Source organism: Apus apus, chromosome 4, assembly GCF_020740795.1.
Source record: "Apus apus isolate bApuApu2 chromosome 4, bApuApu2.pri.cur, whole genome shotgun sequence".
NCBI lineage: Eukaryota > Metazoa > Chordata > Aves > Apodiformes > Apodidae > Apus > Apus apus.
In genome coordinates this window covers 62,099,174-62,213,992 of record NC_067285.1, presented here as the reverse complement: position 1 = coordinate 62,213,992, position 114,819 = coordinate 62,099,174, and the positions used below count along the sequence as shown (strand labels likewise).

General features: G+C 39.4%; 3 protein-coding genes across 8 annotated transcripts; all 3 read left to right on the top strand.

Moving 5' to 3' along the window:
- Nucleotides 1-35,116: 35,116 nt before the first annotated feature.
- On the top strand, nt 35,117-73,023 carry SGMS2 (sphingomyelin synthase 2). Of its 5 annotated transcripts, none has more exons than XM_051616882.1 (7): nt 35,139-35,204; nt 51,756-51,861; nt 54,986-55,148; nt 56,400-56,517; nt 58,333-58,486; nt 61,140-61,306; nt 62,116-73,023. In XM_051616882.1, exons 4-7 carry the CDS (start codon nt 56,464-56,466, stop codon nt 62,317-62,319), a joined length of 579 nt encoding a protein of 192 aa, XP_051472842.1. In that variant the 5' UTR covers nt 35,139-35,204; nt 51,756-51,861; nt 54,986-55,148; nt 56,400-56,463; the 3' UTR covers nt 62,320-73,023. The 5 variants fall into 5 exon arrangements, with proteins under 5 accessions (XP_051472838.1, XP_051472842.1, XP_051472837.1 ...); XM_051616877.1 differs by having other exon boundaries at nt 54,986-55,640; XM_051616878.1 differs by lacking the exon at nt 51,756-51,861 and having other exon boundaries at nt 35,117-35,204; nt 54,986-55,640.
- Nucleotides 73,024-73,917: 894 nt separating this feature from the next.
- On the top strand, nt 73,918-85,894 carry LOC127383645 (cytochrome P450 2U1). The gene is made up of 5 exons (XM_051616871.1): nt 73,918-74,399; nt 76,122-76,751; nt 81,236-81,397; nt 82,345-82,512; nt 82,921-85,894. The coding sequence occupies exons 1-5, from the start codon at nt 73,961-73,963 to the stop codon at nt 83,097-83,099; spliced, it is 1,578 nt and encodes a 525-aa protein (XP_051472831.1). The 5' UTR covers nt 73,918-73,960; the 3' UTR covers nt 83,100-85,894.
- A 790-nt stretch (nt 85,895-86,684) lies between these two features.
- HADH (hydroxyacyl-CoA dehydrogenase) lies at nt 86,685-105,558 on the top strand. 2 transcript variants are annotated; one of them, XM_051616884.1, is made up of 8 exons: nt 86,685-86,705; nt 91,106-91,234; nt 92,682-92,839; nt 95,579-95,705; nt 97,926-98,015; nt 99,524-99,596; nt 103,938-104,054; nt 105,067-105,558. In XM_051616884.1, the coding sequence occupies exons 1-8, from the start codon at nt 86,700-86,702 to the stop codon at nt 105,183-105,185; spliced, it is 819 nt and encodes a 272-aa protein (XP_051472844.1). In that variant the 5' UTR covers nt 86,685-86,699; the 3' UTR covers nt 105,186-105,558. The 2 variants fall into 2 exon arrangements, with proteins under 2 accessions (XP_051472844.1, XP_051472843.1); XM_051616883.1 differs by lacking the exon at nt 86,685-86,705 and adding an exon at nt 87,504-87,709.
- The last annotated feature ends 9,261 nt before the right edge of the window (nt 105,559-114,819 follow it).

The following is a 114,819-nucleotide window of genomic DNA, read 5'->3' as shown; positions in this document are numbered from 1 at the left end:
TGAAGGTTGAGAAAAACAGACTCTGAGCACAGATGAAGTTTTAGACAAAGCAGCCTACCCCTACTAATACCACTGAAGAAGAGCTGGCAGCCCAGAGCAGATTATGCATATGGAAATGCTGACCAGACCCACTTATAAAGAAATCATTTCAATTCTACATAAGGATAACACCATAGAAAATAATTATCTACTGAGCTAGCTTCTGCATAGCCATTTATACTATCTAAACCCAATCAATCCTAAACCTATAAGAGTCCCAATGTGCATTATTTAACATTACCAAACAGGGAGATACATTTGGGGTCTCCAAGAAAAGAAGGACATGGAGCTGTAGGAGTGAGTCCAGAGAAGGGCCACAAAGATGACCAGAGGGCTGGAGCACCTCTCCCATGGAGACAGGCTGAGAGAGTTGGGGTTGTTCAGCCTGGAGATGAGAAGGCTCTGGGGAGACCTTCCAGTACCTGAGGGAGCCTGCAGGAAAGCTGGGGAGGGGCTTTTTACAAGGGCATGTAGTGACAGTATGAGGGGGAATGGCTTTAAACTGAAAGAGGGTAGATTTCAGTTGGATATTAGGATTAAATATTTTCCTGTGAGGGTGGTGAGGCACTGGAACAGGTTGCCCAGGGAAGTTGTGGATGCCCCCTCCCTGGAAGTGCTCAAGGTCAGGTTGGATAGGGCACTGAGCAACCTGATCTAGTGGGAGGTGAACTCGCCCACGGTAGTGGGTTGGAAGTAGATGATCTTTAAGGTCCTTTCCAACCCAAACCATTCTATGATTCTATGCTACCATACAGTTTCAATCTCCTGTAAAATCTGAGCTACAGATCACACTGGGAAAAAGAGGAGAATATTTTATCTTAGGTTATATTGCAAAGAAATTAACCCACTTGCAGGGGAAAAATCAGCTTTTAAAAGAAATATAACTTATTAAGTATAGTATTAAAAAATTATTATGTCAGATATTTACTTTTAAATACAGTGTTTCACCAGGCAATCTGTCCCAAGATGTCAATTGAAACAACAGAGCTAAATCAAGGTTTAGGATGTTCAAAAATAGACAAGATTATTTTTAGTAGCTTCCAGTCACCAATTGTATCATAAAAGGAACGTCTGAATTAGGCTTGACTACAGACTAGAGTCAAAGTATTCTGCTGTTAAAGGCTGATCATGTACTTGTATGTGACAGATACACAAACCCAGAAATGCCTTACCTATAAATATTATTTTAAGATGAATGTTCTCTTTATTTCTATGAAAAAAACCAGTATTAATGAAGCATTCTCTAGAATCCACCTACTGTAGTAACTTTCAATAAAATGAGAAGTTAGGGTAGAAATTCCTTTAATACTGGAATTGCTTCTCTGATAAGCATTCTGATAAAATTCTGATGATGTGTCATGGTCATGTAAAGATATATCTTTTCAATATTTTTTTCTTGAAAAATACCCACAGCAGTGTAACTCAGGTAGTCATGCAGACTGTCTGCAGTTCTGTTTTTTTGGGGGGTTTTTTGTTTGTCTGTTGAGAAAGGTATCATCTTCAATGTAGATTATGTTACCTACATAGAAAAGGGTCATCAGTGTTCTGTCTGGATTGTTTCCAAACTTTATTTCTCCCATAAACCATTCTTCTTTTGACAGTATTCTGGTGAGAACTTCAGAATGCCTTTTAAACAGATTAAGCATTTTGTTCAAGCTCTTCTCAAGTATTTTTTGACACTTGAAGTAGGACCATGAATCGATCTCTAATGGCTCTTAACCAGAAATTCCTTATTTAGTGGTCTTCTACTGAAGGTGTTGGTTTTCTTCTGTCATCAGGTTTGTGTAGTAGATATACTCATCTACATACAAAATATGCAAATATAGGAACTCCTGTGTAACTCCCATATTTGAGGAAGACGGGAATAGAGGAGCTATTTCTGGGACCCCATTCTCTGTCTTTAGCAAACACTTTTAATAAATCATTTAATATTTGGACTGATATGTGCATCCAGCAGAAGAACAATCCGCCCCAGCTGTTTAAAGAAGCCATAGTGTGCTGGTTTTGACTGGGGGAAGAGTTAATTTTCTTCATAGTAGCTGGTATGGGGCTGTGTTTTGGATTTGTGCTGAAAACAGTGTTGAGAATACAGAGATGTTTTAGTCACTGCTGAGCAGTCCTTACACAGTCAAGGCCTTTTCTGCTTCTCACACCACCTCACCAGCAAGAAGGCTGGAGGTGCACAAGAAGCTGCAAAGGGACACAGCCAGGACAGCTGAACCCAGCTGACCAAAGGGATGTTCTACACCATATGACATCATGGTCAGCTTATAAAGATGGGGAAAGAAGAAGGAAGGGCACAGGGGACATCTGGAGTGATGGTGATGTCCTTCCAGGTAACCATCACGTGTGATGGAGCCCTGCTCTTCTGGAGATGGCTGAACACCTGCCTGCCAATGGGAAGTAGTGAAGGAATTCCTGTTTTGCTTTGCTTATGCACACAACTTCTGATTTACCTATTAAATTGTCTTTACGCCACACAGAAAGGTCAACAGAAATGCTAATAAAATCCCTGGGTAATGAGAATACCATTTGCTCTCTGTTTGCTTTCTGACACACTGCTGAATTTTCAACTCAGATTTATTGTCATGACCCACAATAGTGAAGATTAGAGCTCTCTTCCCAATTATGTTGCCAGTATTCCATCTGCTAAGTTTGCTCTTTAGACAGATAAACTCAGTCCATGTACTGTCAGTGTCCAGAATGAAGTGATCTATTTTGGCCAACAGTGAGAGACAATGGTTGGTGGCCTGTTCCAGGTAATGCAATAACATTAGGAGAAGCTAAACAGGTATCACGGAAGGTAACACAATACAGAGCAACCCTGTGCTGTCCGATGGAAGGCTGTCTCTGACAAAGCTCAGGAGAGACAGATTGAGGGAGACACTGGCTAGCAAAGAGAGACAGCAAGGGGCAGTGCAGATACTAGAATTCTGGCTTAAATCTTCTGCAGGTCACAGGGTGCTTGCTTTATAAAATGAAATAAAGTATTATTTTAATAGTGAAACAAGGAAGCCCTCCAGGTGTAGAGCAAAAGTGCACACTGAACAGTTTTGAAAAAGTTGATCTTCATGCTCCATGTTTTGAAAAAAATGCACATCCCGTCTAGAATGTTCTAGCACTTGCATTTCAACTGCTGTAAAAGCTGTGATGACCACTAGAGGTCATTCAATGAATAAGAAATAATTCAGGCTCTTGCCTAACAGTTTGGCAATTGTCTGGTTTGAGGTTTATTCGTTTTATTTGTCATTAACAACCTAAAAAGTTAACTTTACAAGAGAGATAAGTACTGGATTTCTGAAGATAACTGACTGTCCATGTACTCTGTAGGTACACAGTGACTGTAGGTAGACCTACATGACTGATGGTATTTTCAGGAGTGCTAATTAATTTGATTGGGAACTAGACATACACCTAGAAACCTTAATACTTTGCTGTGTGCATCTCTGTGTCTTTAGGGAATTAACACCCTTTGAAAAATGTGGTCCCAGTCCCAATGTTAAAAACTTAAAAAATATGTATTTACATGACAAGTATCTATTTCCCATAATTTAAGTGCTATATCATTTCACTTGTTTTATCAGTCGTATTGTTTATTTAAACACCAGGAGCAAGACTGGAAACTCCAGAGTGAAGTCTAGTGAAGCAAAACTAAAGACAGTATCTTTAAAGGCAATTCCTCTACTCCTATCAAAGTCTTTGTTCAACATATGAAGAAAATTACTTTTTTTTTTTTTTTTTCCCCCCACATCTCTGGATGTGACATTATGTGGAAAAAGAAATATTGTGGCAATCCTGTAACTAAGCTAAACCTGGTGGGATTTCTGGGAATGGAACAGGAGGAGGTTATCAGGCAGGAAGGTAAGAGAAGAAAACTGGGAGAAGGATGAGCAGTTAAGAGCTTCTGTCAGCTGAGGAAAAGATGAAGAACAGACATGCAACAGCTCCTACCCTAAATCCAAAGAAGGACCAGGAAAGACAAGCTGAGAAAGGGAATGTGAGCTAACACTTTGTTTTCTTAGGGATGAGGACATACAGAGGGCTTTCATACTTGTCAACAATCCTAGGACATAACATCCCTAGGACTGTGTTTGCCAAATCACAACCACTTAAAGGGAAGTTTCTTCCAAGAAAGTAGGTGGTTTTAAACTAAAGTAAATATAATGTATGTCAAGATTTGCAAAGTAATTTCTAATGTCACTGTGCTATTAAGTTGCTTTCTTATCTGCTACAAGTACTCTACCACTTGTGTTTGCTGCTCACTACATATATAATTTAGTTTAATAACAGTTTGTGTCATTAGAGCAAAAATTTTCTTTAACGAGGAAAGCCTCTTCTCAGAAACATTTGTAAAACTTTCTTCTTCAGTCACTTGATTTGTTGCAAATGGAAAGTGAGCCATTAGAGTGCTTTTCAATAATTTATTGCTCTCAACATGCAAATCCACATCCTAAGAATAACATGTTTAGGAGAAAACTATCTACCTCATCTTGAAAACATTTTTGGACAGCTAAATTGAGGGCTATATCACAAGTATACTCACCTGTTGGAAACAACTGTAGCAGCCTGACTGTCTTTTTGTTATGATTAATGGGATTAAATTTAACAAGAAAAAATGCTGGATTCCGCACCTAGGATAGATTGATGCTGGACACAAGTATAAATGAGGAGAGGAGTGGCTGGAGAGCAGCCCTGCAGAAAGGGACCTGGGGGTGCTGGTCAGCACCAGGCTCAAGAGGAGTCAGCCACGTGCTCTAGCAGCCAAGAGGGCAAGCTGCACCCTGGGGTGCATCACACACAGCAGGGCCAGCCCATCAGGAGAGGGATTATCCTGCTCTATTCAGTGTAGGTGCAGCCTCACCTTGAGCACTGTGTGCATTTCTGGGCCCCACCATTTAAGATGCATCTAAGCGTGCTTTAAGGCATCCAGAGGAGAGCAACAAAGGTGGTGACAGGGCTGGAAGGAATGTCCTGTGAGGAGCAGTGGAGAACTTTGGGCTCGTCTTGTTAAGAGGCTGAGAGGAATTGCTCTCTACAGCTTCCTGAGGAGAAGGGGAAAGGGATGTGTCAAGCTCTTCTCCCTGGTACCCAATGATAGGACACATGGAAATAGTTTAAAGCTGCACCAGGACAGGGTTAGACTTGACATTAGGAAGCATTTCTTTACCAAGAGAGTGGTCAGACACTGGAACCGGGTTCCTAGAGAGATGGTCAATGCCCCAAGCCTGTCAGTGTTTAAGACGCATTTAGACAATCCTCTTAACAGCATGCTTTAATGTTTGGTCAGCCTTAAATTGGTCAGGCAGTTGAACTAGGTTTTTTCTAAATGAAACTAGCAAGTTTCAATATAGTTCATAAATAGAATGTTGCCTACAACAACTTTAAAAGATAGAAAAAAATGTTCAGTATGAAAGCGTTAAAAGCCACAAGTGTTGTACACGTGGACACTGAAAGATAGACTGGTAAATTACCACAGAATCACTAAACTTTGAAAGGTAGCTTCATGAGAATCACCACTGAAAAAGTACATTAAAGGCTTCCAGAAGAGTATGGTCTACTTTTTAGAAATCAGGACAAGGATCATGAAATCCATACTGGAAAGGAAAAAGTTTTTTATACATTATACCTCCATTATTCAGTATCAGACCATCAGACCCAGAACTACTACAGCCACATAGATGCTAACCATCCTTGAAAAATGAGTTCTTTAAATAAGTCTGCAGAATTACTACTTGACTCTTAAGATTTTTGACTTGTCATTCTGTGTTTCAGTTTCCCATTCTGTAACATATGAATAATCATTCTTTTTACTGTAGCCACTTAATTTGAGGAAAATGCTTTGAAACCAAAGACTTTTTATACTCCTTAAATATTACCATGTGATATACATTATATAAAGTTATTCTACCACGGTGGATTTACTACTGTAGCATTATAAAAAGTATTGTGGTGGAGAAAACCCAAGGACCAAAGCTGACAGATACTCAAAACACATTTCTAATTTGGTTCATAAGGTGCTCAAATCCAGCTCTCAAGACCAGAGAAAACTCATCTAAAAATACTTGAGTACAGAAATCTTCCTAAAGGTTAAAAATAAGGAATGTGCAAGTCTGAAGCAGCTTTAACTGGAAGACTTTCTTCAAAACATCTCTAGGGAACTTAAAACTCATATTTTCCCAGATTAACTGCTTTATTCCACAGTGGGATGCATTACCAACCAAAGTTAAAAGCAGAGCTGCAGTTGTGAGCTGTCTTGTTTATACTTCACACCCAGAACTGGTCACTGCCTGTGGCCCCCGCCCCCTTCTGGTTAACAGTGGCAGCAGCAACAGTTGGTTAGTTGGTTGGTTAGTTAATCAACAGCTTACTTGGTTCCCAAGTAGCAATCTCCCACTGCAGTGGACAGATCCTTTGGACAGATGCTAGTCTCAGCCTGACTTTACTGTGGCTTTGGTCAGAGTCATACAAAGAACAGCCAATGAAGTGTTTGTATGTGGATCTCTCACTAACTTAAGTTAGAACAGATTAATAGTGCACTTAATCAAATCAAAAGGAGCTGAAGGTTTTAGCCCTTTTAAGAGGCTTCCATCCCAGTAGCTAACAGGATCAATCTCTAAATGCTAGGTTTATTTCCTTTAATTCCTTTTGATATTTAGAACAATACTCTTTGCTATGCTGACAAACACGCCAGCAGAGTTGAAATGGGAGAAAAACAACCAAAAAATACTGGCAGTTTAACTGTACTTTCCTGTGGGTACAGTCAGTTTGGTCAGACCCATTTATCTACTCACCTCAACTCCTCTCTGTCTCCTCAAAAGCTCTCTCATTACTATAAGCAATGTAAAAAAATGGGAGGGAGAGTTTTATAAAGGTCTCTGAAACACAGACTTCTCAAACCTTTTCACCTTCACAATCTCATAATCCTTTGAGTCACTAGACATCCCTAACCATAGAGCTAAACGAGATCACAAGGGTCATTCCTGGAGAAAGGTCTGGAATTTGTGTTACTGCCTGAAAAAGGCTGTGCAAGCTCTTGGGGAAACTCCTCGGTGAGCTGACCAGATAGGACTGCATCCAGAATCTGACATTCCATTCAGTGACTTCAGATAATGTTTCCAGGCTTGTACCTGTCTGTTTAGCAAAGTTTCAATTTTGAATTGGGGGAGGAAATCCTGAAAAAAATGTACCCTGAGAATGATGCCTTTGAGGTCTTCAGAACAGGACATAATGAGGAGGGAGAAGAGTAAAAAGAGCTCCTTTCACCATCATGTGAAGAATGGAGAGAGAAAAGGAGGCAAAGAAACTAGGAGAGCAGCTATATATCAGGTGGGAAAGTTCTGAAAAATGTCTCCGTAAGGATGAATCATTACTTCATGAGCAATGTAAGCATGTGTCCTTACCATAAATCTTTCTTTGTTGTAATATCTTTCTTCCATAAACACTTCTAATCGTATCAGGCTTTCTCCCCAATATCAAATGGCTCATTTTATATAGAATCCAATAAAATAAACTGGATGACTGTTAAACATCATTATGAATATACTTTGTCTATATGGAACACTTTTGTACTCATGTACCTATTATGACAATTTGAGTAATCTGATTATGAACTTTCTGTGTTTACCTTGCACTTAAAATATTGATTGTGAGCCCATACCTGCATTTTGAAACAGAATTTCAAGACAAGTGAACATAAGATTGTAACATTTTGGCTATTATATTTTGGACAAGGAAATGCTTGTATTACAACACAGCCTTTCTAGTCTACAGCAGGAGAAAAGGATGAGGCATTTAAGCTACATATCACCTAGTTCCAGAACGTGATAACAAAGACAAAGGAGTCATAAGGAATGGGGGCTGAGAACTTTAAAAATAGCAAGATCTAATCTACTTGGGCATTTTCACACCAAGCAGGTAGAAAAATTGCAGTAAGAAGTCATGAGACATTGAAAAGTTGTATTTCTAGTGATTTGAAAGAAAAAAGCATTTAGATTCTGTTTTCTAACCAATAAATCTGCTACCTCATCATGTTTTAGTTTTTTAGCCACTCATTAAGTCTGCCTTCACATTTGTGTATGCTGAAGGAACTAAAACATAGCCTAAAATGTCCATGCAAATCTTCTTGAAAGTGTGCTAAAACAACAAAGGAGCCTGAATAGTAAACAATAGGTACAGGAGTCAGTTTGCTGAACTGCACCTTTGGTTTCAAAAGGGAGCATTAAAGTTTGCACCTCACAATACAAACAAAAATGAAGTAACCAGGCCCAGTGGACTGGGAGCAAACAGCAAAATCTGGTAAGAGTCCAAGGGGCAGGCTGACCTGGTTTATGGCAACATTAACTCACATATTGCACTGTGTTTTATTTGATCATGACAAATGCACTTTGTTTGGCATTTCTAAATCCTTATAAAGGTTATATAGCCTTTAAAATCCATGGTTTAATATGTATTCACTTACATGTTCATTCACACAAAGGCCTCAAGTAACATTGAAGAGAACGCTTAATAGTAATTAAGAGAAATCTTAGTAGATTTATTGCTGTGATGAACAATTTTTCATATTAGCAGTATTACTCAGAGTTGGATTGCAATGATACAAAATACAGTCATTCAGGAAAAAGAATGTTTCAACAGCGTTCTTTTGCTCTCTAGAAAGTTGTGCTGCAGAATCATCTTTCAAGATGCTATGAGAGAATGAAAAATAAAGCTGCCAGTAATCTGAAAAAAGAGGACATCTGAATAGGAAAGACGAAGAAGCAGAACGGAAGAAGTTAAAGGAGGCAGAAAACAAAGAACCTTTGAATTTGTAAACTGAGGTGTGCCTCTGGCAGAAGCATCACCGTATTCATGTCCAAATCCTCCTTTATACAAAGCCTCCCATTTTAATCTTCTGTTAGTCTGGAAATCAAAGCAGATAATCAAGATGAAATTACTTGAAATGCAGGCACTCATATACAGTCATCCTTTCAAGAAAATTGTTCTTCCCAAATAGATTTTAGACACAAATGTCAGTGCTCAATAAACATCATTGCAACACTTTCAGTGTTTACATACTCACTGATGATTTAGGATAATAAACACCATGGTTGTTTTGACCAGAAGAAATGGTTACATCTAGGTTTAGTTTACCACATGTAAACACAATCTATATACCTCAGTCAGCAGTCAATCAACAGAATGCTACCTAAAGTCAATGTACAGTATACACAGGAAGAAGCATGAGGATTTAGTTTGCTGGGTTCTAAGCCAAAATACTTCTACATAGAGCTCTGACTTCATAATTTACCTAAATATTTACATTGATTCCCTGGAGGTAAGGCAGCTTTAAACTCCCTATCTGTAAGAGCTGGGCAGTGCAACTGAGGGAAGAGCATGGTCTTGTTACTAGAACAACATGGAATATTGCCAAAGGACTATTTTATCCAGATTTCAACAAACTTTTTTTTTTACTTTTTTTTTTTTTTCCCCAGGGGTGCAGGGAAAGGCTGTCCATGTAGAATGTTGTCACAGGAAGGCAACTTGTAATGATCAAAGGAAGAGTCATGACAGGAAATGGTTATCTGTTGTTTGTTACTATTTATGATTTCAAACTCTTCCAATTAACCAAAAATACAGCTCAGATAGAGATGGAAATGAAGTTCCTTGTAACTTAACCATTTCAGTTTTGCTTATTAAGTTTATCTTTTAGAGAATCTTCACTGCTTTTTAAAAAATTATTTAAATTAGGGATTGCATCTTCACAGCAAAATCATAGACTTTCTTTCAACTCACATTGATTTTAGTCCCTTAGCTTGGTAAAGTTGCTACTTGACTTCATCCAGAACATTGTATCAAAGCTGCATGTGAACAGGTGGCTAGCTGCTGTGGGGTTAGCTCCACGTGATCCTAAGCCTTTGTGCTTAGTACCTCTGACCTGGTTAAACTGACCGGTACCATGAAAGTACTTCATTTCTTGCTGCCACTCACATTCACCGTGCCTCCTATGCCTGGAATCATCTCCATCTACTTGGATCCTACACATTTGTCTCTACATACATTTTTTCAGCAGAGTTACAGTGACCAGTCTCCAGTATGTGGAGACAGGACTTGTCAGCAGTTGTTGTTCCTGAGTCTGTTTTTAGCTACTGGCTGTTCTCTTCTGATTTTCTTCACTTTAGTTTGGTAGAGCTAAAAATTATTGAGAGGAGCTTTGTAGAACCTGTCATTACAGCACTCAGTGAAAATTGCACCAGATGAAAGCCTAGAGCAACTATTGTGGGAAACCACATCAAGAATCACTCTCTGTATATTTACACAGCAGCCTATAAAGTTTTATTCTGATCTGACATACGAGTATGTCCTCCATAATCTTCCTGTGTAATTTGTAATTGTAGAAGTACAGTTTCATGTATCTTTTTTAGCTCAGAGAGCACATTATTCTCAGATAATTCTGTGGGATTTTTGGGAAACTTCCCAGAGATATAACTAAAGAGGAATGGGCTAACCAGTCAAAACCAGAAGAAGATAAAAAGAGAAAACCAAGACAACACTTGTCTTCTTAACAATCTCTGTGACTGTTTGTGGAAGTGTAGAACCTGAACCTTTGTATTAAGCCAAACTATAAAACCAGTCGGTTCTTCTCAGCAGAGAGAGGCCTGTGTCACGAGAGGGCTCAAGGCACAATGTTGGCTGCCAAAGCTTTCATACAGAAGAACAATTTGTTCAACACATGGAATACAAACAAACTTCTCACAGACTGTCCCCTGTACTTTAAACAATGCAAGGTTTTCATGTTATGTACTCAGAAAAGTGTAACTGAGATCCAGCAGGTGGTTTTCCATGGCTGCACAGTTCATAAGATTCACAGCTCAAATAACAAAAGGAGCAACCATCTTGTTCTGAGATGACAGTAATGTATCATCTGACTGAAGAAAAACCATGGGATCAACAGTCCCCATACAAAGTAACTCAAGCACACTCTTCCACACTCCATGCCTGTCAGAATCTATACAATTTGACAGGTTTGGGTAACTTCCTTTACATCTCACTTCAGCCTCACTCTTTCCAAGACCACAATTTTCAGGCCACTGGCTTGAAAGGCTCTGTTGTAGACCTAACATTTATAGCAACCTTTGCAATACATCTAGACAAGACAGGCCTTTATTTCATCATCTATAGCCTCTTACTTCAGAGCTCATATTTGAAGCCCTTGATTCATTGCAATTTAAAAAAAAAACTTTCAAGAAAAATGCACTCATTGGCAATAAGGAAGCCCACTGCCTTCTGGGCCCTGTTGATCCATGTATTTCATGTCTAGAAGAGAAAGCAAAAATCGTATTTATCTGGAATCATTACTGGGGATACTAAATCACTTCATTTACAGCAGATACTGCAAAGAGAAATCCAACTCCCTACACAAGGACCAGGAGTTCAGATTCCTTAAAATGTTTTCAATTCTCCTTCATGATCCCTTTCTACAGCTTAGGACAAACAATGAAATAATTGTTTCATCCTGCAGTGGTATTTTATAATTAAGTTTGAAATGGCTATCAAAAAAGATATAAGGATAAGAGTTTCAAATGCCTTAAAGATTTCAGCTCTGCAGTGCTCTCCCAGCATGGAAAAATTCCATTTCAAATACCTATTAGGCAGTAGGATTTGTACCATTTCTGATGGGAATACCCCAATCTTTGTTTTTGCTTGTGCCCCTTGCAAACAGACAACATTTTCCAGAATGCTGGTCAGTCAGAATACTGTCCAGGTGACCCATCTTTCCTGGTTTGGTGTAGATACAAGCAAAAAATACCATGTGTTAATTAGGAAATATACCTGAGAAGGTCACAATAATAAAAACAACTGGAAAAAAGTATCACTTCTTAAGAACATGGGGTATGATGGAGAGGAATGATTCAGACCAATGTAATTAGCAATTGTTACAGTAAATCATATTGACTTCTAGTGACAAGGACAAGGAAAACAGGCGTTTCAGCCTGTTACATCGAGGCTCCTCCTTTTATTCCTTTGTTTAGATACAACCTCTGTGGATTTGCTGACCATTAGGCAGACAGCTCATGAGTCCTGTATAGCTGCTGTTTAAGCCACCTCAGTTCTGCTTCTAACAGAGCACAGTACTCCTTACCCAGCTTATTTTTGGAATACTAAATTTTAAAAAAACTTTTACTTTGCCTCAAATGGTAAACAGACAAGCAGAGGGTAGGTAAATTACATGAATGAGGCAAGTATTGCATCATATTACTAAGGGCTGGAAAGTGGAGTATGGGGAGAGAAAAGGAAGTAACCAACTATAACCCTATTAAACTGACTTTTTAATAGAATGTAAGATTTTACAACACACATCATAGGAAAGAACAATGAACACACCAAGGGAAACGGAAATTTAAAAAACACCAAAGAGTAAAAAATAATTTTATGCACAGCAGACCACGTTATTAAACCATTTATACAATAGCCCCCCAAAAATTAGCCAACAACAGGAAAAAGGCTTCACTGTGAGAGTAAATAAGAATGTAGAGGTAGGAGATTAACTGGAAACAGAACCAAAACTACAAAAAACCCTCACAAATTCCTTGTTGTCAGACAGATTGTACAATCTTTACTTTCAGGGCAAAAATACAAAGGTTCAACCTGTTGCATTGAAAGGGGAGGTGTATGTTTGAAGGAAAGTTACCAGCAGAATTCTCTAGGATTAGTTTGGAGACTAAAAATAGTGCATAGTATCATAGCTAATTTTGGCACAGCGTGTGTGCGTGCTTATGACATTTTCTGATGACAAAGTCTGCAGTCAGTGTCAAACTAGAAAAGGCTTGGAACATCATAAAGGTCACTGAACTTCAGTTACTGAATGGGGATGAAGTTAAAATGTACAACATGCAAGGTTATAAACTCTGGAATTAATAACAGGAATTTTCTATTACCAGCTAATAGTTCATAGTTTAGAAAAGAAACTTAGGGTTGGTTGTTTGTTTTTTTTTAAAAAGGTATATTAATCTGTTGCAACAGAACTATGTACTTCTGGGGAGATGAAGCTATGAAACCTCCTCATAGTTTTCCTATAGACAGACAAGTGTACAACCCATTAGGTAAGAATTTGTTATGACATATTCTGACATATTGTAAAATAGGTGACAGAGATTTAAAGAATTTACCTTATTTAGCTTATTACCTCATCTAAAGAAAATCTGAGAAAAGGTTTATTATTGCTCTCCAAATATACTGGGGATAAAGGAAGATAAGAGAAACAACAAAAGGAAAGACACTTAAAAGTAGAACTCCGTATCAGCAGATGATCACCTGAGTAAATTGCCATGAAAATTTGCCATGGAGATTAGAACAACTGTCAGAGCCATAAAATACTGCAACAGCTTCCCAGTAGGAGTATGGATGCAAAAAACCTAAACCTGTTTTAAGATTAAAACTTCATAAATTCACAAATGGGATTATATGACCTGTTTAACTGCTGTGGGAAGGAACCAGACTCCATAATCCATGAAATCTGTTCTGATCCTGTGTTCTACTTTTAAAAAAAAAGCAGATGAGAAGACTTAAGCAATGAAGGAAGCAAAAGGCAACAAGAAGATTCAAGTCCAAATATAAAGGAACAAAATTTAAATGAAATGCAGCTGTGATCTGATCACCTGGACCAAGGTTAGCTGGCAATGGGCAAACTCTCTTACTTGAAATTTTGGAAAACATTGGTTTCTTTTACAGCTGCCCTTACAAGTACAGTTCTGTGATGTTTCCAAAGCTGCTGCAAGAGATAGGATTTGTCTCCTCATCCACTTCTACTTCAGTTACAGCAAAAGAGGGCCTGTTTTCACTATACAGATAGTGAAAGAGCCAGAACCTCTTTGGTAAGGCTCCTGTATACCACCTAAAACCCACTTTGTTCCTTGGGATATTTCTTATGTAGCAACAGCTTTGAGCCTTACCTTGAGAGTGTTTGGCAGAATGGGAAGGAGTTTCTGTAACTTATGTATGTCTGACACCATTCTACAGCTGCACAAACCTTAAGTTTTGCCCTAAAGCTTAGCTGCTTCCACCAAAAAGAGCATTTAGTCCAATAAAAAGCAATTCTCATTATAAAACTTGCGAACAAGAGCAGAAAGTCAAAACCTAAAAGCAGCTCTTGGACCACATTATTTACAATGGAACCAATTTTCAAAAGTCTAAATAAAGCATTTTTTTACCCCCAGTCTTGGAGTCTGCATTTTGGTGGCCTTGCTTGTCTGGACACTCATCTCTGATGACAACCGAGAGCCACAGTTGTGCTGCCACCATCACTGCATTCATTGCCTTGCACAAGCCAGGCCCCCACCGGAGCAACCTCACCGTGGACCTTCTTTTCTCCCATCTCCCAGCACAGGTGAGCCCAGGATCCGCCAAAACTCACATTGGCCACTACTCTGCCCTGGGCCAGAGCCTTCTGCAGCCGCTCTGACAGGGCAGCTCTCACCTTCGGGGCTCCCACCGCGCCTTTCCAGGTGCCCGTCAGTCAGTCTTGACCACGCTCCTGGCCAGAGGCCACTTGCCACAGGCCCTGGCGCTCGGCCATGTGCAGGAGGCCTCAGATACAGTCCTGACGCTCGGCTCATGGGGGTAAGGTTGCTCTTTGACGAGCAGAAACTGTGAGCGAACAAGCTAAGGCCCTGACGGCCCTTGGGCAGAGTGCCGGGAACAGCTCTGGGGGCCGAGGGGCGGCAGGAGCGGAGGGGCAGCAGGGGTGGCAGAAGCAGAGGGATGGCAGGAGCAGAGGGATGGCAGGAGCAGAGGGATGGCAGGAGCAGAGGGATGGCAGAGGTGGCAGGAGCAGAGGGATGGCAGAGGTGGCAGGAGCAGAGGGGCGGCAGGAGCAGAGGGATGGCAGGAGCAGAGGGATGGCAGAGGTGGCAGGAGCAGAGGGGCGGCAGGAGCAGAGGGGCGGCAGGAGCAGAGGGGCGGCAGCCAGCGCTGCAGAGCCTGGGGCCGGGGTAAAGGGGTCTGGGGCCCCCACGGCCGCGCCGGGGGCCTAAATCGTCTGCCCGAGTCGGGCCGGAGCGGGGCTGGGCAGGGATTGCTTCGCTGAGTGTCCAGCCCAGCGCCTCAGCAACAACCCCAACCACTGTTGTCCCCAGGCAAGAAAACCTTGTCCTTTCCCTCCTACTTCTAGTTAAACCCGCCAATTAAAAACAAAATAGCCCCCTTCTCCCCACAAAAATCAGCTCGTTTATCTGTGACTCCTTCCTGTGTGTTCCTGCAACTCGGGCTTTTCCACGAAGATACTTCATTGTAAGGTCATGACTTGTACAAACAATTTTGGGTGGTCTCCTCAGGCAGCCAAGCATGCAGGCTGTGCTTTTATTTTAAGGAGAAATGGGAAGAACATTTGATTACAAAGAATGCCTAAGCAGCCCTCTTTAATTTTGATTTCTTCCCACTTTAAGCTATAAATATAGCTGAAGATTACAAAGAGTTGGTAAAGTAAATACCAAAAGACAACATTTACAGTTTTCCACACAGCTACACCCTAAACCAATAATGTATGGAAATCTGTCCAAAACTTTGAAGTACTGTTACAGTCTGTTATGTGACAAAACACTGGGGTTTCTGTGTATTTATTTAGCCACCTACCACTCCCTTAGAGGTCTTAAAGCAATTTGTTTGCTATATAGAAAAACATATTAAAGGGAGTTGTATTTTCAAGTTATTTGTATTACAAAAACATTAAACAAAAGCAAATTCATGCCAACAATGTATCTTTGGCTTGTACTTGCATGATAAAATCAAGATCTGCTTTTAATCTATTTTTGGGGGAAGGAAGCCTTTGATCTGATACACCTATTTTCTCCTTAATTGTTGTCCTTCCACTTAATGTTTTTCCTATGATTCCAGCAATAAGTTTTTTTAAAAGTAATTTTTACCTTGGATCCCATTAAATAAACAAAATAAAACACAAAAAGACAGATTAGGAGTAGTATTTGTGCTCGTTTGGGAGCATATTGAAGGCAGTAGTTGGTACAGATGATCTAATGATGTAATAAAAGAATAGAGAGGATTAGGAAGACTTCCTTTCCCTATTTAAATTCTCTATCATCTGGGTTATAGTGCCTCACGCCTTCCAAAACCAGATTCTATTATTGTAGCTGATGGAATTATATCTGAAGATGAGATACGTTTTTTGGGGGGGTTTTGCATTAGAAACTTGACAGATTGCACTGCCTACTTGGTGTTTTAATCTGTTTGTTTGTTTTTTTTTTCCAAAGTGTATCTCATTTGCAGCTTTCTGTGATATTTCCAACCTAGGTGAAATTGCCTTCTTGCTTCAGATAGACATCCTACTCCGTGACTTCACTTCAGAGCATTATCAGCATATTTAGTACAAGTTAAGTCTCAGATCTCTTCTCATATAGTTTGGTCTACTGAAGTTTATGGGAACACCTCAATGGATCTGAATTAGACAGGTGCTGTCTGAAGGATTAGGATGCTTATTTCTCAGGAACAAATGGTAAACTTTTCCAGTAGGAATGGACTTGAAATGTACAGTGTATTGCAGCTTCTCTTATTTTCTACATTTATGAGAATGTCAGTTTATATGGGAAAGCTTGAGTAGAATTCAGTGAAGTCACGTGTAGTTTGGCTGCTAAGGATTTGAGGAAAGCTAAAAGAAAACATTTGGTTTAAACACAGGATTGCAGTGGTGTATTCTTGGAACAAGAACAAAAATATTTTGCTATTAAATTAAAATATTTCTAATTGCAGGAGAAACCACACTGACTCTGTGATGCCTGATTGAATCCTTATGTCTATATAAATGTATTAACAGTAAATTTGAAGTGTTTCCATCAGATGGCTACTCTGCATTGAATGGGATTCTTAGTGCAAATGATCCTACAGCACTAGATACTAGTTCTTTCTCATAGTAATACTAGCTATGTAGCTTCATTTTAAACAGTTCTGGCATTTACTGAATTGTCTATGCATTTAAAATTCGTATTTGTATGCATCTAAAAATTATTAAATCCTAGCACTATGGGCATAGGTGTATTGAAGCATTGATAGATATGTGCTCCAGGCACCCCTGTACACCATCAGATAATTGAAGTTGTAAAGTGTAAGTTTTGTGAACAGACTACAACTTTGTTTTAAAAGGAGGCATTTATAGGCAAACTAACCTGAAATCTAGTGTTTCTGCAATGGAAAGCTGCAGCCAGCAAAGAGCATACAATTGGTCTCTTCTGTAGTTTTAAACAAGAAGGGAGTAATACTAAAGCAGTTAAAACCACTAAGCCAACTGCAATTACTCAAGTAATTTACTGAGATTACTCAAGAGCGTAAGTGTGGGTACTTCTGAATGTGCCACAGGATTTATCATACCCATAAGGACTACTCCCCTCAGCTGTCAGTTTCCAAGGAAGAGAGTAGAATTTTCCAATAGTATTTCTTTCCCTATAACATAGAATCATAGAATCCTAAGGGTTGGAAGGGACCTCAAAAGATCATCTAGTCCAACCCCCCTGCCAGAGCAGGATCACCCAGAGCACATCACACAGGAATGTGTCCAGGCGGGTTTTGAATGTCTCCAGTGAAGGAGACTCCACAACCTCTCTGGGCAGCCTGTTCCAGTGCTCTGTCACTCTCACAGTAAAAAAAAATTTTCTGATATTCACCTTAAACCTCCTATGCTCCAATTTGTATCCATTACTCCTTGTCCTATCACTGGTCATCACTGAAAAAAGCTTAACTCCATCTTCTTGACACTCACCCTTTACATATTTGTAAACATTGATGAGGTCACCCCTCACTCTCCTTTTCTCCAAACTAAAGAGACCCAGCTCTCTCAGCCTTTCCTCATAAGGGAGATGTTCCACTCCCTTAATCAACTTTGTGGCTCTGCATTGGACTCTTTCCAGCAGTTCCCTGTCCTTCCTGAACTGAGGGGCCCAGAACTGGACACAATACTCCAGATGCGGCCTCACCAATGCAGAATAGAGGGGGAGGAGAACCTCTCTTGACCTACTAACCACTCCCTTTCTAATGCACCCCAGGATGCCATTGGCCTTCTTAGCCACAAGGGCACATTGCTGGCTCATGGTCATCCTCCTGTCTACTAGGACCCCCAGGTCCCTTTCACCTACACTGCTCCCAGCAGGTCAGCCCCCAACCTGTACTGGTACATGGCATTTTTCTTCCCCAAATGCAAAACTCTACACTTGCCCTTGTTGAACTTCATCAGGTTTTTCCCCGCCCAAGTCTCCAGCCTGTCTAGGTCTCTCTGAATGGCAGCACAGCCTTCTGGTGTGTCAGCCACTCCTCCCAGCTTGGTGTCATCAGCAAACTTGCTGAGGGTACATTCTGTACCCTCATCCAGGTCATTGATGAAGATGTTGAACAACACCGGTCCCAGTACCAACCCCTGAGGGACTCCACTAGTCACAGGCCTCCAACTAGATTCTGCCCCATGCGCGTATCAGGCTCAACACTAGCTTAATGGAATTAAGGCATGTTACTAATACTGCATATGAGTTCACTGCCTAAAATTATTTGAACTTTTATAACTGTAGCAATGAAGATGATATAAAGACAACCCTCCATGAAGTGGAAAGGAAGGCTTCAGAAATTATATTGTCCTTATGTCTTTCAATGTTCCTTATTAGATACTCAAAGAAGGTAGATTTTAGATGTAATACTGCCCCAAATACTGATCCTGCCCAAAACTTTCTTGACTCAATCATCAGTGCAGCCAAAACACTGTGTGATGTGTATGCGTAGGCTGCACCACTGTAAGAAAAGTCAAGAGAAATGCTTTGTGTTGGTTCTTTGAAAAACACTAGTGAGGACAATCGAGATCATAAGTGTCTTCTAATACCAAAAGTGAGTGGGTGCTACAGCCTGCGAGGGGAAAAAAAAAAAAAAGACTAAATTTGAAATGAAAGGTTGTTTGTTATTGTTCAGTGGTTTCAGTATCAGATTGTTTCAATTTGAAGCTGTATCTCATTGCCTCTTACAGGGCACAGAAAATAAACTACCTTTAACATATTCTTCAGAGAACCCAGATCTGTCTGATAGGAGAATTCATCTCACTTAACTTTAGCTGGGTATGTTGCCTGCTCTTCTTCTATAATTACAAAGAAAGAGATGAGAAATCATTCATCCAAGCTGCTTTTGAACACGGTGTGTTAATTTCTGTCTTTCTAGATTGGCTAAAGAAACCCTACATGACTTACAGTAAATACCAAAGTTTTAGAAAGCCAAACCAGACAAGATGAATATCATAGTCTGAAACTTGGCTGCATTTCTTCCATGTGAGATTAACAATTTTGAAGCACAGCTTTAATCCTTCAAGAGTTAGCTGCAATAATGTGTGTGTATATATAAAACAATATTTAATAATAAAGAATAAATATTTAATATGGAAATATCTAGGGGGTTACAGTGAATAGTATGTGAAATCAGACAATCCAAGGGAAGGTTGCAATAGGACATTTAACTGAAATTATAAACCCTAACTATTTGAATAAGGTTGATCTATCTTTATCAATGTGATCTAAAGGCAAGTTGCATGGGAGTTTATGGGGCTACTGAAAAATAGTGGGCTTTGTAGTGTAATTATTAACATAAATGTTATTGGTCTCCTCCCTCTTTACAGGTCTTTCTGGACATGCTTCACTAATACATGAGTAAATACGTCTGAATTTGGTACAGAGTAGTAAACTGAAATCAAACAGTCTAAGATGAACTCCATGTATGAGCATCTAAACCATTTAGTGATTCAACAGCACAGCTTTAATTATAGTAGCATGATTTCAAATATGTTAAAGCAGTAGGAAAGGCTGTGCCAGCTCTAGAGCAATACATAACAAGAAAGTTAAAAAAAAAAAAATAAAAAATGCAGGTTTTACTTGCAGACTCTCAACTCAAAAAGACTCTCCATGGGACAAATTAAAATCCTGGAATGCCTTGAATGTTTCCTGATAAGTTAATGGTGTTAAGGCATCCTGAGAAACATCTTTAAATCCAGCTGGTTTTAAATGCGTTAGCATGTAATCCTTTTATAGTCACCATAGAGTAATTGTGCTTTATAGGTAAGGGTTTTTTTCTCCTTAATATACTTAACCTCAATCTCCAATGTCTCACACGCTATAGAAAGCTAACAGAAAGAAATTTGATTTTTGGTAACTGAAGTTATATGCATTGTAGAGCTGTAGAGTTATGTCTGCAGTGTTTTGAAAATAAACTCAAGCTAGATTCGAATGAACTAGCTCAACTACTGGAAACAGCGTAGCCATGGCAGCAAGCAGTTCAGTGTCAGCTGTAAAATCTGCCTGCAAAGGTAAGTAAATATTTGGACAACTTGCTGGCAGAGTTCTTGTGCTACAACAGTTACACTACTTAGCTATTTTATATGCCTCTGAGGATGACCTCAGCCTAAAGAAGACAGCATAGCTTGTGAGCTCAATGCCTTGCACAACAGGCTTAGAAGCACTCATGAAATGAAAAAGAAATTTAAAACTATGTAAGTTCTTTATGAGTATCTGTGTGGTAATCTCTTAGTAAATAATGGGAGACTGTAACAGGTGCCTATTCCTAGTCTTGTTCTATCAGTACCTTTTTCCTCCCCAGTACTCAAGTATCCCATGTGATAGAGGAAGTGATGATAATTATAAGTGTATCCAATGAATATTGCCAGTTCTTGTATGTATGTTTTCTAGAAACAACATGTTTATAAATTAATTTAATTATTCAGATGTTAAATTTAAAAACTTGTTTTTGTTTCTGCACTGTTAAACTGAGGAGTCCAAGAAGACTAGTGACTGGCTAGTACTGTTTCAGGGTGTTCACTGAAGGCCTGATTCCATTCCTCTTGAAATCTGCAAACCTGGATCATTTCACTAAGTTGCTTTGTAGCGCAGTCCCTCTTCAGGGCAATAAACATATGGTAAGACACTATTCAATGTGCTGAACAGTGTTTGTCTCAAGCCTCTAGGACTGATCATTTAATATCAACATGATTTTGTTTCCCACCCTGAAACAACATGAGCAGGCTAGCACTTCTGGGGCAAAGAGATATCCCATTAAGGTGCCTTCTGAGGCCTGTTCTCTAAACTTACTTTGCACCACTGCTTTTATATTCAGTGTCTGAGGATGGTTTCTACATGGTGATTGAGGTATTATTAGCAACCAAATGATTGTTAGAAATCACTATAGCTAAGCTAGCTGACTTTACAGTTTTGCTGCCCTTAAAATGGATTTCAGTAAAAGTTTTTTTTCTAGAATCTAATTTGGTTTAGACATTAATAATTTACAGGCTTCTTTTATGAGACACCACAAAAGATCAATACAGATACAAAACATACCTGCTACTGTATATGCTAGCTATTGCAAAATGCCACACTCTTCACAGAATAAATTGCAAACATATATACAAAGCACCAATTAGAGATTATTTTCTTTAAATCATACAAGATATCTATTAATTCAGTAGCTAATAGAGTTTTGTAGTTATTTTATCTTTCCTTTAATTACAAAGTAATACAACAAAAAAAGTTGCTTTTTAGTGCTCAGCTAAGGAACAATAATAGCTATTCATTTCTCAAGGTTTATTTCTATTTTAAATATGGGTACATATGTTAGTAGTTAGAACCTATGTTTCCATAAGGGGGCTAGCAAGGTGTTTGTCACAGTTATGATTTATGTACTTATGCACAAAAGAAAATTGGATGTCAGGAAATGTGGTTATATAGATGGCTTGTACTTAACTTGGTTCTACACTTAAAAGTAGGCAGAAAAATTGCATAGAAATACTTTTGTCTGTAAACATCTAAGTTCTGCAGAGTACATAGGTCAGTCTTGACACTGTTATAGTTAGGCTAAAAAAATTAATATTGATGTGAATTATGATAGCTGGCTCTGTCTAGAATGATTTGGGTCTGATTTGAGAGCTCTACACTTGAGATGTAAGTTTTTTAACTGAAGGAATTCACATAAACAGAATTCAGAAGAATCTAGAATGCTCTAGTATATAACCTGAACATTTAATTTACACTAATATCTAACTGGAATCTAGCTGGTTAATCTCAAAAAGCAGATAGAAACAAGTGTAAGTGGTTAAGTGGTTAGTTGCTGTAAACAGCAACATCTTAAGATAGATTACATTTACCACACACCCAACATTCATGGTTTTTACTGTGAAACCTCAGGATTTTTTTCTAGGCCACATATATGGTTACCACTCACCAATACAAGATAACATCGTAGTCAAGATTTGCCTGGTTCCAAAAATAGCATAAAACATGTATTTTTTTTTAACTTCTTTTAAGTTTGGAGAAAATAAATATTTGGAAGTTATGCTTAGTTTATAATCAAAGCATAAATTTTCCCAAACTGCCAAGTCTGACAAGTTTTGCTAGTTCTTGGCTTCAGGTTTCAGTGATGAACCAACAAAGGATTTACCCTTGGGGTAAACAGTTTGCATAATGTCGAATAAATGACTGTGGAGTACAATACAAATTTACCCTTCCCCACCTCTGGCCATTATTGTTAACATTTAAATAACAAAGTAATATGCACTTACACTTTCATTTGACCTTGGCTGCTGTCAGTGTTTTAAACCACATTCCTCTACTGCTTCTGTTCCTGAGATTTTCTAGTGCATTTTATATTCTGGATTAAAACTAATGCTACCCAGCTGAGGGGTGTTCATCTGTATAATATTGGAATGACTCATGACTCCCTGTGCAGGGTCTTAAAACCTTTGCAGCTACCATTATGATCTAGTGCTGTATCTAACTTGTACTTGTTCCTTTAAAATTTAAAAATATCCTTCAGAATAATTTGTCAATTTTACATCTCCCCAGTCGCATTATCTGTAGTGGAGGGAAAATTTTTAAAAGCCCAACCTCAGTTCCCTTCACTTGGCATTTTAGTTTCATTTGACAAGTCAGCAGAGAAGTGCATGGCTTTGGGAGGCATTAGTCAACTTCCTTTTTGATGTTAAGGGTTCAGAGACACTAGCAGCTGTAGCAATAGCTGCAGTGACGGCAGGCCACCACTGGCAGTGGCAGCTCTTGTCCCTGTGCTAGATTCTGCATCATTTTTAAACCACTCACTTACCAAGAAGTGCACACATCACAGAAATTCCCATTGGAAATTCCTGTTCTATGGACAGAGCAGAAAGTATGCCTTTTGATGGACCATGCCAAAATAAAGAATGCTTCAGCAATGAGTTGTAGCATCCTAAACCATAATGGACATGCATTTGTGGCAGTGTTTCTGTCAGCACAAAAGCACCTGATCACTACTTATGAGGGTCAGGTGGACAGAAGATATCAACATATCATTTGCCATACACTGGCCAAAAGCAATGGGTGGAAGGAGAGTTTTCACACTTAGGGACAAACCGCAGTTGATTCAGCTTCTAATACTCTTGCAATAAAGACCAAAGAAGTTGTTAATTTAAGGAAAAATAAATAAATGTGGAAACAAGCATCAGCACTAGTAATGTTTCTTGACCTCTGCAAATGTGAATCTTCTTTCTGTCAACTTAGCTTGGATAGCACAAAAAGTAGTCTCAATTTAATAAAGAAAGAAGCTTCTTGCCTCATTTTACCCACTGTCATCAATCTCACACAAAGAGAACACCACATGAATATAATGTTCCTTTTACACCCTACTTGCAGAGTTTTTCTGAAGAGTTTAATCCAGTTTAAGAGGGTTTTTTAACTTGGATTATTTCACTGAGCTGATTTAAAGTACAGGCACAAATAGGTTGGGTTTGTTCTGTTTGTTTTTTTCTCACAGCAAAGGAAGCATTCAATTGTAGCACTTAGGTAGGAATGAGTACCAGGGCAGGAGAGATCTGGGGGCAGAGGGTAGCAAGAACCTCTTTAATTGGCATTGCCATTCAAGGAAACTGTAATGTCAAATGTAGTTGATGGTAGAAAATGCTTGTTCTTCAAAATAAAAGGATTTTTATCCTTACCTTTCATCCAGTTTTTAGAGATAAGAATATCTTCTGTAATTGACAAAACTTGAGAAAACTTGAAAAAACACAGCAAACTTCCTTACTGGTCACATAAATAATTACTGTCAAAGCTGAAAAATCTGAAAAGTTATATTGCCTTTCCCTACCTGTACTATCTGTTACCTGCATTTGATGTGTTATGCAAAGTATGTTCAAAGTGCACACAGGTAGCTGTGCTTTCCATTTCTCCTTTTTAATGCATTAACATTTTTTCCTGGTGTTTGTTGGATGCCCACTTACAGAGGACTTAGAATCCAAACAAATACTTTCAATTTTAAGAAGAAAGAGTACCAGTTATTAAATTTCAAGATTGCCTATCAGAGCTCTTTTCTTAGCTTTAACTGCCTGACATTTTTGTATCTTCTAACACAAAGGTATGATCAAAAGTAATTAATGTTTTGATCAGACAGCAGAGGTTTGACATTGGTTAATGTGGTCTGAGAGGTTACTGCTTACTCAGCAAACATGCATTCCTGGCTTGCTGCAATGTTTAGTAAGATATGTTTGCATAAAATACTATGGAAGGTGTAAACTCATTTTGTGCTATGGGGATTGTTAGAAGTAGAAGAGGGAAATGCCAAATAGATAGAAGGAGAAGTATGTCCTGGTGAAGAGGTTAAGCACCGGAATTTCTTGACCAAAACCCTATGGAATCTACATCCTTGGAGATACTAAAAATTTGACTGGACAGTCCTAAGCAGCTTGGTAGAGCTTTACATTTAGCCCTGCTTTAATAAAGGGTTGGACTGCATGACCTCCAGAGGTACCTTCTAACCTAACCTCTGCTATGATTTACAACTGTCCATATTCTCGATTACCTTATGTTTCAGTCAAAGGAAAATATGGAAATACTGTAGGTCAGATAATTTATAATAGAAAATGGCCACTCAGTATAAATTGATGGCTTTTTCTTCCACTTGTACTATTTTAAAACATAGTTTCCAGACTGACTTATTTGAAATATATATTTTAATGTGTTTATAGGCTGAGGCATTTATCATGGGAGGCTTGGCCCAGAGTTAATTTTAGAGGTGCTAGCAATTGCTGCTGTTATAAAGCCTCTTTTCCTGTTTATGGTAAGAACAGATCTTCTCTTTTGCTCATACTCTTTATCTTGCCAAAACCAGAGGTCATTAGCAAGGTGAATCTGTTTTTTCATTGTTTCTGTCGGTATGATTTTAGGAAATACACACAACTGCTGTACAAGTTTTCAAATGGAAACCTATGACACTTTCAAATAGTTACAGAAACAATATCTTAGTCCACATTTTTCCCACTACAGTTACTGATGTTAATTGTATGTATTAGGTATGAAGGATGTCAAGATTTTATTTTTTTCCCCCAGAAACTGCATAGGATATATTGTTGAAACATAAATAAGTCTCTGCAGTTACTCTCACACAGCTAATTTCTGTAGATTAAGGTGTTTTATAAAGCTGAAATGGTTGCAACTAATACAAGTGTACATCCATTAGGACTTGGGAATCTACAGCCCGTATCTTCACTGAGCTAGCTATTAGCAGTACTTAAACAATACAAGCAATTTACCTGGTGTTTCGTTTGTTGGGGTTTTTTTGCTTGTTTGTTGTTTGTTGGTTTTGGTTTTGTTTTTTGTGGGTTTTAGTTGTTTGTTTGTTTTAATTAAAAAAAGCACTCATGTAATTAGAAGCAAGTTTCCCAACATCACAGTGCAGAGCTGGAAATAGAATTACAGTCTTCTATTTAAAAACCCTATGATAAACATTCGATTTATAGGGTTCCCTATCTTCTATACAATTTGGGATTATTTTTTTTTTTTGGCGGGCTAACAAATTTTAGTATAACACTGAGCTTATGTGGCCTTCTTTCCCCTCTGTAGCATACTTGGTACAATGTTATAATACGATCATTTTAAAAGGATTTTTCCAGCACTTTCTGATTCTGAAGTTCACTCTCATATTTAGTGTACCAGAAGTCTGATCTACATCTGTGTAAGCATGCATACAGCCATTCCCCCTGTTACTGACATGTTTGAATTCTGGGCTTATTTAAAATTTCCAAGATTTATTTATTCTAGACACACTAGATTTCCCACTGATAAAAAATGGTGCAATGTTGGCTTACAGCATATAAGATCATGAGCTGAAGCCAAGAATCCTCATACTGTTTCTGATGTGCAGCTGAACCTTGGAGAAGCCACCACTGTACAATCTTATTTTTAACACATAAATGGAAAAATTGTACATACCTTCCTTTCTAAAAAAGCCTGGATGCATATGGATAAAAATACAGAGAATCAGAAATTGAGAAAGGGAGTTCCAGCTAGATATAAAGAAAATGTATTTCAGTATGATGATATATAAGCAGTTTGCAGCACTGCTTAGGAGTTTAGGAAATAATTGATACTCTGAAGGAAAGTAGAACAAATGTAGGCAAATTGCAGTCCACTTTGCTCCCAGTAACTTAAGTGAAAACCAAAACACATGCTACCGTTTTCCTTCAAGCCTCTTTTGGCAGTCACAGACAGCAGTAATTGCATGCATCCATTTATGCTCTAGTCTGCCTGATATTTTGTATTCCACCTTACTTCACAGATTTTATATTTGCATATTTTTTGCTGTAGGAGGTGTCCTGGTGCCTGCTCTAAAAAGCTGCTTCCCCCCTGTTTCTGTCTGTAACAGGTGTAAGAAGCACAAACAAGGATGTGTACTATGGACAGTCCCTATTCTGTTCTTCTACTTGTCTCCACATGGCAGCAAAATAACAATTCCTTAAAAAGAGATTTAAAAAAATCTCAGTACTTCTAAATACAACATTTAACTAATATATGTAATCACTGCAGAATTTGCTCCATGACCTTTCAAGGTACTGAAGTGAGGCTAATGAGTCTGTAATTACAGGGGTCCTCCTTTGAACCCTTCTTATAGATGGGGGTGAAATTAGCCTTTCTCCAGTCCTCAGGGACATCTCCAGATCTCCCGGACTTCTCAAAGATGATAGAGAGTGGCTTTGCAACATCAGCCAACTCTCTCAACACCCTCGGGGTGGGCCCATTGATTTGTACAGGTCAAGCTCCTTAATAGTTGACACACCAACTGTTCCTTCACTGACGGCGGGTCAGTGTCTGCATCAATCTGGGCTTTTGTTCCTATGGCCTAGGACCAAAAAGCACTGGTAAAGACAGAGGTGAAGAAGGTGTTGGGGACCTCTGCCTTTTCAGCATTGTTGGTGACTAGTTCACCTCTCCTGTTTAATAGTGGGCCAATATTATTCCTGTGTTTCTGCTTGTGGTTAATGTATCTGAAGAACTCTTGAAGTTTTTCACAATTCTTGCCAATTTCAGCTCAAGCTGAGCTTTTGCTTTCCTAACTGCATCTCTGCATGCTCTGGCAATGCCCTTGTAATTTCCAACCCGTAATGTTCCACTTTTCCACCTCTGGTCCATTTCCCTTTTGGTTCTGAGCAGACCCAGAAGTTGCCAGTTAAGCCAAGGGGGTCTCTTGCTCAGCCTTCTTCCCTTGTCTTTAGAGGGGATGAACTGGTTTTGCGTATCTAGAAGAGTGTTCTTGAAAACCTCCCAGCACTGACCAGTCCCTTTACCCCCTGTGGAAGCTGCCCACGGAATCCCTTCCAAACTGAGCCCAGAGCAAGCTGCAATTTGCTCTTCTAAAATCAGTAACTGTTGTACTGGACTTAACCTTCATCACGCTCAGCAGTATCCCCACACTGTGGTCACTGCAGCAAGTCTGTCAGTAACCGAGATGTTACAGAGCAGGTTTTCTTGAATAGTGAGTACTAAGTCCAGCTGTACCCCATTCCTTGTTGGCACATCCAACATTTGTGTGAGGAAACAGTCTTCTACACATTCCAGGAACTTAATTGATGCTAGATGAGCTGCAGTGTTGTTCTTCCAGCAAATGCCTGGGTAGTTAAAGTCTCCTATAAGGACCAGCTTTTGTTGAACCAAAGCTTCATGCTCTGGAAGGAAGCTAAGGGTTCTTACATTGCTGGTTCCAGGATAGTTCCTACTTCAAAGCCTATCACCCTGTAGATCTTTCATAGTTTCATACTTTTTATGCCTATCCTTGAATTGGCACAACATGAATTCAGCTCAGCACATAATTAATGAGTATTGATTATATTCCTAGTAGATACAAGATCCCCATCAGCTTCAGATTGCAGAATATTATTCCATTGCCATCTTACTTTCTATTGCCTTTCCTACTGTGTGCAACCTTGGATTTACATCTATATTTACAAATCCTTGTGATTTATTTATAAGAAGAGAACAAGAGTCTCCACTCTTAACAATGAAGGCATCTCAAAGGTCTGCCTGCATATAAACTTGTAGTACCTAAAGTCAAATTATGCTATGTTTTTTTCCATCAAGACATTTCATGGGAAACAGCCTCCTTATCACTTCTGAGGTGTGTCCTTGTTCTCAAGCTGGAGACTTCAGAAGACTCTTTTTTTTTTTTCCCATCAGATTATAAGAAGAACCCTTCTCCCTGTGTTATGACTCACCCTTTCTGCATCCTCCTCCAAATCAATTAAAAAATATGAATCAAAGGAAAAGACACTTCAGAATACATTTTTACGACAGTAAATGTACATTTGGCCAGACAACACTACCCAGATCCCTTTACTTTGGCTTTGTTCCATCAGAAGCCATTTAGGCACATCTGTGTGATGATACATACAAACTGTCATGAAGATTCCTCAGGAAGTGTTCTTCAGTCTAAAGAATCATCCATTAATAAACATTTTCTCAAGTAGGGTTTGCACCAAATCTCCTGGCCATGATTTTCCAGAAGTACAACTAGGGCATTTTGCTCCCATGTAAGACTAAGTCCAAAATTACTTCTGCATACATTTAAAACACAGTGAAACAAAGGTCTAAATGCAGCTTTTCACTAAACTTATCTTTTGAGTCTTCTGAAAAAGAAGACATGTTAAAACCCTGCTAATACACAGAATATCAAAAGCAGCATGACGTATTTGAAATCAGAACTGATGCATGAGTCAGCTGTCTTTTGCTTCTTCAAATCTCAAAGGTTCATGACTCTGCCACTTACTTGAAGGGTATCTGTTAGAATGTCTTTAGGCATTATTTCACAGTCAAACTTTATTCTACAATTTTGCACAAAGTAAGATTTAATTTGATTTAATTTGCATACTTTCCAGCATCTTTCTTCAAACCTTTTTAAACTCTTGGAGAAACAGGCATGGGATTATATTAAGATTTTACATATTTGAGGAGCATAACACCTACACCAAAAAAAAAAAATGCACCAAAAGCAGCAATCTTTTGGTGTTCAGTGCATAGCTTCATTAAGCCCTATTTCTCGGTTGCTGGTCCTCTTATTTAAGTAGACAAAAAGGATCTCCTGTTATGCTAGCCAGAAATATATTTTTTTTAAGTTTGTACTTTGGAAGGGCAAGTACATAAGCAGCTAGAATAGAAGGATCCTTTACACCTTTCTGTCCTTTCCCCAGCTTTCATCAGTATTGCCATTGTGCCTCTTCTAAAGCTTCTTGCATTGCCTGCCACCAGGGCCAGGACAGCAGATTAGGTAAGTGGTTACCCCAGTATGATAGCTCTCTCCATATGTTTCATACTGAATTTATATTCAGATTATGACAGCAGTCACTTTTTTGAAGTAGGCCACCTGTCCCTCATGCAATTGTGTCAGCTGCTTAGGTTTAAAAATAATTTTTGCTAAAAAAAAAAAAAGAAAAAAGGTCTTCATACTAATAGAATCCTAAAATGTAAGAAAATTACATTAAAGTTATATTGCTCAAACTTAAATCGGGGGGGGTAAATCTTAGCAGTTTTGGATTCCTAATTCATATTCCAGTTTTACTTCCTTTTCCCTCTATTTTTTTCTCCTTTCTTAGCTGATTAAGATACAATTTTCATTCATAGAATAACACAGAGACAAAAAGAGATAATATAGCAACTCCCATTCAGCTACCATTAGTTTGTATTAAAATTTAGGGGCTTTTTGTTTTGCATTACTGGGGAGAAACCCTATAAACATTTTGTTGAAGAGAGCAGTTGCTAGCAGTCATAGCTTTCGTGCAACTATTCTGCTTCCGATGGGCCTGCTGCAAAAAATCCTAATGCTGATGAATGAAAAGGAAGCAACATGGGAAATACGGGATCAGAGTACTCAGGGAGGAAAACTATTCAGGTGCATGAAGAGAGGATAATGTAGGTAAGGCTGAATATCAAAGAAAATGAGCTAATTCAGCTGTCATTTGACTTTGTGATAATTGTTACAGCTAAGAAGCCTTCTCTTAATTTTCATAAACTTAATGTCATAGCCAGACATTTTTCTGATGTTACAGAAGAACTTTAATAAGCCTTTTCAGCTGCCTGGCATCATTCTTCTGATCTACTAGTTGTTTCTAAAATTGTTACCTCTTTTTCTAAAGAGGTTGAGAACATTTCCCATACTTTTGCTTGATGCAGATTCCTAGAATCATCTTGATGTTCAAACTTGCAGAGATGATAAAAGAGAATTTTTTTGTATTGTTCCCTGATCTGCCATGTCTCCCCTACACCCTCTGTGGATTAAGTACCTGCACTCTCACTTCTTCCCAAGCCTTGTTTCATACAAGAAAAACATTTCTTCAAACGCTGCTGTTGTGTATAAAAAGAGCTCTGAAGCTGTAGTCAGTGATCTTGGATGCATGTATTTTTAGACAGAAAATAAATGCTTGGCTTCAGTCAGAAGGGAAACTGGTTTAAGGAAACCGAGCCAGTTCTTTTATTTCACAGCTTCTAAAGCATGTCTGGTTTCAGATAGTTTGAATACTAAAAGTATTGCCAAAATCAAACAAGCAAACTATCTCCCCCGCAAGCTCCACCCTGCAGTAGTATCCAAAGGAAAAAAATAGGGTAACTTTGCAATATAGCTTTTTCTGCTCATGCAAGTGAAATACTGAGGAGAAAGCACAAAGTTTGTCTCCAGCTTTGTTTAAAAAAAACTAAAAATCTTTGTAGTCTAAACCAGTTTTTCTCGTGAGCTTTAGCAGGGAGTATAAACTCCACAAAGCTTCAGCATTTTTCTCCTCAAATTATTCAAGGAGGTTCTCAATAACACGTAAGCCTCGAGAAAAATAGTTTGGAAAACTTAGTATCTCTGCTCAACTTTTGGTTCTGAAAAGAGCTAACATAGCAATTTTTTAAGGAATGTAAACTGTAAAACGTACTAAGATTAGACAAATAGGAAGCAATAACCACAGGTTTTGCAACTCTTGGGAATTAAAAGAGAGTAGCTGGAGGAAGCCCCTACCCTTCAAGCGTGCTGCAAGCAGTCCCGCGGTGGGCAGGGTCCCTCTTGCTGAAGAGCAGCCCGGCGGGGGGAGCAGCCCCAGCACCGCGGGCAGACGTGCTGCCCGAGGGGCAGGCCCGGCACCTGCTCCTGCTCCCTCCCGCCACTCACTGGCCTCCCTCCCGCCATTCATTGGCCTCCCGCGCCGCCCGCCTCCTTTGAAAGGCTGCGGCGGGCAGCCCCGCGCCTCGGCCCCGGGCGGCGCGGAGGGACCGGCAGGAGCGCCGGGCCGCAGCGGCAGGCTGCAGGTAACTCCCGGGCAGGGTGTTTTTTTCCCTTCTGGGGTTTTCTCCATAAGGACGGAAGGTGGGTTCAGTGGACTTCAGTGGGTCTCACTGAGGCTTCTCCGCTTGCGGGTCCTCTTACAAAGAGGTAGCGTTAATCGAAGTCTTCTCAGTTTGTACACCTAGTGTAGCAGTCGTGACGGCTTGGTGCTTTGTTTTAGGTAGTGTTCTTTTTCTTTGCACGTTTATTTGGGTTCAGCTTCTATTGGCGTGCTCTAGTAGGCTTGCTCTGTAGGCAGCTGAACTTGTGGCTGTGTGAGCTTTGGTGGTGTATAAATGGGTTCCTCCAGGTCCTAACTCCTATAGCAGTAGGGCAGTGCTATGTACTTTTGAACTGTGATGCTTATGAAGTAACAATGGGAAAAGCTATTTTACATTTCTTTTGTGAATTATTTTTTTCATCTACTTGTGCAGTTGCCAAATAATAGTGACATTAATGGTGAATTTATAAGGTAAGCTCTTTTCCTTATTCTTAAGCCCTTGATGATGAAAAAGAACTAGTGAATTGATGAAAACAGTTAGCTGGAGACATAGAATTAATGTCATCACTGAAATGCATGCAGTTTCCAAATTGTGAAGCTTATTTTTTTAGGTGTGGTGAAGTATATGGCGAGTGTATGCTAATGACTAATCTTTTTATTCATAGATAGTCTACATACATTTGGCTTTAGTGTATTTTATTATTTCCTAGTTGGATAGGAGTAATGAATCATTCTGGAGTTACTTCATCTGTTCCAAGGTAGGAGTATCAGCTTGCACCTTCATAGATGTAATAGTGCTCATGTGAGAACTAGGGTACAGAATATAATATTAAGCCTGTTTAGAAGTAGTTTCCAGGATTGCCATGTTTTGTATGCTGCTTGAAGAAAAAGAAAGGAAGAATTATGAGGGACTACAGTTAAGGAGGGATACAGAACACTTAAGTGCAAAATACCTATGTATGTTTTCATCTGCCCTTGCCACAGCTGTAATAAAGACTACAAATATGCGAACTCATTAGTACACATGTGCTTATTATTTTTTTCCTATAAAATTTCTGCATAGATGTTTGTTTTGGCTTAGCTTGACAAGTAGGCTATTTTGGTTTTTTACTACTATTTACTCTGTCTATAAACTGTAAAGTCAGCTTGAACTAGAAATTCCTTATGATTCTTGCTTCCTCCCTCACAAACCCCATCTTGCAGCTTTAGTTCTGTCCCCTGGCAGAAAGTTTTCTAGTGGTAGCTGCCTTTGAAAACTGCCTGGGTGTCTCTTTGAAAATAGTCAGAATTTTAATGCACAGGCTGGCTGTGTTTGTTTATAGAATTACTGTTTCCAATAATATCCCTGCTGATCTCATGAAAGGGGAAAAAATAAACAGCAATGAAAAAGACGCTGGGTTTGTTCCAGCTGAAAGGAACAGTATTTTTTTTTTTTTTTCCTCAAAACTCATCCCTCCCATCTGCCTCCCTGGGAAGTGAGAGGGAGTATGACTTGTATCTTGCTGTCCCCACAGAATTTTGTATGTGTGAGTTTTCTTTTTCCTCATAAAATATCATTCTGCAAGACTTAAGCTCTTTCCCTCATAATTCCTGTGTGAAAAGGACCTTGTGAAGTTAATCTAGTTTAAAGTAATGATCAGAATATGTGCTACTAGTTTCTCTGCCAAGTTTTGTGACTTAGCAATTATGCCACTTACTCTCAGAAGTTTGTTGCTATGCAAGACTTGCAAACGATAGTTACCAAGTTAGTTACAGACCATCTCCTGCAAGCTGTTCTTCATAGATGCACCTCTGAGCTCAATGGGAGCTCAGTGACCAAGTTCTATGCTGCTTTAACAGGTCACCTGTGAGGATTGCCTTGTGGGATGTATGTGTAGAGCAAAGTGAGCTAATGTACTGTTATTTTTTTTCTCTCTTTTAAATGCAATGCTTCAAAGAATAATATTTAAAACTAATGAAAGGACAGTGTTTCAGGTGACTGTTGTATCTAAATAATCGAGAAAAATGCTGCCAGCTTTCCCCTTCTTTTCCTTGAACCTTTCTTCCTTAAATGGCTTTTTCATTTAAAAAAAAAAAGGGATGCACCTCTGTCTAGCCTTTGCTGTATCTGTTTGCCTGTAGAAACATTTTTTTACTCATTACTATTTCTACTTCTGAACTCGGTCAGTCAGTATCCTCTTTGTATAATATCTGTGCAACACTTTGTGAAGACTTGCGTGTAATTAAGTGTGTGCAATTAAGCATATGTGTGTGTCTTTATAACCAGTTAAAAGCAAACACTCTGTCCTGTCCATGCTACCTCTACCACTTTTTTTTTTTTTTCCAGATTAGCTGTAAAGGGTGTATTACCCACTTACAGGAGCTGGGGTGAGGGAATCGGAGCAGGTAGTGAAGGATGCTGTGAGGTTCCAACAGATTTCTTTGATTCAGCACTGCAGGTGCAAACGTGCATTCACCTAGCAACAGGAACAGCAGTAGTCTAGTTGAATTGTTTATCTGGTTATAATACACAGTTTGTGTTAAGCCTGCAGGAGGGAAAACTTGGAATCCTGGCATCCTGTGTGTATCAGCATGCTGATCCACCCCGTCAGATCAGGGTAGAGTTCCCCTGTCGCACAGAACTCTGAGAGTGCAGAAAATGTGTTTCCATCCTGTGCTGGAATAAAGCGGATTCCCCCTTCCCTTCCCCCACGCTTTTGTGGAAAACAACAAAGTGCGAGCAACCCAAGCAGAATAGCCAATAGCTGGCTGAAGGGGGCTTTTCCAGGGATGTAACAAATACAGGGTCAGGTGCCTTCCTTGAATGCCGGGCTGTGCACCGGGCAGCCGGCCGTGCCCGCGGCCGGAGCCGGCTGCCTTCGGGCGGGACAGGTGTATCTCGGCCAAAGCGGGTTTCCGCGTGGATGAGTCGATACCTTCCTTCTTCCTCCTCCCGCTAATCCCGTGTTTGTTCATGGAAGGTTCCCAGCAAAATCTGGTCGCTACGCAGTGCTGGGGAGCTCTCCGAAAAAGGAAAAGGGGCTGGGGACCCCCTGCCCCTTCACCCTCCCAAAAATTCCCTAGTGCAGGCAAGTTTGAAGACTCTGGGTTTCAGCATCTGAGCGGCAGGGGGTGTCAGCGACAGCCCCTTCGCTGGGGAACGGCTCGGTAACACCGGGAGGCCTGCCCGGGCCGGGCCTGGCGGTGGGGCTGCGGGGCGGCTCCCGGGGAGGGTTCGGGGCCGGGCTGCGGGTGCAGCAGAGCCCTCGCTATCCCGCCGGACGAGCCGCCTCACCCTCCCCTCGCGGCGGGGCGGCTGAGCCGTTATGTGGTCGGAGGGGAGCGGGGGCTGCGGGCCTGGCCGACGCGATCCCGACAGACGCTGCAGCGGGCGGGGAGGGCCCCGGCCGAGACCCCGCGTATCCCGGAGGAGCTGCGCTTCCCGGCGCAGCTCGCGCGGCTTTCCCAGGCCCGCGGCGGGCAGCGCGCGCGCGCGCAGAGGCGGGGCGGGGCCCCGCAGCAACCGCCACCTCCGGCGGCGCGGGGGCTGCGCGGAGCGGCCGCCGCTGCTGCTCTGGCCCTGCCTGCGGAGCGCGGCAGCGCCGGGGTGAGTCACTCGTGGGCGGTGGAGCGGGCGGGGGTGTGTGTGTGTCAGGGAATGAATGATGTCAGGGAGCGCGGCGGCTGCCCCCGCGCTGCCCCCGCGCCCGCCCCGCGCTGCCCCCGCCGCCGCGGCTCTGCCGAGGTAGCGCTGCGGGCAGCGGGCTCGGGAAGGTGTCGCCGCCGCTGACGCCCTGAAAGCCAGTCCAGGAAGGAGAAGAGTCTGAGGCTGCGAGAGCAGAAAATCGCAGGGGAAGGTAGAGATTGTGGCAAACTTTCTAGCTGCTTCTGCGTGCTGCTCCCTCCGTGGTGGGAGTGTCTGGCCATCAGGAGCTGCCAAGCCCCAGCCTCGGAGCCCCGGGGCTCCCAGAAAGACTTCCAGTTGCCTTTAGAGGAGGAACTGCCGGCAGCGCGAGCTTTCGCGTGTGCACGCTAGTCGGTAAGTTGGGCACGGCGCAGGTGGATGGAAAGCAGGGTGTACCGCAGGTAGGCACCTGGGAGAACCTCCTTCAGGGCAGACCTTTATATGTGACCTGGGCAGAGACTGGGAAAAGCAGTCTTGCAGTCTCTTCCATTCCTAGAGCATGCGTTTTACCTGGGAAATCATCTTAATTTTACTCTTGAAGAGGCCCGTCTAGTTAGGGAGGGCACCTGCTGTTTTGAGTTCCCTTGCAGATACCTGATGTGTGGAACATACTTACTTTGCTAGTAAAATTTTGTGTTCTTGAGGTGGGCAACGTGTACGTGCCACTTAGCGCGGTGCCACACACCTGCTTGGAGGAGAGGGAACTCCAAAATGCCTGATTTCGGCTCAGGAAGACAAAGGATGACTGTAAGGATTGTCGTGGTGCTGTAAAGGTGTGTTGCTGTGGCGTTTGTTTGGTGTCTGTTGTTGCTGTGTGTCTGCTCCGTTGAAACCAGCCTTGGGCTTCCTGACGTGCTGCTGAGCTAAACTTCTTGACTTGGAGGCAGAGTACATTTCTATTAATGTTGCGTGGTTTCTGGCTTAAATTTAACTCAAAATTCCCGTGAGAAGTAGTTAATGCATAATCTTCTAGTAGGATAATGAAATTCCTAGAATACAATGTAGACTAGCTGTTGTTTGGTTTAATCCATTTCTTACATTTTTTATGAAGACCCTAGAAAGTCAAACATCTATCCTCAAACCACTTAACAGCTGTCAATTTATTCGCAGTTAACTATACAGGTGAATGGTTCTTTGCAAGTATTGGCATAAAGCAAGCAGGTGCAAAGCATTTCCTGACATCGCGGGTCTTACAGAAGTTTTGTCAAGCTTCACTTCAAGTGCCATTTATTAAACAGTTTGCCTAAAAACCAAACTTCTTTTAAGATTATATTTAATGTAGTTGCTTCTGCGTATTATTATTTGACAGATTTTTGGAGGCTGTCTTAGATACTTTCTCTCTATGAAACCGATAACATTTTTTTAATTTTAACCGAACTTAAATGATTGAGGGCTTAATTTACTGGAAAGGTTGCTTGCTTCTGTATTTTCTTAGGATTTACATTGCTTTTCACTATAAACTTAAAATCCTTGTCTGATTTCAGAAACATACTTGTGTCTCTGTCCTTCAGAAAAATATTGAAGTGTACCCTGGGCAATATGTGCAGTCACAAGGGGTATTTAGACAAAGCTAGAGAGGAAAAAAAATAGATTAAATTAAATTGTAAGGTGATGACAATAGTGTGTAGATAAAGGCCCCTAATGGGACTGATTTCAGTACTGCTCTTGAGGTAAACTTACACAATTGAAAGAAGAAAATTTGAAGAGAGCAAAGAGTTTTTTCCTACTTTTAGGTTGGTAATCTGAATCTAGAATGACTTTACCTCTGAATTTTAAATATTGAGCCATGATTGGCATGTTGATGACCATTTATTTTTCTGGATCATAGCTGGCTTGAGATACTAATATTTTAAGACCAAAAAATGAAAGGGCTTAACAATCCTGTTTTCACAAACTAGCTTTCTTCTGAATTAAAACCTTAATGTTCCAAGTAGACATCAGAAGTATTGTATCCTGGGTGCAGTATTATGAAAAATGTAAGATTTCCTTATCAATTAAAAAAGATGCAACAGAACAAAAACCTGAAGATATACTTCCCTGTCTCTGGCAGAGCTGAATAAGAGACTTTGTCTCAAGTATTTTTAATTCTGAAAAACAAATAATTTTTATTTGTATTAGTGTATCACATAAGATTATGAAGATGGGAAAGCAGTGTATTGATTTTTAAGGATTAATGAAACCATATGGAAACAAGTGATGGATTTAAAAAATTAGTAGTTTTTCTAAGGATCAGGGAATGAAAAACAACACTTGAAGAAACGGCTCATTACTGTTAAGTTTTTTGGTATAGAAATGGACTTTGAAAATGCAGGTCTTTGTAATAAAATTGCATACATCTTCTGTTTACATTTTTCTCTAATTTTTATGGGCTTTTGACCTACTATGTTCTTTGATAATGTTTATGGGGAGTGGACAGTACAGATGCTGTGACATTTCATTTAATATGGGTATGGTATTGCAGGAGTCCAAACAGATGCTGGGAAGATTAATGTAACACTAGGTCCAGTGTCTTCAGAGATCTGTCTGCTGGGACAATTGTTTGTACCATGGACACCACTGTCCCCGAAGATGCTGCAGACACTAAGAATGTCAGGCATTGAGGCACCACTGTCCCAACAGATGCAGAAGATCTTAAGAGCTGCTGTTGGAAAGTTTTATGTAACACAAGAAGCACTGTCTTGTCCATTCTGCAGTTAAGAATTTGAAAGATAATTCTTAACTACACAGAACCTGACTGTTTTAGTGAGGCTCTAGAACTTTAATAACCACAAATGTCTCCTATACAAGGACACTTGCTTATTTTATCACTGTTTCTCTTTCCCAGAATAACTCGTGTGGAGATACGTGTAATACAAAGAATAAAGTACTTCTCACTAGTAGAGTTGGTTTTGGAAGCCTACCTTGTAGTTATCAATACGAATTTTAATAGGAATAAACTGTATGCTAAAACTTAATCAGCTTCTGGAAAACTTGTTTCTTAGCCCTTAGCTAACGTATATCTGTAATACAAGGGGACTACTGTGCCTTGAGGTCAAGCTTGTGGTTGCGGAGTAAAACTTCCTGCTTTACTCTGTGTTGAGTCCCTTTCAAAATATGAAGTATCAAGTGTGGGTCCTCTTGTTATTTGAAGTCTGACAGCATTAAAAAATACTGAAGACTAGTCTTGTATAGATGAAGAAATTAAAATAGTTTGTCAGAGTATCTGAAGCTGGTGAGTTAATTGAAAATAGAATGGTTCTTAATAAAAGTGTTCAGGTCTGAATCCTCAAAGAAAATAATTCCTTATTAGTCAGGAAAACTTTATTGCATTCACTCTGACAACACAGTTTAATAGTAAAAAAAAAGCGTACATATTCAATATTTAATTATTGAATTTTCAAGATAATATACTTTTTCTCAGATGTGTAACCCTGGAAAAGGAGAACATCCTGTTCACTTCAAAGTACCTGAGCAAAAAAGCAGGTGGCTGACATTCACTTACCTTACCAAGTTTATGCTGATTAACATGCAATTGCCATGTTTAAGTTTCAAAGACATCCCACTTATTCTTTATAAACTGTGTAAACAAAACCTAAGTTGCTGCTAGTGGAACTGTGAGGCTTCCAAAGGGTAAACTTTGCTGTGTCACAAAGTGATGTCTTGCTATACCTGGCTTTTAGACTTAATTTCTTGCTGCTCCCTTCTTTAGTCTTCTGTTCCTTTTTCCTTAAATATTCAGATCTCCTTAGGCTGAACCTTACTGAAATCTTCCGCAATGTAGTGAGCTTCACACTAAGCTTTGCAGTCAGTGTTTTATCTGTCTGTGGTTATTGATGCAAAGTGTAGTAGAGTTGTATACCTGTTCTTCCTTGAGGAAAGGATCTGAGCCCCTTGAGTGCAGCACTGAGTATTTTGGAAGGTTGCATCAGCTTAACTTGAGTGATGTGCACTGAACGAATGCAGAGCATTTATGGACACTTCTGCTTAAGAATGGCTGAATTTAAAATAAATTCATTCAGAATTATCTTTGATCTAGCAGTAATCTGGAATCTGAAATGGAGCGTGTAGAGTTAAATTCCGTTTCTTAGGTAAGATGTGAGTATATAGTGGCTGAAACTGAATAGAAAACATTCAGGTATAAATGGTGATTAAATGTGTATCTTCAATTACAGTAATGTGACTTTGATGGTGAAAGAGAGAGACATCATGAAAGAAATCAAACAAAGCAAGCAGAACAAAACTAGGAAGCAAAATACACTTAAGATGTTCAGTCTAATCCCCCATCTGACAATTTACAAACTGCCTGCAGCAGTTTGTAATCGCTGGTTTTCAAACTCCCAAGGCAGTTGATAATCATGTTCTTAGTGAAATACGATGTTTCAGAGGCAGGTCTCTGTGTTACTTGTCATAAAGCAGCATGTCTTATGCTAGTTATAGACCTTTTATCCATTTGGGAGAGATCTTTTTGCCTAGTGTCTCTGATATCTTAGGCCCAGGTCAGTCTTGCTACTGTCATAAGTTCAAATGCTACAAGAGTGAAGCTTAAATTACTAATAGGGGTTAAATCATACTAGTATGTTTATTCAGTTTTCATCTTTTTGCAAGTCCTGACAGCAAAGTGTCACTGAACTAGCAATATTTACTGGAGTTTGCATTTGCAGAGTGTGATACGAGGTTTTTTATTCTGTTTAATTGCAGATCTCTGGTGTTCTAATACTACAGCTTAAATTTCGTTGGCTAGTTTGTTTTTTCTTTTTAAAGTCTTGGTGGGAGTTTGTAAAGCTATCAGAGTGCAGGAATCTGTCCAGCCTGAAAGAATAAGCCTCTGGCAGAGCCTGTCTAGAACATGGATCTCATAAGACCTAGCTTAAGTCCCTAAACAAAAGGCTTTCCTTTACTTATGTGTTATGACAAGTCTTCTGGCGTGTGATACCTCCTCAATATATTTTTTAATTGAATATTTGCTTTTGTGAAAGTCCTTTATTAAGAAGTCACCTGCTCTCACCGGTCGCTTTGTGGTTTTTTTTCGTGTTAAAATGTTGCCTTTTCTTAGTTTTTCTCATTTTAGAGCTTTTATTCTGCTTATCTTCCTAAGATTTTAAGCTGTTGTATGATGAGTGCTGAATGACTTCTCACAATTAGTTTCAGTTATGTGAAATGTACATAACAGTGACAAAATATTTACTTATGCACACACCCAAGTTCCTGCTCATGTTCACGCTAGTGCTGGTTGGTTAGTGGAGCACACCTAAATAAGGAGATTGTCTCCTTATTTGACATAATTTGCTAAAGAGAAACAGCAGTGGAGGTCATGCCTCATAGTTGTTAATTCTGTTTTTCATGCAAAGGGCACAATATAATCCTATAGCTTGTTGATAGTTCTAATACATTTCTACAGTAATTACAGCTCATCTGTTTTTTTTTTTGTACTTCCCCCACATCAGCCTTGTAAATGGGTAACAGCAGTTTCTCTTTGTAGATGCTTTATGAGGGTGACAAATACCACTGCCCATGTTTTGGTTTAAGACTGAACACAGACTGTATTGAAGCAAACTGTTCCTATCACTCCTGCTACCTCAAAAGGACATTTTAAAAACTGGAATGCTGTTTTACTGTCTTAACAGTGCTAAAAACCACACTTAATGTAGAATTCCATAATTTCATCCTTCACTGGTTATTCTGATTCAAATTTATGTATTAGAATTTCAATATAAACTTGAAAGTATTTAAACTGAAATTTTGAAAGTGATTTTTTTGTTTTTTATATAATGTTGAGATAAATTAATTGCTAGGGATGTACTTTGAATTAGTTCATACTTACTAGTTAAGGAAGTAACTTAGTTTTTGTTTGCTTACCTGTTGTTTCATGAGTGTAGAGAAACTATCGGTATGTTGTAGCTTAAGAAGTTAACTCATTACTTTTAATTCCTGTGTATTAGGAGCCTGATTAAATTCCTACCCAAGTTTGTGTTTTTTCTTATTTTTATAATACAGTACTAATCTGTATGGATACTATATAAGAGTTATTTACAGTGTTCTATTCTGAAATATGGACTGGTCTTCATTTGATTTCACTCTGATTTTATATACCAATAGGAGTGTGTGACTTCACAAGAGTTCGTTTGTGTCTTCTGGCATACCACCTTGGTCCTGGAGAGGCTGGTGAGCACAAAACTTGGCTCTACTTAAGTAACAAGGCCAGCTTAAGGCACTTGCTGAACCACAGTTATTGAAGTATAGGTGTTAATTTTGTGTTTTCACATACCTGTTCTGTTTCACTGACTATGTATATTTTGCACTTACATATAGGGAGTCATTTTGCAATTTTCTGAAAAAAAACCCAAGCAAAAAGCCCCAACTCTGATTGATGTGGAAAATGTGCCAGAAAGTTAATAGTGGTCTTTCAAAGTGAAGTTGTCTCCTTCTGGCCTGTGAGAAAGAGGTTTGACTGAAATGGTTTGAAGCCTGTATTAACTATTAAAAGTAATCATGCACTAAAGCCCAACTCTTTTCAGTGCTTTTGTTTTCCTAGAAATGTGTTAACTTCTGTGATGGACTTCAGTCTTGAGAGGAAGGGCTGTGGCATCCTGTTTGGCTCTGGAATAAGAAGTATTAAAGGCATCGCTCCTCCTAAGGAGCCATGGTGAACTTGGAAGTTAATATGGAGAGTTGAGTGGTGTGGGTTTAAACTTCTGTCTGCTGCAGTGATTGTATCCTGAGTTTGCAGATTCTATTTAAAATGTCATCTTTGCAGTGTTTAACACCATGAAATAGAATACTACACATGCTATATAGCTGAATGGCAAGCTCTTGCCTCGGAGGACAGCTTATTTTTTTTGTTGTTTTTGTTTTGCTGGTAACCATGGTCATTAGCTACCTCTATGCAGTTTTAAAAAAACCTTTAAAAAATTGGCAAAGCTATTTGTGTGTCGAGTGGAGTAGGAGTAATATGTCTGTCTATGGTAAAAGTCAGTTGTGCTGACTTTTAAAATTTAGAAAAATGTATTAAATGCATCTCAGCTGACCAACCATAGGACAGGGCAGAATGCCTGTCAAATATCAAAGCTAAAGTAGATGGGCTAAACAAGTTTTCAGCTTTAAGAAAAATCTAAATAATTGCACTTTTTGCTCTAAAAGTACTTTTCATTAATACGTACTGTTTCTTTTTCTAAAAGTACAATTCTACAGATTATGGACAGTTTACGCTTTTCTGTGTACAGTGTTATCTAGTCATTGGTCAGCCTGAACAAGATAAGTAGCTGCCCTAGTTATATTCTGCAGGATAAATGTTCCTATAAACAGTTACTGTGTTTTTCTTTGTTTTTTTCCTTAATTTGGATTTACAGAAAGTTTAAAATAAACTCTTAAGCATTATAGGGTTTGGATTAAAGTAGTTCTCTCTCTTACATTTGTGGAGTTCAATACCAAATGACTGAAATTAAAATACCTGGAGTGTAGAGAAAAGTTGCAGGAAAGTAGGAACTTGTTATGCTGTGCCATGTTTTAAGGGCAAAACCAAGAACTATGTTATTTTACCTTACCCACAAGGTTATTTTGATTGTGCATGCATTACTTTCTTTCTATTCTGCCACTGCATCCTGTTGTAGTGAAATTGGACATAAAGCTTTTAGCACTGCAGGCCTTTCTAGAACGTGTTTAAGGCAACACCGTTTAGTCCAAATTTGACTGTGATGCATGTAATAGGCAGAAAAAGTTGTTGGTTATCAAAGTTTGTATTTCAGTTATAAGGGCAGCTACAAAAGGAGTGTTGGTACTTAGGCCTCACATAATTTGCTCAAAGAATTGGTATCCATATCTTGATTAATATTCTGTAACACCATAATGAAAATGCTTACTCCAGCTTCCATGTTTTTTATTACTCAGTAGGTGTTATACTGATACTACATAGCTTATTTTTTGGTCATGCATTGCTGCGAATGGAACATGGAAAGTCTACTTACATATACATTTATAGTGATAAATTCTATAGTGTTTTCAATTAGAATCAGGTTACAAGCCTTTCTCCTTTCATCAAAAGGCTTTAAACTGCAGGACACAGTATTTTTGTTGCTATTTGTAGTGCAACTCAATGGAGTAAAAAACTTTTTTAGTGAACAGCAAATGTATTGTTATTTAGGATTACTTTTTTGTCTTGTTGCTATTATGACCATTTTACAACACTGTTTCCACACATCTCCTCTCCTGTTTTTGAGTCCCACAGGTATAGTTCACATTGAGTTCAGATTGAGTTAAGGAGGAAAGGCAGACTCTGCTTCTTTTTTTTTGTTTTCTTTTGTGCTACTGCTCTGTCACTTACTGATTTCAGGTATGTGAGTTGGAAATATGTGTACATCTAGAAAACCTCTCCACTTTCTTAGTTTAGAATTTCTTGGCCATTGTTTGAACTATGAAGTGACTGCTGCTTTTTTCTCTCCTAAATCTCGCCATCTTCGGCACAAACTTGTTATGAACAAAATGTTAGACTTAATCTGAGGCAAGAGATTGAAATTCTTCACCTGAAGCAAGCCTTTCTGGGGAGCTGAAGGCACATAGGCCAGATATACTCACAAATGGGCCTGTATCTTAGCTCAAGAGGACCTTCTTCCTGAAGAAATCAAGGCATCAAAACTGGTGAATCAGTTTTTGCCTAATGTTTAATGTACAGTCTGATGTAATTTAAGTCTAGCCTTGTCTGAGATGACCTATTTTGTCTATCTTTACCACTTAACCAGGTGGCATCTATAGAGTGATTGCCCATGTTTGCAAGTAATCAAGCTATATTTCAAATAGTTTATTCTCGACCAAATCTGCATGTTGGTAAATGTCAAACAACATATGCCTCTTGCCTAACAGTACAGAATGGAGTTACTACTGTACAGCAAGTATGTAGGTGTGAGAGCATCCTCTTCTCTTATGTTATTCTTCCTCCTGTATGTGTGATGAAAATCGTTTGCATAGTTAAACTGAATAGTAACTTGTTCCCTATTCTTTGTTTGATTTGATTTTTTTTAATTAATTGTCTGCTGTGAGGCCTGCACTTTGTCTCAAAAGCTGAGTTAGTGGAAACACCAGTTCTTGCTAGAAAGTGTCTCAATATATGTTTGTGAATATTCAGTATTCTGGTATCTGAACACAGTTAAATTTTATTGTGAATTCTGACCATAAACACTTCAGGTGACTGCCCTGAAGGATTCCTTGCAGAATAAGAGATCACAGTTTTTTGTCATCAAAAAAAGGCTTGTGCTGCTCCCCCATAGAAGTGGAGTTGAATAGGTTTCAATTCTGTCCAAATGTGTTTCCTAAATCTTACTGTCAGACATGAGGAAACTTTGGAAAGCTGAGAGCCTTCTCTGGGTAGTCCTTTTTAGACTAGGATACTTAGTTACCCTGTTGGAATTGAACTATTTCAGAGTTGAAGATATAATGCTTTAGCATTGCCATCCTAGGAATGTTGGAAGAAATGTTTTGGAAGATGTCTTGACTCAAAAATGCAACACTCCTTTTCTGCTTATGACCCACACATCTGAGTATTCAATACATAAGGCAGCTCACAACGTGCATTATCTTAAAAGGAAATCAGATTTGCTCAGAGACTGGATTGTAATTTTTGAGCTGACTTCTTTCCCTGTTGTTGCTGTAATGCTTAACACTACTGTGTAGAAAACCTGTTTCTTGGGTGTTCTTTGTCTTGAGTGAAGTACTGAATGATGGGAACTCATCTGGGAAGTTCTAAGAAGGGATAACATATCTGCTGTAGGGCATAGATCCTGCTTTCTGAAGGATTAAAAGTACAATATTCTAGCTCAGTTTGTATCTTAAGCCAGAGCATTTGGCATTCCCTGTGGTGTAAAGACTTTTTCAACAGTTTCTTTAATTTTTTTCATATGTGCATAGTATTAAAAGAGCTTCTGATTATTAAAAACGAACAAAAAAAACCCCACAGAAAAAGACTCTCTGCATTAAAAGTAGAAGTATTAGAAGAAAAAATAAATTCTCTGTGACTTCAGAGACATTCCTGCTGTTTCGTTTTTGGGGTTTTTTTTTTAGACAAAATCATAATCCAAACCAACAAAAAACATGCAATACACTGGTAACTTGTGATCCTTTATCTTTGTTTGTACAGATACACAATAGAGGTAATTCTGTTGTAACTCTACTTCATGCAGTTAAGTAAAATTAACAGTGACCTGTAATATGTGTTAAAATTGCATGGCCTAGACTGTGCATGAACTAACTCTATCACTGCTGCACTGAGGGGAGTGGAGCTGCTTAACAGGGGGTGGAATTTACTAGTATTCCAGCGTACCTTCTGCTTCCAGCTAAATAAGATGCCCTTGCCCTTCTGGGTGGCAGCTTGTATTGCAAGTCCTGAACCAGGACCTTTATCTTGTCTTGATAAAGCAGTTGTAAGAGATCACATTGTTTGGGATTAGTGTAGTATGTTTCAGGCTATTTTCTTGGCCTGCCCCAGCTGTCATTAATATCTTTGTACCACTTGGATAATAGCATTGTAGCCTAATGTACATGAATCTTCTGTTTGCTTCCTGCTTGGTTTGCATTAGTCTAGAAGGCTTTTGTCTCTCTCCATTGCAGTCCTGTAAGCACTCCTGTGAAGGTGTTTCTTATTGTACAATGTCTGTCATGCAAGACAGTTGGTATTAACATTTAATATTGTCCTTGTCATGTTGTGAAGTCAAGTGTTATCCTCTGTGCTTCAGTTATTCATCTATGAAATTGTGAAGTTATGTACTTTTTGAAGTAGTGATTATCAAGTGAAATTGGCATGGTTAACCTTCTAGATTATGTCCGTATAAGACTTCCTTTCATGCCCTTTGCTGTCTCTCTAGAATAGAAGTGTGTTCTTAAGGTAGTATTGGCAGTGCTGATAGCTGGATGCACTGTCCTGCTCCTGGCAAGGAGAGGATTGTAAAGAGCAGAGGTATGTGCAGAGGCTCTGTGAAATGGCCATGCTGGAATAGCTGATTTTAGGAGAGATTCTGGAAGCCCTTGTGCTGGTCTGTCTTTAGGTAGATGTTTACCTTAACAGGTGGCCTGAATTGCTGTAGTACTGTGTTAATGAAAACTCTTGAAATCCAAGCCACTACGGTGTCCAGCTTTCAAGTTCTGCTCTAGGCAATAATTCCCTCAAATTATGTCAATTTGCCCTAAAGTTAGAAGGTCCCTTCTGAAGCCAGTATGTGAACATCCAAATCTCTTTTGGTGTAACTAGCAGTTTTGAAGATTTGTGCAACAGCAGAGAAGAAATAGAAATATGTAATCAGATGTCCTTCTTCATGAGAAGACACTAGTTGTTAGACCAGAATAACTGTATTTACTGTGCCCTAATTTTGCTGAGTTCTGTGTTCTTTAAAAAAAAATGCTTGCACTATTTTCAGTTGAACACTTGATTCTTTCCTTAGCCTTATTTAACTGATCACATGGAGTTGATTCACCACTTATTTACTGTGCACCATGGTTACTTAGCACACATTCACATTAGTGGTCTTGGTCTAGAGTCTAGAGAAGAGGCTAACATTATTCTTTTAAACACTTTTATCGTCTGCAGTTCTGCTGCAATGTGTTTTGGGGGAACAGTTTATTACATTTGTCATCTTGTAGTTAGTCTTTCCACATTTCAGTTATTTCACATTTCCACTTTCACATCTCTTTCCTTTCCTCCTTGAGATGTCTGGCTGGACATGGGATAAGAATGCTTTAAAGTGCTTTTTGAGTAGGTTTTAATAAAATGCTTTCTATTTAGAAAAAAGTTATAGAGCTTTAGCACCTTGCATGAAAATGTGACCAAGAACTATGTAATATATTTGAAAATAACTTTTTCCACATGTCTTTTCTGAAACATCTTATTTGATCATACATTCTTTTCTCCCCTCCTCCACCCCACCCTCCAAAAAATATTTTAAAATCTCGTTACCTAGACTTGGCTTCCAGCTTGTCTTTCTTTCCTGTGGAAATACTTGAAATGTAAAGTGATAGTAGTGTTACTGTTAAAGTATTTAAGAACAGAAATGGAAAATAATATTCAGATGCGTGACACTGCCACTGATACAAATGCAATTTAGCAGATAGTTTGATGGCCAGCTTGTATTTCCACCTCACATTCATGCTTGACTAGTTCGAATGATCATTTATTTTCCTATACTTACAAAGGTAAGAGGTTCAGTGATGTCTCCCTCCTTTGGGCATAACAGGTGGCTTATGGAGTGGAACTTACTACCTGAGGTATGTGGTACAGTGTATTATAGAAGCATTCTGTGTGTATTCAGAGTAACTTCAGTATTTTCACAACAGATTTTACCAGTTGGTAGGATCAGATCAGTATAAATCCAGTGGTTAGATTAGTATTTTAATTTGTACCTGTTTAGTCACACTGTGTGTGCATGGACAAGATGTGGATGTGACAAAGCAATTCCCTAGTGCCACAACGAGATAATCTAGTGATGGCTTTTCTAAGAGCAATGCTAAACATGGTACTTGGCTGTTTTCTTTCAGGAATAGTTTTAATCTTGAAGTTTTAGTAAATGGAGATTTGGGATGAGCATCACCAACTTTGTTCTTTAAAAACTTTCTGAATAACTTGGCTCTTTAAATCCTTTTTAAAAGCTTTAACAAAGCAATAAACTTCTGAAGTTTTTAGTTAAGAAGGGGAAGGAAAACATGCAAGGATTGTGGTTGGTAAAAGCATCTATGCTGAGCCTCATGAGAGGCTTGGCAGAAAAAGGTTTGTTTTCTGTGGTGGTGTTCAGTGAAGGGTTGCTACATGGTAGAGGATAGAAAATATTTATTACAAAAGGTGGGGATTAATGGAGAGGTTTAAATTAGTTTGGAGAGGTTTAGTTAAATACTGAGGTAAATAGTAGCTCTGTGAGGGGCAGCAAAAACACATTAATAGTATTCTTGGCCTCTTCTTGCCTGTAGGGTGAAGCTCAAATAGAGATAGAAAAATATTTGGGAGAAGTATCAGAATCTGGGTGATATTTGTAATTATTTGCTACTACTGTCACACTGTTGCCATCCTCTTGAAACTATTTGTCAATGATACCCAGCATTGTGGGGAGAGAGTGTGACAGGCAGGAGAAGAAGTAATTCTAAGGAAGTGTGTGTTCTCTTCATCAGTCTGTGGCAGAAACAAAAAAGGCAGTGCTGAAGTGTAGAGGAGTTAAGTGTTTAGTATTTAAAGCTAAACAGTGTCTTCTTCCCTGACTAATTAAATAATATAAAAAGGATATGATTTTTTTCTTGTCAGCATAATGTGGAAAGTATTTTCCTCTATTAATAGAAAACTTTTAGCTAATGGAATACTTGAACAAACTTAAGGAAGAGCATGGGACTGCATTGGGAGCTAAGGCTGTGATGACTTCTTAAAAGAGTTTTAACTGTGTAGTGCTTTAGCTTGATGGGTAGAATTTCGGTGAATAACCTGGTTACCTACAGGAAACCTGATATAATTTTGGTTGTTGCAAACTGCAAGCTCAAATATTATGAAAGGATTCTCTGCTGCTGTTATAATCCCCTACATAAACATCTCTGTGGATTGATCATGGTAGTCACTGAAATTGCTCAGTAATCTTAATTTCTCGATGTTGGAATTAAACTTACCTGGTTTTGAATCTGGAAGTATGGCATGAAAAGCTGAAAAAAAAAAAAAGTGAGAGGGGGAACAAACATTCAGTATGTGAAATGGATGTAAATTTGGGTGTCAGGGCCTGTGAACAAACAGCTTAAAAAAGGGGTCTGAGTATTTCCATCTCGCTTTTACTGAGAGTGTCGGTTGTGATGCAAGAGCCTTATGCTGTTGCTACTTGGTGGTAGGTGGGGTTAAGTAGTTGTGGCAAGGAAATAAAAGGAAGATAAAAATAAGGAGCAGATCATGTTTCATCATCAGTTTCAGCTAATCTGTGTGTTTATCATCAGTGTGTTGTTAGTGTGCTGTATCATTCCTCTTAGGTAACATCCATGAAGCTTTCCAGGCAGCTACATCAGAGTTGAGCAAGCTGAAAGCTATCTAGGGGTTTTCTAGGGGAGAGAGGAGAAGGTATTCTGTTACTCTCTCCTGATTTGTTATATAGCGTGTAGCGTGCTAGATGTCTAGTGTTGGCACAGAGGGTAAGAGGTAGATCAGGATACATATACAGGGTACCCTAAGATAAGGGGATGAGAAGGAGATATTAGTGTTTCTGAAAAGGGATGTTTTCATTGCTTTGAGCCTCTGAACACAGCAGGTGTTGCTTCTTTGTAGAGATCCATAATTTGTCATGTACCGGTTAAACTGAGGGATGTGTGAGACTAGTTTATAGTATGATACTGATCAGTTTTAGATAAGCCCTGTCCCAAGAATTCAAGTGCTGTTTTTCTGCAACTACTGGATGAGAATTACAGTTAGTGGTTGTCTCTAATGCCGTGTGTCTTGCAAAGACCAATGTCTGTATTGGTCCTTTATTAAATGTGAGTCATGAGGTGTGAACCTCTGTGAAAACCTCAGTGCTAAAATAGCTTTTATTTGGGTTGTACAACTTGTGCATGTGCTCCTTATTACCTGCTAATGTTGTAAAAAATAGTCTACAGATTTAAGCAATTATTGTCCTCTCATTTTAAACTTCTAAGAAGAGGGTTCTTATTGCTGCAGGAAATATTCAAGAATGTTCACACTCTTATTTTGGAGTTTGCACTGCTACTTTTTGGGGTAGCACTGGGGAAATTTTTGACAGGCATTTTCATAGTAATTACTCAAGTATTTTTAGGCTGTATCACTGATAAATTTACTCGAAGTATGTGACTTCCTCTTCTAGCTGCCTGATGGTTGATAAGTTGTAACAGTCACTTTGAAGGACATATTAGTCATTGTGATTCCTCACCACCCTGTACTGAAACTGGTGACTAATCTCTGGGTCTGGCTTTCTATTATGAAGAGCAAACTTTACTCTCAGTAACTAGGTGGAGGATTTCATAAAACAGTCTGAAACATTTCTGTCTTCTGTGCTGCCCCCCCACACCCCACAGCCAGAAATCTGCAGCTTTTGTGTGAGCTAGAAAGGATGTGAGGCATCAGATGTGCTGTTAGGCTCTTAAAAAATCATTAAACCTTGCTGACTCTTTGAAAAGAATCTTGCTTTGGATAGTGGTTCTTCAACAGTGTCTGCAAAGCTATTGCAGAGTTAAAGCAATTAGCTGTGAGAAGCCTGAGGGACTCAGACAGTAAACTACATAAAATCCTCATTATTTACAAGTCTCTTTTGGCACTCTTTTGGAATTATTTTGCCTGATAAGACTGAGGTAGTACAGTGACTTCCACTCTACAGTGTTTATAATAGCCACTTTTAATGAATGGAAAAAAAGATGTAAGCCAAACGTTTCTTTGCAATGGTACAAAATCTGCAGTGATAGAGCACCTTTTTGCCTTTGTTCAAAAGCAGCTGATTCAGAGCTTAAGTATCAGTTCAGGTTAGCAGACTTTTCTGCCCAGATCTGAAATACTGAAACAGGCTCATCTTGGAGAGGACGGATTAAGTAGGAAGAAGGCTTAATCTCATTTTTCTGGAGTGAAGAAGTTGTGAAGGAGTCTTTAGCCTCTGGGGAAAAGGTCATAATTTCTTTTGGCTCTGTTGAAAAGGGATTTGGCAATGTGCATTGGCAGTGAAAGCAGATAAAGCTACCCCAGCTATATTTAATAGAGGTGTAGCCAGTGTTTAGAGGGAAGTGATTATTCCTCTCTGCTCAGAACTTCTTACAAGTGTCTAGAATACTGTCTGGTTTGGGGTCCTTGATTTGGGGTCCAGGGTTTTCTGGTTAAACTTATAAACTGGAAGCAAGCCTAGCAGAGAAGTCATCAGAGTGGTCTGGAGACTGGAGCACAGGTCCTGTGAAGGGAAACTGGGGCATGTGGGTTGCTGCAGCCTGAAGAAAAGGCTGCTCAAGGGGAGCTACTAGCAGCCTCTTTGTTCCTGCAGGGAGAGTCATCAGGAACATCGGGGCTGGGCTCTTCACAGTGACGGGAGGATGAGACACCAGGGATGTAATTTGCAATAAGAAGTAGTTACAGGAAAAAATAAAAAAACCCCAAACACTGTGGAAACTACTATGCAGCAGAGCAGGCTGCCTGGAGAGGTTGTGTATCTTTGGAGGTGTTAAAGGTACAGCTGGATGAAGAACTGAGCAATTTAATCTGTCATAGCTGATTCTGGCCCGAGGCCTGTAGTCTTCCTGAGGTATCTTCCAACCTGAATTATTCTGTTAAGGCTTCTGATTTTACAGATATGATTCTGACCATTCTCAAAACCTTTTTATTTTAGGAAAGACTGTTAACATATAAAAAACCCCTGTCTTTGTTTATGCCTTATGCACGTTAGAAATATGATCCTCTGGAGTCCGGGAACCAAGCAGTTGAAGAGTTTGAAGATGCCTTCACATGATTAAGGCAAGCCTACTTAGCAGTGTTAAGAATGATAAGAGCTCAAAGATACTTTTTTGTTTGTTTAGGTAGTCACTGGGGTCCTGCTGAAGAAACAGAATTCTACAGAACTGGTAAAATTTGGATTGTACAAATAGATAACCAGTAACCTTGAAGCTTTTACTCTCTATATGGGTAAGAGTTGAGATTTGGTCCTTAAAAGACAGCTTCTGTTTGTACATTAGTAAACTTAAATGAGAGAATTGCAAAATCACTTTCTCAAGAGGTAGAAGGAGTGTCTGCTCTATTTCTACTACTGAAAATAATTTTATACAGGGTAAATAGTTAATGCTTTTTATAAAAGTTGAAACTTATTACCAGTAACAATGTGTTGATTATCTCAGTTCTTAGAGCATTTGAATAAACAGTACTTCTGTAATACAGCTTTATCTTACTTGCGCTTTAGCATCACATGAGCAAGAATAGGCAAGCAGCCTATTGGAGAATGTAGATAAACGTGCAACTTTTAGATAAAGGCAATTCACTTAGCAGATGTATTATATATTGCAATCATAAACATTGTATAGGTGAAAGATGATCCCAGTTCCGAAAGTATTTTTTTACTGTGGGGAAACAGAAATTATAATCAAACCTATTAAACTCAGTCCTGCTTCTGCATACCTGAATATACTTAACTCACATCTGGTTTAGCAGTTGTTTTGTTTGGTAGGTCAGGTTGGGAACAAGGGACTGAAAGCTTCAAGCAGAGTGTTGTTTTTTTTTTCCTCCAGAGTTGCTACTTTCTTTGAGAATATGGAAGAAACAGGTTGAAAAAGTGCTATAAAGGAAAGCCTTTCTGTTCTTATAGATCACTGATCAAATGAAATATAGCACCTTGAACTATCAGTGTAAACAAAGGTTTGACCACAGTATGCACTTTGCTTGAAATAATCTTGATGACCCATCAGAAGTGGTAGATCAATATGACTTAGAATCCATTTTAAAGTACCAGGAAGGAACACAACTTCTTCCTGCACATCTCTAGGTGTAATTGCTTTGCTTAAAAGTTAGTATAAAAACCCGAGTGCCACTCTAAGATTAGGTTTTTAGATTATTGTTCATCTGTAGGTCAGGTGTTCTTTGATCTCGTAAGGTTTACTTGGATATCATGAAATATATTTTACTTGTGTTTCTAGTGGTGTCAGGTTGTTGTGGGGAAGAGAGAGAAGTAACTACAGTTGCTACTTCCTGTAATTCTCTCTGTTCTTCAGTAAATGCATAATTCTAAAAATGCTTCAAGGGCACAGGATATAAAATGTGTCAAGTTTTGATAGCTGATCTACATCAGGGACTTCTTTGTATAACATGGTGTTGAGAAGAAAAGTCTTGACTTAGTAGGTGAGTGCTAAGTAGACTGGTGTTCGAAAACTTAAGCAATTAGACAGGTTCAGATTTTTGTTTTGTGCTGTCACTTAAGCATTCTGTTGTATGCTTATCATTAGTAGCCAGAGGGAATAGAAGAATGTGTGTAAGAAGAGGACTTGTGTAAGTTGAAAAGGTGTTCTACTACAGGTTTAGGTAACATTATTGCTTTTGCAGCTGCTCTAAAATAATATTCTTAGTTGTAGGAAGCATCAGTGACTGCTGGATTAAACATCCTCTTCTTAGTCAAGCAGAGTTTACAGTCGGATTAGTAAGAGGGAGAAAAAGCATCTGAAATCACCACCTGTTTTCTTGTGGTGTTGTTTTGGGGAGATAGTCTTGTTCAGGTATTGTGTGTGTTTCAGTTTTCATATGCTTGATTAAGGATTTAGAAAAGTTCAAGCGATGACAGTGGATTTCAGAAACAATGCTAAGAGGTTTATTTAGAAATGCTTCTTGACTGTTTAAGTATTTGTATGAATCTTGCATATTTGTGATTTGAACCTTTACCTCTTCTCTCTTTCAGTAGTAAGAGAAGCAGCTAGGAAATCAGTGGGATTTATTGACCGGGTTGAATTTCTGCCCTCTCTGGGAGGGGAGAGAGAGGGACCAAAACACAAACACCCAACTTTCCAGGCTGTGACAGGTTTTTCCTTAAGCAGAGTTGAGTGCTGTATGGTTAGGGAGACTAGCAGCTCTACTTTCCATCATGATGAAGTAATTGTACATATAGCATGGCAAATTGTGGCAGCCTGTGTTGGCATGCAGAGACTTGAGGTAGTGGTAGTGTTGAACTTCTCTTAGAGGTACAATTAAAAAAGATAATTATAATTTGCTGATAGTGAACACTTAGTCTGTGCTAATTCTACTTTTGCCATAGGAACTGAACAGAGTAGTAGGAATAAGTACATCACAATTATGATAAGTGATTTCACAGAACTCTATAAAGACAAGGGCTGAAAATGGCCTTTGTTTCCACTTGGGCAGTCAGTTCTGTAGAGGTGAACTGCATTATTTTTCTCTTTGTAGAAAGTGTTGTTACAAAATATATGCTCTTACCTAATTTTTTATCTAATCGACAAATGCAGCCTGAAACAAATCCTGTGCAAGAATAATTCTTGCTATTTGTTCCTCTTAGAAATGTCTAAATAGATTTATTTTTTTAAGTAACTAAAGGCCAAAACAAAGATCCATTTGTAGCCCATTCTACATATAGGTTGCCATAATTGAGAATCTAATTAAGAGGTGTATTTCTCAGTTCTCTGAAACTTCAGACATGAAGTGGGTACTACAATAGCTATGTAGACACATTTTTTACAGTTTTGGTTGAAATACTCACTTAGTATTTCACAAGAAAATTTAGTGGAGCTATCCACTGAGTAGATTTATAGATTAATATAAATTATTTTATGCCTTGCAAAATCAAAACCTGTAGTGCACCTCTGTTTTCTGTCCTGTCACCTGGACTAGAAAGATTACCTGATTTCTACGGATAAGCAGCATTAATAACTGTAGCAACCCTTGGGCCAAAAAGGTACTTTGTATAGAATACCCCATGAGCAATAAAATTCAATATTGCTGCAAACGTGGATTAGTTCTAATTCTGAAAACTGATAAAACAAGGGCTGTCATGATTATTAAAGTCTCCAGATCTTGTCCTTAAAAAAAATAAATTAAAAATTGCTACTAGTTCCTGAACCTACAAGAGGTTTATCAAGGTACTCAGTAGGAATTTACTTGAGATAGGTGATGACAGTGAAATAATTCTAGTTTGCCTTTTGACTATACATGTAAATAGACTTGGATGGGACTTAGAATAAGTATTTTAAAGACATTTGTTCAATGTCACATTACTAGTTCTGAAGGTGCTCACTATCTTGTTTTGGATTTTTTGCAGATGTTGCAGCTCTAGAGGAAACAAAGATTCGTCTTCACAACTTGCTTTTCACTATCTGAATGCTGAAAGGAGAATGAACACATTTTAGAATTTTACAGGAATCAAATAATCTAGGAACAAGAACATTGCCAAGAGTAGCAGACTTCAGAAAGCCCAGAAACTGGTCAGTGATAAACCCGCTTTGGCCATACGTTTTGGGAATGAGTACCATTGAGACAGCAAAGCTTGAAGAGCATATGGAGGGTCAAAGCAATGACACTTCTAATGGCTACTCACGACCTACTCTCTCAGTCAGTGAAGAGAACAAAAATGGCACTAGCAAACCAAAGGGGTTGCCTAATGGCTTGCGAAAAACAGCAAAGAAATATCCTGATTACATCCAGATTGCTATGCCTGCAGAGTCTAGGAACAAATTTCCTCTGGAGTGGTGGAAAACAGGCGTTGCCTTCGTCTATGCTCTCTTCAACTTGATTCTAACAACTGTCATGATCACTGTGGTCCATGAGAGAGTACCTCCAAAGGAACTAAGCCCTCCCTTGCCTGACAAGTTTTTTGATTACATAGATCGTGTGACATGGGCTTTTTCTGTATCAGAAATAAATGGAATGATACTAGTTGGGTTATGGATATTCCAGTGGTTGTTTCTTAGGTACAAGTAAGTAGCTAAACATTTTTTTCTCTCTGCTGTATCTTTTCAGAAGGTAGTTTCCCTCATTCACTGTGGATAGAAGAGGTCTTATGGTAGTATCTGTAGCAGTGTTGTAGAATAGGGCTGGCAGGAAAATGACACATGACTTCTTTAGAAAATTTTCCAGTGTCCATTCTGGATACAGAAACACAGGTTTCTTCTGCTTATATTCAGTAATGACTTTTAAAATCTGAATCTTTGACACCTGTGTTGTACTAATAAAATTCTGAAATTAGGCTTTTCATGGGGTGCTTAGTGAATGAATATTCACGATGGCAATGAATAATGATGTTTAAAAAAAGTCCTCCAAATTTGAGGAGGAACCCACTGTCCTCTAATCTAGACTAGAAGCTTTTTCCTTTGTTTTCAATTGCTTAAACTATATATATTTAAGTCAAGTAGTTGAAACTAAAAAGAGAGACACTGAGTCAAGGAAAACTATGCCTGACTGCACACCTAAGTTAGACTGATGCCACGTTGAAGTGGTTAGATAGCTTTGGTGGGAGCTTTGTGGTATTTATGTACTATTATTAGCTAGCAAGATTTAAACCTGAAGAAAGGCTTTTTAGTATTAATTTAGAGAAGAGTGTGGGGAAGTGCATGGGATGAAGTTGCTCTTTAGTTCTAGAGATTTAGCTGTATGATGGATGCTAGAGCCTATAAGTGTTACATGTATATCCTGCATGTGAACTTTGTACTCCATCTTTTTCCATCCTTCCCTTTCAGATCAATAGTGGGGCGCAGGTTCTTTTTCATAATAGGAACTTTGTATCTCTACCGCTGTATTACTATGTACGTTACCACCCTACCTGTGCCTGGAATGCATTTTCAGTGTGCACCAAAGGTAAGAGCCATTGCTTTAGAATTCTTGCCTTAGTCTCTGCCTGAGACCTTGTGGCTCATTACAGCAAATATAAGATAATGTTCCAGGTGTTATTAAATAACACAAATTACTTTCAGTTGATGTCTTCAGAAATGTAGATAGTGATAAACCATGTTATGTGATACAGAAAGAGCCTCAAGCTGTTGCTGCAGTTAAGTACTTCACTTTAAAGCATCTTATGTTGACGTATTGCTGCTACTGAATTGGTAAACTTGCTTCTGACACTCAAGCTAATAATTCTGCTACTGCAGCAATATTTTTTCCTACATGATGGGATACCTAAGGTGAATATTGTAATTCATAGACTTATAGGCAAGCTTGTGCTGCAGTGTTGTTTTAAGGAAACAGTGTTGTCATACATTTTGTCCTGTTTCTCGCACTGTTTTGTCAAGAGCTGTCAAAATATCTGAAGATAGCTCCCTGTCCCCCCTTCCAGTCTGTAAAGCATATATAAATGTCACTAAAACAAGTTCACTATTTAAATTCGCTGATACATGTAGAAACATGCACATGCTGATATTCCTACAAGAGTATTATTAAAAAGCTTGTGGCAGTGTAAGTTAGGTGGTGATACAAAGGAATGCTGTTACTGCCATTTTAGGTTACTAATAAAAAGTTGTTGACATAAGATTGCCTTGGAACAGTTTGTGTTGGCTGCACTGAAAGAACAGTGCACTTGAGAGACTAAGAAACAGTTTGGTTGTGAACTGACAAGATAAGAATTTTGAAACCTAAAAATATTGCCAATTTGCTTGAGATAAATTTGTCACTTCTTGTGTAGGATTTCATCAGTCTTGAGGTACAGAATCATGTCTGTTCAGTCTTGTTCTTTCACATGGAAACAACTTAGGAAGATACTGGATTAACTACTTTTCTTAAGAATTAGTATCTATTTGAAAAAGCTTTATTTATGTATCACTATTCTAAAGATTCAACTATCTTGCTCTAGTAGCTTGGGGAATGATTTTTGTGTGTATTGATGAATGGGGAGGGCTAAGGAGAGGAAAACTTAAGTGTTGCTGCTAAAGTGCATTTTGCTAGCATTAAAACAGCATTAATTACTTTAACTCTGGAAAAACTTGATAGCTCTTCTGGATTTCTTTTTTTGTCCCACGTGAATATTTTTCTGATTATGAAAGGTTCAGCTGCCCCTTAATCTTGTTTGGTTTTGTTTTCTAGAGTTAATCTTTAAACAGCTAGGTGAAACTGAGTGTTTGCATAGTATCTGTGAGAAATCAAAAGCTGATCCTAATGCATGTTTTAAAAAAAATCCTCTAAATCTGAGTAAGGCCTGACTGAATTTGTAATCAAATGTAAAATTTAATGAGTTGGAGGCTTTTGTTCTGTAGAAACACTGCTCGGCCCTGAATAAAATGGCAGAAGGGTGTATGCAAGGTTGTACTTTATTGTAACAGCTTTTGAATGGGTTTTATCCATTCAGTCAATGGCTATCAAGAGACACCTGATCTTAAAAATGTTTAATGCTTACTTTTCTAGTATTTTCTGCATCCTGCTCTCATCCAATGCTTATTTTAAAATAGCCTGGGAAAGCATAGACAACATGCTAGTGTTATCAAGCTGATCTTTAGCACCTGTCAACTTCGAAGTGCATGCTTATTTGCTTAAGAATATGTGAAAGAAAGCCAGAGAAAATGAAGATAATTTGTGTCCTTTTCTCTTGTTTCCTTGAATCCATGTATTTTTGGGCAAGAAGTCTGCTCAGGTCACTTATGTTGTATCTCAGACTTCTTTGTACTTTTTTTCCTGGTGTTGTAGTTGAATGGAGATTCTCAGGCCAAGGTTCAGAGGATCCTGCGGCTGATTTCTGGTGGTGGTCTATCCATAACTGGATCACACATCCTATGTGGAGACTTCCTGTTTAGTGGTCACACTGTGGTATTAACGCTGATCTACCTGTTCATCAAAGAGTGTAAGTGATAGTATTTAAATTTTCTTGCTCAGATCTGTTGTACTGCGAGAACATACGATAAAAGTGCATGTAAAAACTGTCACTTTCCAGAAGTTACTGGCCAGCTGTACACAGACTGAATGTGTATGGCTTTGAAATACAACATGTGACTTTGATTGCTGAGTGAAAATGGAACGTAGGTGTAGTATAAGTGGTGTGAGCTTTAAGGACTTAATGTGACTGGACACGTTGCTCTTACGTTTCTATAGAGTGTTTACCGGTTGATTGAAGCAAGCTAGCTTTTCCTTAGATATTGAGGAATTGTTGTGGCTTGAGCACAGTGCCACTGCACTGCTTGTACTACATCCAAAAGCTATGTTACTGCTTTCAAGTGTGCTCTACATCAGTTACTCCAAACAATGGAAAGTCGATCCATACTCCTTGGATGTTTTCTGCTAGTGTCTCTGACTTATACTTCTTGAAGGTGATAAGAATTTGGCAAGCACACTGAAGATACAGTTGGGGTTATGGTTTCCCCCTTTGCCCCCTTTGCCTTTACTTTGCTGTGGGGCATGAGGGGGGAAAAAAATAAAATTGTGTTGCACACATAGCATCAGTCGAAACTTTGGAGAACAGAGTGCCAGCTTTTAAGTCTGTATGGTAAGCAATGCTTCTACCCTGGGAACTTGGCCACTCCTGAATGCATAGTGGGGAGTTCCCTTTCCAGTTCACATGTTTGGAATTGGAATCTTCTCTGCTACTGTTGTGTCTCAAACTATGCAAATGCTTCCTTGGGTCTTGAGAATATGTAATTCTCACTGAAACAAAGATGAGACTAGTCAGCATCAGCTGAATGCCTTCCTTTTATGAAAATGTTGAGGGAAGTGTTGCAGTAATACATTCAGCCTTAAACAAAAAACCTTACATAAAAGCACCTGTTTAATATGACAAACTTCAATGCTGTGGATGGGAGGTAATCTTCTTCAAACAGTGATTTAAGATGCTTATTATAGTCTGCTGATTCCTAGGCCCAGGTTCTTAATGTAAAGTGAGTGTTACTGGGGGAATGGCATGTGTAACTCATCAAAATTACCACAACAGTATTAGGAAAATAGCCTAATAGTAAATTTGTTGTTTGCCTTGTTTTGTATATGTTACTGAAGCTAAATGCTGGTGACACACTCATTAATACTTTTAGTGCCAGCAAAGATACAGATAAACCAGTATTTTCAAGGTTAGTAGAACTCATGTAAATCATAAGAGGCTGGAAGAATTGATTTTTGTACAAATTCTTATAATAAGCCCTTTCCTGCCTAATTGTTAGGCATGTATTTCAGTGGAGCTGTGCTCCATAAATGAAAAGTGCATTGCTTTCCTTTTTCTGCCTCCCATATAATTAGCAAAATGTTACCTGAGCAAGGCCTTAAGGCCTATAATTGCTCTGAATTAGAGGCTGGTTATGGTGTTATTTTCTGCTCTTTTGTTGATATGTCTTCAGTACTGGATGAATTCTGAGGTTTTTTATTTCTGGCTTAGTGGATTTTTTTGCTGTGCTCTTCTCTACCTTTCTTCCTTTGCTGCTGCTTCACTTATTCCCCCACACTCCAGCTTTTTTTCCCAGAATAGTAATTTACATTTTTAGCCTTGGTATGTCTGTCTTGCTTGGGGCTGTTTTCATCAACTTCTTGAGATGTCTTGACTCCTTTTTTTAAATCAGTAGATACAGATTGGTCTGCCATATTTTGGGGAGAGTTAAGAAAATTTACTGTGACAGGTGCACCAAAATGTCAGTCCTTCTACAGTAATGATTTTGCACAGGCCTCTGAAACTACTACTGGGGAGGCTTGTTGAGTTCAGTAACTTTTCTACTGATCTGTGAAAGCAAAGGCTGATCCTTGCTCCATAAGGCAAGGTGGGCCAAACCTCCAACTGTGAGTGAATTAAGCCCATTAGCTTGTCAGAAGTTACGAATGATTTTTATAGCACCCAAGGCATTTTTCAATGGGTAAAGAAGGGCAGGGGAACTTTATCACTGATGTGGTTTAAATGCATTTTGAAGAATAACTTCACTCCTATTTGTTGATCTTTTAATGAAAGGGTATGAATTCACATACTCGACTTCCCTGAACAGTGTATTCTATTTCATGGAACAGAGGTTTAATGAAAAGTAGTTAAAACACAGGAATTAGTTTCTTTTCCTTTTTAATCTGTGATCCCTCCTCAGGTTATATAAATTCTACATATTTCACTTGAGTGTAAGTTTACTTGAAAATAGATTGTAAAAGAGCAGGGGTTCAATACACCCAAGTGAAATAACCAAAGTGTAGATCTTGTCTCAGTTTTCTCTCATTCCCTGCACCCTATACCCTAGAACTAATTTAACTGGAAAACTTAATTAATTTTACCAGAAAATGGGTGACTGTGCTGTCTCTCCCTGGCTGCAAACTCATCTTGGGCTCATTTTAAGAACTCCTTGCTAAGTTTGTGTAATTCTTTAGTCTTGTTTTCTGTGTCAAAACAGGGTTCTTGTACCAGCATGGTATAAATAAGTTACATTTTAAAATTCAGTAGCCTTCATTAAGTGATCTTTTTTTTTAATCTTTTCCCTTTGGGATTGCTATAATAATGTATGTCTTTTTTGTGTGTTTTTTCCCATTGCCTCCCTGTTTCACAGATTCACCACGTCATTTCTGGTGGTATCACCTCATCTGCTGGCTAATGAGTGCTGCTGGCATCATTTGTATCCTTGTTGCTCATGAACACTATACCATAGACGTCATCATTGCTTACTTTATCACCACGAGGCTTTTCTGGTGGTACCACTCAATGGCTAATGAAAAGGTGAGTGGCAAATACCTTCAGAATCAAAGCATAGCTTGCATTTGTTAATCCTGCACAAAGGTTAAAATTAGTTCTTAATTCTGAATTGAGGTTCCATATTGAATTTAAACAAATTGGGCACGGAGTTTCACTTTGCTGTTGTTTAAGTAAATACTTAATGGATTAGGCTGTTCTTCTTTGATCTGTGTCTGTTACCAAGTTATTTCAAATTTCATTTTAAAATTCCTGATATTTTGGCTTTAAAACAGTTTTCGAACTTCAAGGTTTTATTTCTGTAGTGGATTAATATAATAGCTATTGTTTGTCTAAGCTTATGAATAAACAGTTTAGTAATAAAACTTCTGACTAACCTATGTTACCTAGATCATACTAAAATTCTAGTGACAGTTCTTCTGTAAATGTCACTAAAAGGAAACTGTTCAGAAGGTGTCTGCTGCCACTGTTCCAAGAACACTTTCAAGTAGGAGCATAGCTCTTAAGTAATTTTAACCTAGTTTTCAACAACTAGTGACAACATTAATGGAAACATGACATGCCTGAAAGTACTTGCATTGAAAAAAGGCTGAAGTGCTTTGCCTAAACTTTGCATGGCAACAATGCTGAAGATGCTCAGTTTGTAGTATACATTTGGACTATGATGTATATGCTATGTCAATACTCTGGTTTTTCTAGGTTAAATGCACCTTGTCTTCGCAGAAATGCATGCAGATTTATTGCATTTTTGTAGTTGTCTTGACTAATTTAATTGATTATAATGCTTTAAACTGATTGTCTTTCTTTTTCTTCTTAACCTACTTGTGCCAATACAGACTCTAAAGGTCTCTTCGCAGACAAACTTTCTCTCTCGAGCATGGTGGTATCCAATATTTTATTTCTTTGAGAAGAATGTGCAAGGCTCTGTTCCTTGCAGCTTTTCCTGGCCGATATCTTGGCCTCCCAGCTGCTTCAAATCTTCATGCAAAAAGTATTCACGGGTTCAGAAGACAGGAGAAGACAATGAAAAATCAACCTGAAGAAAGGAAGGAAAGCATCTGCTCTGTTTCTTTACCAAAACATTAATGCTGTAACCAAAGTTCTTAAGTGGACTACACTGTAACAGAAAAAGTGGACCAAGCTTCTGTGCAATTGATTGGAAAGACAATTGTAGACACACTTACTGCAATTTCATGTTTTCCTATCATCAGGCTGTACAGACCTAATCTACTCTTCAGTGCACCACTGGGATAGTTTTTTTATTAAGAAAAGATGGAGCAGGACTTTGCTTTACTAATGAGATAGAGGTGCCAAAGACCACATTAACACTTCCGTTACTATCTCTCACTCATCCATGGAAGCACCCAAAAATCTTGTCTTCAGAGTTCTGGAGTGCTTAAGGGCAAAAACATGCTAAAATGTAAAGGCACAATATCGGCATATTGAGGTATATAAAAAACACAGTTGTGGGAAGTGGTTTGTTGCATTGTTCTTGTTAATGAGGGTAAGGCCTTTGCATGACTGGTACAGCTGGAAGTGAGGCTTGACCTCTTTGCACTGTGAGTATGAGTACATTATGACCCTAAAATACTACTTGCCACCATTATTTCCCATATATTCTACTATATACCATTTTTTACATTTTTATTAGTAATTTTATATTTAAAATTTGCTGCCTGAGGACTTGACAAATTAGGAATAGCTGCTAACATCAGAGCTCAAGGAGCATAAAATTTTATTTTTACAAAAAGACATGATTTCAAAGTCTAAATCTTTAATTGCAGTTTGGCTTTGTGTATATAGCTATACAGTGCCTCTTGGTGTATGTACATGCATATACACACAAGCACACACTGTGTGTAATTAAACATATATTGAACAAAACTGCTTACTGGAAAGAGTGATCATACAGTTCTTAATTCAGTCAAAAGTTGTACAGTTCTCACCTGCTTGAGGAATGCAAGGCCAGGTCCAAAATGGGGCTATATTTAAAATTTTTAAATTTTAGTAGCAATCTCTTGCTGCAATTACGTGGCAAGTTCTCTTGGGAGTCATAGTTCTGCATTGAATTTCTTTTTCACCTGCTGGCACATTTCCCTGACTTACTCAAAAAAAAAAGTGCCAAGGTGAATACCTATGACTAATAGCATTTCTTCAGTTATTACATTACCTAAACCATTTCATATTAAATGACACTGGTAGAACTCACATGCAGTTTGCTTTTGGTTTTTTCCCGGGGTTTCAGTCCAACTAAAATGGCTATTTAAGCAAGTTGGCTCAGTATGTTTGAAATTACCATGGCAAATGTAACAAAACCACAAATTAACACCTACCTGGTTCTTGTTGGTTTTTATCAGTTTGTATTGTTGGGAAAGAAAATTAGAAAATTAGCATACTATGTTTAACCAGTTATGTTCTGTATTTTTGCAGTTAATTTTATTTTCAAATGTTCAGTAAAACCTGATAGCAAAGATAAAACTGCATTTCTTGGAGTGATAGTAATGTAAAGCAAATGCTGCTTATTTTAAGAATGTCTTGAACTGAGTGACGTGTGAACACAGTTTAAATAATGACAACTTGTTTTTTAAAAGTGCAGTTAAAGTTATAAAATGCAATACAGTTTTCAAATATTTTTTCCAGTAAAGGGGATCCATTGCTATGAGTTGTACATGAAGGATATTAATGTGCATTTCAAATATTTTTGTGCATTATCAAAATAATACAATAAACAATGTTCCTTACAATGCATCCTTGGTAAAACTTAGCTAAAGAAGAAATTCTGCTGATGTTTGGTTTTGTTATTTAAAATAAGCTGCGTAGAATCTTTTAATATGCCCCTGGAAGCTGTGCGTGTATGTGCATACCTATGTTTTCCTTTGCTTGCTTCTGGCAGACTTTGAGCAGCTAAAAAGCCAGTATCAAAACATCTATATAAAAGTCCTTTTTCTGTATCATCAATGAATCTGTTCAGTGGCAGTCTGTAAATCTCCAAAGGTGCTTGTTAGATCAATACTACTTCATAGAGCATAATTTATATTTTTTTAAGCTGAATTCTAAGTTTAGTTATATCTTAAACACAGTCACATTAAGCCACTCATAGTAATACTAACTCTTAGAAATTGTGAATTAATTTCATTGGTGGTAACCATACCTTGAGTCATGTTATGAAAAGTGCTTCAGTAAGGAGCTTAAACAGTGGTTTTCATCTGGTGGCTGAATAGTCGTTTGATAGTCTAGATATCTAATTGCATCACCACCACCATGTCTCAGTGGGATTTCTGTAATATATCTGCAAAGTAGAATTTCTTCATGCAGGATGAGGTGGGTTGTTTGTTGGTTTGTTTTGGTTTTTTTTAACACTTATTCATGTTTCTGGAAGAAAATAGTATGAAAGCAGTGAAACAGAATGAAGTAGAGATTGTGCTTTTGTCGGAGCTTTCATTCTGCTGCTGATTTTGATACAAACTTCTATTGTAATGCAAAAGGAAAGTTTAAATGTCAGCCCTACCTGATTCCTGTTCTAGCTTGGCCCTCCCTTAAGTGCTTAAAATTTTCTTCGTTGTATCAAAGTCTTCAAAATGGTGTGTGTGTTTAATTAGCAAAAAAACCCACTTCTCTACTATCTCAGTCTTAAATTGCTTCTGCAGACTTGGATGGTATAGATGTATTTGAAGACTCTTTAGGCCTGTATGTAACGTGAGGAAATGGGGTAAGTAATGGTATTTGCTAATACTTACTGCTGTAGTAGTTTATCCAATACAAACCACAGCTGGTACATAACAATTATTAATTTTTAAGAACCAAGTAATCACTATATAAATGCTATGAAGCTGCAAACATGGTTTCATCCTAAGATGAAAAAGGATTGCAGTTGGTAAAAAGAACAGGAGAAATTTAGACTTCACTTAATGTAGTGATCACTCTATTGTAGGCTCATTTGGGCTGTATGTGCCCAGTGTTTTGCAGTATGCTACTGTAATTATTTTTTCCTGGAGTTACAATAATCATTCTTACAGATGTCACGTGAGCTGTACCTGTACTGTGGCTATAAATAAAATGCTCCTCTGTACTGAACAGCATTTACATGTTGAACTTCCCAGACACTTTAAAAAAAAAGCACACTTGTATGCCTGGCATATCAGTATGACTTAAATGCTGTTGGGTGCCTTGCATTTATGAAACAAGCTTTCTTAAATGCCTAACCTAAACTTTAAACCTAGATTTAAAAGGTTAACTTGAGCATTTAAAGAAATATGCTGCTACATGGTCATGCTACAGATGCTTTATTCTAATGCCAGAAGTTATTAACATATACTTGAAACCATTGTAAAATGACATTTTTATTATATGGGCTTAGCACTCCCATGTGGACGTAGATGGTAGTAAATGTTAATCGTTCTTCACTGCTGTTTTCTTAGAAAGCTAGCTGCCGGTGGGGTTAATAGCAAGAAGGGCTGTGCTAAACTTTGCTGTGATCTGCAGTGCTGCATTTGCTTCCCTCCTTAAAAAAAAAAAAAAAAGGGGTAGGGGGACACAGCAGGAGAGAAGGAAAAAAAAAAAACAAATCAAGACTATATTTTTGTTAAGATACACTATCTTTGTGTAATGGAGAAATAAAGCTTAGAGACAGAACTGGAAGGTATTTTAAGAGATGAGAGAGAGCATTTTCTTAATTAGATTATTGAAAATCCACTTATCTGTATCTTGGATGAATTCCAACTCTGGCTTTCTCCCATCAGTAGAATCTGGCTTGGCAATTTAGCTTAAGTTGTTTGGTGCTAACCCAATTGCTTTCTCTCATTTCAGTAGATATGAAGTATAATTTACAGTTGTAGAGACTAGATCATTAACTTCAGTGCAAGGTGAAATCTCTCCATTTACTTTAAATGAACTTTCCCCACAGTTTTGTGGGTTTTTTTGGATTTTGGTGGGTGCTTTTTATTGTTTGTGTTTTGTGGTTTGGTTTTTTGTTTGTTTTGATTGGGAGTTTTTTGTTTTGTTTTGTTTTTTTGGTTCATTATTGCTTGGTTTTGGTGGCTTTTTGGGGGTTTTTTGTTGGTTTTTGTTTGTTTGTTTGTTTTTTTTAACAAAAAACCCCAAACTTAAAGAAAATGTTAAAGATTCCCAGGGTGATTTTGAAAACATGTCCAATCTATCAGGTGTACTGGAACCATTTTTTCTTACTAGGAGACTTAATGGCTGTAAAGCTTCATTGTCAATTTTATATTTTTACGATACATATGTTTTATACTTACTAAGGCAGGCACACAAAATTAGAGTGATACTGTAAGATTGAACACTTCTGAATACCAGGCATTGTACAATTAATGTCTTAAATTCAGTTACTGAAAAAGGGGTCTTAAAAATAAAAATTTCTGCTGAACACTATTCAAATAAGTGTTGCTTCTTAAGTGCACATGTGAAAACATCAGTGTGCCACCAAAACAACTTTGCTTACAAATTAGCCTTCAGATGCTACTTCATGATGCTTCCTAGTATCTAAAAAAAAAAATAAAATGGTGCAGAGAAACTGAGAATGAAGAAATGAAGACAGGCTTTTGCTCTAATATTTACCAAAAAAATTAAGGAAGTGGAAACATTCAAGTATATGGTCCTAATATATTGCTACAACTCCACCTAAATTCTAAGTAATAGAGAATTAAAGTGTTTAGTGTAATAGTGCTGAAAAAAAGCCTGCAAGGAACTGAGCAGTATTAAGTACTTCATTCCACAGTACAGCTCTGTGTCTTGTGCTATGGACTGTACTGGTTCTCATCTATAACTTACAACATGAAAATAAAACTGAACTCAGTGTGAGATGCTTGGAAATTTTTAAATATTAAAATATTATTAGTAAATGTTCCTAAGCTGTTCCTCCAAGCTGTCACTAGTAGTTTCTAAAACAAGAAGAAAGTGCTGCAATGCTTAAAACATACAGAGCTTTTTCTAGTTGGCACAAGTTTGCATTGATTTAATTGTTTGATTAAATCTTAACCTAGAAAGCAGCACATAAGAATTTCAGGCTCGGTACAGGAAACTTAAATATTGTAGGAAAAAGTTCTAATTCTGAACTAATCTTTTATTTCAGTAGATAATCTTTCCTAGCAGAACACTTGGAATGCCTGCCTGATGCTTTAAGATGGAGTAACAATATTGTGCAGTCTCCAGCGTGTATCTGAAATACTGGTGTTGAGGAGACCTCTCCACATGAAAATTAATGCTCAGGAAGATTGGACTTGTTTTCAGGGACAATATTTCTATTCCTAAGGTTTTGGACTTCAGCAAATACTATGATTAGTTTGTTTTCTATGGCAGTTTGCTGTGGGATAACCTTCAACTTAAAGATGCAACCCAGGAAGGAGGAGAGGGTAAACCAGCTCTTGCTGGAAGAAGTAGTTTGCGACCTTTTGAGTTCAGATTATATTTGCTGCATGCTACAGGGCTACGGGCAGTCTTATCCATTCTATAGTGGAAAAAAGATGCTCTCAACACTAAATATAATGGTATAATACTCTTCTTAAAGTGGTACTGTGTTGGTTGGTCCAGTTCTTCCCCTAGATGAGGAGTGTTTTTGTCCTTTGCTTGCTGTATGGTTTTAGTTCTGGTATGTGTCTATGGAAATATGCAGATCCATTGTGTTCAGTGCCTAAGGTGTTTTTAGAGTCTCGTGCGTTTCTTCTATCAAAAATACTCTTCATAATTTCAGCTCTGCTTTTGTATTTGCCTTCTGCACAGTAAAGTCCTCAGTATTTGTGAAATTGCAAAGACTTATTACAGAAAGATCATCTTTGTGCCAACTGAGATTAACTTTCACAGAATAACTGTGCTGGAATGTGTTTGAAGGTGACTTGGCTTACTTTTTTTTTTTTAACTAAAAGTGGCCAGAAACTACTCTGTCATAAAGGCATCTTGAGCAGTTGGGGACCCAGGGACCATGCAGGCACGTGTGTGCCACTTCTCTGCAGCACACACAACACTGGATGCTGTACAAAGTGTCTTCTCTGGGAAGGTGAACTAGGTTGTATTTCCATAGGAGCCTGTGAGCCATCTTTGCTTGTCCTTTTGAGCTCCTTTCAGACTGAGGGCACGGTAGCAAAGGTGGCAATAGCTAAAGAGTGTACTTACAAGCCAGAAAACTATGAAAAGGGCTGAAAAGGCAGACCACCATAAAAGCAGTTGGAGAACTGTGTAATTCAATGGAGTATATAAGCTGGTGTTAGTTCAGGAATGTGAGTTGCATTTAAATTATTACTGTTGTTACTATTTGTTCGTTTGTTTTTAATTGAAGATGGCCAGAGGTCTGAGAATATCAAGAGGAAATATATCTCCCTGCTTACTTTTACTGGTGAAGTGTTTGTGTATGGACCTTAAATAATATTGCTACCCCCCAACCTTTTTTCCCATTTTCAGTAACTTGTCAGTCCTTTGTTATTTCTGTGAAAGCTGGGTTTGCATTCCATTTTTTCTATAGCTTGTTGCCACTCAAAATGCTGCTTACAGTTTAGCCTAGGCTGCTTTGGGCTCTTGTATTTCTCTGCTTCTATTAACTGCCTTTTCTAAATGGCTCAGAATAGTAGGCTTTACATTTGAGAAGGCTCCAGAATTACCATTAAAGCCAAACAGCATTCTTGTTAGACACATCTTTTCACAATTTTGAAACTTCGGGTTTTTTTCAAATGCCAAACGTTACATGCTAGGGCATACTTTTTATCTCAGGAACCAATTCTTGCTCTGTATGTGTTTAGTACATTCATTTCTGTTTCTTTTCCTGATTTAGGAGAGCATGTGTGAGATGTGAAAAAGATAAATTCTGGGTGTTTTGTGCAGTCAGGGTCGGTCACACCAAAGAATCTGAAAGTAAAAGGGGAAATAATGTGCTTCTCGTGCTTTCCAAGTGACTTTAAGAGGAACTCTAAGAACTTCTGTAAAAACAGCAGAGGATGTCACTTCAAACTGCAACATGGTTTCATCATATTTGGCTGACAGCTTTTCTTGCCTAATTTCTCCTATGTTAAATCCATAGTTTTGTTCATCAGTTTGGGCTATGAATCAAACCTGGGGAAAACTAGGCAAGAAAAGACACTGGCTGCTGAGGAACCCCCAGATAATAATACAGGAATGCTGTAATGCTTGTATGACAAGGACCTAATATATATAATTTTTTTGTAGCTTTAGGGTCCAGTTCTCCAAATGCTGCACAGTACAATGCTACAATAACAAATTATACTTTTAGAGACCTTTTGTACTGCAGTTTCTACTCATGTTTGCAAGCTGAGCTGCATTTTAACATAAATTGTTCATAATTAGTAAGAGTTGTCTTTTATGTTGCACAACTTTGAGGATGACATTTTGTAGCATATCAGCTAGTTTGGTTAAGTGGATGACAACTCCTGGTTTGCTGTATACTAGAGTTGTGACTTGCAAGACATTGCAATCTATGTTGACTGTGTAAAAAAACTCAAACAAAACCCTATTGCACTAGTTGTACTTCAAAAAAAGCAATAATGTGAGCATCTTGTAGCTGTTATCTCCAGAGGGGCTGTCATGGTCACTTGCACTGTTGACCATGAATTTGGTAAAAACCTCTTAAAGAGATTTTTCCCATGTGGTTTACTCAGCATATCAATTTGAAACTCTCTATGGTCAGCCTTTGTACGAACAAATGTAAAACTTTGTTGGACTATTTTCATGACCACTCCTATTTTTAAAAATCTAAAACCTATGTCCGTTTATGGTGCTAATCATCTCTTATGAAGAGCTGGTATTCTCTTCTTACCCATGAACATTAAGGAAAGCTGTTGTGACACCTTTTCAATAAAGCAAAATTTATCTACATTTTAAGCCCGCTCCAAATGCTTTTTATATAAATATGACCCTTTTCTATTTCTGTCTTATATAAAAACTGCAAATGTTTATAGTAAGTATTTTTAGTGCAGGAAAACATTAGAAGTGTTTATGGGTTTAGGCTAGACATCCAACATTAAATCTCCATACATGCTTAGGACAGCTCATCTTCTGAAACTTCTAAGGCATAGGCTGATAGTTTAAAAAATAAAATCTCTGGCTTCATCATCATTGATGAAGCCCTGCAGACAGAGAGAGAGGATGTGATATGGACAAAACTATTAGGAGAATACTGATGATGCAGTGTAGATCCATCTTTTGCTGCAACTTCTGAAAAACAAACTTGTGAAGGAACATGACTGTGTAAACATATCTAAAGAACAGAAGTGAAACTTGACATTATTGTTCAGGCTATTCATGGTAGGACATTATAAAAACATGTGAAAGAGCCTTAAACTAGGATTGTTTAGATTCTGGAACAGCCAAGTAATATTACTTGTTTTAAAGCTTCACAAGCAACCTTCTTTTAAGATTAAAATCTATCTTGTGACTTCTGTTGCAGAAGATACTGTGCCTTTTCCCCCACTTCCTCTTTGGTTATGATTTTATGTTGTGTCTAATGAAAGACAACACACTTCCAGTTCTTATCAAGAGGTATCTTGGGGCAGCAGTACCCACATTTTCTCTTCACAGGGGATACAAGGCCTTGAGATTTTGTTAATTGTTGTTAAAGGCCCCCTGCTTCTCAGTTTGCAGTTGTAAAAGTGTCCGGCTGTTACTAATTTGGAATCCTACTCTGAAATAAGTGTGATGCTCTTAACTGACAGGGACATAGGAACAAGGGGCAGTGGGTACCACATCTGGTTTGGTGGCTGAGCAGGGTGGCTGTGCTCTGGTACAGTCTGGAACACTGCCCCTGCTCTAATGTGGTCACACTTCGAGGTTTTGGTCACTAAACTTTTATCTTTCATATAGTGGAATAAGTTCTCTTGAATCACTTGCACCTGGAGTACTTCAAGAAATAAGCGGGCTTCTTGAAGATGTATTTTATAGAGCTTCTGTGTCTGCAAAGGATATTCCAGATTTAGAGTAACTTCATTTAAAGGAGAAGCAAACCCATCATCTAGGATAAAAGCAAGGCTAGCTAAGTTCGTGGAGTGAAGATGGATAGTCGAGTAACAATAGTTTGAACTGTCTTGCTACATTGTTCAGCACTTGCTTTAACAGCAGGGCACTTGTAGGAGGCAAAGATAAAGTAATCCAAAACAGCTCTAAGCTACACTGAAATACAACTTCCCTGTTTTTTATTTACTAGATGCTTCAGACAAAACTGTTTCTTTTTTAGTTTATAAAAAAAGTGCAATATTAACAGAAAGATGGAATTAAATAGCTGCATGTTCAAGTGCTCTGCAAATATGAAACCTATGCAAGCACATGACAGGCACTTGATTTTCAGCATTAGAATCTGCTCTCTGACAGGAAAGTGTTTCAGTGCACTAGCCTGGTTCAGAACTTCAAATATTTTCAATATTATTTTGACAAGGAGAGTGGTTTTTATTGTGAATGAAGTGCCTGTGGAAATAAAAATCCAAAAGTTGCCTGCAAGCTTAAATAAAACACATAAAACCACAGCCCATACTTCAAGAGAGTGGGTGCTAGCTCAACTGTATAGAATAACTGGTCAACAGTCATAGGTGTTGATAGGATTCCAAGGCTAGAATGAAATTTTAAAGAGAAATAACACATTACTTTTGAGAGTTTACTGTGTTAATTAATGTTTCTGCTTGGGCCTTATCTCTGTAAGTTGTTTAAAGAAAAAATAGTTAATTTGAAATTTTGGGGGTTTTTTAAACACTCATTTTAGTCAGTCTTTAGTGGTTGGTTTGTTGGTTGCTTTTTACACGGAGATTTTACCTTCTAAAAGTAGAGTCACCAAATGCTTTGCTTACTCAATTTAGAGGAAAACAGTTTGGGGAATGGATTTCCCTTAAGTGCAGGCTTTAATGGAGGTGGTTTTTATTACAGTGATACTAGGACAGAGGAGGAAGAATTTCCAAGGAAAGAATTATAGTGATAAAATTTGTATATGTACTTATTTTGTGTATGCAGATTACTACTAAAGGACTTGGTTATATTTTACTGTTAATTTTATGATTTTAAAAAGTCTATTTTAATGGAAAAACTGACTTCAGAGTTGCAACAACTTGTTATTTTAAAGTAGAATCATCCATTTAATGATACTTCAGAGCAAACTTTACATTTGCTCAGTAAATTCACTTAAAGATATGTAAGTATCTTCATTTTTATAAAAATGAATGTGAAATTTAATCTCTGGGCAACCTAGAATTGGCCGTATGCCACTGAAAACAATCTTTCAACTGCATATGGAGGCAAGGAGTGCTGCCCCCATATGCAGTTGCTTCTCAACCAGACCAAGAAGGAAGTGAGGCTAATTCTTCTATAAAGAAAACAGGCAAAACGGGTAATGTTTCAGCTGTGCTGAATAGCTTAGCTCCTTATTTTCCTACTGCAGAACTTGACTTTCCTTGTGGCTCAGAGTTAAAATCTTTGGATCAGATAAGACACTTGTGTTTTTCTGTATTTTTCTAATATATGCTTTTTATTAGTATACATTGTAATTAACCACAGTTTCTGCCAAATATGGACAAAAAAAAGCTGCATTCTCTTCTACCAGTTTAAACCTGTGACCTTAGTTTTTCTACTTTGTTTTTCCATGGCTAGTAAAATAATAACTTGCTGTTTATATTAAATTAAAAAGAGATTGCCTTAATTGCTTGGTGGAAAACTAACCTTGACCACTTGAAGCTTTATGTAAGACTAAAATTCCTGTAACTTCTGTATAATTGCAATAAAACCTTTTAAATATAGTCTAGCCACTATTTTAAGTGCCCCTTGTCATTATGTTTAATGAATGTTCAACTGTTTTAAAACAAAGAAACAAAAGCATAGTATGCACCACTTGTTCTTTGTGGCTTGGGTTTTCTGGGGGTCCCTTTAAAGGTGGTGTCCTTGTGTTTTGCCCACAGTGCTCTTCTGTTTCAGTGAGGGGGTATCAAGAATGCTTACTAAAATCACTGATGCTGCAGGAAGTGGTTTGGAAGACCATGCTGTAGCATTTTCCAACATCTAATGACCCTTTATAGGGTTTAAATTTTAGCTTGATCAGGTGGGGAAAGTGCACTAAGGTGTGTTCACAGGGTTGGGGAAGTTAGAAAACCAGTTGGGTTTGGTTTTTGTTTGTTTGTTTTATGGGGGAGGATAAGAACTAAAACCATCTTTTCCTCTAAAGTTCAGGTCCAGCTCTGAAAAGCCTCAGGGCTGCCCGCGTCTGCCGGGGGCTGCTTGGCCTCCGGGCTGAGGGACACTGTTCCAGGTTAGTCCTTCGTTAGGAAAACAAAATCCGGGCTGTTACCTCGAAGTGCCAGCTGTTGTACTGGGGAAGGAAGAGCCGTACTCTGTTATTTCCTTTCCTTCTAAGCCCAAATGAAATTAGATTTTGACATACGGAGCGTTTGAAAGTAAGTCCTAGGAGTCTGTGAGGAACAGTAGCTTTTTTTTTTTTTTTTTTTTTTCTTAGCTAGGCGGACCTTACCGAGACCTTCTCGCCCTGCCCTGCTCGGCAGCGCACTCGGCTGCTGCCCGGGGCACCCCGCCCGCAGCCCCGCTCGGCCCGGCCCCGGGGCGGCCCTGCCCGCCCCCCCGCCCGCGGGGCTGCGATGGGCTCTGCCCGCCGCCGGGCCTCGCCTCCCGGCCGCGCCATCTTAAGCCGCTGCGCGGGGGCGGGGAGCGGGGCCGCGTAACGGGCCGGCGGCGGGGATGGCGGCGGCGGGCACGGCCGCCTGGACGTGGCTGCTGCGGGCCCCGAGCGCCACCGAGCTGCTGCTGGCGCTGCTGGGCTGGCTGGGCTGCTGCTGGCTGCTGCGGCGGGCGCGGGCGCCGCCGGGGCTGCCGCCGGGCCCGGCGCCCTGGCCGCTGGTGGGCAACTTCGCCTTCGCCCTGCTGCCGCCGCCGCTGCTGAGGCGGTGGGCAGCGGACGTGTGGGGCGCGGGGCAGGGCTCCCCCGCCGCCTCCCCGCACGTCTTCCTCACCGGCCTCACCAAGCTGTACGGCAGCGTCTTCCGGCTCTTCGTGGGCAGCCGCCCCTTGATCGTCCTCAACACCTTCGGGGCGGTGCGGGAGGCCCTGGTGCAGAAGGCGGAGGTGTTCAGCGACCGGCCCACCGTCCCCATCGTCCTCATGATCACCCACAAGAAGGGTAAGGCTCCCGGGGGTGGGGGCCGGGCCTGGGGGCTCAGCTCGTAGCCCCCCGGGGCCGGCAGGCGGCCGGGGACGCGGGCAGGAGGCAGGAGGCGGGTGCGGTACCGCACGGCGGGAGCTGTTCGTGGCTGCCGTGCCGAGTTTACCCATCGTGGTTGCGAACTACGGGCTGAACCGCTTCCCTGCTTCTTGCCCGTCCCTGCCGCTGCCGGGGGCGCGCAGCGGGAAGGCCGCCCTGCCCCGAGGCGGACGTGCAGCATCCCTGCCGGCTCCGCGGGGCTGCGCGGTGCGCGGCGGGGACCGCGGGGTGACCGCGCTGCCTGGTGCCCTCTCCTCCGTCCGGCGAACGAACGGCGGCTGTGCGGAGATGAAAGGAGCGGCTCGTCTGTCACCGGGGGAGAGGGGGGGCTGTCTGATTTTAGCTTTTCTTCGGGAGGAGACATTTTGAGTACTGTGGCAGCAGTGAAATGATGCGCTTCCCCCCTTCTTGCCACGGTAAGGGTGGCTGAGAGCAGGCTTCTGTGCCAGGTCCTGTAGCTGCGCTGCCTGCCCGGGGGCTGCTGTTGCTGGGCTCTCTGCAGCTGTGTTACTCGGCCTGTCGAAACTTGGAGCATTTGGGATTTGGCGTTTTAATAGGTCAAAGGAGAGTTCAGTAGCTTTTGCAAAAAAAAAAAAAGGGGGGGGGGGGGTGGCTTGGGGAGTTTAGAGACACAATGGCAATATCACAGTCAGAACGTCTCAGCGTTTTAAATTTGGCATTGAATTTGCAGAAAAGATGTTGCTTGTATAAAGTAAATTTATATTTCCAGAAGAAAGACAGGTGTGGTTTCACCTTACTGGAACAGTAAAAGCAGAACTAGCTTGTGTTTTGATGACTTGAGACTTTCTCAGGTTAGCCATGGAGTACGTTAGAAATAGCAGATCGTGTATTTTGTTACGCTGCCGTATCTGTGGTGTGGTCTGTGAATTCAATTAAATAAATGTTTGTAAGTGAGCAGTATTTATATTTGAAGCTGAGGGATTGAATTTATCTTGTGTTTCATAATGATAAAATCCTGCAGAACATATGCCTAGAGGCATCAAAACTGTTGAGATGCAAATCAAGTAGGTTTTTGCCAAGTGCCTCTGAACCTGTCTTTGGCTTTCCAGTTTGTTTGCAACACGCATAGCCTGTATTTTGATTATAGTTGAAGAAAAACCTTGCTTGTGTAGAAATAGGTACACATGCAAACAGTATTGAGAAGCCTGTATAACAGGAGAATAGAAAGGGGAACATAAAAGTGCAAATAGAAGGAGAAAAGAAATGCAAACTGGTTTGTGTCTTACTATCTTCTGCCTCGCTGAAGGAGTTCTTGTCTCAGGACATTGAGGAGAAAAGGCTATAGCTGACCCATGTCCCTAAGAGAACAATTCCTACAAAATTGTTCTCACTTGTAATAAAGCATCCACAGTACCATTTCTCCACCTCGTAGTGTCTTGCAAAAACTGCTAAAACTATTGATGCAGCTGTCATATTCATTTTGCTGGTTCAGGAAAACAGGGACAGGATTTCCCAAAGCTGTTACGAAGCACCTCGTGTTGCTCTTCAGCTTCTAGCGCATGCTTGGGATAGATCTGCTATGTATTTTTTCCCTCTCTTCTGGCTCTTGGGTTGCAGGCCTAACTATTTTCTTCTTCAAAATAAAGTATTTTGGTTTCAGATTACCCCTTTCTCTTCCAGGTGTTATTTTTGCACCTTATGGCCCTGTCTGGAAGCAACAGAGGAAATTCTCTCTTGCAACACTGCGTCATTTTGGGGTAGGAAGACACAGCTTAGAGCCAAAAATCATTGAGGAGCTGAAATTTATAAAGGAGGAAATGCTGAAACATGGAAAGGATGCATTTAATCCCTTTCCAATAATTCGCAATGCAGTATCCAATGTTATCTGTTCCATGGCCTTTGGGAAGCGTTTTAACTATGAAGATGTTGAGTTCAAGACGATGCTGAAGAACATGGCCCGGGCACTAGAGCTGAGTGTGAACAGCTCTATGATGCTGGTCAATATCTGCCCTTGGCTCTACTACCTTCCCTTTGGGCCTTTCTGGGAACTTAGGAAGACGGAATTAGATATTACTGCTTTTCTAAAGAAAATAATTGCACAGCACAGGGATACGCTGGATACAGCAAATCCCAGGGACTTCATTGATATGTACTTCATCCATGCGGAAGAAGAAAAGAACAAGGAGAGCAGTTTTAATGAAGACTACCTGTTTTTTATCATTGGTGACCTCTTCATTGCAGGCACAGACACTACTTCCAACACGTTACTGTGGTGCCTGCTCTACATGTCTCTCTACCCAGAAGTACAAGGTAAGACTATTTTTATTCTAGGTGTTTTATTCCAGCTGTAAAGTTCTAGATTGAATGTTCAGAAGCAGAAGCAAACAGCAACAGTAGAGAAGTAATTTGGAGTGCAAATGGCACGTGCATACATGTAATTTGAAAGGCTGATATGTAATCAGACATCTTCTATCCTGCTCTGTTATGATGGTCTCTAGTGCTCTAAGTTAGTGCTGTGTATTAACTAAGTGGTCCTTTAGTCTATGCATTTCTTCTGTTTTGGGACAACTTTATATTTCTCAAGCAACTTCTGGGAACCTTAGCATGTTTCAAAAGCTCTGGCAATTGTTGCATTCCAGGCTTATAGAAGTGATATATGTGACAGATCTGCTTTTATGCCTCCCTGAAAACAGAGGTTCTTGAGCCTAGCAGGAGGGGCTGGGCAGTTGAAGCCCTAGCCACTGTAGAGGAACATCAAATTAGAGACAACTTAAGCAAATTGGACTTACACAAGTCTGTGGCAGCTGGTCAGTGTCATTGCAAGGCCTCTCCCCATCCATCTTGAATGGGCATGGCAGGTAGGTAGGTTGCTGAGTATGGGGAGGGGTGAAAGATGTGGAGCTCATGGCCCCAGAGGAGAGACAGAAGGAACGTGGCTTATTCAGTTGTTGGGAAAGGTGACTGAGGGGAGACCTTAAGCTGTCTGCAGCTACCTGATTGGAAAATGCCAAGAAGATCTCCTCTGAGGTATGCTGTGGAGGGAAGAGGGGGCAGGAGAGAGAGTCCATAACATGAAAATTCACATCAGATACTGGGGAAAAAAATAATTCCTTATGAAGATAGCAAGCAGTGCAACAGCTTGCCCCAAGACTAAACAGAATCTCCAACTTTGGAAGTATTCAAAACTCAGTGGGATATGACCCTGAATAGTGATACAGAGTTAGATCTAACTTGGATGATAACTTTGCTTTGAGTAAAGATTTAGATCAGCTGACCTCCAGTGATTCCTTGCAACCCAGATTATTTGGTGGTGCTATGATCTAGTTATTGTTTGTGACCAAGTTCTGGAAAGTTACTTGTAGATTTTTGGGGATATAGAAGTGACCAGTGGTGTTGGAGAGGTTACAGTATAAAAATAGCACTTGCTAGAGTTAAATTCCAGATCTTCTTAGGATAGATTTCCATCGCCAAAGACTTAAATTAATCTTGGTTAAATATTTTTCTATACTGAGTCTTGTCACAGCACATGTGGTTGCAAAGCCAGTGTTTTCTGTAGTACTATTTAGCAAATTGAGAATTTGGTAGAATTTAAGAAAAATAAAGCAATTGAATTCTTAATTTATTAGCAACTTCTCCTAAAGTACTATATAGCAACTGATTTCCACTAGAAAGATTTTCAGGTACATGCAGACTGGAAACTTTGGCAGAATGGACAGATTCTATTAGATAATTCTACCTCAATTTATAGTAGTGAAACATTTCCCCAGCAGACTGCTGCTTTGCCCATACCTCTTGCTGATCTGAAGTGGAGAAGGGTAAACCTCAATTTTTCTAACAATATAATCCTGGAATATTTTTATCAAGTATTTGAGATTTTGAGTTTTTCATATGCTTTGCAAATAAGCAAATAGATACTTGTTTACATTCCTGTCTGGAATAATCTCTTTAAGTAGGTCAAGATCATAGTTTATTGCACAAAGTCAACCAAATTCTTGAGCAAAGATTGCAAAATAGGGCATCAGTATATGGGGGAGAGAGTCCACTGGGAACGAATGAAAAAAAAGTTATTGCATAGGCTTATTCTATTTTTAATGGCTATGTATTATCACTGCTTGACTTGATATGCAGTTACATTAATTAGATGTGTTCTAAATTACAGGAATGAGATCTAGAGGATTTTTGGTTGGTTGGTTGTTTTTTTTAACCCCTTTCCCTACTGCCTGGTACTGTATATGTATGTGCTAATCAGTTCTCACTCTTCTCTGATCTCTCACAGGTTTATTGCCTCTGTCTGATTTCCCTTTTCCTTATGCTGTGGCTGTTGTCAAATAATAAAAATAAGTAGTCCAGAGTATTTCACTTAGTTATGTAATGTACTTCTCTTACTTGTAGTGACCCCTTGCTTATTTATTCTGATTGCTTGGGAATCATGTATGGGTCTTTTTTCTTTTTTTTTATTTTCTTCTTTTTATCTGGTAATATATTTCTCTTATCCTGTAAATAAAATACCAGAATTGTGTAGCTTTTAGCAGTAGCAAATGTTGCAGACACTTTCTGGAAAGGCAAATACAGGGCCATCAGAGAAAAAAATCAGAAATAATGTATTTGTCCTGGGAAGTCAGTTTTGCTTTTAAAATGGAAAGAGAGAAGGGCGGGTGGGTGTGTATATATTTGTGTGCGTGTACGTGTAGGGAGGCAGTGGGGAGTATTTGGTTTGGTCTGTTCCCTGACTTCGTTTTGGTTCCCGACTTCTGAAGAACTGTGAAGTTTTATATACATGAAGTGTAGTGGAGCAGTTCGTCTAACATGCTGTTAGCAGAGATCTCTGCAAGTTGCCATTTTTGCAGATGCTCATGTGAGCAGTTGTTTGGCTGCTTTCTGTATAGTTCTGCATATCTTTACAAACTCGAAAATGTTACTCAGGATAATAAGTACTGTGTCCAGTTCTGGAGCCCCCAACATAGAGTAGGACATGGAGCTCCTGGATAGAGTCCGGAGGAGGGGCAGGAAGATGATCAAAGGGCTGGAACCCCTCTCCAGGCTGAGAGAGTTGGGGTTGTTCAGCCTGGAGAAGAGAAGGCTCTGGGGAGACCTCATAGTGGCCTTCCAGTACCTACAGGAAAGCTGAGGAGGGGCTTTTTGCAAGGGTTTGTAGTGAGAGGAGGAGAGGTAACTGATTAAAACTGGAGGAGGGGAGATTTAGGTTGGACATTTGGAAGAACGTTCAAGGCCAGGTTGGATGGGGCTCTAAGCAACGTAGTCTAGTGGGAGGTGTCCCTGCCCATGCGGGAGGTTGGAACTAGAGGATCTTTACAGTCCCTTCTTACCCATTCTGTGATTCTGTGGTAAAATGCTGGTGTGGCATTTGGCATCAGACAGTCTCCCTGTTTTTCTTTTTATTTATTTATTTATTAAAAAACATTTAAAACTTTATTGTGACTGTATGCACCTGAATACAGGGCTATCATGTGTCACTAAAAAAAAGTAATGAAGCCCCGCAAAGCAGGTACTCGAGAGCCACACCATTAGCAAACCTCTTGCAGTTGCAGTAATTTTTACTGTGTTCCTCAGCTGAGAACTTGTTTTCCTGGCAAACCCAATAGGTGGCAGCAACTGCTCGTTGAACACAGCTGGTACGGTATTTCTGAATGCTGCTCTGAAAACTGAGAAACTTCTTTGCACTGAGCTTTTATTTAATCTTGAATCAGTGCTAAGGAGAGAAAAGTGTAAAAACTCACGGTATCAGCAGCCTGGGTTTTGAATCTCGGGGAAAAAAAGTGTGTCAAGCACAAAATATTCAGGATATCAAGGGCAAAAAATGAAAACTGACTTGTTTGTTTTGTTTTGTTTTAATTAAAGGTTAAATTTGTGGTACCCTCTTTCAAGGTTGTCATTTGCTGTGTAGGCAGATTCCAAGTTACCTGAAAGAAAAGTGTCATCCTATACATGGGTGAAGGAAGTCTTGCATCTTGGAAGCATCTATGAAGAGAATCACTTGTATGCTGAGCCTTTAGTGAAATTAAAGGGGCAAACAAATATTTTGACACTTTGTGCCTCATATGAATGATAGGGGAGATAAGCTTGTTGACTTCTGTTTTTCCTCTGCAGAAGGGCTGAATGGGGGAAGGAGCATGTGCTGCTGCCTTTTGGGGGAACTAGGAAATAGCTAAGTTTAGGTTCTGTGAGTATAAAGCAGGAAACAGAGTTAAGTGGCTTAAATATTTGCAGTAACAGCATCAGAAATCCTGCTCCAGAGAAAAGCTTTCCTCCCTCTTCACTACCTTTCCCAGTTCTGAGAACTGGATCTCCTCAGGGCCAAAAGCCAGCTCAGCCACACAGTGTACAGTCATTTTTTTTATTGTGTTGTTTTTTTGGTTTTTTTTTTGGTTTTTTTTGATTGTTTTGGGGTTGGTTTGTTTGTTTTTTAAATGCAGATTGATGTTTTCATCATTCAAATTACTGTAGAGTTAAAATCTTAAACTAAGGTTATGGATACATTTGGAACTAGAACAGAACTTCTCCTGTACTTTTCCAATACGGATGTGCTAACAATATCTGTCATCTCAGTAGCTTTACTCTTGACAGTTGTCAAGATTGTTCTTAGTTGTTTTGTTCTTAACGGAGTCTGTTCTTAAGGCTTATGTTTGGAGTAATTATTTTAGCTGAGGATCACAGGTCTTGCAGTCATTTTTGACAAATTCAAACAATGGAGCACAGGAAAATTGAATTGAGATGATGTCATCTTGCATATTGTGCATATTTAATTTATTTTTTTCTGTACTCCCTTTGAATAGAGAAGGTTCATGCAGAAATTGAAGCAGTTCTAGGATGTGACAAAATACCCTCCCTTTCCCACAAGGCTCAAATGCCTTTCACAGAGGCAACCATTCTGGAAGTGCAGAGGATGACTGCGGTTGTTCCCCTGTCTATTCCTCGAATGGCCTCAGAAACTGCTGGTAAGTGTAGAGACTTGTTAATACAGCATTTCTTTTGTGGGTGAAGAACTGATGGGATATCTAGTGACAATTTACAAAGGCCTTGTTTACGTATTAGACATGTAACCCAAGTACGTAAAATGCCGTTTATAGAGAATAGACGGGCTCAAGATGCTCCTCTATTTAAGTAGCATGTCTGACCTAACATCCAGAAGTTTGCTAGCTTCGAGCAGTTTCTTTTCTAAGCTTGTGTTGACTGGTGTGCTTTGTGATAGTTGGCAGCTAAGACTCTGTACCTGAAGTGGGCATCTGATTTTGGACATCTTACACAGAGGTCTGAAACTATCAATCTGGAGCAATTGGTTTGCTAAAGCTTGAAAGGCTTATGCCATTGAGCTCCACACCTACAGAAAACAACTAAAAATATCCTTTCCCAAGTCATCTTGTTGGCAGTATGTTTTCATAAACATAGCTGAACAGTGGCCAAACTGAGAGCGTGGTAGCAATACTTGACTTTTAAACCCAGCAATGCATTGATCTGTTTTTCTGAAATGTTTTTGGCTTGCAGGACAGTGAGGTGCAACAAGCTGAAATGAGAACAGTCACTTCAAACCCCTTTTGTGATAACAGTTCAAAATCTTCCCTCTTCCTCTGTGACAGCACAGGAACAGAAGGAAAGTGGGTCGCAGCACTCCCATGCAGCAGAGTGCATTTTGAATGGTTGCTGCTTCCTTTTCCCAGCAGGGAGCTCTTGGTGTAACTTGATGTCTTTCCAGCTGCTTTCAGCTGCTCAGTTCTGACCTAGGCAGGCTACCTTTGCCTGAAGCTCCTGCTTCATTTGCAGCCCACAGCTTGGGATCCATATAAGTTTTGTGATATCATCTAGTCATCTTTTTAACAACTATGAGACTCCCATGTGTACTTCTAGCAACTTGTCTGATCTTCTGTCTCTGTATTTTTGTTTAAAGTACTGCAGGGATATACTATTCCTAAGGGCAGTGTGATCGTTCCCAACTTGTGGTCAGTACACAGAGATCCTAACCTTTGGGAAAAACCAGATGAATTTCAACCATCAAGATTCCTGGATGAAAATGGCCAGCTAATTAAGAAAGAGGCATTCATTCCTTTTGGAATGGGTAAGATACTCGCACACAGTGAAGAGCTGGCTGGGGGGAAAGTGGTATTTCAAGTGTAGGACCTTGGAGGCGTAAGATGTGAAAGTTGCTTGTATGACCAACTACAGAACTTTATATTACAGTTGGTGGCTTGAAAAATGGGTTGGGTTTGGTTCCTGAAGTCTGCAGTTGCTAGGGAGAAACTAGAAATTATTAATACTATGCTGTGTGTGTAAATGCTGTTAAGAAGCAGGACAGGTGGCCAAGGCTTAGGCTGAAATACAGGAGACCAAAGCTTCAGAATTCAGAGATAAGTAGTAGCTTGAGCCTTTCTGTGTTTGGACTATGCAAGCATGGGAGTTGTATGTGTGTTAACAAATGCATCAACAGTATAAAAACAGTAATACATCTCTTTTAACTGTTCTTTAGGTAAACGTGTGTGCATGGGAGAGCAGTTGGCAAAAATGGAGCTGTTCTTAATTTTTGCAAGTCTAATGCAAAGTTTTACCTTTTTGTATCCTGAAAATGATGCAAAACCATCTATGGAGGGAAGGTTTGGTCTGACTTTAGCTCCATGTCCGTTCAATATAATAGCTTTGAAGAAATAATAGAACATCTACAAAGATTAAACGAAGAAATACTGCACTTTAAAAATCCAGCTTTATTTTGTTTCTAGCTTACTTTGTTACATTCTTTCCAGAAAACCACCAACTCCAGAGGCTTTCATAGTCAGTGAGAAAGACCGATTGACACTTCTGGAAAAAGAAAATTTGTTGGCTTTTTTTGTCAGCTGTTGCATTCCACAAATGAACTGACAGCATAGTTTGTGATGTGATGCTAACATTTTCTGGGGTTAGCCCCTCTGTCTATAAGCTACTAATGTCAGTTTGTCAAATATTAATTATGGGAGAATGGTCCAAAACATCTGATAATGCTTTAGCAAATAGTAATTGTTATTTTGGTAAAAGCAGTATGTAAACATTTATTTTACCAAATGAGCAAAGGACATCATCTAATAGCAAAAGAATTAATGAATGAGAGGGTGTTGGGTTTTTTTTCTGTGTAAAGAAACATTATAACTGAGCTTAAATAATGATAGATGCTTTTTGGAGACTACTAAATCACGCTTATTTTAACCTTGGAGGACTCTTTCTTGAAAGTAACTCATTAGGTGTAGATGGGATTCCTGGATTATCAAGGCTCACTATAAACAAGCAGGTGCCAATCCTAAAAAACCCAGGCTTGGAGGCAAAGTGAATCCTTGAACATACAGTGTTCTTAACATGAAAGGGGCGGGCAGCATCTGGATGCAGATGCTTTATCTCAGAATATAAATGAGAGCAGAGTTCTCTAACGAGAAACAGAAGTCTGTTCTCTCTGGTGCCAAGCAGGTACTCAAGACAACATCTGTACTGCCACTTCATATTCACTGTTTTCCCCACGCCAGCAGTGGCTGCAGTCTGGATGAGACCAACAGCCTACTCATCAGGGAAAACTCTCCATGCTTAATCCTGAGGCTGGGGCTTGCACTCAGGTTTAGCATTTACAGGGACTGTGGACAGTACTGCCACTACCTTTTTGGCTTTGGGAACTGGAGTCTTACTTCAAACACAGCATCAATACAGCACTACAGATGTCTTACATGTTTAGGCATGGAACATGAGGAATCTAACAAACTTGAGGTTTGTGTATAAAGGCTTTCTCTTTGCTATCTTCCATGTGGAGTAAAAAGATCTGTAGTTCATACCGTATTAGTGGTATCATACCTTACTCTTTTCAAATGCAAAATTTCAGTGCTGTTTCCCACTATCAAACCAGTCGCCAGGGAAGCCTTGGGTGTTTCAGAAGGGGACACTCCATCTTGCCTTTTATTTCAAAGATCCCTCACACATCAAAAGTGATCTTTTGGAATTCTGACATGTAAAATTAACTTTTAAATTATTGTTCTTAATCATCTTTAAATCTCTTTATACACCCTTTGATCTAGCAGATTTTCATATCAGATTAAATAAGTACATATGTACTTGTGTAAGGATTTTTTTGTTTCCCTTATTGGAGATATAGAAAATGTCCTCCTAATGTCAAGTTTACAAGATGGAAATGTGAACTTGACTGTGGAGTGGAGTTGGGTATTCCAGAACAGAAACTAAACCTAAATTGTAAAATAAGAGTTAACTCTTCAACTTCAAATTAACTTCTGTTTTTATCACTTTTTAACTTGAGGTTTTAAAAGGCAGGTAGTGCCTAGCAAAGACTGTAAGACAGTTATTTTGGATTTAAATTAATATTTTCTGTTAGCTGTTCTGAATAATAGATTGGCTTAATTTCTGGATTATATATTTAGTTGGTCAGGTACCCCACTGCTGATGTGAAAACTTCCAGTTCTTACATAGGCTATCTTAAGACTTTCTAGGTTGTCCATGCTCATGTTCAGTCTTGTCTTTGTGTAACATTTTTGAAAACCCCATAGCACAATAAAGTTGAGTTTGGTACCAAGGCTAGTAAACCTGAACTAAAAGCTGACAGTATTGGAGTAATAGATAATTTATTTCTTTAACTGTATACTTTCCAGTGAATAAATGGATTCTGTACACTTGGGATTTTGTCTGGAAGTTCATAAAACTATATTTGCTTGATTGCAAAGCTAAAATTAAGTGCTGGTAATATTTATCTTTCTGTTGAGATGCCTATTAAAGCAACATAATGATATTGGTGTGCAATTGATAATTTATGTTAAATACCTGTCCTTCTAATCAATGAGGACACGTTTGAAAAGCACTTTAGTAGTATTCTTTTTTTGACAGATTCCAAAGAAGACACAATTCTCATAATTCCATAGTATGTGGAATTGTACATATTTGTGCTCATTTTGCCTGTTGGGACTAGTTTAAAATGTCACCTTTGAAAAATCCTTCTACAAATAGTACCTTAAGATGCAGTTTTTGATGATACCTGTAATCAGAGGCCGCGTGGTGTGACAAGCTAAAAGTACTGATGTGGAGGTGCAGTTGTGTCAATGTCTGCCGGGATGCAGGATGCTGTTGGAAATTACAATAAAGACCTGCCTTTCATGCCTTCCAGATGCACTGAAATTTTCTCAGGATGCTGTGAAAACAGCTAAACAATAGCACAAAAGCAATGAAATGTTTGTGGGTTTAAAAATGTGTTGCCATTTTTGGTAAACTGTAAGTAAAGTGTTACCAGATTTGGTTTGTATTTGTGAATGTATCCTTCCCCTACCTTTTTGTAGCAGAGAAAGCATTTCAAATAATGCCTTATTGAAAAGTGTGTGTTTATAGAAGTGATGGCTCTTTCTGAATGTTGGAAATGTCTTTATTTCTAAAAATGACTTCAGAGTTTGCTTCCGTGTAATTTTATTTTTAATAAAGTAATTCCTAAATAAGTTTTTGGCAGCTTTGCATAGTTATTTTAATGAGTTCCACTTGTTCACTAAGCTTGTGGTGTCTGGCATTTTACAAAGAAAGCTTTTGAATGAGAAGATGTTATAAAATGTTTTGGGTGAAGAGATAAGGAGGTGGGGTAATAAAATTATACTGGGAATATACAATGCCAGGCATGTTCTTATCAAATGATAGAATGCTATGTCTGTTCATTCTCTCAGTGCAGTTTTAAAAAGTTGCTTGGAATAAAAGGAGAGGGAAAAGTTAGAGACAAGGAAGATAAAATGGAGAGTGAGTTCCCACCAGGAGATGAATAGTCTAAGGAAAGAGGTAGGAAACAAAACTGTGGGCAGAGTTGGTATAGTTTTGTTGGACTCCTGGCATGAGGGGGGGTCAGAGAGCAGAGGGCAGAGAAGGAAGCGGGTGCCTGGGGAGAGCCTGGGGTGGTGGACAGAAGGCTGGGGCTTCTGGCAAGGAGGAAGCCCAGGGAGAGGCAGGAGATCCCTCAACACGGGAGGGCAGGGCCAAGCAGGAGACAGTCAAGGTGCTTGTGGGGAAGGAGCAGGTGTGAGCACTGGTGTGTACAGAGTGCTGGGAACTAGGGAGCAACAGCTGTGTGTGGTAATCATGTCTCTTACACCCTGGAGTTAGGTTGCGGGTAACTTGGCATGTGGCTATTTTTTTTAGGCAATGTCATTAATTACCTGCTCACCTGTCATCTGTATTACACAAGGAACAGCAGTAACTCTGAGTCGAGTAAAGCTGTTTCCAGCAGCCACCTGCTGCTCCCGATTAATCTGCCATCAGATGACGGTGAGTGAGGAAAGGGGGGATTTTTTGCACTGTGCTTTTGGTACAAAGTGCAAAGATATGAGAATACTCAGCTTCATTTGCATGACGAAAACAAGTTGGGTAATGTTTACCCTGATTCTGACCCAAGTAGAATACACTGTAATTGCTGTGTTTTCAGCTGCTGCTGTTGCTGACTTGAAACGCTGGTTGTTCTGGGGGTAAAGGGATTAGATCGAGAATTGGGGCAGTCTGCATCTGATGCGGTTCGGTCCTTTGTCTTTATAAAGGAAGGATTTTCTTCTTTTTTTATTTATGATACAGTAGTCTGTGCTCCTCTTGAGGAGCCGAAAGGCGTTTCCCCGAGTAGGGGACATGGCGGCCAGTGGGCTCGGCTGCCGCGGTCCCAGCTCCGCCTGCTGCCTCGGCAGTGCCCGTGGTCAGCAGAGCTGACCTCTGCCCCACTGAGGAGCGCGTCTCCCGCCTGACGGGCCTCGCTGAGACCATTTACCGCTCTGGTGACACAAATTCAAGCGTCATCCCCGATTACTGCCCAAACCTGCTGCAGCCCACGGGTGAAAAACCGTGGGTCACTGAAGAGGAGGCGGGCGCGGCGCCTCACGCCCCAGGGGAAGGCGCAGCGGGAGGATTCCCCTCATCGTGACGCGTCACCCCTCACTGGCTCGGACACGGGTTGAGGGGCCGCCCCCCCGCCTGGAACAGGCGTGCGGCCGATTCCGGCCCTCGCCCGAGAACTACCCAAGGTGAAGGAGTCACGGAGCTTCCCCGGGCCCGGCCCCCACCACCGCCCCCGGGGCGGGGCGCCGCGCTCGCCCGGCCCGGCCCCGCTGCCGAAGGCCTGGGCTCCGCGCTGCCCGCCGCCCGCCCCGGCCATGGCCTTCGCCACCCGCCACTTCGTGCGCGCCGCCTCCTCCTCCGCCGCCGCCTCCTCGGCGGCCGCCAAGAAGCTGCTGGTGAAGCATGTGACGGTGATCGGCGGCGGGCTGATGGGGGCCGGCATCGCGCAGGTGAGCGGGGCCGGCGGGGCTTCCCCGGGCCTCCCGCTCGGGGCCGCGGCTGCTCGGGGGAGGCGGGCAGGTCTGGCGGGCGCTTGGCTCCGCCGCAGGCTGCGCTGGCGGCGGCCGCGGGCCCCTTCCCGGGCTGGGCGGGCGGGGAGCGCCGGCCTCGGCCGCCCCGCGCGGAGGTTTCCGGCCTGAGGTTGAGCCCGGCTGCGCAGGGGCACGCGGGCCTGCCCCGGGCCCGAAGGGGAGGGCTCGGCGGGGGCGGAGCGGCGGGTGCCCGCGCTGGGGCAGCGTCACGGGTCGGTGCCAGCGGCGGGCCCGGCCCCGCCGGCTTGGGCCGGACGGGCCTTCTCCCAGAGCTGCAAGGCAGGAGCGAGATTTAAGCAACAACGAAACTTCTCCGCACAGACGACAGTCTGTGCTCAAAGTATTTCACCCTGTGCTTTGGTCGGGTTGTGTGTTTGTGCGAGAAGCAGGGGCTGTTCTGGCCCGGGAGGGGCGGGTGTGCTCAGCTGTGCGGGACAGGCCCGCAGGCCGGGCCCGCAGCTGCCGCCGCTCCCCGTGCTGCCCGCCCCTGGGCAGCGGGAGTGGGGGTGTCTGTCTGTCTGTCTGTCTGTGTGTGTTCGTGTTCATCGCCCCCTGAGGAGGGAGAGACGCACCCAGCAGCCGTGTTGGCAGATTTCTGCGAATTTTTGTTTCATTGCTGCGGAGGAGTAGAAAGTATTGCTGCACTGATGCTGTGCGGCTGCTCGCCTTTCAGACCTTTTGTTCTCTTGCTAAGCCACACGTCTTCAGAGGGGTAGGCAAGAAGAACAGAAGGCGATGGTTTAAATTGTTCTTATGTCGTTCTTAAGACAATGTGTAGACTATTTATAAACCAGGCATCGTGTAACAATATTTGGAAAATGTTGGTTTAAGAAAGAAGCTGCTTCTAGTTTGCCAAGGGAGCGGTTCAAGTGACATTTTGTAAGTTATTAAAGTAGAATACAGCAGCTAAAATTAGCTGTCAAGCATCTGCAGAATTAATAAGTGGCTAATATTTAAACAGAACTTATTTTCCTGGTGTTTAACCCTAGGCCATTTGCTTTCAAGTTCGTCTTTAACTTGATAGCTTTGGGACAGAAGACTGAACAGTCCTGTCAGTGATTTAAGATTTAGATATTTACTTAATTCACAGAAAGAGTCAGTTACCTGAGATAGCAGGGTAGTTCACAAACTCCACAAAGAGTAACTGGAGTATCTTCAAGTGGAAATTGATAGAGAGATTGTAATTCATTATTAGCAGCTCTCAATTTCAAGGAATTACCAATTTCCTTCTTAGAACTGAACTTTGCTTTTTTTGGCTAAGGAATTAGCTAGTTGTTTATTAACTCGTCTATCTGTACCTTGATACTAGAACCCACGGTTTCCACTGAAGGAACCATGAAAGAACTTCCAGGTTCCCTCTCAGGTTTGAGTAAGAGGAACCCTATGCAAAGGTTATGATTCTGCAGGAAAAGTGAACTGATCAGCATATTCTGTTAGACTGCACATTTTCAGACTGGCTTCTCAAGAGAAACGTGTCTGGTATTTGGCAGTGACAGGGGTTGCAGTCTTCTGTTAAGGACCAAGGACTGTTCTGCTGACTCTCTGCCTCTGATTTATGAATCTAAAATTATCTCTAACCAGAGAAGATTGCAACACTTGAGTGGGTCTCCTATGCACCCTACTAACAAATCTTCTCCTCCATTTTAGAACACTGAAGAAATTGTCCCTCCTTTTCCCTCTTATGCTGTCAAGAGATGCTAATCTCAGCTAAAGTACATGTCTGAAAACCAGGAGTTCTTACATTCTGATTCTGCCAAGTCAAAAGCACTTCTGTATGCGAAAAGCATTAATTGACTCCCCAGTACTCTTGTGTTTCTTATTTAGTGTTCTTAAGATGATTGGGTAGTAGAGTCTGAGTGTGTGTTTGCAGTGAAAGGAGATGGTATGACCTTTTCCCTATTTTTTTTCTTTCCTGTCCATATTAATATGATAAGAATAATGTTGGAGAAGGATTTTTGTAGGATTTTTTCCAACTGGTCAGTGATGGTGTAACCGTAAATGAATAATCAGTGAAGCATCTGTTATAAATGTGATTGGTGTTGATTTTTCTTTTGAAGAGTGGAGGGTCTGGCTTTGTTATTGCAAGTGATCAGCAACACATTAAGTGTTAGGAGGGCTTGGTTTAAATGTGTGTTTTTTTAATGATTCAGTTGTTCTTATGAAATGACTGTAGTGAAAATAAATTTAAAAAGATGGACAAAGAAATGACTGCACACTGACACCTTGTTAAAGCTGTGCTGCTGCTGTCCAGAGGCAGTCTGGCATTTCTTCATTTGCTGGATTAGTGAGGCAACTTGGATGAGGCTAGCACCATGCTTTTCTTTGGGAGGTATCTCTGTAGCTTTCATTTCTAGCTAGCTTTGTTGGAGTAGCTCTTCTGGGCACGTGAGAATCTTTATATCCAGGTGCAGGATTAGATGTAAAGTAAAAGTTTGCAGAAGGGAAGCTCCAAAGTTGTGTGACAGTCAGTGAAACCGTATTTCAACATCTCTTTTCCACAATTAATATATTATTAATCTGTTAGTTTGAGAACTCTGAAAATGAAGATAGGTTGGGTTGCTAACTAACGAGAAATACAAATGGATGAATAGTGAAGTAACATAATGAATTGCTGAGTTTTAATAGGCTGTTGCAATGTGAGAGTGACATTGTATGTTTGAAATTATTTCAATACCAAGCAAAAAAGGCAACCCAGTAGTGCTGTCTGTAGCTGAGCCAGTGTTGGTACCAAGTACATAGTAAGGAGAGTTTGGGGGCCATTCAGGTCTGTGCAAAGTCCTGGAGTGCCAAACATTTCACTGCTATTCCCAGCTTCCCCAGCACGTTCCTGTTGTTGGAGGGACTTGCTCATGGCCCGACAGCAGAGCTGTGTTACACTACATCCTGGGAACACAGGGTTAGCCATCCCTTATGTCACCTGCTCGCCCTGCCAGCATTCCAGTTTTGGTCTCCACAGCCGTTTTTCCTCACAAGATCCAAGGATCACAGCTAAGCTACTTGCTCCTTTCAAGACAGATGCTTATTCTCTAGCCATAGCTGCAGAATTCAGCTGCCTCCAGGCACAGGCAGCATTCTGCTGGCAGCTCATGGGAGAAAGGGATTTCTTTTTCCTTTTCCCTCAAATTACTTTTATCCCTTGCCCTCAACCGTGTATGGTCTTTATGATTTTTCTAGTAGAGTGGCTAAGTCTTGATTCAATGATCTTTAGCTGTCTTTTGCCTGATCTGTTGCCTAGTGTATTGTCTGCCCCAGCAAAAATCAATATAATTATCTGTTTTCTGATGTTGATGTTGCATCTTTTTGTTTAACTTTCAGGTTGCAGCAGCCAGTGGTCACACTGTGGTGTTAGTAGACCAGTCAGATGAAATCCTTAAAAAGTCTGCAAAAGGAATTGAAGAGAGTTTGAAGAGAGTGGCAAAGAAGAAATTTGCAGATAAGCCTGAGGTTGGCATAATCTTCTTTATTCCTCTACAAAAACTTAGAAGAATAAAACTCACCATACTGAAGTTCTGATAGCGTTTATGGTTGCATTATAGAGCATATTAATGTACTGTCTTGAAAACTTTCCAGTGTGATGTAGAACTTGGATTTTCTTTTTTTGATTCAAGATTGCAAGATGTCTTACCTTCTTTCCTTTGTAGACTTCACCCTTGACATAAAGATTTAAAACAACTTGGTGACCTTTTAAAATAGATGCAAATTGTGAAATGGTGCCAAATTATTCATCCTGGCTTAATAGTGAGCTACCTTTGAGCCCTTACCTGGGAATGCACCAGTTTTGTCTAAAAGGAAATAGTAACAAAATTGTCTTAATAAGGACTTAATAAGACTTTTTTCTTCTTTTTTTTTTTTCTTCTTTTTTTTTTTATTATCCTTACTGCAAAGAAAATGAGAGTGCAACTGTAACTATCCTGGAGTAACATGAATTAGATGTGTAAGATACTTTGCATTTACATTACTAAGACTTAGATACAGCAAGTCAATGTGGATCAGATGATACATGTAAATTTATATCCTAATGGTCATTTGTTGCTATGCTTGTTTCTCTAAATTCCACAGCAGATTAGATTACTCTTTTGATACATATTATCATATATAATATATAGTGGTACTGATGATTACCAGCATGAATGATGCAGCAGACACAGGAAAGGAAAAAGGGCTTGTTTGCATGAGGGAGTACAGAAGAAAAAGTGCAGCAATACCAGGATAACCCGATCATACATACATGATTATGGGAAGTCTTTTAATCCAAAAGAAAATTGTCCACATTATACTTGTGCTTATATATGACATTATATTCTATCATGCAGGTCTGTTTTTACTTCCACTGTGTCTCTATTTACCCTTGATTCAGTCTTGCAGTTCTGTTTGATTTCTGTCCTCAAAAACTATTTTGTACTGAAATAGCATTTGAACTGGAACTAGAGTGCTTGTAGCCCATCTAATTTCCTGAAGTATTAATGTACTAGCACATACATACCTGTTCATAAGAGTGAAACCAGATAATCACTGAATGAAAACAATGCAAGGATTTGAAACTGGAGAAATTCCTCTTTATTGTGGGTTGTCTTGGAAATTACCGATTGACCAACCAGTTTTTCACTCAGACTTTTATGCTAAAGGTTGGACTGCAGCAAGCAGTCTTCCTGAAATAATTAATTCGGAGTTCTCCTGGTTGCTTCAAAACAGATTTGATTGGCTAGGGAAATTTTCTAAGTGAAAACACTGTATCTTTAAATACTTAGAACTTTCTCACTACTTTGGAAGTGTGGCAGAATGCCTGAATTTTTGAGGGCTCAAAAAGACTTCAGAGCACATAAGATGATTTTCATGTAAGAGTAAATTTAATCATTGTAAATAGACATTGCAACTTCTTGAAATGTTTCAGGCTGGTGCTGAGTTCATTGAGAAGACCTTAAAGAACCTCACAACAAGCACAGATGCAGTAACAGTGGTCCACAGCACGGATCTGGTGATAGAAGCCATTGTGGAAAACCAGGACATTAAAAATGAACTCTTCAAGAGGCTGGATAAGTTTGCTCCGGAGTATGTGTATTTTTCCTGTTAGATTTTGAAACTTAGGCCTTTGTATCTTTTGTTTGTATTTTTACACCGTTAGTTCTGCCTTTTCCTGGATGTTTTTTTTTTAAAGGAGTTTTTCTTCCTTAGACTTCAGACTTTCAAGTGGTCTGGAGTAGTTGTTGTGCCAGGTGCATATGTTACACACATTTTGAGCTGTATTCACTGTGTTTATCTACTTGTTGCATTACTTCATTTGCTGTGCTTCTAGGTACATTTAGTCATAAAGTTTGTCCATCTACTCCACAAGTTCAAATCTAAATGCAGATGTACAACAGTAGAATGAGCTTGTCCTGGTACATGTTTGGTATGGTTAATATATGTGTTCCTATTTTAAATAGGGAATTGGGATGATAAAGCGTTTGTTTTCAGCATGCCTGGCATGAACAAGTTTTCAGAAGGCTTAGCCACAAGTCACAGTCAGCAGTGTCTTATGTTTGCTTTGTTTTATGTGAGTTTGGAAATAGCTCATTGCTGGTTATTTTGTGTGAGGTGAAGGTATCAATAATTCAGTGTGCACTCATTTGCTTAGAGTCCCTGGAACTTTCTTTGAGCTGTAGTTTATAACTGTTGGAAGTTATTGTTGAACTGTATCCAAACTGTTTAGCACTGAGCATGCAGTCTCAAAAGCTTAATCCTTGACATGGATGACTCAGGATCACAAGACCCTGACTGCTTGCAGGTTGAGGTTTTCACTGGTACAGATAAATCAGGGGGTATTGGCTAAGAGGTATTCTAGACTGTCTAACAAAAAATCTAGGCAAGCTGCAGCTTGAGATAATGTCCAGGGAGAAAAGATGTTACTAGCTCACTTCAGCCTGGGAAGATTTTCAAACTGTCTCAAATGGTAGATAATCAAAATGACCTGGTAATTCTGAAAACAATAAATGATCACAAACAGCTGTGCACTGAGCACAGGGTAGCTTGCCATTACCTGACAAGAGTAAGTAGTTGCCTTTGGCAATTCTCAGGGTACCTTGTCATGATTAGTTTGTGCTTATTTTATGAAAACAGACCATTGATTGCCTGAGTCCATATTCAGCAGAGAAAGCTAATGAGCAAATTAGAGTGTACTAAATGGCAAACTGTCTAGAACCAGTCAGCAAGGAAAAGTGGGCACAGGGACTAGGAGCCTCATTTAATAATATGTATATTTGGAACACCTGAGGCTATTTTTTGTAAGGCTAAGCTGTTTATCATCATAGCTGCCTTGGACCATCCAATTTTATGTTACAGACTGTTAAAGGATACTGGGAGTTGTTCAGATCAGCTTCTTCCTGTAGCAAAAGGTACGATTTTTCAGGGTTGGAAAAAATTACATTAGACAAGAAGCCTTCCTTTTAAAGAGGAGAACTGGAGATGGTATCTTATATGAAGGATGAAGAAAAGGAAATTGAACGTTGAAGACTATGGGTTGTATTGTAGAAAGTCTAGATAAGAAGGAATAGCTAGTAAAATGGTGAAATTTAGTAGCCAAGTTTTTTAAATGTTAGCTATCAGTTAAAAAGGGTAATTTGTAATTACATTAGGAGTGTAGAGTTGCAGATCCTGTGAGTAGCATGGGGAAAGGCAGTAATGTCTAATGAGTGGTTTTTGTGTTAGAAGGAAGCAGTTGGCTAGTAGTAGTAAGCTAGTAGAGTATTTGTAAAAAGTGTAAATAGGAATTTTTAGGATTTTTTATTCTCTGTAACAAATTATCAAAAACTGAGAAAACATAATAAAAATAGAAACCAGTGTAGGTGTTTTTTTTATCCCCGCATGTTTTCTTTTAATGTCACTATAAGATGTCCCCATGACTTGGACATAACTTTTTTGAAAGCTTTGTTGTGAGACTCAAATATATCTTAGAGAAATGTAGTCAAAATACCAATATAGGTTAATATTTGATGAGTTAATGTGTCCAGTAGGATAACGTTTTGAAAGATCTGTAGGATACAGCCCAAATGGAAGGTAGGGTTTTGTCTCTAGTTTAGTTTCTGATTTTTATAGCTTGAAGAAAAAGTAATTTCTGTAAGTTTTAGGTAAGATGTCAGTATAGCATGGCTGTTGAGGTTCTGAGATATTTCTGGGGAAAAAAATTGACCAGCAAGCCATTATCAGTTTAAATTGGTAAATCTGGTTTATCTCTGGAAAAGTACTTCATATATGTCTTCAGATCCATTTGATTTTGTTTATCTTTTGCATTGCCCTGTGCATGGCAGTTTTTATCTTTGCTTTTTTCCATCAGTTCTTTGCTCATCACATCTACACCTGATCATTATAAAAAAAAAAAAAAATCCAAATTTTTCTTAAGGCTCTGAAATGCATTTTTGGCATGGCAAGTGATTTGGTTTCTATAGATGTGTAAGTTATTAATTATAAAAAATACCATTGTTTTTCCAGGATTGCTGAAGGAATTGCCTGGAATAGACTTGAGAAGTTAACAGTTTTTTCCTCCTTACAGGGTGGGGTTTTTTTTGTCACCAAAGATAAATATTCAATATACTTACCTGGGAGTTAGAAGCTCACACAGCCCTTCCAGTAGTTATTTCATCATTGCTGTACTTATATCTTAGCAAAAGGGCTGTGATAATCTGCAGGGATATTTCTGAGTGTTCTGTGGATGGTTAGCCAGTAGATGTCTATTTATGTTTAGTGCACCAGTCTCCTACTGTCAGGAAAATAACTGTCCTTTATGCAATCCATATGTTGTTGTTTTTCTTCCAGGCATACAATATTTGCAAGCAACACTTCATCCTTGCAAATCACGCAGTTGGCTAATTCAACCACCAGGCAGGACCGATTTGGTGGTCTCCATTTCTTTAATCCTGTGCCTATGATGAAGCTTGTTGAGGTAGGGGTCTTACAATGTCACCGTAGTACCCACTGTAGCACTACAGTACAATTGTCATCACTGAGACTTCAGTTATATGAAAGAGTAGATCTCAGTTTGCAGCTCTTCTGGTATGAAATAAGCTACTTCTAGGGGTAAGAGGGTAGTGCAGCCTCTCTTGGAGGGGTCAGGTTGAGGCTCTGAAGTTCTCCACTGAACTGCCAATAGAGGTGCAGTTTATAATGGTCATTTCAGGCACATGGGAAAGCTGATAAATAAGAAACTACTGACAGCTTAAACAAAGTCACCTGACAACTGACAGAGGAGTTTTATCATTAACCAGTACAGAAACGAATAGAAAATGACATGGAATGAAATCTTAACTGCTTTGTAACTTTTGAAACAAAGTCTGTCAGGTTTGTTTCGGTGTGCCAGGTAATTCATTTGGAAGTCTTACAGTATTCCCCAGCCTTTAAGAAAATGTGAAAAGAAGTTTTTACATAGCTCTTCAGATGTATTTTCTAAACATAGTCTCTTAGACTACATCATGGAATTTCTAATAATACTGCAGAGCAGAATAAGAAATAACCATATATAACAGTTTCTCTGAGCATCCAAAGTAAAGGTCATTGCAGAAAAAATCACAGATCTCACCCTTTCTCCTTTTTATCACCTTCCCCTATTATGGCTGACATTCATCAGCTAGAATTTTTAAACTCTTGAGTAAGTTAAAATAAACTTTGCATTGTGACCACTCTGCCCTAAAGTTTCATGTACTTCATGCCCTTACATGTTGTAAATCCTTTTCCTCTGTCACATGAGTGATTACTTCTAGTATTGCTTTGGTGACAAGCACTTCAAATATGTTGTGCCTGCCTTTTGAACTCCAGAGATTTACTTTATTATATTTTTTGCTTGTTTTGCATTAAAATACAGTAATGCAGTTGCTTGCTCTGTGTCTTTGAATATATAATTTATTCCTTCCCCTTTTGAAATGTTTGAACCTTTTGGCTGAAATTAACAAATTTCATTTAAGAGTATGGTTTTCTGATGAGGGCTCAGACACTTGCAAATTCTTTCTCACTAACTTCTGTACCCATGCACTTTTTTTTTTTAAGTTTATTATTGTATTCTGTATATTATGACTAAATGCTCTGGGAAAATATAAGAAGAAAAGGGAGGAGCTTTGTAGGTGTTGTCAGAGATGATGGAAATCTTTAGCATAATTCTGTAGGCTAACAGGCTTTTTTGATTTCTGTGCTAAAAAGTGGTCGCTGGCAGTAATTTCTATCTGTGGATTAAATGTTCTATGCCTTGTTTCAAGTGTAAAAGAAATCATAGTCTAGAAATCTAAGCTAAGCCTTTGTGAGATTTGAAAAATACAAAAGATACCCATCATCATTTGTAAAAAGCAAATGAGGGTGGATCCCTGTCTGACTGCTGCGTTTTTTTTCACCTGAGTTATGAATGTCCCCAGAGTCACTCCAGTTGATGAGTAGTGTTTGAAGAACTTTAAAACACAGAAGCAGTACTTTCAGTGACTTGATCTTGAAAGGCAACACTATTAGTAAATAAATACACTTTTTAAAGTTTTGCTTTTGTTTCAGTTCTACTGCTATAAATCAGGATTGGCATTGACAAACACTGTAGAGCAGCATTTTCTCTGTGAAATGGATGTTTCAATTTGAAATAATGGGGGGAAAACCAAGAGAATCGCCAAACCTATGAAAGATATTACTGAAATTGCCAGTCATCTGTCATGGAAGCTGTCCTTAATGGGTCACAAATCTGCAGTGCTTTTGAGTCCTATCTGCTCTTCTCATAGATTTTTTATCTCATGGTCAGAAGCTCGTATCTCTGAGGGGATTTCTTTCTTTAATAATCCAAAAGGCTAGTGCTGATTTTTCTAGCTGTTGCAGTCTTACAAGTATCAAAGATATTTTTATCTAATGTTGAAGTAAAAGAGGACTTATTTTTCTGCTGAGAAGCAAACCTTTTCCTCAGCCCTAACAGTATTATTTTGTTTTCAAAATGTGCAAAATGCTGTGTCTATCTTTAAAATAGATTTCTGTGTCTGTTCCATATATATCTCCACTGAAATTGTTTTTTGCGAAACAAATGTTTTGTGAATTTCTAGAATAGTGTTCTACGTTACAGTTAAATCATTGCTGTATTTACTGCAAGTGAGAAAGATTCTGCTTGCAAATGTGGTTACACTCTCCCTGTCTTCCCTCTGTCCAGGTCATCAAGACTCCAATGACCAGCCAAAAGACTTTTGAATCACTTATGGATTTCAGTAAAGCAGTAGGAAAGAGTCCTGTCACTTGTAAGGTGAATACATTTTGACTGTATAGCGTTCAGTAGGTCTGGTTTTGAAAACTGTTCATTTTAAGGTGATGTAAGAGCACTTCAGGAACTTCTAGGAACTTCTAGGCTACTTTTTGTCCTGTTTTTCTTCCTATTAAAAGCATTTTGAGAAAGAAAACACCCACATTTACCTCAAATTCCTCAAAGTAAAGTGATTCTAGACATCTCTTTTAGAGCAGCAAAACTCAAAAGTATCAGGGTTTACAGTTTTTGATTTTTTCTTTTCCAGTCCTGCAAAAGCCTGGTCTGGAGAGCTTAAGCAGGAGCTCATCTTTAGCCATGGTAGAGACAAGACCTGCTACCTCTTGTACTGTGAGGCGGTTGGATGAACCCTCCATGGTGTGTGCTCATTGCAAGTTTTTCTTAAGCCTGCAGTAACTAGACCCATATTAATCTTCATTGCTTCTCAGCTTAGTTTTTTTTTTTCTCTAGAGGGACACCCTACTTCCTAAGCACACTTTTTCTGAATCCATGAAGTTGTGGTCTGGGTAGCTTTATGCAAGCCGTTGCCTTGAGTTTTACAGGCCCCAGGAGATTTGGCCATAAAAAGAAGGGCCTCCAATCTGGTAGTTACCAGTAATTCAGCATCTGGATTCTAATTCTGGCTATACTGCTGAGTTGCTCTGTGGCCTCAATTGACACTTTTCCTGTTTCTGTTACATTTTTTCAGTATGTAAATATAGAATATAGGTTGAATTATTGCTATAAATTAGCTCAGGTAGAGGGTAGTACAGTCTCCATGTCTGACCCTTTTTTTTTTTTTTTCAATTTCTGTTTGTAGAAGAAAAGTTGCTTGGAATTTCTTGATTAAATATTGAGATAGAACAGAATGAACAGTAGACATCTGGAACAGTAGTAGTATACAAAATAATACTATATTTACAAAGTTCTTTCTGTATTTGATTGTATTTTTAGATTTTGACTAAAGCTTCCATAAAAGGGGTTTTGTATCAGTTTATCTTCTGACAGAATGAAACTGATCTTTTCATGGACACCACTGGTGTTTGCTATTTAAGTAATCCTGACTGAAAAGCATGGTTTACCAGTGAGTGGTTGGGGAGAAGTAGACAATTTAGCTAGGAGTTTTTCTAGTAGTAAACAACACAAAAAAATCTGTTAGGGAAAAACTGTTCTTCTCCCATTCTTCAAGAGACTGTATCAGCAGAATTTTGCTAAAGAAAAGGCATTTGCCAGCTGGCTGCATTGAATTGCTCTAAGATTAATTGACTTGGGCTTGTAATAGTCTTATTGTTCTCAGTCATGATGAATGTTTATTTGCCATTTCTTGTTTGTGAAATTCATTTGTGTGTGTTAATAACAAGCAGATAAATCAGATGAAAAATACAATTTATAGAGTTCCAGAAGCTGATTCAGTAAGTGTCTTCATCCACTTGTTTAATTTGTCATGTAGCATTTGAGTGTAGTACTGGTAAATAATATTTATTCAGAATCCCTTTTTTTTCTTTTCATAGGATACTCCGGGGTTTATTGTAAATCGTCTCTTGGTGCCATATATGATGGAAGCTGTCCGACTTTTTGAGAGAGGTACTTGTTGGGATATTGACTCCAGGGAATGCTGACATATAACACTGCTAAATGTTAAATCCCTTCAGAAAAGCCTCAGGATTCCTTCAAAGCTTCAGGTCCTGGAGGGCTGGAAATGAATAGTGAACATCAAATATGAGCCAATGTATATAGCTGAAAAGCTCTTGTCTTCAAAAGGAAACGTCAGTGTATGCAAAATCAGAAGGTACTAGTTACCTGTGTGGGAAATTCCTGATGGTGGAAAATGTTTCTGGTTTGCAGATGACAAGGTGAGTGTTTCGGCATTGTAAAAATTCCCACTGCCAGCTAATCAGGAGCCTCCCTCTCCATCCCAAGAGACATTAATGAAGGTGATGAAAAATCCCGTAATATGTGCACGAGCAAAGTTCTCCTGAGTTCACTTATATTTGGCTTTTGGGATAAAACACCAATTTTCAGATGAGGTAAATAGTATAACACTCAGCATCACACTCAGCATCACACTACAGAACAGGCAACAAGTGATTCCACCATAAAACCTCCTCTTCTGTGTCCTTATTTAGACATAGATTCTTTACAAACTGCTGGTCTCTTTAGTGCTGAGGGTAGATAGAAACAATCATGAATCCCCAAAGAACCGCTACATTTTTCAGGGCATTGATAATTGTTTTGAAAAGGAAACAAGCGAATAATGTAGTGGATCAAGGAAAATTACGGAGTATAATTGCTTTTATTTCAAGTGCTTTGCTCATAGCTCCATGCGACTAAGAATGTAATTTGAAACATTTTGGTTTTGAAATCACTGCTTTCTTACAGATGAAAGCACTCCATTTTAAGAATTCCACCAAATACGCTTTAAATATTAAAAATGTCTTTTATAGCACATGGAAGGGATGGTTTGATCTCTAGACAAAAAAAATATAAACCAACACACTTGTTTATCCATCAACAGATGTACTTAATTATATCTCAAAGGGAGAAAAGCGTAAATTTAGTGACTTGAAAGGCAAAGGCATGGATGCAAGAGGGCATTATTCTCTTAGAAAAGTCACAATTTAAAATGAAGTGTATGGGTGTTCCAATGTGTTTAAAAGAGTTGCCTTTGTTAAGTGACATGAATCATGCATATTTCAGGAGACAATAGAACTTTTAATTAAATGTAGAAGAAAACAGTCATTGAGATTGCATGTTTAAATTGACTGTTTACTGCCTAAGCAAAACAATATTTTGATTTCATCTTTATTCTGTTTGTATTTTGTTCAACAGTATGGTATTTCCAAACTTGTTGAAGTTAATTTATGAATTTTTAACTAATGAAATCTATTTTTAAAGCTAATTAGTGTTTTGAAAAGCCTGATAGCTGTCTTCTAATTCATGTTGTCCGTTGAATCAGGTTAAAGTTTTATCGTATCTTTTGCATTAATTCTCCAAGTTGACACTTGAGCCAGATTGTCATCCATGTTAGTAGGAAATTTGGTCTCTTTCCTGGCAACCCCAAGCACTGAAATACCATTTTATTGGGTCAGCCCTTCAGTCTGTCTTTATACAAAATACCCTTGGGTTAAATGTGTGCTTTTGCATAGGCAAAATGTCTTTAGTATATTAACAGAGATTTAAACGAGGGGCATAGCATAAATATTAATGTGTGGTGGTCTGTACTGCCCTGTTCTTAGTGGAAAACAAAAAAAGCAATCCATCAAGTTTCTATGGATGTCTGCTTTATACTAGGAGACTAGCATGAACTAGGGGTACAACCCTTTTTTTGCCCTTTTAGTATTTTTAATTGTATTGTAATGCAACTCTATACTGTCATGTGGCTAATGTCTCAAGTTTGACAAAGTGGGACAAATCTATTGATAAAAGAAATACGGAAAAAAGGAATTAAGGGGTGTTCCTCTGCGAAGGTGACATGTCCAGCAGCCCAGCTAAAATGCCTCTGCACCAATACACGCAGCATGGGCAACAAACAGGAGGAGCTGGAAGCCGCTGTGCTGCTAGAAAGCTGTGACCTGCTTGCCGTTACTGACACATGGTGGGTTGAATCCCTCACCTGAAGTGTGGCTATTGATGGCTACAGGCTGTTCAGAAGGGACAGGCAAGGAAGGAGGGGTGGAGGCATTGTGCTTTACGTCAAGAAATGGGTGGAGTGTGAAGAGCTGTCTCTGAAGAATAGCCACAAGCAGGTTGAAAGCTTGTGGGTAAGAATTAGGAACTGAGGCAACAAAGGGAACGTTGTCTTTAGTGTCTGCTACAAGCTGTTGGTCAAGGGTAGCTTGTTGACGAAGCCTTCTTACTCCAGCTACAGGAGGCATCACATTTGCAGGCTCTTGTCCTGCTGGGGGACTTGAGCCACCCAGATGTTTGCTGGAAAAGTAGCTCTGTGAGCAGTAGGCAATCCAGGAGACTCCTGGAGTGCATTGAGGGTAAATTCTTACACCAGGTAATAGATCTACCGGAAGGGGTGCCATACTGGACCTGATGGTCAGCAACGCAAGTGAAATAATCAGTGACATCAAGATTCGAGGCAGCCTGGGCCGCAGTGGTCATGCACTGGTGGAGTTCACAGTCCTGAGGAATAGGGGTCAGGCAAGGAGTAATGTCAGGACCCTGAGTTTTAGGAAAGCAAAATTCCAGCTCTTCAAGGAGTAAGTCCACAGGACCCCCTGGGAAAGTGCCCTCAGGGAAAAGGGAGCGAAACAGAGCTGGCAAATCTTTAAGGATACTTTCCATAGAGCACAAGAGCTCTCGGTCAGCACGTGTAAGAAATCAAGCAAGGAAGGCAAGAGACCAGCATGACTGAGTCAAAACCTGCTGGGCAAGAAGGAAGTGCACTGGCAGTGGAGGGGAGGGACTCTTTCTGGGAAGAGTATTAGGGACGCTGCCTGGTTGTTTAGAGAGGAGGTCAAGAAGACCAAGGCACACATGGAGCTGAACCTGGCGAGGGATGCAGAGAGCAGTAAGAAGAGCTTCCACAGGTATGTCAGCTAGGAATATCAAAGAAAGTGTTCCCACCTTGATGAGCAAGACTGGCAAACTGGTAACAATGAACAAGGAGAAGGCTGTGGTACTGAAAAGCTTTTTCACCTCAGACTTCAGTGGCAGTGTCTCTTCCCACACCTCTTGGGTGGATGAGCCATGAGGCAGGGACTGGGGGAGCATAGTCCCTCACACTGTAAGAGAAGATTGGATTTGTGACCACCCGAGGAACTTAAGTATGTGTAAGTGTATGGAACCTGACAAGATGCATCCCAGAGTCCTGAGAGAACTGGCTGTTACAGTTGCCAGGTTGTCCTCCATGATATCTGAAAAGCCCTGGCAGTCAGGTGAAGTCCTGAGTGACTGGAAAAAGGGAAACAGTGCACCCATTTTAAAAAAAGGGTAGAAAGGAGGACTGTGGGAGCTACCAACCTGTCAGCCTCACCTAAATTGCACAGGCTCTGCCTGCCGAGCTTTTGGACACCCTGAATGCCTGTTATGCATCGAGCATGGAGGTTACTTACCAAGTACTTCTGGAGTTTGTTTAACTTAGTTCTTTTTATCGGATAAGCATAGAGGTGCATCTGCTTCCATGACAGTATAAAATATGCATTTCCAGCAAAAGAATGAGGTGAATATTGACTGTGACAATGTGGCAATGCAGGGTTTTTATAGGCACAGTTTGAAGTAGAAATTACAAATTTCTGGTAATTTTAATGAATTCCTTTAAAATAATTTTGGAATTCAAATTTAACTGCACCTGCACAGTCTCTTCAGTTCACTCCTATCTGCCATCTCTGATGCTGATGGGTATCTTCCAGTGAAAGCTGCTGTAACTAAGCATGTTACTCAGCTGCTACTGCTCTGCTCCCCGTGAGTGTCTTGTCGATCAGCTGGATATCACTTGCCTTCTGGCTGTCGTAGAGTGTAGTGTAGCTCTGTCCTGTGCATCATTCAAAGGCTGCTGCTGATCTCAGGAAGCTGAAATTGAGATCTTCCCTTACTTGCACTGTTCAGATGCGTCTAAAAGAAGCTCTTGATTCTTCATAGTGACCAGTTCTTCCTCTAGTCTGTCTGATAGATTGAGCACAGTAGGTGTGGCTCCAATAATAATGTAGTGATCTATATTGAAATGCAAGAGGAAGCTAAAAAAATGGAAAGCAGGCCTGCAGGGCACTGCTTTTTTATTTTCTTTTTATTTTTGTGAGAGATTCAGCTTTGTACTCTAGCATGGGTATGCTGACTCTAGTTTTTGTGTTCTGAAATGTGCAGAGATTTCTGTGCAGAACGGCACCAGGGTGAAATAACACCCGGTTAATTATTTATAGCGGTACCAAGTAGATGTGGAATCTTCTCTGTTCATCAAACTGTCAATCTTTTCTCTAGGAGATGCATCAAAGGAAGATATTGATGTTGCTATGAAGCTTGGGGCTGGCTATCCCATGGGTCCATTTGAACTGCTGGACTATGTTGGGTTGGATACCAGTAAATACATTATAGATGGTACTGCATGCTTTTTTTCTTCCATTTTTCCCCTTTTTGGCTAACTTGTGCATGAATGTTCTAATGAAAACCTGACTCTTAATTACTTTAAACTGAATGTTTATGGCATAGTCTTTTAACTGTTGAGGAGAAAGGAATGAGAATGAAGCTCAGAATGCTTATTGAGTACAGCATTTTTATTGTATGCCTGTACCCTATATACATGGGGACAGAATGGTGGTGGTTTTGCTGACTTCATCAAGTTCCAGAGAAAAAACAAAAATAATAGTGGAACTTTACATAACTAAAAAGAATCAGTGGGAAGAGAGACATGTACTGAATATAAGAAATTCTGATGAAAAGCAATAAATGTTGAGACTCCCTGTCCTTTTTTTGCCAGCCATATTTTAATTCCCAATTGATAGGAAACCCAGTATATATCTTAAAAGATGCAAGTATACTATCTCCCTTTCACTTCAGTTGGTAAGTGAATGAATGTCAGTACAATAACAAAAAAAAGACATAATTGATGTTGGCTTGCTGATGATTGTTGTATTATTTTAATTGAGCAGCTGAAATATTCTCTTGAGGCAGAATGTCATTTTCAAAACGGCATCTTCAGTGAAACCTCCTTTAGCCAGTACTGTGGAGAGTAGTGTTATATTGTTCTAACTGGCCATGTCTTTCCACAGGTAGAAATTAAACTTGGAATTTCTTTCCACATGAAATTCTTTTAAGCATAGCCTTTGTTTTATTTCCTTGTACTTAACTATATTTTAAAAGTTCTCCTTAATTTTTTTAAAGTATTAAAAATCCTCAGTCATGGAAATTATAAGGTGTTCAGAGTAGATGATGCCTGAAGATGATAAAGACATAATTGTCAACGCTTATCTGTGCTTTATGAAGCTGCATTGAAGAGTCTAGAATAAATTCCAAACCTCCTTCAGTTTTCAGACCTCTTACTATTTTTTCTAAGGAGATGCAGGTATAAATGTAACTGTTACTAATTCATCCCCTTCTTTTCTTCCCCCAGGATGGCATTCATTAGAACCCAACAATCCTCTTTTTGCACCCAGCCCACTCCTGAATAAACTGGTAAAAGAGAAGAAGCTGGGTAAGAAGACTGGAGAAGGGTTTTACAAATACAAATGAACTCCAAACTTCGAGAAGTGTTGAACTATCTGTGTATGCTAGTCTGCATTGCCATATTACAGGTGAATTCTGTTTAAACCCTCCCAAGGATGGCACAAGCTGCATTTAGAACGTAACCCACCTCTGAACTGAGTGATTGCACTAGTTAACTATTTCTCTGGTGAAAGCTTGATTTGGAAGATTACTTTTTTCTTGAAATTCTGAAAAGCTCTATATGTACAGTGCCTTTTTGCAAATGTTGATTTTTAAGGTGCAGGACAGAATGACAAGTGAATTTATGTATTTGAAACATTATTACATTAACGGGAAAAATCCTAAAAATAACCACACTTTCTGAAAAATAAATTTTTCAGCAATTCTGTATTGAATGGCATGGCTTGCAGTTGATGTACTTTGTCCGCTGGGTGGCAGTCTCTTTTCAGTCTGACAAATGTAGTGACTGAAAGGCAGGAAGTTGTTTTGTTAGGATTTTTCTTAAGTGCGGTGCTAATATGTAGGTGTAAATTACAGTCCCTTGAACAATACTTTTTTGAGTATCATATTGTTTTTTAAAAAGTTAAAAATCCTGCAGTGGCAGGCTGGGACCTGGACAGAAGGTTCCCAATACAGCATTTAAAAAGAGAATTCTGTGTTTGTGTTGGGATTTTCTGGCATTTTCAATTACTGGCTGAAGGCCTCCTTCTGCAACGAGCTGTAGAAGCATAATGAAGATGTGGTTTCTATTCTGAAGTACTTAATACACAGATTTATTTTTTTATTAATGAAGCTAGGAAGCTGATGAAAGCTTCTCTCTGCTTTCTAGAGTCCTGCAAATGGGCTTTATTTACTGGCTATTTGAACTGGCATTTTTACACACTGTGCTACTGCTGTAGTTGAGTACTTTTTGGGATTGAAATTGGAGTGTGTGTGTTGTGTAAACAAATAGGTGTGTCTGGCTGTGTGAGGAACCTTCTGTTTTGCAGCTTTATTTCCTTGGTTCTTGGCAGAGCCTGAATTTGTTCACGGCAGGAGTGCTGCAAATCCTGCCTTTTCTCCCAACACTGCAGACTAAGTGGTCTTGAGGGTTGGAATTCCAGTTAACTGAGAAATAGGCTTCTTTTACTTTGTGAATTTGGGATTGCCAAACTAAGTGCTTATATATTTTTTAATTAAAAAATTATTAATAATTTTTTAACTTATAAGTTGCCTCTTCCACCCCCCGCACCATCTAATTCAGATTGCATATAAAGAAAGAAGCTGAGGCCCTCAGATGTTAATTTCCTTGCACACAATCACACAAGAAATCTCTGAGTAGAGAATAAAAATTGTTGGTTTATTGAATCGTGGTTCCTGATTATAGATCTTCTGATTTTGGGTTGCTTGTCAAGACAGTCTCTTTCCTTTACCAATGTATTAAATTTAATTTGCTTTCCTAAAATGCAGTCCACTTCTTGCATTTAAAGTCTTTTTCACTACAGGGTTCTTAGTGCCTGTAATTGTTGAGTGACTTTTAAGTGCTGCAGGGTCAAGTTAGCTTCAGAACTACTGTTTTCAGTAGCAATTAAAAATGGGAATGTGTATTACTCTCGTGGCTTAAAAAATGCCATTTGTTTTTTTACATAAATACTTAGGCAGAATTAACTTGATGCTGTTCCCTTTATTTAGAAGATAATTTTGAATTTGGAAATAGGCTATTTAGTTTGAAATGTGTAAAATATTTTTCACTATTAAATGTGGTATTTTGGAAAAACAAACATTCTCTAAAACAGTGTACTCCTTTCAGGAGCTCTAGCTGGTACTATATGTATATGTGTAATACATACAGGAAACCTGAAAGAGACATTTGTAAGTTTGGCTTGCTGTTTCAGAAGAGCCTTCTCTTTCTCAGTAGCAAATAGGCCACGTGGAGGTACTTTAGTGGTGGGTGGGGATGGTTTATTTTATCAGCATGTGGAGTGCAGTGCTAGGATGAGCAGAAGCACCAGAACTTTGAATGCTCTTCTTTAAATCTAGATCAGAACACATAGTGGTAATCGAATAGCTGAGGCCTTTGAATCAAGGTAAGCCTTTTCGTTTGCTTCTCAGTGAGGAGGCGTGGAAGATGTAGAAGTCCCTTGGGTTCAACATCATGATGACATTGGTCAGAAGTAGGATCTTAAATAGTCGCTCTTGATTTGTACAAAAATTTCTGCAGCTTTGACAGTTTAAAGATATGTAGGAGGCTTAAAGAATGAGTAATGAAATAAAGGAATTGTTTGTCTGCTTTCCCTCAATAAAGATTATTTTCCAGCCCTTGCTCTGTCTGTGACTTGATGCAGAGGTACCTGAATCACCTTCCACTGCGTGTAGTGTTAACAAGTGAAGAGGAATCTCCTGCTGGTCAGTACCTCAGACTAGGATGTGGTACATTAGACTTGCTGTCACCAGTCAGCTCTTCCTGAATTTTTATTAATAAGGGAAAAGAGATTGTGGAACAAATAAAAGATAGAATAGAAAGGGGGAAGGATGTTTGGTTTCCCTCAGTGCCTACTTTAAAAACCTTTAGTCTTCATTATCCTTTTTGTCAGCAGGCCTCACAGATTTAGAGGATTTGCCCCACTTTGGTCAAAGCTTTGAGATGTACAGTTGGCACGACTTGAGGGCAGCTTGACAGCCAACAGCTGTGAGGAGTCTGATGTGAGCCCAGCTCCTGCAGCTGGGAAGATGGCTCCAGATTCAGCATCTGGGTCATTTCAGTTGCCAAATATGCTCCGTCTGTGGTCATCCTAGCTGCTGATGTGACTGGGTAGAAGACAGGAGCACAGCAAAATTTACAGAGGGAGTTGAAAGCAGAGTTGTAATTGAATTGAAGGAAGATGCTCTGCATCACTTACTTATGGAGTATAAAGTACAAGAGGTGGCAATGAAGTTTAATCTGAATAGGAATTAAATGTGTAGAAGTTAAAGTTTGGCTTTGCTCTAACAAATGGAAAGTTCTCTGATAGTGGGGCTGAGCACCATAATGCTTGTATGCAGGTTAGTAATAACAGTTGCCTGTTTGTTGAGTGCAGGTGTCCTGAAGTTCTAAATCTGCATCTGTGTTTGCAGAAGTCATTGAACTTTTCCATTCTATTACTGTAGGAGATTAATTTTCATAGAAGATACAGATATCGGCTTGCAGGATGGATTTGAATCTGGAATGGAAAGTGGTTTATTGCTTCCTTCTTCCTTCATTGTGGGAACTTGCAGAACATCACCTTGGTAGGAATTTAGTTGGGAAAACAGCATTGCCAAAGAATTTACTTCATGTTAATTGTCTGCCCCTGGAGATGAGTAGCTGCTTTGAAGACTATCTCTGTCCAAATGCGAGTTTTATGAACCTAAGCCTTATTTTATACAATAGGAAGAAAGCTTAACTGAGCAACTGCAAAAAACTACTTGAAAAAATATCTTACTTCTTTCTTAGACAAGTTGTTACTTTTCCTCTAAGTGATCTGACCCAGGAGTATTTAAGTGACAATGCATATGTCCTTCAAAAACCAGTTATTATAAACGACAGGCTATTGATATCCAGTACTACCAGCCCTGTGCTTTACCAGTGAATCAGCCTCTGAAAATCATGGTGGTGGCTTAAAAATGAGATTCAGAGATTTGTTTTGTTTTTGTTTTCTTAATCGTATAGTTAGTGGTGATTCTTCTCCTAATGTTCTGTGAATAAGGCTCTTACCACACTTTCACATATCAGTGAAACTTGAGGCTTGTCAATCTATGTCTTCTCTAGATCCACTTAATACAAATTTGTGAATGCTTGCCAGGCTGGAGAATTAAAAATAAGAAACTTGCTGGATAAATCTAAATGCAGAAAGATGTGATTGTCTGGTTAAATCTGTACTTGTTATTAGAAAGAGAAGGGCCTCTGAAAATGAGGGATTTGCAGTTTGCCCATCCAGAAGGTTGTCTTGGTGTGAAAAAGTCTTGTGTGTTCTTGACATTGTGCCAGACTTTGGCCAGTGAAGTCTGGAAATGAGTTAGGTGTAAGCTAACTGAATGTAACATATTTCTGTGGTCAGAAAGGTAGGTGCTAGGGGATGTAGGTACTAGCAAACAATCCCTGTAGTGTTACTTTGTGCTTTAATTGCAGTGCAAGTATTGTATAATGTGGTATATAGTATTGAGGTCAGAGATCCCCGAGGACAGTGTCATTTGGGTGTGTGTAGTGTAGTAGCATAAAGGAGATGGGATGGCATTGTTCTTTGGGGAGGCAGAAGGAATGATCAGCCTTGAGAAAGCATGTGCTGTTTCTGCTGCTGCTTTGGGTAAGCACTTCTGACTTTTTATTTTATGAAAAATTCTCCTTGCAGAGAGATTGAAGAACTTGTGTGAAATTACAGATGCCTGCTGTTCTCTAGTGAATTCTTTGTGTAAGCATCCACTGTGTAACATGAGATACAAAATGTTTTCCATGTCTTAATGTTCTTCAAGCCTGTGCCCATTTTGATAGATATATAGCTGATGAACTGCAAATGTTCATACTAATAATTTTTATTAAGCTAACCACACATAACAGCCGAAATTTAATGCATACTTGTTCTTACATCTAGAGAAAGCCTCTTCACAGTACCAAGTGGCTTTAAAGATGTGGGCAAACCAGAGGCAGTTTTTGTAGTTTGTAGTAACCAGCTTTTCCTAAAAATTTACTGCTGTTTTGGAGTTAATTTTTTCAAGAGAAGCAGTAGCCTTCTTGGACCTGTAGCTGTGGTGCTATGTTCTTACACTTCTGACTAGTACCACAGCAGTGACCCTACATCTCGGTATTCTTATTCACTGCAGTTTGCAACCATGTGAACAATTATAAAACTGACCTGAATGATGTCTATTTCCCTGTGATTTTTGGAAGAGGTGAGATCAGGAACAAAAGCAAATGCTGTGATTCTTTTGAGAGCTGGATCTTTTCATGCTATGTGTTCCTTCAGTAGCTTTTCCTTTTGTTCGCAGTCAGAGGGAAGTGCTTCTACTGAATGTTTCTGAAAGTTAGAGAAGGGTTAAGTAGAGCCACAATCTGGTAGCTGTAAAGATGATTTGTAGAATGATCTGTCTTGAATTTTATGATCTTTTCAAAAGTCACATTAAAACTGAAATCCCTTTTTGTGTACCATTTGCTATCCAGTACACTTTCCAGTTATAAATGCAGTGCTATGCAGAGTCTTAAATGTATCACAGAACAGTATGTAATGAGGTCTGGGGTTATTACTGGTAATATATTAATCAGATTTAGGTTTGTATGCCCATGGAGTAGCTTTGCGCTTGTTCAATTCACTCATTTTTTATTCCCTTAAGAGATTTTCTGTTAGGTTTTCTATAAATTAGAAATGCATTTTTTTGCAGAGAAACTAGCACCATAAAGCTCTAATGCTGACTGGATGTTTTGGTTGCTTCTGGGGTACAAATAAGACAAATCTAGTTTTGTAGGACATACAAACACCAAACCTAGTTATTAAAGGAGCCATTTCTTTTGTCATGTGGTGGTATGGGGCATCACAGTAAGGCATAACACTGAGTTTTGTTTCCAGCCTGGGATCAGATGCTGTAAGCTGGCCAGGGCACAGGAGGATATTTTAGCACAAGGCTTTTGCTTGGCGGGCACTGAGGATCTTGTTGCTTACTTTGGCTGTTTCATTCTGCCAGATAACAGGATTTTTTCCTAGGCTGTTGTTTGCTGCTGCTTTGCTTGGTGCATCTCTGTCCTGCCTGGTAACAGCTTCTTCTATTCTGGTCCCATTTTTCTGCCAGCAACCACTTCTAGGGTGGTTTTCTGTAAATGGACAAACTCTTACAGTATTCACTAGTTAAAGAATGCAGAATTTTTGTCATTAGTAACCTAAACCCCCCATTTGGAGTCTTGGCTTCAGCAATAAAAATCTTGTGGATTAACCACTTTCACCAGTGAGAGGCTTTCTGATGAGCTGTGGGAAGAAGTGTATGCTTGGTGGTAGGTCTTCAATAAACAGCTGGAATTTGCATGTGGTGAATTAGCACCAAATAAAATCCCTCTTTTTTTGCTTAGTTATCCTTGCGTACTCAAATGGCTTTTTTAAATGTTTGTGCAATAGAAATTGGTAAAACCACACGTTTACAATAAGTGGGTTTTGATGGTGCACAGACTGAGATTTATCTGCTTTACTGGTGGCAAGGCAAGTGTAAGTAACATAATGGTCTGTGCTCTGATGGAGGGACCACTGTTCCCTGACTCTTTCTTGGCATGCAGAGGTGCCCTGAGCCAGACTGAGGCATTGCAGCCAATGGAAGGCCTTTCTTCAACCCTGAATCTCGAGCTACTTCACATTAACTTTGTTTCAGACCTGCTGCTTTGAATCCTACAAAGTTGCAAGGAAAAGCACGTGTAAGATACACTGCATTTATCTTTTACAAGCTTTTTAGGTGTTGTTTTTCTCAAAAGAGGTTGTAAAAGGTAAAATGTTTGTTACAACTTTTGAAGTCCTTATTTCTCTGAAGACAAGAGGGCTAATGGGCTCCTTACAGCTGATGTTGCAATTCTCTGCTATTTAGAGTGAGATTTCTGAAAAACCTTGTTTCAGTTGGAAACCTGGTGATACTTTCCAGAATGCCTAAGAAGGCGAGGTATCTAACTTCCAATGATTTCTTTTCAGCACTAAGATGCCTCTCAGAACTTGAAGAATTTATGGATGAGCCTGATTTTAGGGGTCCTAGTTTTATTTAAATCTTGAACTTAATTTTCAAAAAGAATGGGGAATACTAGAAAAGAACTGGCATGGATTTTAATGAGAGGTTCTCCCACTCACCTTCAGTTACTGAGAGAATGTGAAGGAAAGCATTTTTCAGCCCTTTCCTCCTCTGCTATTCATCTACTTTCTTGAACAGAATCAGTTGCAGTAACACAACTCTGCTCTTGCTGCTAATTAATAATTCCATACAGTAGCAATCAGACCATGCTTCTAACAGCCAGAGTAATACTGCCTCCCGATTTCTTCATCCTCCTGCTTCACTTTCTTTTGAGCCAAAGGGCTATCACAACTGCTCACAGATTGATTTCTGGGTGCTATCATGACCATTAGTGTCAGAGAGTGAGCAGTGGAAGTTAGGCACTCAGATAATGTTTTAAGTGCCTACAAGAACTTAAGTTAATCCTTTGAGAAAGGAGCATGGGTGAGATAGGCTACAGAAACATTTCTTTGAGAGTGAGCTGATTTGAAACAAGGCTGTGGATTCTAAAACCTGGTCAGGGTGCTTTTAGGAAGATGGCAGCATCTGTGAAGAGTGAGGTCTATGATAAGCATTTAAATAGTTTTCTTTAGTGTAGGAGGCAGAAAGATACTTGGAGAATTGAATGTATTCAGTACTAGAGAGGGGTTTGTTTTTGTTTTTTTTTTTTTTTAAAAAGGAGAGAGAATGGGGGGGGGGGAGATGCTGTTAATTTCATATAAGTGGTTTTCCTGATACCATCTTTATTTATTTTAACAAAAGTATTAATTGGAACCAAGGAAGAAGTCTTTCCCTTTCTTAGGCACTTGGAATTTTATTTTTGGCTAAGACTGAAAGCTGTTGTTGCCTAAGTTGATGCTAAACTGGCAAATCTATGAACTGAAGCCAGTATTGTTACTTGGATCTAAATTTGTAAGGACATTTGGTTGTATTAGAATAACAGTTGAGCCTATAGTTTACCTCAAGGGCAGAGTTATACTGCAAAGATCATTTGCACAGGCTTACAGCTGAAATAATTGCTTAGCATACTGACACATGACATTTAAAGTACCATGCTTATGGAAGGGAAGAATTATGTCAAATAATTGTCCAATAGACATAATCTTCACCCACAGGCTCACTGCTTTTTGCAAAGGGCAGAGCCTAGCATGACAAGGAGAAAAGTTTCCAGTGAAGACTCTGATTTTGAAAAATCCCTTTTACTGTGTTTTTCGGGAATCAACTGTTTCACACGGGTAAGACTGGACTTAGCTATGGCTGGTATCAATTCTTGTTAGGAGAGTAGTGCAAACCTGCAAGCACCTAGCTCAACTTACAAATGATTTCTATTGAAATTGGGGGGAAAAAAAAATAAAGAATTAAATCAGTCTAAACAAAAGCAGTGCCATACAGTAGGTTATCCTCATTTAAGTGTAAGAGTTTGCTAAGGCTTGCTTACCCACAAAGTGTGCTTTCTTTTAACTAATATTCCATGTAAATTTTGGCAGGGAAGGAAAGCCACTTTCTTTGCCTTCTGCATTGGAAGGAAGTTCCTTTGGAGAACTCACTGTGTCTGCTGAGGAATAGAGAATTAACCAAATCTGATATTTGACATGGCAGGTGGGAATCCAGCATGTGTTAAAGGATTTCAAATACCTTTGAACAGAACCTGTTTCAGGTTGTGAATTAGCAAGGACATCCTTCACCCCCAATTAGTGTATGCTCTGAAGAACATTGCAGGCTTTCCTGTCCTGCTTAGGAGTTGTAATGTCTATAAATTATCTAATTTGACTAAGTATTTGCTGTAATGTCTGGAAAAAAATTGATGAAATCTGGTAAAGGGACAGGTGAGAAAGTGCTGCCTAATCTCTTCAGCATTAGCAATGATAGTAGTGGTGGGTAGCTGGGAGTGGTGTTAATGCTTTTCCATTTTGTCTTCTCTGTCAGCTGTTACTTTTTCTTCCAAGTGTAAGTCTCTCTCCATGCTTTCCTGGGATCATGGAAGGGTAATGCTACAGTAGTGCACAATAGAAAATTATTCAGGTGAAAAACTTAAATCCACACCCATCAACTTACCCTGTTCTCTTACTGTTCCCTGAGTTGTTTGTTAACCTTGCCTCTGGAAGTGTGGTAGCTCCTAAACAAAAATTAAAAGGGAGTAAACTAGTGAGGCAGCTGTTGGAGTAAGGTGATCTGAAGAATTCTTTACATATTTATTGATAAGTACAGTATATTCCGTGTTTATATAATTGTGTAGCAGCAGTTACAATAACTACACCTATAGTCTTAATCATATGCATCTAATTTAAAACACTGTTTAATTCTCTCTATGGTTTACACTAGTTACAGATAATAGTATCTGATCCTCATAACATTCCTGTCAGCTGAGGAAATACCATCTTTAGAATGCATTTGGAGAGCATATGCAGGGAATTTCTTCCTTAAATTGACTTGAAATTAGTCTTTTCACACCTGCTTTCTTCAAATGTTGTTTATTTCCAAACTGGATTGAATGAAGATACACTGTAGGTGTTAGACCTGTGTGAGATTGAAGTCTGTCTCTTTATGTTTGTAGGAAATCCAGCATCAGGTCATTGGAAAGGGGAGACTGCTTCCTACTGGGCAAGAGCAGTGCTGTTCTGTCAGCAGGGAAGCCCCAGCTGCCCATGAGGACAGGACAGTCAAAGGCAAGAGAGAAGTGGAAGAACAGAGACACCCTAGAGCAGGAGTGAAATTGAATGGACCAGAGGAAGAGGGGAATAAACTGCTTGAGTATAGAGAAATTGCTTGCTATTCTGTTTCAGTAAGTAATTTCAGTGAATTCCCACTAAAAAATTCACATTATGTTGTGCAGGCATACCAGTCTCACACAAAGGGAAACTTTTAGACCATACATGAAATTCTTTCTTACAAAATCTGAATTTTCAAACAGTGACTAAAACCACTCATTAAATTT

Coding starts and splice junctions, on each gene's coding strand:
- LOC127383645 (XM_051616871.1), top strand. CDS start 73,961: ATGGCGGCGGCGGGCACGGCCGCCTGGACGTGGCTGCTGCGGGCCCCG. Junction 74,400..76,121: donor CATGATCACCCACAAGAAGG/GTAAGGCTCCCG, acceptor TTTCTCTTCCAG/GTGTTATTTTTGCACCTTAT. Junction 81,398..82,344: donor AATGGCCTCAGAAACTGCTG/GTAAGTGTAGAG, acceptor TTTTGTTTAAAG/TACTGCAGGGATATACTATT.
- SGMS2 (XM_051616878.1), top strand. CDS start 55,186: ATGAGTACCATTGAGACAGCAAAGCTTGAAGAGCATATGGAGGGTCAA. Junction 56,518..58,332: donor ATTTTCAGTGTGCACCAAAG/GTAAGAGCCATT, acceptor CTGGTGTTGTAG/TTGAATGGAGATTCTCAGGC. Junction 58,487..61,139: donor CTACCTGTTCATCAAAGAGT/GTAAGTGATAGT, acceptor CCTGTTTCACAG/ATTCACCACGTCATTTCTGG.
- HADH (XM_051616883.1), top strand. CDS start 87,575: ATGGCCTTCGCCACCCGCCACTTCGTGCGCGCCGCCTCCTCCTCCGCC. Junction 91,235..92,681: donor AATTTGCAGATAAGCCTGAG/GTTGGCATAATC, acceptor GAAATGTTTCAG/GCTGGTGCTGAGTTCATTGA. Junction 104,055..105,066: donor CAGTAAATACATTATAGATG/GTACTGCATGCT, acceptor TTCTTCCCCCAG/GATGGCATTCATTAGAACCC.